This window comes from Muntiacus reevesi, chromosome X, assembly GCF_963930625.1.
Source record: "Muntiacus reevesi chromosome X, mMunRee1.1, whole genome shotgun sequence".
NCBI classification, from domain to species: Eukaryota; Metazoa; Chordata; class Mammalia; order Artiodactyla; family Cervidae; genus Muntiacus; species Muntiacus reevesi.
The window spans coordinates 5432555-5576733 of NC_089271.1; the positions used below are offsets into that span (position 1 = coordinate 5432555).

Consider the following 144179-nt stretch of genomic DNA (forward strand, 5'->3'; position numbering starts at 1 on the left):
TGTAGAGTCCACGGGGTTGCAAAGAGTCAGACGCGACTGAACGACTTTCACTTTTCACTTCTTCGAATCCAGCGAGCGCTGCTGTAGACCGGATTGTCCCTGCACACCGTGACGTGGTGTCCTCCTGTGTCTCCCCGAGAAGTGCCCGATTTCCCGTCTGTCCGGAGAATGGCCACGTGCACTTGGGGACACATGTCGGGAACACGTTGCTATTGTTCAGTCGCTAAGTCGAGTGAGATTCTCTGCGACCCCCACAAACTACAGCGCACCAGGCTCCTGGGTCCTTCGATATCTGCTAGAGTTTGCTCAGAGTCATGACCACTGAGTCAGTCTAACGGTTGAAGGCAAAAGAAAAAGAGGGTGGCAGAGGATGAGATGCTTAAACAGCATCAGGTAAATACCGGTCGTTGAATCTGTGGCTTAACGGCGTGCCCAAAGGATTCTGTTCTTACACAGCTTTTGCTGATCTGTACAGTTTTTTTATCCCAAGATGGTGCTTTAGCAGGAAAGTTAGACGATGTTGACGAGACTTTAGCAAATGCATAATTGTCAGGCAGGCCCTCCTGGGGCCCCTCTGTGATGTCTTCCAGCAGACTGAGTTGCCATCTGGCTTTCATTTGACATGGTCACCTGGGAAACCAAAGGTAACAACCCACCTGGCAGTGAATTGGGTAACAGGGTACCATTAGCTATCAGGTAGCCTCTCTGGACTCGCAGCAAAGAAAGATGAACTTGGAAGGTGTACAGACGATGGGTGGGGAGTGGTGTTTTGGAAGGATGACCTTGCCCTTGACTTATTTCTGTCGGCTCCAGAAAATAGACACCCGTTTCATAACTTCAACCTCTCTCTTTGGAAAGCTACCAGGAAAATTAGACTCCTCATGCTGCCCCAGTGGAAGAGACTTTTTTCAAGAGCTTTTCAAATAGTGGAGATTCTTTTCTTTCTTTTTTTATTTTATTTTAATTTTTTTTTTTATTCTTTTCTTTCATACACACACACACACACAAAACACCAACCCAAAACAGAGATGTATATATATTTTAATGTTATACTTTTGACTTCTATTTGGTTAAATCGAGGGAATTTATTTTTAAAAAGCATCTTAAACCCAGGGAATTCTCCAGGCCAGGACACTGGAGTGGGTAGCCTTTCCCTTCTCAAGGGGATCTTCCCAACCCAGAGATCGAACCCAGGTCTCCTGCATTGCAGGTGGATTCTTTACCAGCTGAGCCACCAGGGAAACCCAAGAATACTGGAGTGAGTAGCCTATCCCTTCTCAGGGGATCTTCCTGACCCGTGGATTGAACCCAGGTCTCCCGCAATGCAGGCGGATTCTTTACCAGCTGAGCCACCAGGGAAGCCCAAGAATACTGGAGTGGGTAGCCTATCCCTTCTCCAGGGGATCTTCCTGACCCATGGATTGAACCCAGGTCTCCCGCAATGCAGGCGGATTCTTTACCAGCTGAGCCACCAGGGAAGCCCAAGAATACTGGAGTGGGTAGCCTATCCCTTCTCCAGGGGATCTTCCCGACCCAGGGATTGAACCCAGGTCTCCCGCATTGCAGGCGGATTCTTTACCAGCTGAGCCACCAGCGAAGCCCTCAATATTTGCTCATCTGGCTATGCCGGGTCGTCTTTGCTGTGTGAGGGCTGTTCTGTATTGTGTTGCGTGGGCTCCTCACTCCAGTGTCTTCTCTGGTTGCAGAGCACGGACTCTAGGGTGCGAGGGCTTCGGTAGTTGTGGCATGTGAGTTCAATAGTTGTAGCCCATGGGCTTCGTTGTCCCCCAGGCGTGTGTGGGATCTTAGTTACTCAACCGGGGATCGAACGCATGTCCCCTGCGCTGGAAGGCAGATTCTTAACCGCTGAACCATCAGGCAAGTCCTCTTAAACTCTTCAGCTGCTATGCTGGTAAGTCACGTCAGTCGTGTCCAACTTTGTGTGACCCTATAGACGCCAGCCCACCAGGCTCCTGTCCCTGGGATTCTCCAGGAGGGGATACTGGAGTGGGTGGCCATTTCCTTCTCCAGTGCTGCAGTTCCGTTTAATCCTCTTTTCATGAGTCCTTTTCTGTCCTGCACACGTTTTCTCAACTCCAGTGGCACCACATGCTTGCATAGCTTTTTCTCAAGTCCTTTGCATCTCCTCCTCTGTCTGAGTTCTCATGGTGGACTTCTTAGCGCTTCAACTTTGTCCTTGTCTGGGTGTTCAGAGACAGAACATTTATTGTGACAGCATAGCATTTATCGTGATAGTGAAAGTGTTACTCAGTCATGTCCGACTCTTTGTGACCCCGTGGACGGTAGCCCACCAGGCTCCTCTGTCCATGGGATGCTCCAGGCAAGAACACTGGAGTGGGTTGCCATGCCCTCCGCCAGGGGATCTTCACTACCCAGGGATCGAACCTGCGTCTCCTATATCCTAGGCATATTCTTTACGGTCTGAGCCACAGGGTAGCCTCATTTCCCCTTTGTCTGTTCTGTCTCTGCAGACAGTGCTATAATAGTATTGACATCGTGAGAATGCCCAAATTCTCGTCTCTGTTTCCCACATCCTGTATCCAGCGACTTATTTGATCTCAACCCTCGGAGTGCCTACGGGGCACCTCAACAGGAAGACGTCCGAAACAAAGCCGCGGGACTCCGTAACTCACAGACACTCAAGCGCTCTTTTCCCCGGAATCTCTGCGTCAGGTGGGAACCCAGACTCACACGCTGGATTCCTTTCCTTGGCTGTTGCCACACCCATCCGTAGACTCCATTCAGCAGCCCTGTCCACTCTACTTTCAGACTCTTCCTGGGTTTCTTCACGCCTTCCAGTGGCATCTTTCTCCAGGCCAGCATCGTTTCCATCTCTGTCGTTAGGAGACCTCCCTGGGGGTTTCTTGTCACCGCGCTTACACAACCCAGTATCAGTTTACCAAAAATTAACTGTGGGACTGACTGTATCACTCTTGCTGCCAATCCTCTGATACTTCAGTCACACTTCCGTGCAAGGGAAACTCTCATCCTGAAAGCCCTTCCGGGACCTACCTGAACTCACCTCTGCAAGCTCATCACTCCACCGTGACGTTTTCACTCCACTCATTGCTCCAAGATGTCACACTGATTCCCGTGCATGGACCCCATCACTAGGGGCTTCCTCTGCCTGGATTCAAGAGTGCGTCCACCTGTCTGATTCCTGCATTTGTTTATATCCACTCCCCAAAAGTCAGCCCAGTGAAGAGGAGCTAAAGAGCCTCTCGAAGAGGGTGAAACAGGGAGAGTGAAACAGCTGGCTGAAAACTCAGCATTCAGAAAACTAAGGTCATGGCATCCGGTCCCATCACTTCCTGGCAAATAGAAGCAGGGGAGAAGAAAAGCTATCCTCGGGACTGCAGGAGTTCAAACATATAAGTTTATTAAAACAGTATTCACACAGGCAATCAATACATTTGTTTGTACTCAGAGCCTTCAATAAATGGCTAATACTAAGTATCATATTATCAAGGATAGAAACTAACTTTTTTCTTGGAGTACAGTTGATAAATAACATGACATTAGTTTCAGGTGTATAACAGTGGTTCAGCATTTTCATAGGTTACACTCCACTTAAAGTTATAAAGTGTTCTATGCCCTGCATTGTATATTACATCCTTGTATCTTATTTATGCTATGCCCAGCAGCTTGAATTTACTTCTTTCAAATCACACCTAATAATTGAGCAATAATTCTGCCACGAAGGTCCCATATCTCATTTCCAAATCATGCTCCCTGCCTCCAAACTCAAGCAGGTCACATAGGCAAGGCCTTAACTTTATTCTCAAATGTCTGTAGCTTTTCAGAAATGTTTTTTTTATTCAAGTTTTAAAAAGTTTTACTTGGAGTAGAGTTGCTTCACGGTGGTGTATTAGTTTCTGTTATAGAGCAAAGCGAATCAGCTGTATGCATACGTAAATCCTCTCTCTTTTTTTCTTTTTCTTTTGGATTTCTCTCCCATTTAGATGACCAGAGGTCACTGCATAGAGTTCCCTGTGCTGCCCACCAGGTTCTCATTAATTATCTGCTTTATACATAAAAGGGTGTAGGTGTCAGTCCCAAACCCCTGATTCATCCCACTCTGCTTCCCTTTCTGCCCTCATGTCCATTCCTTCTGTCTCTATGTCTGTGTCTCTATTACTGCTCTGTCAATAAGGTTGTCTGTACAAAATTTTTTTTTTCAGATTTCACATATAAGCCTTAAAATACGATACTTGTTTTTCTCTTTCTGACTTAACTTCACTCTGTACAACGGTCTCCAGGTCCGTCCACGTCTCTCCAGATGACCCAATTTCATCCCTTTTTTAGGGCCAAGTAATATTCCATTGTATACACATACCACATCTTCTTCATCCATTGCTCTGTTGATGGGCATTTAAGTGGTTCCTATGCCTTGGCTGTTGTAAATAGGGCTGCTTTGAGCTTTGGGGTACATGTGTCTTTTTGAATTATGGTTTTCCCTGGGTATATGTTCAGAAGTGGGATTGCCTGGTCGCCTAAAACACTGCAGAACAGCACTCTTAATAGGCATTCCTGCACATGTCTCCTGGTGAAGACACATTAAAAAACACATCGGATATTTACCCAGAAGCGGAAGTGCCAAGTCAGAGAAGAAGCATGTCTTCAGGTTGTAGAAAGCTCCCCATAGTCTCCCAAAGTTTATTTTCCAAATTACATGTTTATATATTTTAGGTTCAGTCAAGTGGTTTTCACAGGAGCAATGTTGAGAAATAATTCCTCCAGAATATAGTCCAGATGACAAAATGTATTCCTATTAGCTCAGAAGCTTATTGTAATTAGGAAGAAAGGTATCAGCATAAAAATGATAAAGGAATTACAAATTTCATATCCCTCTGCATTTGTATTGCATGTACCGTTATTTAGAATATCTCATTATTTTAATTGCAACCAATTACTCCAGTTGGAATAGTCACAGCAAGCAGTGTTATATATTTTAGGAATAAATTAAATATATCATCTCATAGGTCACCCTAACATCCTGCTCTTCCATTTGTTAAAGCATCAAAGGTTCTATTAATGCTCACAGGAATTTTGAATCCACATAAATATATCATTAGGCTGAAGGTGAACATCTTTAAGGTAGATTTACCAGACGGTTGGAATGTCACAACGATAGCTACTGCACATTCCCCCTTTTAATGTATCACATCCAGTGATGATATTGCTGCAAAGCTCATATTGATTGTACCATCTGTAAGGTCTAAAGCTAACCAAATGAGAAGGTGATATTCTATAGTTGTTTTATTGGGTTTTGATTGTGTGTGGTCCATTATCACGTTCATTTGACTTCAATATTGATTCCTTAGGTTAAAAAAAAAAATATTTTCCATTTGCTTCATGTAGACAAATTCTTTTATTCAGTAAGAGAAGTGAATATTTTGAAAACAGTTATGAATAATAGTACGGTGTATTTTGAGACAGAATTTCAAAAACCATGGTATAAAATAACCACTGACTCTCATAAAATGACCTTCTCCCCCACTTTTTCTCTATCTCCCAAAATAGAAATCCTTAGAGGTAACCTTCTATGATTTGGAGCTAGAACGATCAATTTTATTACTGTGTTATATTCGAATACGTCCTCCCGTTTGCCAACACAATATACGTGACCTGAGTTGCATGCAACATGTGTGGTTAACTCGCTGTCCCAGTTAATGTGTATGTTGGCTGATTATTTTTAGTTTGGTGCTTCACTTTCACTGTTTAACCAGATTCTCACTACATCAACTGCCCACCTTTAACTAAATTCATTCTCCTCCTATTTTCCACCTAGTATTTTTTTCCTTACCGTTCTGTCTGCACTGTTTTTTGTGCGTCTTTAAACTGGAGTACATGATCCACACAGATGAAGAAATAAGTCTCACAAAAGTAAAAATACATTTTTCACAGGCTTAAGTGTTTAGAAAACTAACCATTTTAGCTTTATTTTGGGGAATTTGTGCCTTTCTTTTCCAATATGGATATAGACGTGGAGAGAAACTAAGTCCATTTGGAACATGTGAGCCCAGTGTTGGTCTAAATTGCTTCACAGATGGTTTGTATCCTAACCCACGAAAAACCCAAACCCTTTATCTTAGTTCATCTGGGCTGTTATGAAAGAATACCGTAGACTAGGTGGCTGATAAACAATGAACATTTATTTTTCAGGTATCTGGAGGCAGAGGTCCAAAATTAGATTGTCAGCAGAACCAGTCTGATGAGAACCTGCTTCCAAGTTCAAAACCTTGTTACTGTGTGAAAAGATTTATTCTTCTGTTTATTAAGGACAATCACTAAACAAGGCCCTCAATAACAAGGTCTATTTATTAAGGGCACTCATCCCATTCATAAGGGCCCCACCCTCTTGACCTCACCACCTCCCAAAGGCCCCATATCCTAATCCCTGTATACATAGCAGGCTAGGATTTCAACGTTTGGATTTGGCTGGGGGTAGAGATGCAAACGCCATCTATGGAACACACTTTAATAACAGAAAGCATTATTATCAAGGAATCAGAATGCCATAACACTCACCTCCCCATAACGCTGTCATTTCTTTTGTTGTTGTTTGGTCACTAAGTCATGTCCAAGTCCCTGCGACCCCATGGAATGTAGCACGCCATTCTCTTCTGTCCATGGGATTTCCCGGGCAAGAAAACTGGAGTGGGTTGCTATTTCCTTCTCCAAGGGGTATTCCAGCTCAGAGATTGAGCCCTCATCTCCTGCATTGGCAGCTGGATTCTTTACCACTGAGCCACCTGGGAAGCCTTATCATTTCTTAGATGAATACAGATCATGATATTTTATATTATTTTGGTATATAATAGCTATTCCTAAAAATAGATGTGCATTCTAGTGCCTAGTTTTTGCATGATAAAAAAGTCCCATTTTTATACAAGCAAACCTCAAGCCTGATAACACCGTGTACTTTATATTTGTCTCTCCGCTTTAGTGGGAGGGAGGTGCAAAGAAACAAGAGCTTGGGAGTTAGGCAGGTGTGGTTAAGAAGCGAGCTCTGATGGTGGGCCTTTAAGTTGACCCATTTACTTCCCTAAACAGCCTTTCCATCCTCTGTGGGACAGAGAGAAAAAGACTTCACAGTTCAGTTCAGTTCAGTCGCTCAGTCGTGTCTGACTCTTTGCGACCCCATGGACTACAGCACACAAGGCTTCCCTGTCAATCACCAACTCCTGGACTTTACTCAAACTCATGCCATCCAACCATCTCATCCTCTGTCATCCCCTTCTCCTCCTGCCCTCAATCTTTCCCAGAATCAGGTCTTTTCCAGTGAGTCAGCTCTTCGCATCAGGTGGCCAAAGGATTGGAGTTTCAGCTTCAGCATCAGTCCTTCCAATGAATATTCAGGACTTATTTCCTTTTGGATGGACTGGTTGGATCTCCTTGCATTCCACGGGACTCTCAAGAGTTTTCTCCAACACCACAGTTCAAAAGCATCTTTGGTGCTTAGCTTTCTTTATAGTCCAACTCTCACATCCATATATGACCACTGGAAAAACCATAGCTTTGACAACATTGCTTTGTTGGCAAAGCAATGTCTCTGCTTTTTAATATGCTGTCTAGGTTGGTCATAACTTTCCTTCCAAGGTGTAAGCATCTTTTGATTTCATGGCTTCAGTCACCATCTGCAGTAATTTTGGAGCCCCCCAAAATAAAGTCTGCCACTGTTTCCACTGTTTCCCCATCTATTTGCCATCAAGTGATGGAACCGGATGCCATGATCTTAGTCTTCTGAATGGTGAGCTTTAAGCCAACTTTTTCACTCTGCTCTTTGACTTTCATCAAGAGGCTCTTTAGTTCTTCTTCACTTTCTGCCATGCTGTAATGCAGATTGTCTTTCAAAGTAGCAGTGGTGATTGACGACCTTCCTGGGCCACGGGGCGGGGGTGGGGGTGAAGGTGGGGTGGGGTGGGGATTCCGCTGAAGCCCCGCCCCCTCTGGCCATCACCAAGCAACTGCCGAGCTCCTGTTGGTGGATGTGGAACCACAGCCAGGAAGGGCTGTGTGGCTGAAGTTCAGACGGGGCAGGTGGGTGGGCGATGAGAGAGGATGCTCAAAGATGCTGAGAGCCTGGCAGGGTCTAGTTTCTGGAACGCCCACAGGTCATATTCAGTTAAAGTCAGTCTTCACCCTAGAGCAGAAGTCCCAAACCTTTTTGACTCCAGGGACCACTTTCATGGAAGACCATTTTCCCACAGACCAGGAGTAGGGTGGGGATGGTTTCCGGATGACTTGAGCACACTGCATTTGTTGTTCACTTTATTTGATTATTATGACATCAGCCCCACCACAGACCATCAGACACGAGATCCTTTAAGTCGGGAACCGCTGCCCTGAAGGGCGAGACCCTTGAACAAGGTCTTCCCTTTGTCTAGATGTCTTTGCTCCTGTCTTCATTCACTCCTTCCTATTCTCTGCCTTGTCACACGTCTCATGCCAGCTTCCTGCTTCCTGTTTCGATGGAGCATCATCTTCCCCGAGAGGGGAACCTCTTTCATTTTTCTGTGACGCACTTCCATCTCGCCCTTCTCAAATTCCTGGTGCATCCCAGACGGACCTGGCGTTCTCCACACTTGGCTCGTGCCTGTAAGCTGACGTTGGGGCCTCTGAGCGAATCCACATAGACTTCCGCTCAGACACGCATCACGCAATATCTTTATAAGAATCTCTTTCTCCCATGCTCTTAGCATTCCAAACAGGAACAACTTCACCCCTCTTCACCAGTCTCTTACCACGCCTTCATCACTCTCACTGGATAATCACTGCTCCCCTCTTCCAAGACCCCCATCCTAGAAGCCTTGGACTTCTCTTTAACAAACTCGCTCCCCTACTTGAAGACTCAAGGGTCCTTGCTCATAGGAACAAGCCCCAACAAATGTTGACCAGATGATACATGAATGTGAAAAATCTTAAGGGACTCGGGGCTCTCCTTCCCATGCCTTGGATGGGCTGTGCGTACAACTCACTTTTTTGTTGTTTCAGCTACTATTTACAACTTCATCTATCATTGTTTCAGCCACTGCTTCTTAGAATTTGCTTCCTCTTTCTTCCATTTCCTTTTTTCGTGACTTTTCTAGTTCTCCCTACAGACGTATTTAATCATAGATATTGTAGCACTTAATTAATTTCTATTGACTGTGGTCTCAGAACAGCTGGCACGTCAATGCAGGGTCTACCGTTTCCCATCGACGGCTTCCTTGGCAAATATTGAGTTATTTACCCGCAGAGCAGGAAATATACACAGCCTCATTAATCTCCACTCTGCCTGACCCAGGGCCCTTCTCTTGCCAGAGCTCACCGTGAGACTTATTGAGCCTCCAGTCTCATATATTATTTACAGGGCACCATTGATTTATACAACTTTTCCTAGGTCAGAAGTCTGGTGATTCATTGGCCCCATATTCAGTCTGACCGCAGGAAGAGGTAATGTTTGCAAGAAGAGTGTTTTCCCGTGCCTGAAACTGCTGTACTGGGTTTTATCTGGTTGGGCCAAACACAAATGCTATGTAGATATAATAGCCCAAAGCAAGAGTGGACGGTTTGGCGAATCCATTCTCTAGGTATAGGGGAAGAACTGAAAAGAAACGGTAACTAACTATTAAAAAGTGAAATGGCTTAGAAAAAGAATGAGAAATTGAAACTCTCCCAGTGGTCCGGTGGCTAAGACTCTGCAGCCCCAATTCAGGGGCCCTGGGGTTCGATCCCTGGTCAGGGAACTAGATCCCATACACTTCCATCAACTATCCACATGCCACAACTCACGAATCGATAAAAAGATAGATCTAGATACATAGAGAGATAGAAACAAATGATTTCCTCACCAGTGCCAGCATGAAGACATTTGAAGACGTTGTAGGTGTTTCTAGAATTTTTGACAATGGAGATAAAGAAATAGGATACATCCACAAGTACGTCCCATCTCTTTGTATTAGACAACATCTATTCCTTACTGAGACATCCATTTGTTGCTGTTGTTGAGTTGCTAGGTCGTATCTGACTCTTTGCAACCCATGGACTCAGCATGCCAGGCTTCCCTGTCCTTCACTGTCTCCCAGAGCTTGGTCAAACTCATGTCCATTGAGTCAGTGATGCTATCCAACCATCTCATCCTCTGTCACCCCCTTCTCCTCCTGTCTTCAATCTTTCCCAGCATCAGGGTCTTTTCCAGTGAGTCGGCTCTTCTCATCAGGGACCCAAAGTATTGGAGCTTCAGCTTCAGCTCAGTCCCTTCAATGAATATTCAGGGTTGATTTCCTTTACGATGGACTGATTTGATCTCCTTGCCATCCAAGGGACACTCAAGAATCTTCTCCAACATCACAGTTTGAAAGCATCAATTCTTTGGTCTTAAAATACAGTAGCTCATCTATCTTCCTAAAGTTATCTGAGTACTAGAATCTTGGCTCATTTCGTAGTTTTTGATGTCTGCACACTTAAAAATAAATAAAACTAAAATACTGCAGTAAAAAAAAAAGTCAAAACCTTAACGCAAGTGGGTAAAGAAGGGTTAGTGGCAATCTGGGAATCCCTTCTCTTCTTTCTGCTGGTTCAAAATCAGAAAGAAGGGTGATCAGGGTATTTCTCCCTGTGAGCTTGTCAAGGTCAGAGCTCTTGGCAAACACTAGCTCCTTGTGGGAGGGTCCCTATCCATTCATCTTTAGCAGAACGTAACTGATCTACCTGGTATTGTTTACGGGTTTCGGGACACGGCTCCCCAGATGTTGCGTAAGAGATGTAAATTTTGTTGTTGTTATTATTTAGTAGTTAAGTCGTGTAGGACTCTTTGTGACCCCATGGACTGTACCCCCCCCCCCCCCCGCCAGGCTCCTCTGTCCAAGGGATTTCCCAGGTAAGAATACTGGAGTCGGTTGCCATTTCCTTCTCCAGGGATCTTCCCAACCCAGGGATCCAACCCGAATCTGCTGCATTGGCAGGCGGATTATTTATCTCTCAGCCACTAGGGAAGCCAGAGGAGTAAATATCTCAGTATAAGTGGAGATGGCTGAGGAACATAACTGCTCCCTCCTGTATTGAGGTTGTTTTCACAAACGTGGCTTAGAGCCCTCATGTGTCCAACCTGGGTCAGAGTGTCAAGTGAAACAAGAAAGGGCTTAGAGGAGTTAACGATCTGAGACCTGCTTTGCCTGTGTGAAATGATCAGTGAAATTTGACGGTAGGTAAGACTTCGGGATGAATTCTCATTTGATAATTCAATGCATCTTATCTTTATGCTGATATTATTTTAGTCGGTATTCCTTCTTCAGTGTTGTCCATAAACACAAGTATGTGCAATTTTAATATTTCAGACCATAATGTTCACTTGCATGCTAAGTCAATTCAGTCGTGTCCGACTCTTTGCGACCCCGTGGACTGTAGCCTGCCAGGCTCCTCCGTCCATGGGATTCTGCAGGCAAGAATACTGGAGTGCGTTGCCATTTCCTCCTCTAGGGGATCTTCCTGACTCAGCGATCAAACCTGAGTCTCTTACACCTTCTGTATTGGCAGGTGAGTTTCTACCAGTAGCTAATGCCACAGGGGAATCCCTAATGTTCACGTAGTTCTGTCATTTTTTTTTTTGTAAAAGAGACTAAAAATTAATGCACAGAGCACCCAACGTTAGAAGATCAAAGAAACAGTAGAGACATGTTTCTCTGAGAGTACATCTCCCTTTCCTCAGAGTTCCTTTTTTATCTCCTTTTTGTTTGCCTTGGTTTATTCATCACGTTAAAACTTGGGCTAACTCTTCAGTCATTCTGAACGGTCCAATTCCTTTGGAGAGTGACACAGTAAAATGTCAGCTGGCAGCTCTGGGTGGTGCTGGAGAAGACTCTTGAGAGTCCCTTGGACGGCAAGGAGATCCAACCAGTCCATCCTAAAGGAAATCAGTCCTAAATATTCATTGGAAGGACTGATGCTGAAGCTGAAACTCCAATCCTTTGGTCACCTGATGCAAAGAACTGACTCATTGGGAAAGACCCTGATGCTGGGAAAGATTGAAGGCAGGAGGAGAAGGGGACAACTGAGGATGAGATGGTTGGATGGCATCACTGACTCAATGAGTTTGAGCAAACTCTTGGAGATAGTGAAGGACAGGGAAGCCTGGCATGCTGCAGTCCATGGGGCTGCAAAGAATCGGACACGACTGAGCAGTTGAACAACAGCCACCAGCGGACTTTACAATTGGATAACTCAGGAGAGACCATGAGCTTTCCCTGGGGGTACTAGCACGCACAGAATCTCAAGCTCTTCCCCCTGTGGGTTGGTCAGTTTCTTGAGAAAGGAATGCTGGCTGTCTGCAGTGGGGGCACTGGAAGCTGATGGGGAAAGAACTAGACAACTCAAGAGTTTTGAATGAACGACTTAGCCTAATTCACTATTTCAAGGTCAAGAAATGCCATGTTGACAATAAAAATAACCAATAATCATATTGGAACTTTGCAACAGAAATGCTTGAGATTACAAGTCAATAGAGCAACACCTTCCAAAACTATGTGAGGAGACTTCCCTGGTGGCCCAGTGGCTAAGCCTCCTCCTTCCCAAGGTAGAGGTCCCGAGTTCCATCCCTGGTCAAGGAACTAGATCCCACATGCTCTAACTAACAGTTCACGTGTCGCAACTAAGACCCAGTACAGGCTAATACATACTAAAAATAATAATAATAATAACCTTTGGGAAAATTATGCCTCACATATACTGCAGTACTGAGCAAAATTATTAATCAGTTATGAATGTGAAATACTAATATTTGTAGATACTGAAAATCTCAGAAATGTACCTCTTTTCTGAAGACAGTCCTGAAGACTGTGCCCGACCCAAAGAGAAGCAGTGGCTGGTAAAGATATAGGAATGCCGAGATGACAGAGAAGTGAAAGGGATTCTAAGAGTTACTGGGAAGAAAAATATTGGGGTGGAAGGTATAGAGCATGTCTGGGGAGAACCAGCCCAGGGGTTCAGGATGACACGGGGATTCAAATGCTGCTGAGGACACAGGTGTGATTCTGTGCAAGAGGCTGTTGTCCAGCCCACAACAGCCTTCGTCATAAGGGCTTCCTGGGGGGCTCCGTGGTATAAAGAATCCACCTGTCATGCAGGAGACGTGGGTTTGATCGCTGGGTCAGGAAGATGAAGCCCACTCCAGTATTCTTGCCTGGGAAATCCCACGGACAGAGGAGCCTGGTGGGCTACAGTCCGTGGGGCTGCAAAAGACTCGGACATGACTTTGCATCTAAACAGCAGCAGCCGTTGTCATCTTTGTATTCCCAAGTTCAGCGGAGCACAGTAGCAGGCTCTGAGCAGAAGTGCAGTCAGTGAATACAGAGTAAGTCCATATCTGATAAGTAGGTAAGTGGACAAATGGTCACGCTCCACATAGTGTAAGAAGAGAGGGGTTGTGACTCTTCTTGTACCTGTAATTCTATCCAGGCAGCGTCCAGAAAGAAAACATGAAAAAAGAAAAAGAAAAAACAAAAACAAAAAACGCTACAAAGACACTGACAAACCATTCATCAAAGACTGTTTTTACAAACACAGAAATAAATTAGCTCCTTAATCGATTCTCAAACGATGCAATTTGCTGCTAAAACATCATGCCCTTATAATGAGATGGTGGTCACAGTTGAAGTAATTGTGTCTCTCCACAGAATAAAACTGTTTCTGTCATGGAAATCAAACAAAATGCCACAAGATGTGGGTGTTCACTGAGACTGGACGTCCCGGAATACCTTTCCTGAGACATCACTGGTGCCTTTACAGCTGCTCCATCTCCAGATGGAATATCACTGATAGAAATTGTTTCTGAACGTTAACAGGGAAGTTACGTGCAAAGTTCTTCCAGTTGGTATGAGTTATTGTGACAACTGTCTGATTTTTTTTTTTAATGGGTGGAAGGGAACGTTGAGTGGTGATAAAAGCGCGCTTGTTTACGTGGAGTTCCGTGCCCGTCCCGTCTTAGCAGTGGGAGCCGAACCGTTAATGCTCTATCCTTCCCCTCTTTGGTTCACATCTTAAACGCACTGACCAGGGAAACTGAGTCTCCACTTATTTTTATAGACTCATGTGCTTGAGCTCAGTTGCCCAGCTGTGTCTGACTCTGCGTGCCTTTGGACTGTAGCCCCGCCAGGCTCCTCTGTCCATGGGATTTCTCCAGGCAAGAAGACTGCAGTGGGTTGCCACGCCCTCCTCCTGGGGCATCTTTCCCGACGACCTAGGGATCAAACTTGCGTCTCCTGCATCGGCAGGTGGGCCCTTTACCACGGAGCCAGCAGGGAAGCCCTGTACAAAGGGGACGGACATCTAACTGACCTCAGGGGACAAATAACTGACAGATAACTACCTGACCTTGGGGGAACTAACTCACAGGCTAGTTACGCACCACTGTACATACTGCATGCACCCCTATCCACACAGGAAAGGGCAGTGAACCATTAGTTTGAGAAGCATCACTCCAACAGATTTTATCTTTAAAAAAAAATCTTACTGGAGGATAGTTGCTTTACAATGCTATGTTAATTTCTGCTAGCCAGCAGAGTGAGTCAGCTACACGTGTGCATATATCTCCCGTTTTTTGGATTTCCTCCCCATTTAGGTCACCTCAGAGCACTGAGTAAAGTTCTCTGTGCTAGACATCAGGTTCCAATGAGTGATCCGTTTCATTCATAGCATCAATATTGTCTATGTGTCAGTGACAACCTCTCCCAGTTCATCCCACTCTCCTCCTGAGAGAGTCATTTCCTAGGCAGGTTGGTAAGAAGTCTAGGGGTCCCCAAGGAGAGAGAGGTCTGGCATAGTCAAGGAGGAAGAAAGGACAAACTTTTTACTTTTTCCCTCTATATTCCTTAGGATTATATAACGATGATGTATCTTGCCTGAGGACAGTCTCTGGATTAAACCCTCTGGCTAATTCTGTTATCTTAAAACATAAATTATGGGATTAGGTCTGGTCTTTACCAGGATGTAGTGTATGTGTGTGTGTGTGTGTGTGTGTGTGTGTATACATGTGTATATATATGTATGTGTGTGTGTATATATATATACACACCACAGCTTCTTTATCCATTCATCTTTCAATGGACATTTAGATTGTTTCCATGTCTTAGCTATTGTAAGTAGTTCTCCAATGAACATAGGGATGTCTGTGTCTCTTTGAATTAAGATTTTCTCTGGCTATCTGCCCAATAGTGGGATTTCTGGGTTATATGATTGTTCTGTTCTGTTTTGTTTTGTTTTAGTTTTTAAGGAACCCATATTTTTCTCCATAACGGCTGTAACTTTTCTGAATGTCGTAAAATGTGTCTCCATTTAAAAAGACGTTCTTGACGTCTCTAACACCTCTTTCGGTTTTCTTAAATTCAAAAGTCTGGGACATACTTGGTGGAAAGCGTGGCTGCCTGTCCTCAGGCCACGGAGGAGGTCACGTTTCAGACACCCGGGAAGGTGGTGAAGAGGCAGCCACGTGGCTTTCTGGGGAAGAGCTTTCTGAGCTAAAAGCCCACGTCCATGCCTTGGATGGGTGACTGGCACGTCCAGGCAGGTCCTGAGTCTTGGTCTGAGTACAGCTGACCCTGAGTAAGATGAAGAAAGCTTAAGAAGAATGGGAGAGAAGCAAGGAGTTTTTTTCCGTGCGTGCGTGTGTGTGAAGGTTTGGTTGCAGACTGAGTTTTCCATTGCCAACAGCAATGGAAATGGGGACCTAGAAAAGGCCATTGTCAGTACAGAGATGTGAAGAAATCCTGCTTTAAGAGGAAGACAGGAAAGAAGAACGGAAGGATGAGAAAGTGAATCTTATTTTTCCTGAGGTGTTTTAATGCCAGGAGGGAGCTTTGGGGACAGTCCCTGAAAGAGAAGACGGAAATAAGAGATTTATGTTTTCCCTCCTTGGTGGTGGGTAATGCTGGGAGACACATAGCCTACTTCCATTTAATTTTATTTTAAACTTTTTCATTTTCTACTGGGGTATAGCCAATTAACAATGTTGTGATGGTTTCAGGTGAACATCAAAGGAACTCAGCAATACACATACATGTATCCATTCTCCCCCCTAACTCCCCTCCCATCCAGGCTGGCTCTTAACATTGAGCAGAGTTCCCTGGGCTGTCCAGCAGGTCCTTGCTGGTTCTCCACATTAAATACAGCAGCGTGTCCATGTCCATCCCAGACTCCCTGACTATCCCTTCCCCCATCCTTCCCCCTGGTGACCATAAGGTTATCACAGAGTATTGAGCAGAGTTTCCTTCTCAGTACTATCCCTTCCTCCCATCCTTCCCCCCTCACCACCATGAGATCATTCTCTCAAGTCTGGGAGTGTCTGTTTTGTGAGAAGGTCATTTGTATCATCATGCCTTTTTAGAGTCCATATAAAGCGTGTCATAGGATATTTCTCTTTCTGTATCTGACTTAATTCACTCAGTAGGACAATCTCCGGGCCCACCCATGTTGCTGCAGATGGCATTATTTCATTCTTTGTAACGAGACATAGCCTACTCCTGCCTGGAAGGGTTTAGTTCAGCCATGGCTATGGATAAAATGATTGAGAGAGGGGGGATAATTGTGGGGGTGGCAAATAAGTCCATCCTGGGGACTTCTTTGGGTGGTGTGCGGCTACAAGACGGAAGGGTGGATGTGTAGGCTTGAAGACTGGTACTGGTTAAGTGGGGCGATTGCCAGGCGAAGCCTGTGGAATCTTTGTACTGAGAGCATGTGTTTGCCACTGAGGTATGACTGCCATGAACCGAGACCCAGGCTGGAGAGAAGGAATGTCACTATGGGACCTCACAGGAGAGGGGACAAGGTCGGATCTCCAAGTCCCCTGCCATTCGGAGATGTGGTATGCAGAACAGCAGCATCAGTAAGAACCGGGAGATCTTCCCGGCCCAGGGATCGAACCCGTGTCTCCCGCATTGCAGGCAGATGCTTTACCATCTGAGTCACCACAGAAGCTAGTGGTAAAGAAGCCGCCTGCCAATGAGATGCAAGTTCGATCCATGGGTGGGGAAGATCCCCTGGAGGAGGGCATGGCAACCTATTCCAGTATTCTTGCCTGGAGAATGTCCATGGACAGAGGAGCCTGGAGGGCTACAGTCCCTGGGGTCGCAAAGAGTCGGACAGGACTGAGCAAACTTAGGATGCTATCACACAGCCTCCCAGGCGGTCAACACGCCAGAATCTGCACTTCCTCACCATGTCTGGGTGAGTTCTAAGCCAGCTGTTCCCAGACTTGCATAACCGATTCCACAGTCTGGATGCCCAGACCACACTCCAGGTTATTCCCCGTGAGAATGTTTAGATGGTGAGATCTTAGTGTCGGTACGCTCGCCAGGCCCCCAGAGGACCGTCGCGTGAAACCAGTTGTGATGACGGAGGGTTCTGTGTATTTAGGCAAGTGAATGAGCTCGGGGAAAGCCCATGGAAGGGAATGACCCTGGCTTTCAACGGACCATTCTGCCGCACCGTGGGTTTTCTGAGGCTGGGGAGCAGAATACACAATCACATGGACTGAACGGGACTTGAGGTTTCTGCTGAGTAACTGAGAACAGGGTGGGGGTGGGATTCCACTTGCTCCTCGGCATGCTCTCTCCCCTTCTCAGGGGAAGAGCTCCATTTGTAGCTGTTCTGCTCCTTAGTTTTCTGAAGAAGACAAAAAAGGACTTTTTTTTTCCCCCAGAGTTGAATATACTGCTTTGATCTCTGCTTTCTCCTCTGTATTGATCCGATTTTCCCATCAGAGATATGCAAACCTCTGATAATATAGTGGAATACCCCTGTCCTCTGTGTGTGTGTTTCTATTACATGTAGTCAGGGGACTGATTTTATTTACTGTTTGAACTTGAAGGAACTCAAAGCCTCATCAGTAAATCTATGTGACCCCAGGGCCTGAACCATTATCCCCTCCCCCGACCACCTTTTGGTTTTATTTCCCTCCAACCCCCCCCCCCCTTTTTTTTAAATTTGCACATCTGGGTCTCTTTTTCTGTTTTGCATATCAGGTTATTGTTACCATCTTTCTAAATTCCATATATATGTGTTAGTATACTGTATTGGTCTTTATCTCTCTGGCTTACTTCACTCTGTAAAATGGGCTCCAGTTTCATCCATCTCATTAGAACTGATTCAAATGAATTCTTTTTAATGGCTGAGTAATATTCCATAGTGTATGGAACCATGGAATAGTTCCTTATCCACAACTTCCTTATCCATTCATCTGCTGATGGGCATCTAGGTTGCAGACTTTTGGACTCTGTGGGAGAAGGTGAGGGTGGGATGTTTCGAGAGAACAGCATCGAAACATGTATACTATCAAGGGTGAAACAGATCACCAGCCCAGGTTGGATGCATGAGACAAGTGCTCAGGCCTGGTGCACTGGGAAGACCTAGAGGAATCGGGTGGAGAGGGAGGTGGGAGGGGGGATCAGGATGGGAAATACTTGTAAAGCCATGGCTGATTCATGTCAATGTATGACAAAAACCACTACAATATTGTAAAGTAATTAGCCTCCAACTAATAAAAATAAATGGAAAAAAAAATTTGCACAGATTTCCCACTTCCTCTAGAATCCTTCAGTTAATTTTGGTCATTTATATTTTTCAAGGACATTCTCCACTTTGCTAAAATTTCACAGTTTATCCATAGGGGTGTGTGTATCGTATTGCCTTGTAATCTTTGAATCTGATCTCTGGGTCTGCCCTGGTCACACTTTCATGCCTAATTTTGTTGCTGCCCTCTTCTGCCTTTTTTTGGGGGGCCTTCCTGTTGAGTTTTGCAGAGCCTTGTCTGTCTTCCTGATCGATTCAAAGGTGGATTTCCCGGGTTTGCAATTATTCAGATTTCTCTTTCATTTTTATGAAATTTTAAAAAATTATATATAGCATCTTTCTAGTGCCCAAAGTACAGTGTACATGTAGGAACAAGGAGTGACCAGCAGTTATTAGAGAGTGGCTGTGTGACGTTTGATCGCTGTCTGCAAAGATGTTTCCTATTGAGTGTATGTGTGGCCACGTGGCATGTGGGATGATCTTAGGTCTCCAACCAGAGATAGAAGCCATGCCCCCTGCATTGGAAGGGGAAGTCTTCACCACTAGACCACCAGGGAGACCCCTGTTTTCCTATGCTTGTATGTACAGATACCATCCGCCCAAGGCAGTCGCTCAGTCGTGTCCAACTCTTTGCGACCCCACGGACTGTGTAGCCTACCAGGCCCCTCCGTCCATGGGATTTTCCAATCCGCCTACGTGTATGTGAATTAGCCTCATAGTATCTGCTGCCTTAACCACCTTGTGTTGGCTTATTCTCACTTCGACAGCGGAGAAAGTGATGGAACTGGACAGGAGCGTCAGGCAGCCTGGAATTCAAATTTTCAGCCTATAGTTTTGCTTTATAACAAGAAACACATCTCTTACCCACTCTGCAAGGCGTCCCTACCACCCCACTCGAGTATTTTCCGTGGAAGACTTCTAAGGGTATTTCAATTCCCGTTTTGGGTGGGCGGGATTTGGTTTGCTCCTGCTGAATGTGATGATGGTAGACTTGTTATTACTATATCGTCATCAAAGTGTGTGTGTGCGTGTTCGGATCCAAGAATATTTTCAGAATTATTTCTTTCTAAAAATGAGTTGAAAAAATGACTATAACATTCTTTACCACCTAATGCATCATCCTTTTGATGAATCTATGCACATATACTTGCAAAAATGGAAACTATATTTTCATCTTCAAAGGCCGACAAGTTAATTTTTATCTATTAACAAAGATTATTGATCACTGTGTACGTATTCTCCACATTTTCATTTATTTCTGTGGACTCATTCTGTCAAAGACTAGGAAGGCAAACAGGATCTTTGCATTTCAGAATACACTTTGTAAGTACATTTCAAATGTATTCGGATGCGTTGTCATTCACCTCATACATATGCATGACTGTGATACCTCCATTGACATTTTATCTTAATTGATGAGTGGTTTCAAATTTTGTCCTTGACATATTTCAGTATCAAATGTTTCAGCAAATCAAGCCTACTTCCAGCTAAGAGACTTTCTTAAAACTTCTGTTTGTGCAGATGAATTGGGTAAAGACTTGGATCACTCACTCTGTGAATTTTAAAAAAGATTTTAAGAAAGATAAAAAATATAAACTCCCCGCTTAGTACTGCCTTGATGAATCCCATAGGTTTTGAGTGCTCGTGTTTTGTCATTCACTTCCAGGTATTTTTATTCTTCCTCTCTGATTTCTCTGTGTGGCCCCCTGGCTATTCAGAAGCGTATTATACAGCCTCCGTGTGTCTTTGCTTTTATAGTTTTTCCCCCTGTAGTACCTATCTCATCTTAAAGCACTGTGGACAGAAAATGTGCTTCAAACGGTACCAATCTTTTTAAAACTTACCAAGGCTCATTTGTGGCCAAATAAGTGATCTATCCTGAAGAATGTTCCACGTGCATTGAGGACCAGCCAGAGGTTTTAGTCAGGCCTTACTGAAGACCAGAGTCAGCCCTTACTGAGGACCAGAGTGAGTCCTTACTGAGGACCAGAGTCAGGCCTTACTGAGGTCCAGAGTCAGGCCTCACTGAAGTCCAGAGTCAGGTCTCACTGAGGACCATGGTCAGGCCTCACTGAGGACCAGAGTCAGGCCTCACTAAGGACCATGGTCAGGCCTTACTGAGCATCAGAGTCAGTCCTTACTGAGGTCCAGAGTCAGGCCTCACTGAGGTCCAGAGTCAGGCCTCACTGAGGACCATGGTAAGTCCTCACTGAGGACCAGAGTCAGTCTTTACTGAGGTCCAGAGTGAGTCCTCACTGAGGTCCAGAGTCAGGCCTCACTGAGGACCAGAGTCAGGCCTCACTGAGGACCAGAGTCAGGCCTCACTGAGGTCCAGAGTCAGGCCTCACTGAGGTCCAGAGTCAGGCCTTACTGAGGACCAGAGTCAGTCTTTACCGAGGTCCAGAGTCAGGCCTTACTGAGAACCAGTTTCAGGTTTCACCAAGGGCCAGAATCACACTTTAGTGAAGACCATATTCAGGGTTTACTTAGGCTCACAATCCAGCCTTTTTCGGACCACGAGCATGCTTTACACAGGGCCAGAGTCGATTTTACTGAGTACTAACAGCAAACTTTACTGAGTTTCTGACTCAAACTTACTGAGGACCAAAGTTAAGGTTTACTCGGGACCTGAGTTTTTCTCAGGCCCAGTGCAGGCTTGATTGAAGACTGGAGTGTATCTGGCTTTCAAGCTTTACTGAGGACCACAGTCCAGCTTGCCCGCGGGTTGGAGTCACACTTACTGAGGACCAGACTGAGGCTTTATTCAAGACCAGAGTCAGGCTTTACTGAGGACCAGAATCAGGCTTCACTGTGGACCACAGCCAGACCTTACTGGGGACCACATTCGAGCTTCAGTAATGTCCAAATGAGGCTTTATTGAGTACCAGATTGGGTAAAGCCTGACACTGGTCCTCAGTGAACCTGCCTTGAGCCTGATTCTCCTCCTTACTAAATCTCTCCAGACTGAACTACCCTCTTACTGCAGTCTACACTCATGCCTGACTGTGGCCCTCACTGCGTCCTGACTCTGTTCGTCACTGCAGACCGGCTCTGGTCCTCACTAACAGCTTCCATCTGGTCGTTGTGAACGTCTGACTCTGGACCTCACTGTAGCCTGACTCTGGTCCTACTAAAGGTAGACTCTCATCCATAATAAACCCTGAATCTGGTCCTCACAAAACCCTCAGTCTGGTCCTCGCTAAAGCATTGCTCTTATTCTCACCAAAGCCCGACTGTTAGTCTATACTAAAGCCTGACTCTGAGGCAACATAGCCTGTGGTACTCATTACAGCCTCAACTGGTCTCCATAAAACTTACTCCAGTCCTCACTAAAGCCTCAGCTCAGTTCAGTCGCTCAGGCGTGTCTGACTCTTTGCAACCCCATAGATTGCAGCCCGCCAGGCCTCCCTGTCCATCATCAACTCCCAGAGCTTACTCAAACCCACCTCTGTCCAGTCCGTGATGCCATTAAACCATCTCATCCCCTGTCATCCCCTTCTCCTCCCACCTTCAATCTTTCCCAGCATCAGGGTCTTTTCCAATGAGTCAGTTCTTCACATCAGGTGGCCAAAGGGTTGGAGTTTCAGCTTCAGCATCAGTCCTTCGAATGAATATTCAGGACTGACTTCCTTTAGGATGGACTGGCTTGATTTCCTTGCAGTCCAAGGGACTCTCAAGAGTCTTCTCCAACACCACAGTTCCCAAGCATCCATTCTTCAACACTCAGCTTTCTTTATAGTCCAACTCTCACATCCATAAAAGCTAATGAAATTGTCTCTGGCGCCTCCTAACGGCTGACATTGGCCCTAAATAAAGCCTGAGTCAGGTCCACACTGAAGCCTGACTCTGGTCTGTCCTAAAGTGTGACTCTGGTCCCGTATGTAGAGCCTGTCTCTGGTCCACACAATCCTGACCCTAGTCCTCAGTAAAGCTTGCATCTGTCCTGCACTAAAGCCTCACTCTGGTCCTCGTATAGCCAGATATTGGTCCACCATACATCTGAACCATTATCCCCAGTAGTTCAGACTAGTCTTCAATACTATCTGACTCTGAGCTTTTCTAACGCCTGACGGGTCCTGAATAAAACCTGTGATGTTCCCCCGTACAGACGGCTCTGGTCTGCACTACAGCCTGTGGACCTCAGTAAAGCCTGACTCTGGTCCTCACCGAAGCTGGACTCTGGTCCATGTGTGGTGTGCTTAATCGCTCAGTCGTGTCCAACTCTTCGAGACCCCGTGGACCCTGCAACCCGCCAGGCTCCTCTGTCCATGGGATTCTCCAGGCAAGAACACTGGAGTGGGTTGCCACGTTCTCCTCCAGAGGATCTTCCCGACCCAGGGATGGAACCCACGTCTCCTGCATCTCCTGCATTGGCAGGCGGGATCTTTACCACTAGCGCCACCTGGGACTAGTCTCTTGAGAGTCCCTGGGAAGCCTGGTGCCTTTTGTAAAAGCTAACGTGATTCCAGTTTTGCAAGCTGGAGGTTCTAGAGCCTCATGGGAAGTGTTCTGTATTACCCATGTTGACACTGCCTGCTCACATCCGTGTCACGGTTAGACTGAAAGTCCAGGATAAGAGCTTCATTTTTGTGCTTTCTCTCTTATTTTCTTTTAGCCTGTAGTAGTAATCAAATGAAGCGCACGTCTCAAGTTGGCAAAAAGACTCCTAGATAATGACTTCCTCTAGGCATCATTGAATTTTCTCATTTAATCAATGATTTCATTATTTTCCGTGGGGCTTGGTAAGGCACCCCCTTCTCTCTCTATGTGTTTCTATCTCTCATCTTCTTGTTTTAAAAAAAAAATTAGTTCCTGTCAAAACGATTCGTACAATTTAAAAATATTATAAAGCTCCACGTTTATTTCCTGTTAGCACGCTGTCTAGACCATATTATGTAATATCATTATTTAGATCTGAGATTTTGACAAATGACCACAACAACTCCATTGATTCATTCTGGCGTGTTATAGGAAAAGACATTATCGGTAGCAGGGAATGCTCAGCTTCAAAACAGGGCTGCGTAAATATGAGTGCAGGCTTTGCCTCTGTTTTAGCAGCTGATGTTGGAATAATGGGTCTTTCCCTGGTGGTTCAGACAGTAAAGAACAGGCCTGCAATGCAGGAGACCCGGGTTCGATCCCTGGCTCAGGAAGATCCCCCGGAGGAGGGCACAGCAACCCACTCCAGTATTCTTGCCTGGAGAATCCCATGGACAGAGGAGCCTGGTGGGCTACAGTCCCTGGAGTCACAAAGGGTCAGACGCAACTGAAGCGACTTAACCATAACCCACACCTAAGATATCACAGGAGGAAATAAATGATAACATGGAATCTCCACTTGAGGAAGTCAAGAATTTTTTCCTTTTAGGAGGAAAATGTACTTTTCTCGTCTCTAACTTTGGTAAGAAAGCTTCCACATAGGAAAAATATGATCTTCCCTTTTCTCTTTGAAATATTTCTTATGCTTGTGCCGAGTAGGGTGTCTGTGTGTGTTTGTGTGTGTGTGTGTGTGTGTGTGTACATGTATATATAATCCTAGAGAGGATGGAGTTAAACGGGTAAAAATAGCAGTCATTTTAGAAATCTAGATTTGAAGTAGGTATAGACACGCAAGGGATTCCCTGGTGGTTCAGACGGTTCAATCCCTGGGTCAGGACAATCCCCTGGAGAAGGAAATGGCAACCCACGCCAGTACTCTTGCCTGGAGAATCCCATGGATGGAGGAACCTGGTGGGCTACATACCACGTGGTCGCAGAGAGTTGGACGTGTCTGAGTGACTTCACTTTCACAGACACACAAGGCAAGATGTTTTACTATGGTACATAATGGATTCCTGAACTACTGTGCGCACACACACACACACACACACACACACACACACACACACACACATGATGCTGGGAAAGACTGAGGGCGGGAGGAGAAGGGGACGACAGAGGATGAGATGGTCAGATGGCATCACTGACTCGATGGACATGAGTTTGAGCAAGCTCCAGGAGCTGGTGATGGACAGGGAGGCCTGGCATGCCGCAGTCCTTGGGGTTGCAGAGAGTCCGACACGACGGAGCGACTGAGCAACAAGAACAACAAAATACATACATACACACATTCGCTAATAAGCTGGTCTGTCTCCCTCCTGAAGTCACGTTTGGACAAGCCCACTTCATTTGTAAGTATGTAAGGACGCTTTGTCTCTGGGACAATCCCTGCTCTATTTTGTCTTTGCATATATCTCAAAACAAAGCCATCAGTTTTGCGAGGTCACAAAAACCTTTTCCGTTACAAATCATCTTATACTTCAAGGAACTTTAAACCTGTTTTCAGGTTCCATTCTTCTCCTATCCTCCTTACGCCAAGGTGACTTCAACAGTGAAGTCTGTATAGATAACTAATTTCTGCAAGAGAGAAAAATGTTGATCGGCATTTTGGCCCCTCAACGTCCAGATGGCATTTATGATTGGAAAATATACAAAGGCACTGACATGCATTTTAGGATGAAAGGCAAAGGAGGCCGTGTCTGCCCTCATTGGTGCCTCCTCTCTGAAGAGGAGCCTGAACAATTCACTATTTTTACGGGAAAGATAACAAGTCTGTTGGGGCTTACCAGGCAGCTCAGGAATAAAGAACCCATGTGCAGGAGACGCGGGTTCCATCCCTGGGTCGGGAAGGTCCCCTGGAGGAGGAAACGGCGGTCCACTCCAGTATTCCTGCCTGGGAAATTCCAGGGACAGAGGAGCCTGGCGGGCTACAGTCCATGGTGTTGCAAAGAGTCGGACACGACTGAGTGACTAAACAACAAATCTTTTGGGCTGTTATCCTTTCTTGTTTTGTCATCCTCGTAACAACTTCAAAATAACTCTTAATATTCATGAGACGAATAGACTTTGTTTCGGGAGATCAGTGTCTTACCAGCTAAGAGAGGATTAGAATCTAGGTTTGTCTGTCCATAAGAGTCTGGGCTTCTGTTCCGTCCTCTCTCTTGTTTCCTGTCAGAGAATCACTACAGTTAACTGGGCAACTCACTCCACTTGGCCGGCTCCAAGGCCCTGAGATCTCTCTCTTCTTCCAGGAAAACCAGAGAGGATGCAGTTAAAACAGGTAAAAATAGACCAGTCGTCTTAGAGGTCGAGATAAGAAACAGGAATAGACGCACAGGGCAAGATGATGTTTGATTACGAGACATAATGGATTCCTAAAACACTTAAGTGTGATTAAAGATATAAAAAGGACAGAGGGAAACTTGTAGAACCATTATGAATACCCAAGACTGTAATGAGATGCTTTTCTGAGACAGAGCAGTACTTGGAGACTCTCCTCCCATACCAAAAAAAAAAGAAAAAGAAAGAAAATCGAAAGAGAAGGCAGCTTAGGAGGACAAAGATGATGCAGACATGGGGTGCAGCTGGTGCTGACCGATGGAATTTGGGTAGAAGGGAGGAGGTGAGGGAGCCTTAAAGACCACTCTGGGTGGTAGAAACATTTTTTTGGGGTGCCACATAAATGTCCCAATTTTATCAGCAATTGAATAAAACGGAAAACAAGCCAACGGCAGTCTATATCCTGGAGGTTCAGTATATTTAACTTTATTTTGCAGGGAGTAGCACATCCAGCTTTTGTTTGGCAATGCATCAAGGAAGCCGTATTTCTCTTGATATATACCACAATTTAAGTTTGCACGCATGCATGTGTGTGCTCAGTTGTGTCCGACTCTTTGCGGCCCCATGGTAGCCCTCCAGACTCCTCTGTCCTTGGAATTCTCCAGGCAAGAATGCTGGAGAGGGTTGCCATTTCCTCCGCCAGGGGATCTTCCCGACCCAAGGATCGAACCTGTGACTCCTGTACTGGCAAGCAGATTCTTCACCGCGGGTACCACCTGGGAAGCTTGAAAATGGGCCGTACTTGAATTCTTTCTCGGCGCCCTTCCCCAGGACATTTCTTGAGGGCAGGTGTCTCTGACTGGCCTGTGGGCCTTTTGAATACAAAGCGTCCAGAAGGCCTGGTTTGAAGTTGTTGTTACAGGAAGGGGCCACAAGAGGCAGCATTTCCTAATGCTCTGCTGTGGTTACCTGGGAAATCAGAGGTTGGGGAAAGTCGTGTCGCTGGGTTGTGGATCCCAGCGGAAAGGGCCACGATGAACACCCAAGGGCTTACGACTAATTACCTGAATTCTAATTTCATATTGGAGTGTATAGTGGGTTTGATCACCTTCAAGTACATCTGTGTGGATGCAGGTGGCATCATCTCATTCACTTTTCATGCATTAGTCGCTCAGTTGTGACCGACTCTCTGTGACCCCACGGACTGCAGCCCACCAGGCTCCTCTGTCCACGGGATTTTCCAGGCAAAAATGCTGGAGTGGGTTGCCATTTCCTTCTCCAGGGGATCTTCCCCAACCCAGGGCTTGAACCCGGGTCTCTTAATGTCTCCTGCATTGGCAGGCGGGCTCTTTACCACTAGCGCCACCTGGGAAGTCGGTTTATTAACAGCAATATAGCTAAAATTTGCAATATTAATTCCAATATCACATCATGCTTATGAGTTTTTGGTCATATCTACACAATCTGAATCAATATATTGGGTGGGACAAGAACTTTGTTTGGCGTTTTTCCATAAGATGGTAGAGCAAAATCAAAATGAACTTTTTGGCCAGCCCAATAGGAGACTCTCCTCCAGTTGGCCAACTTTGGGAATACAAAGAAATTCATTACTGTGAAATCTCACAAATGAGATTAATCATGTACAAGCACAATTTTTGACTCACACATTTTCAGGATCAGGGGTGACAGCAAGTAAGAGAACAAGAGATACATGCTAAAGTGCAGACAGAAGATCCGCATAAAGTCTGTATCTCTGAATTGCAGGATGTCTTGTGCATCTGAAGATGACTTAGCCTGGAAGAATCTTCCCACGCACCCCACGCCCCTAGCACTCCCACCCCATTTAAGCTTTAGAGTCCACCTCTGGCAAAACGGGAGCCAGCAGGGAAAGTTACCAACACAACTGCTGAAGCTGGACACGTGAAAACTCAACGGTCCTTGTGACTTCCTTCACGCAACAAAGTGAACCAGAAGGGGGTGGTCCTCGCGTGCCTGGACGCGGAAGGCGGAGCTAGGAGTCAGCCTCTCTTTGCAGGCAGGGTGAACTTCTAAGAGAGAGAAAAGGAATGACAATCTCAACATGGGGCCACACCAAATGCCTACCTGGAGGTCCCCTTGGAGAAAACTCGCTCATGTGAAAGGAGGAAAAACAAAGAGGCAGTCAAGCCTTTCCCCCAATACCCACCCCTTTTAAACCCTGGAGCAGAGGTTTTGTTACATCAGCTCTATCTCAGATCATCAGGCGTTAGATCCCGGAGGTGGGGAAGCCCTAGCTTATGAGTTTCTGAATGTGGACAATGTGGATCTCTACCGTGATAAAACAAACTCACTTGAAGATTAATATGTTCTCCCATCAAGACAAGGTACGGTTCCCATTTATTTTTGCCTTCCTGATCACCAAAATTTGAAAAGATTGATACTGTCCATTGTTGATAAAGGTGGGGAGAAAAATGTTCTCAGAAGCTCTTAAGAGAGTGTGTCTTATTACAGCTTTCTCTGCAGGGGAGTTTGCCTAGAATCTTTCAGTTTCAACTGTGCATTCCCTTTGAGCCAGCAATCCTTCCTGAGGTGCTTTCTCCTATGGAAATACTTGCAGTGTTCAAAGATGGATGCAAAGAGATCAATCTAAGGGAGCATGAGTAGGAAATGATCCCATGAGTGAGCACGTTCTTCAACAAGGGCAACGTAAAGGTAGTAATTCAAGAGACTTATTTCTTTAACAACAACAACAGAACAACCCACTTGAAAAATGGTTGTGCTGTGTGCTTAGTCACTCATTTGCGTCTGACTCTTTGCGACCCCATGGACTGCAGCCCGCCAGGCTCCTCCGCCCATGGGGATTTTCCAGGCAAGAATACTGGAGTATATTGCCATACGCTCCTCCAGGGGATCTTCCTGATCCAGGGATGGAACCCAGGTCTTCCACACTGCAGGCAGATTCTTTCCTGACCGAGCCATTACAAGACTGAAATAGACATTTGTTCAAAGGAAACAAAGAGATGGCCAATAGGCACATGAAAAGGTGCTCAGTACTGCTATTTATTAAGGAAGTGCAAATCGTCAAATCTACAACAAGCTACCAGTTGTAGTACCTCACACCAGTCAGAGTGGCTATCATTAAAAAAAAAATCTACAAATAACAAATGCTGCAAAGAGTGTAGAGAAAAGGAACCCTCCTACAACGTTGGTGGGAATGTAAGTTGGTGCAGTCACTTTGGAAAATAGGATAGCAGTTTCTCAGAAAAAAAAAAAACTAAAACTAGAACTACTTTATGATCTTGCAATCCCACTCCTGGGCACAGACCCAGAGAAAACCACAATGTGAAAAGATACATGTCCCCCAAGGTTCGTAGCAGTGCTATTCCCAATAGCCAAGACATGAAAATAACCTAAATACCCACCAGCAACTGAATGGATAAAGACGATGTGGTATGTATATCACAGTGGAACATTCCTGAGCCTAGAGAAAGAATGAAACCATGCCATTTTGTATCCACATGGATGGACCCAGAGATTATCAGACTAAATGAAGTTAAGTCAGAAATAGAAAGATATCACATGATTATCACTTACATGTGGACTCTAAAATATGGCCCAAATGAACTTATCTACGAAACGGAATCGGACTCATGGAGAACAGATTGGTGGTTGCCAAGGAGGAGGGGGAGGGGATGGATGAATTGGGAATTTGGGTTTAGCATATGCAAACTGTTATGTATAGAATAGATAAATAAGAAGGTCCAACTGTATATAACACAGAGAGCTATAATCAATATCCTGTGATAAAGTATAAAGGAAAATAATACGGAAAATATGTAGATATATAAGTGAATCATTTTCCTGTCCAAGAGAAATTAACCCAACACTGTAAATTAACTATCTTCAGTTAAAAAAGTACTTAAAGAATGATTTCTTTGACTTGCTACTGAATGGGGAATATTCTAATAGAAATTATGAACCATCTCTCTTTTTGTACTTAAAAAAAAAAATGATGTACTTTTTGCATCTGTATTTATACTCTCAAAGAAACAATCAGATGCCAAACAGATAGTAATGACTATTAATATATGGATATAGCGGATGACTTGAATAAGTTTTCCTCTGTTTTTAAATGTACATACACAGTTTTTTACTATGTGCCTATACCATTTTCAATGAAAATACCACACACATTTTCAAGTAAGCTTTGGTGCCAGAGACGTGAAGGTTCTAAAACACTCAGAATCCATGCTGTAGAAGGCAGCTACCCATGGCAAAATTTGTGGCTTGATGGTTTCAGAGGTTTTCCTGTATGTTTTGTTTTATTCTTAATAAGTCTTCTGGCTTGTGTGAAGGAACTAAACTCACCTGAAACTAATGTGTGACGTGTTGACAGGCTCAGAAACTTCTCTTATCTTCCAAACAACGCTGAGGGGGAAATACTTCATCCCACATAATAACGGTTTGGAAGTGATTTTGCATGTGATAAAAGGGGAATGTAAAAATAAATGACTTTTTCTCTGCAAAATTTCAGAAATATAATATTTTTGTGAACATTGTCACAGATTATCTGGTGTTAGAAAAGGTAAAAGGAGACAGAATGTGGCCTAGGCTTGAAATGAGCAAATCCATCAGGAGTATGAAGATACCATATTTATGAAAATGCCATCACAATCAAAAGGCATTACCGGTACGCAACTAAGGTTAGTTGTTCAGTCGCTTGGGCGTGTCCAATCCTTTGTGACCCCCTGGACTATCAGCACGCCAGGCTTCCCTGTCCTTCACTATCTCCCAGACTTTGCTGAAACTGACGTCCATTGAGTTGGTGATGCCATCCAACCACGTGAATTATCTACGTGCAGTAATTCAGTACCCTGCCATTACTTCTGCTTGGTATCATTCTGTATTCAGTTTTTTTTACATTTTCAAAAGCCATAAATAAAAGTTTGTCTCCTCGCCTTTTTTCATGCCTGTTCTGCCATAAACAGCCTTCTACAGACTTGTAGATTATTCGGGAAGGACAAGATAATGGGAGCTAAAATAGTAGGTGAGGAGCATTTTTGCGCTATGCTAAACTTTCCATCTGTCTATCTGTATTTATGGCTTGTACAGAACCTGTTTTTATTTCCCACGGACCAATCTGATTCTCCAGTCATGGCTGGTGGTCTTCTGTGAGGGTATTCAGCTACTATTTCTTGAGCTAGGCAGATGGCAATCAAAATGCAACTTCATAATTTTATTTTTCTAGCCACCGTCCAAAAATTTGGACAGACTCCTGGGGACAGAACTGGCAGTACTTTGAGTTGAAACGGTGCGGGACATGTGCTCAGTTTGTACACGTGAGGGATAATCACAGGCACGTACTAGTCGGCAGAACCAAACACAGAGAACAACAGTCTTATCATTATAACAGTCAACAGTCACAGAACTCAATCAGTTCAGTTCAGTCACTCAGTCGTGTCCAACTCTGTGACCCCATGGACGGCAGCACACCAGGCCTCCCTGTCCATCAGCAACTCCCGGAGCTTACTCAAGCTCATGTCCATCGAGTCGGTGATGCCATCCAACCATCTCATCCTCTGTCATCCCCTTCTCCTCCCGCCTTCAATCTTTCCCATCATCTGGGTCTTTTCAAATGAGTCAGTTGTTCGAGTTTCAGCTTCAGCATCAGTCCTTCCAATGAGTATTCAGGACTGATTGCCTTTACGATGGACAGGTTGGGTCTCCTTGCAGTCCAAGGGACTCTCAAGAATCTTCTCCGACACCACAGTTCAAAAGCATCCATTCTTGGACACTCAGCTTTTTTTTATGGTCCAACGCTCACATCCATACATGACCACTGGAAAAACCATAGCCTTGACTAGATGGATGTTTGTTGACTAGATGGACCTGCATCAGAGGTAAAACAGAACTCAGTCCCCGGGACTAAATGGCAAATGGGCAAGCGTGGTAGGAATTTCCAAAAGCTGCACTGACCTAGACTCTCTCTTGTGACTGGACGTGACAAAGGCGCCCTCAGGACCAACAACAGCGGAGAAGGTGACTCTGGCCTGTGTGACGAATGCACGTGGTACTAAACGAAGCTTATAATGAACTGTATTATATGAAGAAGCTGAGGTGTCCAGATCAGGTGACAGCTTGGGAGAAAAGCTAGGGTTACCAGAAAATAACACTGACCAGCTGTCGCAAGCAGTGATTTTGGACACTTCACTTATGTCAAGGATGGCAGAGCACTGTAAAAGCAGGACCTCTCTTGTTGAGTCATCAACTTGGGAAAAATCATCTTGGAAGCTGCAAACAATCCTCATGACCTAGATCAGCAATAAATACTCTGGTTGGTGAACCAAATCCTTCAACTGTGGGCAGCTCGAATGCACCTCATCTTTACGGTGTGTGGGACCATCAGAACACTGGACATGTATACAGTGGATAAAATGGATGAAACCCAAGACAGCCCTAAAAAGGAGGAAGAGGTGGGATTTCCCACGTGGCCCAGTGGCTGACACTCTGTGCTCCCAATGCAAGGGGTCTGGGGTTCGATCCTTGGTCAGGGAACTAGATCCTACATACTGCAACTAAGAGTCCACCTGTCACAATTAAGGCCCAGCACAGCCAAATACCTAAATGAACATAAATATTATTTTTTTAAATGAGTAAGAGGGAAAAGCCTACCTGGTAGCTCAGCTGATAAAGAATCCACCTGCAATGTGGGAGGCCTGTGTTTGATCCCTGAGTTGGGAAGATCCCCTGGAGGAGGGCATGGCAACCCACTCCAGTATTCTTGCCTAGAGAATCCCATGGACAGAGGAGGCTGGCGGGCTACAGTCCATGGGGTCGAAAAAAGTCATCAGACACGACTGAGTGGCTAAGCACAGCACACAAGAGGGAAAAAGAATATAGACCGTAGAGAAACATGATTAAATTTATTAGCACTTTTGGCCTGATTAGCCTAAGTGAGCCAATCCAATTTTCAATAAGTTTAATATTCTGTGTGTGTTGTGCTTCATACAGTGCTTAGAAGCATTTAAGAAAATCAGATATGTCAGACTGATTTGAATTAAACAGAAAATTCATTAGGTGTGTAATCCATATCGAAATGCCTATAGAAATCGAATCAGTTTAATTAATAAGCTTTCGCTGTATTGATTATATCAATGAAATATGGCTACTTAGAAGAATGCGATACAAGTGAATCAGGTATCAAAGGAGAAACAGTGGTATTTTTCATGTACATAACTGTTTTTTATATTAAGGAATCTAGCAAGATGAAAAAGGACAGATGCATCAATATCTCACATTTTCTTTAGCTAGTAGAAATGGGCAGGATTAAAATTAAACTCTAGAAACGCATGGTGGTAAAGGATAGAGTGTTCTCTGAAATATGGTAAATATGATCCTGAAAATACAGAGGATGTCATCAGTAACTGAGAATATGGGATCTAAAAATATTTAAATTAGGTAATAGGAAGTTAATAAGGTCACTCCATGAAAGCATTTGTTGGTTATTAATGGAATTAAGTCTTGATGGAGATTGGAGAAGGGCAAGGCAAACCAATCCAGTATTCTTGCCTGGAGAATCCCACAGGTAGCAGAGTCTGGTGGGCTATCGTCCATAGCATTGCAAAGAGCTGGACACAGCTGAGCAACTTAAGCACACACTTAATGGAGATATGCACCATCAAAAGGAAAGTATGTGGTATAACTCAGCAATTGAAAGAATAATGTGAAAAAAATCAAAAGATGAAGCACAATAGGTAAAATTAAAACCTACATACGTTTCCCTTATAGCTCAGTTGGTAAAGAATCCGCCTGCAATGCAGGAGACCCAGGTTCGATCCCTGGGTCAGGAAGATCCCCTGAAGAAGGGATGGGCTACCCACTCCAGTATTCCTGGGCTTCCCTGGTGGCTCAGCTGGTAAAGAATCTGCCGGCAATGTGGGAGACCTGGGTTTGATCCCTGGGTTGGGAAGATCCCCCGGAGAAGGGAAAGGTTACCCACTGCAGTATTCTGGCCTGGAGAATCCCATGGATCATATAGTCCATGGGGTCACAAAGAGTCAAGACACGACTGAGCGACTTTCACTTTTTTCTTTCTTTCATGCTTAACCCTACATCTAGATGGGAGGCGGGAGCCACTTGAAACAGAAAAACATAACTGAGGGTTTCAAAGTGATGGTGGGAATAAAGAAGTTCGAAGGTGCCTCAGAAAGCAGCATGTTGAGGCATTCAGTAGGTGGTTGGACCCATGGGCCTAGGAGTCAGACAATGGAATGTCTGGACCAGAGATAGAGCTTGGGGGTCATCAGCCAACAGAATCCAGTTGTAGATCCTCTGTCCAACTGGGAAGAATGAGTGAGAAAGCATAAGGGTTGGCAGGATAATCTGAGATGATCCAGCGTTCTAGAGGGAGGGGACATATGTGTACCTATGACTGATTCATGCTGATGCATGCCAGAAACCAACACAATATTATTGGAAAGCAATTATCCTCCAATTAAAAATTATTAAAAAAAAAAAAAAAAAGCTTCCTAGCTGGCACAAGTGGTAAAGAACATGCCTGACAACGCAGGAGACACAAGAGATACAGGTTTGATCCCTGAGTAGAGAAGATTCTCTGGAGAAGGGCATGGCAACCCACTCCAGGATTCTTGCCTGGAGAATCCCATGGACAGAGGAGCCTGGCGGGCTACAGTCCATGGGCTCGCAGAGAGTCAGATGTGACTTAGCGACCTAGCACGCAGGTAAGCTCTTTGCTCATGAACAAAGGTAAGGGGTAAATACAATGTTTAAGGAAGGGTAGATCCTACCGAGTCTGTAGAAAGAAGGCTGGGACACGAGCGCAGCGACTTGGATGCACATGGCGGAAACTAATACAAGTTGTCAAAATTTCTTTTTAATTAATTAATTTATTCTAATTGGAGGCTAATTACTTTACAATATTGTAGTTATTTTTGTCATACATTGACATGAGTCAGCCATGGGTGTACATGTGTACATTTTTTTTTTTTTTAAAGATTTCCTCAAGTCATTTCTCTTAATGCATCATTCCACCTAGCCACATCCAGGGCAGCTCTGACCCTACAGCACCTTCAGGCCATGACCTTCCACTCTCCTGTTTCTACTTTCTCACCATCAGAGTCTGTATTCTCTTTGCAGGTCTCATTTTAAGCTCTTTACTTGTGGTACAAAGGAATTTATTGGTTTCACAAATAGTTGAAATAAATGATCTCAGCTAGCCTTACTCCTTGGAAGGAAAGTTATGACAAACCAAGACAGCGTATTAAAAAGCAGAGACATCACTCTGCCAACAAAGGTCTGTAGAGTCAAAGCTTTGGTTTTTCCCATAGTCATGTACGGATATGAGAATTGGATCATAAAGAAGGTTGAGCACTGAAGAATGGATGCTTTCCAATTGTGGTGCTGGAAAAGACTCTTGAGAGTCCCTTGGACTGTGAGGAGATGAAACTAATCAATCCTAAAGGAAATTTACCCTGAACATTCATTGGAAGGACTGACAATGAAGCTGAAGCTCCGATAGTTTAGCCACCTGATGCCAAGCACTGACTCACTGGAAAAGACACAGATGCTGAGAAAGACTGAAGGCAAAAGGAGAAGGGGATGACAGAGGATGAGATGGTTGGATGGCATCACCGACGCGATGGACATGAGTTGGAGCAAGCTCCAGGAGATGGTGAAGGACAGGGAAGCCTGGCGTGCCGCAGTCCAAGGGGCCGCAAAGAGTCAGACACGACTGAGTGACTGAACAAGAGTTAGCCTGGCAGACTCAGCATTTTTTTACATCGCTGTTCGAGTCATAGATGCTTTGTCTGTTATTCTGAAAGCGAACCCAACAGCCGGTTCACTTTCTCTTCTCAACAATTCTGTTTTTTGTTTTTTTTTTTTTTCCTAGCCCACGCCTGCCTTCAGTGAGAGCTTGTCTCTGTAAAGCAGCTCCTTCTCAGGGCTGCCCTAGTGGTCTGGTGGTTAATACTTCCCCTTTCAATGCTGGAGTTGCAGGTTCAATCCCTGGTTGGGGGCCTAAGGTCTTGTATGACTCATGGCCAAAAAACCCAAAACATAAAACAGATGCACCATGGTAACAAATTCAATAAAGACTTTTAAAAAACGGTCCATGTCAATCAATCAATCAATCAATCAATCAATAAGATCCTCCTCAGTCCTGCAGTAGCCTTTGACAGAGCCCATTCCAACCTTCACCAGAAACCTGCTCCTTAAACAGGCCCTCCTGTCTAAGGCTTTCTCTCCCTTTCCACCATCGATTGCATCTTCCTTATGTTTTCCAAGATGCCAGACACTTCTTTCCCAACTTCCCTACTGAACCCAACCCAAAAATAATACCCACCGATACACACCTGGCTTCCAAGTTGACTGTCCTCCGTCCGTCTCTTTAATATCTTGGGGGAAAAAAAATCTGTCTAAAATATAGCAATGCTGTCTGTATAACCTCATTACCCTCACAGAACCATTTCTTATGCCCATCACTGTAGAAGGCACCTATGACGCACCATTTCTCAATAGCCAGCGAGTCTGTTCCCAGGTGGCTCAGTGGTAAAGAATCCACTTGCCAATGCAGGAGACACAAGAGATGTGGGTTTGATCCCTGGGAAAGGAAGATCCCCTGGAGAAGCAAGTGGCAACCCACTCCACTATTCCTGCCTGGAAAACTCCATAGACAAGAGGAGCCCGATGGGCTACACTCCATGGGGCTGCAAAGAGTTGGACGTGACTGAGCACCATGAATCCCTTGAGAATGTAGTTCAAAGGCAGACTCCATTCACGACGTTGGGGATGAACCCTGAGATTCTGCATGTCTCACGAGTTGCCAAGGTTTCAGGGAAACCACTGACTGAAACCACTCACTGTAGCCAGCCCACATTCCCATCATATCTGGAACAACTCACTGTAAGGGGTCAATTAAGTAAAGAAAATGCATCTAGAAGGAGAATATAAGAACACTGCCCTCAAAAGGCAACTTGGGACATCTTCAGGAATCCAACTGTAACATTTTTAGTCAGATCAATGAAAACTTTTGGAAAGCTTCACATTAAAATGTAAATATTCTCATAGTACAGTAGAAACAGTACTTTAAAAAAAATCAGAAAACAGGCAAAAGACTTGAGTATACATTTTTTCAAAGAAGACGTACAGGTGGCCAATACACACATGAAAAGATGCTTCAACATCACTAATTATTACAGAAGTACAAATCAAAACTGCAGTGAGTCATCACCTCACACTGGCCAGAATGACCATCATCAAAAAATCTATAAACAAGAAATGCTAGAGAGGGTGTGGAGAAAGAGAGCTCCCTTACACAGCTGGTGGGAATGAAAACTCCACTATGGAGAACAGTACTGAAGTTCCTTAAAAAGCCAAAACGCAGAGCTACCATATGATCCAACAATCCTACTCCTGGGCATACAGTCAGAGAAAAATATGGCTCAAAAAGATACGTGCACCCCAATGTACAGGGCTTCCCTGATAGCTCAGTTGCTAAATATTCGCCTGAGGAGACCCAGGCTCAATTCTTGGATTGGGAAGATCTGCTGGAGAAGGGAGAGGCTACCCACTCCAGTATTCTTGGGCTTCCCTGGTGGCTCAGCTGGTAAAGAATCCACCTGCAATGTGGGAGACCTGGGTTTGTATTCCTGGGTTAGGAAGATACCCTGGAGAAGGGAAAGTCTACCCACTCCAGTATTCTTGCCTGAAGAATTCCATGGACTCTATAGTCCATGGGGTCACAGAGAATCAGACACGACTGAGCGACTTTCACTTTCCTTTTCCCCAATGTACAGCAGCATTGTTTACAATAGGCAGGACATGGAAGCAACCTAAATATCCATCAACAGGGGAATAGATAAAGAAGATGTGGTACATATATACAATGGAATATTACACAGCCATTAAAAAGAACAAAATAATGACATTTGCAGTGATATGGATGGACCTACAGATTATCACATTGAGTGAAGTAAGTCAGAAAGACAAATATCATATGACAGATATACATCTATACATAGAAAGGAGATGTAGTACATATACAATGAAATATTACTCAGCCATTAAAAAGAAATAATCTCATTTCTGTCAGGGGAACCACTGACTGAAACCGCCCTCCCTGGCCAGGCAAGATAATAACGACTCACACGAGTCATCATACCACAGTAGGGCCTAGTACAGAATGCAGAACCAAGAAACTACCACCAACTGGAAGAATTAATGAAAGATCAAAAGGAGAGAGGAGGCGTCTGGCCATGGGTCCTACTCAGTTCCCAGAATTGGGGTGAGTGAAATGAAAGTCGCTCAGTCCAACTCTTTGCAACTCCGTGGACTAAACAGTCCATAAAATTCTCCAGGCCAAACACTGGAGTGGGCAGCCTTTCCATTCTCCAGGGGATCTTCCCAACCCAGGGATCAAACCCAGGTCTCCCACATTGCAAGTGGATTCTTTACCAGCTGAGCCACAGGGGAAGCCCAAGAATACTAGAGTGGATAGCCTATCAGTTCTCCAGCGGATCTTCCTGACCCACGAATCAAATCGGGGTCTCCTGCACTACAGGCAGATTCTTTACCAACTGAGCTAATAGTGCAGCCCCATAGCTTTGTGGCATAGCCAGCTAAACTATGAATGGGAAAGCCCCTGGATGTAACATCACAGAGACAAATGATGCCACACGTGTCTAACTGGCTACACGGGCATCCACCTCTGCTGAATTTGGGGGAGAATGGATTACATGTGTAGGTATGACTGAGACGCTTCACTGGTTCACCTGAAACTATCCCAACATTATGCATCGGCTGCACCCCAATGCAAAATACAAAGGTAAAGACATGCAAGGACCTAAAGCTTCATTACTCTAAGACAACTTGGGTTTCTCCCCCACAAGTTATCACTTGAGGATGAAGACTAGAACCTTGACTTTGTATTTTGTTTTCTTGCGACTCTTCAACGTGATGCTATTTGTTTGCTGAGTCCGTCCCTCCACAGAACCGGCTCCTGTTTGCGACCATACCACGCTGAATGCGCCCCGTCTCATCTGACCTCAGAAGCTAAGCAGGCTCGGGCCTGGTGAGTACCTGGATGGGAGAACCAGCGCTCACTGCTGGCCTGTCTCTATGACGTCACTTCCGGGAATTCCCCATTCGTATACGTCACTTCCGGGGCTTCCCCATTCGTATACGTCACTTCCAGGGGCTTCCGCATTTGTATTTTAACTGGACCTCTCTGCTGAATTCGACACAGTGGAGTACCGGTTACGATGGAAATGTACAACCCTGGCGTCAGGGGAGGAAGAGATTCTTTTTCACAGCATTACTCCTGGGCAAACCTCAATTTTATTCTTTATAAAAAGCCAGTAATAAAAATCTTTTTAAATTTGATCAGTATTTTATTTGATCAAAAGCCTTTTGATCAGTATTTACCTCTTTCTATCCTGTATGAGCCTCAGGCCGAAACCTATGGGTTGCCGCAAAAGCAATTTGAAGATGGAAGTTTGTATTAAGACAAGCTTACCCTTAGAAAAAAAGAAAAAAATTTATACAGTTGATAAACCGGCAGCCAGATTTATAAAGAAAAAAAGGGAAAGGGCCCTAATCAATAAAATTAGAGTGAAAATTATTTCTGACACCACAGAAACATAAAGGCCCATAAGAGATGACTACAACGTACTGTATGTCAATAAAATAGACACTGAGAAGAAATGGACAAATTCTTAGAAAGGTATAATCTTCCAAGATTGAACCAGGAAAACACAGAAGATATGAACGGACCAGTTACAAGAACTGAAACTGAATCTGTAATTTAAATACTCCCAACAAACATAAGTCCAGGACCAGATGGCTTCATAGGTGAAGTCTATCAAACACCTAGAGACGAGTTAACAGCTATCCTTGTGAAATTATTCCAGAAAATTGCAGAGGAAAAAATACTTCCATACTTATTCTATGAGGCCACCATTATGTTGATACCAAGATCAGATAAAACTATCACACAGGAAAAAAAAAAAGAAACAACTACAGGCCAATATCACTTACGAATAGAGGCAAAAGTCCTCAAAAACAAACAAACAAACAAACAAGCAAAAAACACACCAAAAAACAAAAGACAAAAACCAGCAAACTGAATCCAACAATACATTAAAAGGGTCTTACACAAATATCAAGTGGGATTTATCCCAGGGATGCAAGGAGTTTTTTCAATATTCACCAATCAGCATGATACACATTAACAAACTGAAGAATAAAAACTATACAATCATCTCAATAAAAGCAGAAAAGCCTTTTGATAAAATTCAACATGCACTTATGATAAAATTCTCCAGAAAGTTTATGATAAAAGTTCCTCCAGATAGGAAATCTACCTCAACATAATAAAAGCCATGCATGATAAACCCATAAAGAAGGCAGAACACCAAAGAATTGATACTTTTGCACTGTGGTGTTAGAGAAGACTCTTGAGAGTCCCTTGGACTGCAAGGAGATCAAACCAGTCAATCTTAAAGGAAATCAAGCCTGAATATTTATTGGAAGAACTGATGCTGAAGTTGAAACTCCAATCCTCTGGCCACTTGATGTGCAGAGCCAGCTCATTGGAAAAGGTTCTGGTGCTGGGAAAGATAGGGATACCCTGGTGGCTCAGACACTGAAGAATCTGCCTGCAATGCAGGAGACCTGAGTTTGATCTCTGAGTTTAGGAAGATCCCCTGGAGAAGGAAATGGCAACCCACTCCAGTATTCTTGCCTGGAGAATTCCATGGAGAGAGGAGCCTGGTGGGCTATAGTCTATGGGGTCGCAGAGTCAGGCACAACTGAGTGACTAACACTTTCACTTTTTCTGGGTAAGACTGAAGGCAGAAGGAGAAGTGGGTGACAGAGGATGAGATGGTCGGATGGCATCACTGATTCAGTGGACATGGGTTTCAGCAAACTCTGAGAGGTAGTAAAGTACAGGGAAGCCTGGTGTGCTGCAGCCCACGGCGTCACAGAGAGTTGGACATGACTTAGCGACTGCATAACAACAAAGAATGACAAGCCCACAGCTGACATCATACTCAATGGTGCAAAACTGAAAGCATTTTTCTCTAAAATCAGGAACAAGGTAAGGATGTCCACTGTCACTAATATTACTCAACATAGTTTTGGAAGTCCCAGCCACAACAGTTAGAGAAAAAAATAAATAAAAAAAGGACTCCAAATTAGAAAAGCAGAAATAAAACGGTCACTGTCGCAGATGACATGATACTATACAAAGAAAATCCTAACGACGCCACCAGAAAATTGCTAGAGATCATCAGTGAATTTGGTACAGTTGCAGGAAACAAAATTAAAACACAGAAATATGCTCCTTTTCTATACACTAACAACGAAAACTTAGAAAAAGTAATTAAGGAAGCATTCCTATGGACCATATCAAAAAGAATAAAATATCTAGCAATAATCCTACATAAGGAGGCAAAATACCTGTACTCTGGACGGTGCTGATGAAAGAAATCAAAGACAACACAAACAGATGGGAAGATATATCATGCTCTTGAACTGGAAGAATCAAATTGGCAAAATCACTATACTACCCACAGCAATGTACAGATTCAATGTAATCCCTATCAAATTCCCTGTGGCAGTTTTGACAGCACTAGAACAAAAAAAAATTTTTTTAATTTGTATGGAAACACAAAAGATCCCAAATAACCAAAGCAATCTTGAGAAAGAACACAGTTGGGGGAATAAGACCAAAAATGTAAGTAAAAAATTAAAGTGGCTCTACCTATAAAAAAATAAAACAAAACATAAAAAATACTTATCCTTTCTTAGCTGTTATTGAGCATTTATTCTGCCAGATGAATGCTACTACCATCCATTTGCCACACTCTGAAAACAAAAATTTTAGCATGTGATCGGAGACTGTAAAATGTGTGCCTTAATTTAACTACACAAGACAGTGTGTAATCTCATCTCAGAAGGTTAACATGTCATTATTGCATGTGTCCTGAATATTTTTAAGAGGTTGTAGATCTTTTTTTGCTACAGTGAATGTATTGTTCCACTGCTGATATAAAAGCACTATTAATTTTCATATACCATTAAAGCATTTCTAATGAATTCTTTAACTTCCCGTAATATTCTTTCAGTTGATTATCTTGGGTTTTTAGGAATAGAACCATTCGCTGGTTCTTCAACTGTTTAGCATATATGCATGCTAGAGACAACTTACAAATGATAATCAGTTCAGTTCATTTCGCTCAGTCGTGTCTGACTCTTTGTGACCCCATACACTGCAGCGCACCAGGCCTCCCTGTCCATCACCAACTCCCGGAGTTTACTCAAACTCACGTCCATCGAGTCGGTGATGCCATCCAACCATCTCATCCTCTGTCGTCCCCTTCTCCTCCCGCCTTCAAACTTTCCCAGCATCAGGGTCTTTCCCAATGAGTAGGCTCTTCACATCAGGTGGCCAAAGTATTGCAGCTTCAGCGTCAATCCTTTCGATGAATATTCAGGACTGATTTCCTTTAGGATGGACTGATTGGATCTCCTTGCAGTCCAAGGGACTCTCAAGAGTCTTCAACAGCACCACAGTTCAAAAGCATCGATTCTTTGGCACTCAGCTTTCTTTATAGTCCAACTCTCACATCCATACATGACTACTGGAAAAACCATAGCTTTGACTAGATGGACCTTTGTTGGCAAAGTAATGTCTCTGCTTTTTAATATGCTGTCTAGATCGGTGATAACTTTTCTTCCAAGGAGCAAGTGTCTTTTAATTTCATAGCTGCAATCACCATCTGCAGTGATTTTTGGAGCCCCCCCAAAAATAAAGTTTGCCAATGTTTCCCCATCTATTTGCCACGAAGTGATGGGACCAGATGCCATGGTCTTAGTTTTCTGAACGTTGAGTTTTAAGCCAATATTTTCACTCTCCTCTTTCACTTTCATCAAGAGGCTCTTTAGTTCTTCTTCACTTTCTGCCACAAATGATAATGGTTTTGCTATATTTCTCCACATGTCTTCAGCTTTTATTTATCTTTGCTGCTGTATTTTTCTAGAGCTTCCAAAACTTGACAGAGATGCCAGACTTACTTATCACACTCCTGCTTTTATGGAATGTCTTTCATATTTTATTACTAGGCACAGGCTTGTCATTTGAAAAACATCATTTTTTGGAATGACTTTTTTACTCAAACCTCTTTTTGTTCTAAATTGAGTGTCACGTATTTAAATAATCTAGCATGCATATTGAAAGTTAGCAAATTAATGCATCAGGCAATTTCTTATCTCTTTGGCAATTTGCATGGTGACTTAACTCAGAATTCTACTGAACTATCAGAATCCAATTATTTATTATTTTTTCATTTATTTTTATTAGTTGGAGGCTAATTACTTCACAACATTGCAGTCGGTTTTGTCATAGATTGACATGAATCAGCCATGGAGTTACATGTATTCCCCATCCCGATCCCCCTCCCACCTCCCTCTCCACTCGATTCCTCTGGGTCTTCCCAGTGCACCAGGCCCGAGCACTTGTCTCATGCATCCCACCTGGGCTGGTGATCTGTTTCACCATAGATAATATACATGCTGTTCTCAAATGATGGACAGACAGACATCACAACCAAGTAGGCAACAAGGAGAGCATATATGTATTAGATTCCTATTTATACATACTATAAAAATAAATACCATCTTCTACTAGAAGTATGTACAACTTTTACAGAAACAGCTGATCCCAGAGCTGGGGCAGAGAAGGTATAAGATAAGCCGGGAGAGCACTGTTCCAGAAAGCAAGGGACTGCTCAAAGAGTGATGAGTATCTATCCAAAGGACACAGGATCCTAACAGCCAAGATATGGAGACAACATAAATGCCCATCAACAGAAGAATGGATAAAGAAGGAGTGGTACATGTATCAGTTCAGTCCAGTCGCTCAGTCGTGTCCGACTCTTTGTGACCCCATGAATCACAGCTCGCCAGGCCTCCCTGTCCATCACCAACTCCCGGAGTTTACTCAAACTCATGCCCATCGAGTCGGTGATGGTACATGTATACAATGGAATACCACTCAGCCATTAAAGAGAAGGAAATAACACAACTTGCCGCAACATGGATGCAAGTGGAGATGATCATACTAAGTCAGCTAAGTCAGAGAAAGACAAATACCATGTGACATTGCTTATATGTGGAATCTAACAAATGACACAGATGAACCTACCTACAAAATAGAAATACGCTCAGAGATACAGAGAATAGACCCGTGGTTGCCAATGGGGAGGTGGGGAGGGAGGGTTTCAGAGTTTGGGATTGGTAGATGCAAACTATTACATCTAGAATGGATAAGTGACAACATCCTAGTGAATAGAACAGGGAACTATATTGAATACCCTGCGGTAAATCATAATGGCAAGGAATTAAAAGAATGCCTATATGTCTATAACGGAAGAAAAGGTGTGTGTGTGTGCATGTGTGTGTGTTTGCATATATAAATGTACACATACACACCTACAGGTACATAATGGAATATGACTCAGCCATGAAAAGGAATGAAATTGGGTCATTTACAGAGACATGGATGGATCTAGAGTCTCTCATACAGAGTGAAATAAGTCAGAAAGAGAAAAACACATATTGTATATTAACACATATGGGTGGAATCTACAAAAATGGTATAGATGATCTTATGTGCAAAGCAGAAATACAGACAGAGACATGAAGAAATATATAGACACCAGGGAGGAAGGGGTGGTGGTGGGATGAACCGGGAGATTGGCATGGACATATCTTCATTATTAACACAACATATAAAACAGATAACTAATGAGAACCTACTGGATAGCTCAGTGAAATCTACTCAATGCTCTGTGGTGAGCTAAATAGGAAGGAAATCCAAAAAAGGGGATATACATCTACATATAGCTGATTCACTTTGTTGAACAGGAAAAAACTAACACGATATTGGAAAGCAATTAGGCCTCAACAAAAATTAACTTTAAAACATAAAAGTGTAATTAATCTTTAAAAATGGGCAGACGATGGGAATGGACATTTCTCCAAAGAAGACAGGCTGATGACCGACGGGCACATTAAAAAGAGGCTCAGCACTGTTAGTTATCAGACAAATGAAAATCAAAACTTAAAAGAGGTATCACTTCACACCAGTCAGAATGGCCATATTTAAAACATCTATAAATATCAAATGCTGGCGAGGGGGTGGAGAAAAGGGAACTCTCCTACACTGTTGCTGGGAATGTAAGTTGGTACGGCCACTGTGAAGGACAGTATGGAGGTTCCTTAGAAGATTAAAAACAGAGCTACCATATGATCCAGCAGTCCCACTCCTGGGCATGTACTGGAGAAAACCATAATTCAAAAAATTCATGTACCCCAATATTCATGGCGGCCCTATTGACAATACCCAAGACAGAGTAACTACTTAAGTGTCCATCGACAGATGAATGGATAAAGATGCGGTGATATATGCACAGTGGAATATTACACAGCCATAAAAAATAATAAAATAATGCCATTTGTAGCAATATGGATGGGCCTAGAGATTAACATACAAACTGAAGTATGGCAGCCATAGAAAGACAAATATCACATGATTATCACTTAGAATATGAAAGAAATGATACACATGGACTTATATACTAACAGAAATAGATTCACAGACACAGACAACAAACTTATGGTTATCGAAGGGGGAAGGAGAGAGAGAGAAATCAGGAATTTGGGGCTGGCATAGACACATTACTATACATAAAATGGATAACCAACCAGGACCTACTGAATAGCATAGGAAACTGTATTCAATATTCTGTAATAACCTATAAAATAATTGAAAAAAATGTATATATGTAAAAGTGAAGCATTTTACCATATACTTGAAACTAATACAGTATTATAAACCAACTACAATTTAATAAAAAATAAAACATAAAGATAGGACATCTCTGGTGGTCCAATGATTAAGATTCCATGCTTCCAATGCAGGGGGCATGGGTTTTATCTCTGGATGGGGAACTAAGAACCTACATTCTGAGTGTTGCAGCCCCCAAAAAATAAGGAGATAAAAAATAAAATGGCTCTTCCTATTAAAAAAAAAAAAAGAGTGAAAAAAACCATAAAGAAGGAAACAGCCTTTCTTGGCGATCATTGAGCATTTATTCTGCCAGATCAACAATGCCACACTTGTCACATTGTGAAAACAAAAATAATTGAGCATGTGACCAGAGTGTATAAAATGTGTGGCTTAATATGACTATACACCATGCAGGGTGCAATCTTCCCATCTCAGAAGATTATATGTCATTATTGCATGAGCAGGCAAACATGAACACTTTCCATGTATGTCTTCCGCATTTTAAATACATCATGCATCTTTTGCTACAGTGAATGCATTGCTCAACTTTTAAAAATTCTCCTGGTACAAAAGTACTACTAATTTTCACATATTATTATACCATTTTTAATGAAATCTTTACCTTCTCATAACACTTTTTCAGTTGATTGCCATGGGTTTCCCAGCATAGCATCACTCACGATTCCTCAACTATTGAGCGTCTGTGGTGTTTTAGGTCACATGCGTGGTGCTGGACACAACTAACTAAGCATAATGGCTTTCTTTTTCTCCCCACATTTCTTCAGATTTATGTTTGCTTCTGTATCTTCTATAGCTTCCAAAACCACTGGCATAGAAGCAGAGATGCCAGACTTACTTGGTCTTATTCCTGATTACATGGAATGTCTTTCACACTTAATTACTAGGAATAGGCTTGCCATTCAAAAATCATTGATTTTTTAAAATGATTTTTAAATTTAAACCTCTTTTTATTCTAAACTGAATGTCACTATTTTATTAATCTAGCATGCCTATTGAAAGTTATCAAACTAATGCATCAGATGAAGTCCTTTAATGTTCTTTTAGGCCATTTGCATAGTGACTTAATTTAGAATTTTATTCAACTATCAGAATCCAATTATTGAACAATGGACTGGCATCACACAAGTAGATAAGCAAGGAGAGCTTATATATATTACATAAAAAAGTACAGAGGTGAATATAGAAATAAATATTCATAGATGTAAATGCAGGCATGCCCACGCACATGTACATAAATGTCCAGATTCCAGAGCTGTACTCATTCCAGATCTGGGAGTGGCATCATGCCAATAATACTGTTATCTGGCTGATCAATTTTGTTTATACATGTGCTATGCTCAGACACTCAGCAGTGTCTGACTCTTCTGTGATGCCATGGACTGTAGCCCGCCAGGCTCCTCTGTCCATGAGATTTCCCAAAGCAAGAATACTGGAGTGGGTTGCCATTTCCTCCTCTGGGGGATCTTTCCAACCCAGGGATCGAACCTGTGTCTCCTATGTCTTCTGCATTGGCAGGTGAGTTCTTCACCACTAGCACCACCTGGGAAGCCCTCGTTTATCCATACCATGAATATAAATACCATCTTCTACTATAAGGAATTAGAACCTTTGGCGACATAGCTGATTCCAGAGACGGTACCAGATAAGCCTCAAGATTACTGTCCCAGAGAGCAAGGAATTGCTCAGAGTGACAAGGATCTGTCAAAAGACCAGAGCATCACAACAGCCAAGAGAAAGAAACAACCTAAGTGTCCATTAACTAGATGAATGGATAAAAAGATGTGGCACATACATACAATGAAATACTACTCAGCCACGAAAAAGAACGAAATAATGCCATTTGCAGCCACAGGGATGCAACTAGACATGACCGTATTGAGTGAAGTAAGTTGAAGGCAGTCAAGAAAGAGAATGACTAATACCATATTATAGCACTTCATTTCAGTTCAGTGGCTCAGTCATGTCTGACTCTGTGTGACCCCATGGGCCGCAGCACGCCAGGCCTCCCTGTCCATCACCAGCTCCCAGGGCTTGCTCAAACTCATGTCCATCGAGTCACTGATGCCATCCCACCATCTCATCCTCTTTCGTCCCCTTCTCCTCCTGCCTTCAGTCTTTTCCCAGCATCAGGGTCTTTCCCAATGAATCAGTTCTTCCCATCAGGTGGCCAGAGTATTGGAGTTTCAGCTTCAGCATCAGTCCTTCCGATGAATATTCAGGACTGATTTCCTTTAGGGTCACTTACATGTGGAATTTAAACTTTGGCACAGATGCGCCTGTATACAAAATGGAAACAGATTCACAGAGAACAGACTGATGGTTATGGGGAAGGGGGAGGATTGGGAGTTTGGGGTTGGCAGATGAAAACTATTATACATAGTTTTATATATATATACACACGGCTATATATAGGATGGCTGACCAACAAGCTCCCACTAATATATAATGTTCTGTGATGAACCATAATGGAAAGGAATATTGAAAAAAAGAATGTCTATATGAGTGTAAGTAAGTCACTTTAGCGCAGAGATTGGCACCACATTGTAAACTATACTTCAATTACAAAAATAAAATAACACAGGAATCAGTTGACACAGGTTCCCACTGACCAAACAGGAAAACTCAAGCATCTGAGTACATGATGATTGTAACAGATAATAACCCATGAAACAGAAGAGGAAGCTACAGGTCCATACAGGTATAAACAAACGAAAATCTTGGTAGAGACCGTGATAGCGACATGGTCTTTGTCCGTGAACCGTTGACCACGTGATTCATGGTCTCTACCAAGATTTTCATTTGTTCATACCTGTACAGACCCATAGCTTCCTCTTCTACTTAAAGGATTAAAATAACTTGCCCACAAGGCAGTTACTATAAAAGGGAATAGAGTAACTACATACGGAAGAAGCCTGGCAGACTCCGCTTTTAATCAAGGATGAGTCGCTTCTCATCTGCTAGGACACAGTAAGAAGGTAGCAGCGCATCTGCGATTTCCCTGCCAGTCCTGAGAACACAGCAGATGAAAACCAAATGAGGGAAACCCCATAAAACAACAGTGGAGGGTTGAATAGCACCTCTCCAGTATTTGTGTCCACCCAGCCTCTCTGAACGTGAGTTTCTTCGGCACCAGGTCTTTGCAGATACAAGTCATTAAAAAAAAAATATCAAGATGGGATCATCACAGATTGAGGGTGAGTCCTAAGTCCAATCAGGGCTTCCCTGGTGGCTCAGATGGTGAAGAATCCGCCTGCCAGTGCAGGAGACCCTGGTTTGATCCCTGGGTCAGGAAGATCCCCTGGAGGAGGGCATGGCAACCCACTCCAGTATCCTTGCCTGGAGAATCCCGCGGACGGAGGAGCCTGGCGGGCTGCAGTCCGTGGGGTCGCAGAGAGTCGGACACAGCTGAACAATTGAGCACGCTCACACATTAAGTCCCATGACTTCTGTCCCTACAGGGACATAAGCGGACAGAGCAACACAGAGGGAAGACGCTCCCCTGAAGACAGAGACAGACGTCAGAGCGATGCTTCCACAAGCCAAGAAATGCCCAGGAGTGCCAGCAACCACAAGGAGGTAGGGGTGAGACCCTGGGGTACAGTTCTCTCCAGGTTCTTGCCAACGCCTTGATTTCTGGTCTTCTGCTCTCCTCAACTGTGAAAGGCCCATTCTGTGCTTTTTCAAGCTGCCCAGTTTGTGGCACTTATTACAGCAAGCCTAGGAAACTAACATGACCCACAATCTCCCAAACTCCCAGGTCCATGAAGTCAGGGAAAAAAAAAGGAATATAAGATGGTCTAGATGGAAGGAAACCGAAGGCCAAGTGGAACTTGCCGTTCTCCCCCGAGTTCTTTTTGTCATAAAAGACATTCTTGCGACAACTGATGAACTTAGCATTCAAGCAATATGAATCACCTGATTTTTGATTCTCATATTCTGCCTGGGTAGGAGAAAGTGGCTTCCCTGGGGGCTCAGCTGGGAAGTCTCCACCTGCATTGCCGGAGACTTGGGTTCGATCCCTGGGTTGGGAAGAACCCCCTGGAGAAGGGAAAGGCTACCGATTCCAGTATTCTGGCCTGGAGAATTCTACAGTCCATGGGGTCGCAGAGAGTCGGACACGATTGAGCGACTTTTTCACTTTCACTTTCTAGGAGAAAGGGCTTGGTGGTCGGTGGGATGTCAGGTGGGGGAAACTGACTCCAGGTGACTGTGGAAAACGCCTGTTACTCAAGAGCCAATATTTAAGATTCTCTTAGAAGCTGCTGTTGCTTAAAAAGGTCCACCTCGGTGGGTCCCTGGCGGTCCAGTGGTTAATATTCCGCCTTCCAGTGCAAGGGACTCAGGTTTCATCCCCGGTCAGGGAGGTGAGATCCCACATACAGGGCAACTAAAGCCTGTGTGCCTAAACTAGGCGGTGAGAGGGTAACAGGCAGGAAGGTCAGGGTCCCCAAGCGAAGGAAGTAAGACTGCAAATGTCAGATGGTTTTTTTTTTTTTTTTTTTGGTCTCTTAAGCGGCAGGAGGAAATACACTACAAGTGTCAGACTTTTTTTTTTTTTCTCTTCTCTCTACAAAATTAAAAAGGACGTTTCTTTTAAAAATTCTGGGTTGCCAAGGACGACAGCTGGTTCCACCTGAACTTCACTTTTCTCAAACCTTGAGCTCACCGATGGGTTTTTCTTGTGGAAGTGTTTTTCTGGAGCTATGTTAATGAACTCTGTATTTACCTTAGACTCTGTCTGTCTTCAAGTCGGTTCCACCTAAGACGCAGAACCCATAAGGTCTCAACAAAGCGGTATGTTTGACTCAGGGAAATGTTCTCTTAAGCGGTGTTCCTTTTTATTTATTCATTTATTTTAAATTTATTTATTTTAATTGGAGGCTAATTACTTTACAGTATTGTTAACGAGTGCTCACTTCGGCAGCACATATACTAAAAAAAAAGTATTGTTAATGAAACCATGTGTTTCATTAACCATGTGTTTCTTTCTTCAAGATTCATGTCAGCTGTTTTATGGCCCGGGATGACTCACCTGGTGTCAATGTTATCTCAAAATGCATCTTGTGGGTGAAGGGCTTGGTGCCAGTCTCTGAGTTTTGAGACATTTCCTTCCTCTAATTAGCAGCTTGCTAATAGGTAAATAGGGCTTCCCTGATAGCTCAGTTGGTAAAGAATCTGCCTGCAATGCAGGAGACACCGGTTCGATTCCTAGGTTGGAAAGATTCCCTGGAGAAAGGAAAGGCTACCCACTCCAGTATTCTTGGGCTTCCCTGATGGCCCAGCTGGTGAAGAATCTTCCTGCAATGCAGGCGACCTGGGTTCGATCCCTGGGTCGGGAAGATCCCCTGGAGAAGGGAAAGGCTACCCACTCCAGTACTCTGACCTGGAGAATTCCATGAACCAATTTCATGGGGGTGGCAAAGAGTCAGACATAACTGAGCGACTTTAACTAACAGGTATATAACTTCTTGCTAGAAACGCGAGGGGGCACTCTTGCTGGCCCCTTCTGATGTCTATGTCAGAAGCTTTCCCTCTCTCTTTTATAATCTAATAAAACTTTATTACATAGAAAGCTCTGAGCGATCACACCTCGTCACTGACCCTGGATTGAATTCCTCTCTGCCCTGGGCTGGGCGTGGGTTGGAAAAGAATTTCCAGACACGAGACAGTATGAGAGGGAAATAAACTTTATTAGAGGAGGAGACGCTGTTGGAACAGCGGGCCAGCTCAAGGGAGAACCGACGCTGAACAGGGGTCCTTTGTTCACTTTTATACTCAGGGTACAAGGAGCGGGACAGGGGTCTTGCGGGTCATCTGCTCACTGGATGAGGCACGTATACTGGGCGGAGGGAAGAGTAGGGCAAATACCTTCTCCCTGTGGGCTAGGAGGGGAGGCAGGTTATACCGTTCTACTAATAGTTACAACAGGCGGGGGCGGGAAGGAAGGATGACAAGGGTCTGGTTTTTCCCCTTCCTGCATCCCAAGACCCTCCTTGGTTTTATATGCTCTTCCGACCTTGGTTCACCACACTCTCCTCTGGAGGCCAAGAATTCTGGCATCGTTCACGGCCCATAGCAACAACCTTTGAAAGGCCCAGGGCCCCGAGGTACAGAGCCCGCGCTCTCTGAGGCTCACACAACCACAACCACAAGCCCACGTGCCCTGAGCTGACGTGTTGCAACTAGCGACAAACCCGCACACTGCAACAAACAGCCCACGGGCCTCAACTAAGACCCCGCCCAGCTATAAGGCATACATACAAATTTTTTTTTAATTAGAAAAAAGATAAAAATTTTAAAAATAATTAAAAAAAAATCCGCCTGTCTAATAATCAGGGAAATAGAAATGGGAGCAAAAAAGAAAGAACCTGTCTCCTAATACTGATGAGAAGAAAATCGGTAAGTCTGAGACAACCGAATATAGATAAAAATGAGCGGCGACAGGACTCTGTGTTCGGTTCTGCACGTGAGGAAGAGGTGCCCCTGTATCGGACAGAAGTTTTGCAGTCTCTGCTTGAGTTGAAGACGTGCAACCCGTGATGACCCAGCAACCCACCTGCGCAGAGGGCACCCTTGGATGTCCACACTGCACAGGAAACATGGCTAGGAAGGTCGCATCGACCTTGTCTGTAAGGACTGAAGGCTCGAGATGACCCAAATGTCCACGGACAAGAGTCACGGATAAAGAAATCCTGACAGGTTGATACAGTAGTCAAAATGTTTGAGCCTGACCTAGATTTATAGCAGGGATCCATCCTGAAGATAAACGGTCAACTGAGAAAAATGAATGAAACGACATCCATTGACTGATGACAATATGCAAATGTGAACAGGCACTCAGAGTTACTCGATTGTGTTATAACTGTGTTTCTGTAGATGTATGAATGTGTATTTAGCACACGCCTACTTTGGTAAAACTGTTACCCTTGGGAAACGGGAGACATACAGAATAAAAGGAGAGGAGCTTTAGATTTAAAATTTAATATTTTTGACTGCTTTTAAAATGCCAAAACATTTTAAATGTGCTAATTGCCAACAGTCAAATTAAGGCATGAAACCTGAGGCTGTCCTTTTTCAATGCTTTTCATATTTTTCTTTTTCCACTGTTGAAAAATACTATAAAAGCAAATAGAGTATCTTCTTAACGGAAATGTCATTTTGATAAAATAAAGCAAACAAAAAGGGTAGGATTCTCAGGGATCCAAAGATTCTTCAATACACGTATATTAATCAATATGATACACCATATTAACTAACTGAAAGATAAAAACCATATGATAATTTCAGTAGAGACAGAAAAGGCTTTCGACAAAATTCAGCACTCATTTATGATTTAAAAAAAAACACAAACTCTTCAAAAAATGGGCACAGAAGGAACCTACCTTAACAAAATAAAGGCCATATACAACAAACCCACACCCCTGGTGGCTCAGATGATAAAGCATCTGCCTGCAATGCAGGAGACCTGGGTTCAATCCCTGGGTCGGGAAGATCCCCTGGAGAAGGAGATGGCAACCCACTCCAGTATTCTTGCCTGGAGCATCCCATGGACGGAGGAGACTGATAGGTTACAGCCCACAGGGCCACAGAGAGTTGGACACAACTGACTGACTAACAGACAGACATACAACAAAGCCACAGCAAACAGGTTTGTCAATGGGGAGAAACTGAAAGCATTCCCTCTGAGATCAGGAACAAGACGAGGACGCCTACGGTGAAACCAGACTTATGGACAAGGGTAGAAGAGCAGAGGGCCGGGGTGAGACAAACGGAGAGAGTCGCAGGGATGCATACACACTAACATATGTAAACAGAGAGCCAGCGGGAACTTGCTATCTATCCCAGGAACTCAAACTGGGGCTCTGTAATAAGCTAGGGGGGTGGGAGGGGGGTGGGAGGGGGATTCAAGAGGGAGGGGATGTAGGTAGACCTATGGTGAATTCATGTTGATGTATGGCTGACATCAAACCAGTAATGTAAACCAATCAATTAAAACTAAATGTATATTTTTTTTAAAAGGTAGGGTTGTGCCATAAAAGGAGAGATATATGCAACAGAGAAATGGAAAAAGAAGACATAGTACACATATACAATGGAATATCACTCAACCATTAAAAGAGTGAAAGAATGCCATTTATAGCAACATGGATGCACTTAAAGATTATCGTCCTGAGTGAAGTAAGTCAGACAGAGAAGGAGAAATATCATGTGACATCCCTTACACGTGGGATCTAAAAAGAAATGATACAAATGAACTTAGAAACAAATCAGAAACACACTCATAGACTTAGAGAAAAAACTTATGGTTCCCAGGGGAGAAGGATGGGAGAAGGGATAGTTAGGGAGTCTGGGATGGACATGGACACACTGCTGTGCTTAACATGGAGAACCAGCAAGGACCTGCTGGACAGCACAGGGAACTCTGCTCAATACTCTGTAATAACCTGATGGTTCCCAGGGGGAAGGATGGGGGAAGGGATAGTCAGGGAGTCTGGATGGACATGGACACACGGCTGTGTTTAACATGGAGAACCAGCAAGGACCTGCTGGACAGCACGGGGAACTCTGCTCAGTACTCTGTAATAACCTTATGGTTCCCAGGGAGAAGGATGGGGGAAGGGACAGTCAGGGAGTCTGGGATGGACATGGACACACGGCTGTGTTTAACATGGAGAACCAGCAAGGACCTGCTAGACAGCACGGGGAACTCTGCTCAGTACTCTGTAATAACCTTATGGTTCCCAGGGGGAAGGATGGGGGAAGGGACAGTCAGGGAGTCTGGGATGGACATGGACACACTGCTGTGTTTAACATGGAGAACCAGCAAGGACCTGCTGGTCAGCACAGGGAACTCTGTTCAATACTCTGTAATAACCTGATGGTCACCAGGGGGAAGGATGGGGGAAGGGATAGTCAGGGAGTCTGGGATGGACATGGACACCCTGCTGTGTTTACCATGGAGAACCAGCAAGGACCTGCTTCCCAGCTCAGGGAACTCTGCTCAATGTCATGTGGCAGCCTGGATGGGAGGGGAGTTCACGGGAGAATGGATACATGCATATGGATGGCTGAGTCCCTTTGCCGACCGCCTGAAATTATCATATTTTTCATTGGCTATATCCCATTACAAAATAAAAAGTTACAAAGGAAAGACATATGGATGAGAACGCCCATCAAATATAGCACTCAGAATATTTCTGAGCACACAACAGAATAAAGAAGTGTATAATTATTACTCATGATTTCACATTATCTGTGCCAAAACCTTATCAAGTTAGCCCAAGAAGAAAAGCATCCATGAAGATCCACCACAATAGCACAATCCTGACAGCAGACACAGCCAAACCCCTGCACTGTGGCATCTCTAACAAGGTCTACAAATGGCACCTGGGGTGGGTGATCAAACCAGTCAATTCTAAAGGAAATCAACCTTGTAATATTAATTGGAAGGACTGATGCCGAAGCTCTAATTCTTTGGCTACCTGATGCGAAGAGCTGACTCACTGGAAAAGACCCTGATGCTGGGAAAGATTGAAGGCGAGAGGAGAAGGGGACGACAGAGGATGAGATGGTTGGACGGCATCACCAACGCAATGGACATGAGTTTGAGTAAACTCTGGGGGGGGGCGATGATGGACAGGGAGGCCTGCTGTGTTGGCATTCACGGGGTCGCGAAGAGTCAGACACTACTGAGGGAGTGAACAACAGCAATACTATCTTTGATTGGGCTTCCCTGGTGACTCAGGGGTAAAGAATCAGCCTGCCAATGCAGGAGATGTGGGTTGGATCCCTGGGCCGGGAAGATCCCGTGAAGGAGGAAATGGCAACCCACTCCAGTATTCTTTCCTGGGCAATCCCATGGACAGAGGAGCCTGGTGGGCTATAGTCCATGGGGTCACAAGAGTCAGGAAGACAAGCAACAAGTATCTCTATTATCTTACTCAGTAAAACAAATGCTCCATGGAAGTAGGAACCTACTCTGTTCACTTTTGCAGCTTGACTATCAATCAGATGCTGGCAGAAAACTAAATTATAAATCAATACTGATGGCAAAGAGCCAATAGCAACAGATGAACTATCTCTTATGTGGTCCTTCTAATGAGTATAAACATCTTGCAAACTGCTGGTACTCTGAAATGTACATTAAAACCACCCTGGCGCCCATTTCAATCTTCTTGGTGATAGCCAGTGCTTCAGTGACACCGCTAAAGGAATATGGATGTCAAGGAATGAATTATTGCCTCTGAGCAAATGGGACAGATCAGCGTAAAACTTGAATTACAGAAAGATCTTTAAGCAAAGGATGTCACCATACTGCATATGGGGTTGATTTGAACTCCATGTGCGTTCATTTTTAATAGCACGTTGATTACATGCTACTGACAAGGTGAACAGAGGCATTGTAAAACATTACAGATACATTGCATATTGTTGGTGCATTAGATAAGAAATGACAATGAAATCAACTGTACTTTTAAATGCAGAAAACTGTATGAGCTTGGAATACTAAATGGTTCAAGGCAAAAATCTCTGGCACTGGCAGAAAAACAGAAATACAGATCCACAGGACAGGTTCTATCCTGTCGTCTCCCAGAGCAGAACCCACGTACCTGTGGTTGCCTAATCTATGACGAAGGAGGCAAGAATATACAATGGAGAGAAGACAGACTCCTCTTTTGAGTGGTGCTGAGGAAAGTGGACATCGACGTGTAAAAGGATGAAATCAGAACACTCCCTGACACCACACACAAAAATAGACTCGAGATGGATAAAAGACCCACACGTAAGATCAGACACTGTACAACTCTTAGAGGAAAATGCAGGCAGAACCCTCTTGACATAAATCACAGCAAGATCCTTCTCGGCCCGTCTCCTAGAGTAATGAAAGTAAGAGCAAAAAATAAACAAATGGGACTTAATGAAACTTAAAAGCTTTTCACAGGAAAGGAAACCATAAACAAAAGGAAAAGACGACAGTCCGAATGGGAGAAAAATATATTTGCAAACAAAGCAACCGACAAGGGATTATTCTTCAAAATATACAAACAGCTCATGCACCTCAGTATCAGAAAAAAAAACAAACAAACAAAAAAATGAGTGGAAGATATAAACAGACAGACAGATGGGCAAGAGGCACAGGAAAAGATGCTCAACATGACTCATTATAAGAGAAATGAAAAATCAAAATCACAGTGAGGAATCGTGTCTTACCAGTCAGAATGGCCATCATAAAAAAAAGAAAATCTACAAATAATAAATGCTGGAGAGGGTGTAGAAAAAAGGGAACCGTCTTGCACCGTTGGTGGGGATGTAAATTGGTGCAGTCACTACAGAGAACAGGATGGAGTTCCTCACAAAACTAAACAGAGAACTATCATATGAGCCAACAATCTCACTCCTGGGCATATACCTGTCTTTCAGTCGCTCAGTCGTGTCCAACTCTTTGTGACCCCATGGGCTGCAGTACGCCAAGCTTCCCTGTCCATCACCAACTCCCAGAACTGCTCAAACTCGTGTCCAAGGAGTCGGTGATGCCATCCGACCACCTCATCCTCTGTCGTTCCCTTCTCCTCCTGCCCTCAGTCTTTCCCAGCATCAGGGTCTTTTCCATTGAGTGGGCTGTTCACATCAGGTGGTCAAAGTGTTGGAGTTTTAGCTTCAGCATCACTTCTTCCAGTGAACACCCAGGACTGATCTCCTTTAGGATGGACTGGTTGGATCTTCTTGCAGTCCAAGGGACTCTCAAGAGTCTTCTCCAACACCACAGTTCAGAAGCATCAATTCTTCGGCGCTCAGCCTCCTTTATGGTCCAATTCTCACATCCACTCATGACTACTGGAAAAACCATAGCTTCGACTAGACGGACCTTTGTTGGCAAAGTAACGCCTCTGCTTTTTAATATTCTGACCTGGTTTGTCACAGCTTCTCTTCCAAGGAGCAAGCATCTATACCTTGAGAAAACCATAATTCAGAAAGGCACGTGTACCCCAATGTTCACTGCAGCGATATTGACAATAGTCAGACAAGTAAGCAACATAAATGCGTACTGACAGCTGAATGCATGAAAAAGATATGGTACCTATTTACAACGGACTATTTCCCAGCCATAAAAAGGAATGAAACTGAGTAGAGACGTGGCTGGACCCAGAGTCTGTCATATAGAGTGAAGCAAGTCATGAAGAGAACAACTTCCATGTATTAATGCATATATACAGCATATAGGAACAAGTGGTACAGAAGAAGCTGTTTGCAGAAGAATCTCTACAGAGATGTAGAGAATGGTCACATGGACACCGAGGAGGAAGGAAGAGGGTGGGATGGATTGAGAGTCGCAGTGACATATACACACGATCTCGTGTAAACTCAACAGCTAGTGGGAAGCTCCATGTGGCCCAGGGACCTCAGCTTGGTGCTCTGAGATGACCTCAAGGGGTGGGATGGGGGTGGGAGGGAGGCTCTAGAGGGGAGCGATGTATGTGCACATATATCTGGTTCACATCGTTGAACGGCAGAAAGTCGCTCAACACTGTAAAACAATAAGACTCTAATAAAAAAATTAGAGAGAGAAAGTAGCCCACTGCTTATATAATCCCGCCTCAAAGGTGACCAGGACCTACAGTACCAACTGTCTACATCTTTAAAGCTAAAGTCAGTATTTGAAAATCCACAGCGCAACTGAAAAGTAAAAGTTACTTTTTGAGCTTATGTAACTGATCGATTGTGCTTCCCTGGTGGCTCAGAGGTTAAAGCGACTGCCTGCAATGCGGGAGACCCGGGTTCGATCCCTGGGTCGGGAAGATCCCCTGCAGAAGGAAATGGCAACCCACTCCAGCACTCTTGCCTGGAAAATCCCATGGACGGAAGAGCCTGGTAGGCTGCAGTCCATGGGGTCGCAAAGAGTCGGACATGACTGAGTGACTTCACTTCACTAATTAATTGATTATTAATTGTATTAATTAATGCTTAATTAATTATTAATTAATATTAATGATTAACTATTAAAGACTTCATCATGGGATTACTATCATCACTGCAGATTTTTACAGATGAAATCAACTACGGACTATTATTTATAGCTTTGTCACAGCAGGGGAATAAAATTAAAATATTAATAGAAAATTACTGTGGTTTTGGAGTAGAAATGAGCTCTGTCTGATGTTCTGTAGTCATAAAATTTGGGGAAGGCAATGACATCCCACTCTGGTACTTCTCGCCTGAAAAATCCCATGGACAGAGGAGCCTGGTCAGTTATAGTCCATGGGGGTCACAAAGAGTCAGACAAGACTGAGTGACTAAGTGCCAGGTTAAATAAAATATATTTACTAACTTATGCTGAGAGGAGAAACAAGCATTTTAAGAACAGTATGAATTATGTATTCTGCCATGCTGTATGTGAAGGGTGATTATTTTTTAAAAAGGCACTTTAAACACAAATTGAGAACTTCAGTGACTCTGTTGTCATATTGGGTTAGAATAACGTTTTCAAACTCTAGCTCCTGACTCATTAGCAGTTCTGAAATCATTTAAATGCCATGACAATGTTTTTTAATAATATGCAATAAAAATATCAGAAAGAAGTACATAAAGTGAGAGTACTGTTTTATGAAATTTTTACATTTTTAAAATTTATATATATGCATGTACATAAAATAAGCACATATAGCTATTGGTGGAGAAGGAAATGGAAACCCACTCCAGTATTCTTGCCTGGAAACTCTCATGGACTGAGGAGCCTTGGGTGGGGAGTAGCGGTCCATGAGATCTGAAAAAGTCGGACACGACTGAAATGACTTATCATAGGTATTTGGTCACCAAATAAGGAAGGTCATATTCGGGGAGCTTTGGAAATTTCTGAAGAGAATGGTGCAGAGCTGGTTTTATAAAAGCTGGTTTGCCAAATGAGGAAGGTGACATTCAGGAAACGCTGGAAATCCCTGATGAGAATGGCATAGAGCTGGTTGTAGCAGGCGAATAATCTTAACTCCGCTGGGAAACCAGTTGTCAGGTTGTAAAACCAGAGAACCCATTCAACTCCATTCATGCATCCAGTTCGCCACGTGCTAGGCAGGAATTTGCACAGCTGCTAAGCTAAAAACTTGAAGGTGCAACATGAGGAATGATCCCAGGGAAGCTCCTACACTTTGCTTCGGCTTCAGGGTGTTGAAATTAACAAGTTCAAGTGCTGATCCTCCCTCTGAGGCTTCACAAAACTTGCCATGAAGCATCAAACGCCTCCTTCTGAGACCAGTGGCGAGTTTCTGTCTCTGGAACGGACAACCTAATTGAGATCCTTGTGCGTCTGCCCACCTTGAGATACGGCTGCCCTGGTGGCTGATGGTAAAGCATCTGCCTGCAATCCAGGAAACCTGGGGTTCGACTTCTGGGTTGGGAAGTTCCCCTGGGGAAGGGGATGGCTACCCACTCCAGTATTCTCATCTGATAAATTTCATGGACAGAGGAGCCTGATGGGCTTACAGTCCATGGAGTCACAAAGAGTTGGACGTGACTAAGCAACTAACACTTTCACAACCTGATGCTTTAGAAAGACATGATCTCTACTCTTGCTCCTGCCAGAGGAGGTCATGGTAGCCTTCCACTAACTAGACCACTGGTGACGACAGCAGAGGGGATAATCAGGGGAATTACCTGGGTTTCGTGTGCACGCCTCCCTAACCCTGACCCTCACCTCACTGCACCGCAGAGAATCTAACTCCCTTTGAGCTGCACACTGCATGCTTCAGTCGGTTCAGTTCAGTCGCTCAGTCGTATCCGACTCTTTGCGACCCTATGGACTGCAGCACGCCAGGCTATGTCCTCAAAGATGTGTATGTTGAATTGCTAACCCCCAATGCGATGGTTCCTGTTGGCTCAGCAGCAGAGAATCTGTCTCCCAATGTAGGAAATGCAGGTTTCATCCCTGGGTTGGGAAGATCCCCTGCAGAAGGAAATGGCAACCCATTCCAGTATTCTTGCCTGGAGAATCTCATGGACAGAAGACCCTGGTGGGCTACAGTCCATGGGCTTGCAAGAAGCAGGACAGAGCACTCAAACATGCAAAATGTGATGGTAACAGAAGGCAGGGGTTTGGGAAGTGGTTAGATGGTTGGGGTTGAGCCCTCATAAGCGGCATTAGTGTCCTTACAAAAGAACCCCAGAAAGCTTCTTCACCCCTTCACCAGCTGAAGACTCAGAACCTGCCAGCATCTTGATGCTTGTTTGTTTATTAAGAGATGTTTTAAAAATGTAGACCATTTTTAAAGTCTTTACTGAACTTCTTATGGTATTGCTTCTGCTCTGCGTTTTGGTTTTTTGGCCCCGAGGCATGTGGGATCTTAAGTTCCCTGACCAGGGATCAAAGCTGCACCCCCGCCCCTACATTGGAAGGGGAGGTCTTAACCACTGGAGTTCCAGGGAAGTCTCTAGTGCCTTCATCTTGAACTTTGTAGTATCTAGTACATGGAGAAAGGTGAATTCTCTAGGGCCTTGATCTTGGACTTGCTAGCATCTGCAACAGGGAGAGAGGTTTGTGGTTTTGTTACGACAGCCTGTAAGGATTAAGATGCCTCTCCAGGGAAGACGACATCAACCATCTCCTGCCATCGATTCTGGGCATCCTGTGCTAAGAGCCATGAGAAGTGGCTGTGTCCATTTCCCTTGTCCGTTCTTTCGGAAAACCACCTTATTCCAAGATCAGGTTGGATGTGTTATTCCAAGCTGTGCTGGACTTTACAGTCGAAAGGTTTTCGATAGCAAGGAAATGACTGACAGCAAGGAAAAGAATCATATTCTTGCCCCTTTTGAAGTCAGTCAAGAGCAAGTGAAATTTAAAAAGAAAGAACAGCAGAGGAATTATTCCAAGGGAACGTATCTGAGGATACACAGATATATGTATGAGCATGCAGCTGGCAAAGCTTTGAGTTGAGTCAGCAAAAGCAAAATGAAGTACGGTGGTGAGTGAGTACATGGTGCATTTAGCCCACTTAAACTGTCTGTCTGTAAATATTAATAATTTAACAGTAATAAAAAAGTACTTTCCGTAGAATTATAAAATGACAATGAAATAATAATTTCTACTACTCTTATATGATTTCCAGTAGTCACACACGGATGTCAGAGTTGGACCAAAAAGAAGGTTGAGGACTGAAGAATTGATGCTTTTGAATTGTGGTGTTAGAAAAGACTCTTAAGAGTCCCATGGACAGCAAGGAGATCAAACCATAGTCTGTCCTAAAGGAGATCAGCCCTGAATATTCATTGGAAGGACTGCTGCTGAAACTGAAACGCCAGTACTTTGACCACCTGTTGCGAAGAGCTGACTCAGAAAAGAACCTGATGCTGGGAAAGATTGAATGCAAGAGGAGAAGGGGGCAACAGAGGGTAAGATGGTTGGATGGCATCACTGACACAGTGAACATGAGTTTAAGCAAACTCCAGGAGACAGTGAAGAACAGTGCTGCAGTCCATGGGGTCAGCAAGAGTTGGATACAACTTAGCTCCTGAACAACAACAAACAATCATCATTGATAAAACTTATCCACTTTTCCTAAACTGCAGTAATTGCTTTTCCTCCTGCTTCAAGTTGTGCAGACAATCACTTCAAAAAATTTTGCGACAGTGCAGACATAACTTAGGCAAGAAAAACTCTAAACCCTGAATTTCCCTAATAATCGGTGCCTCAACTGTAAAAGTACTGCCCAAGAACCAAAAACCTTTCTATGATTAATATTTATATATATAAGTAATTATGTGTATATGTTTTAATCAGGGGGAAAAAAAAGCAGCATAACTAAAACCTCTTCATACTGTTCATGGGGTCCTTGCAGCAAGAATACTGGAGTTGGTTGAAATTTCCTCCTCCAGCGGACCACATTGTATTGGAACTCTTCACCGTCACCCATCCGTCTAGTGTGGCCCTGCATGGCATGGCTTGTAAAGAATCTGCCTCCAAGCAGAAGATGTGGGTTCGATCCCTGGGTCGGGAAGATCCCCTGGAGGAGGAGGAAATGACAAGCCACTCCAGTATTCTTGCCTGGAGAATCCCCTGGACCGAGGAGCCGGGCGGGCTACAGTCCAGAGAGTCGCAGTGAGTCAGACACCAGTGAGTGTCTGCATGGCATGGGTCATAGCTTCACTGCGTTACACAGGTCCCTTTGCGACCACAAGGCTCCATCGTAACTGCCCAGGCCTGTTTAAAATCCTCACTCAATGCCCAGAGCCTCACGGTGCATTCTTTCCAAGCTTCACGTAGGCACACATGATGCCCAATATCGGGAAGCCAGAATGTAAGGTATTTTTTTTTTTTCTTTTTTTTGAATATATGACTTGCTCCTTCAGCGCATTATTTAACTTCAAATCTCTTTTCTCTCATCGTCTGTGGAAGCAGTGGGTTACCATAGTTACGAAGTAAAGAGTGTTATGGCAACGAAGAAGTGACTGATGAAGTTCTACATGACAGATCCAAAGACAGTAGGAAACGGCCCCAGCGGGCAACTGGGAACTTATCGAGCTGCGGGTCACAGATAATGACCTTGGAAGCAGGATCTGGGTCAGCAAGCCTCTCAAGCAGGATCTGGGTCAGAAAGCCTCTCCAGGGCTTCCAGACGCCTCTCCCACGGGCGCTTCGAAGGGCTGACGTGAGGAACGGGGCCACGCTGGCGCCAGCACCCGTGACTGGTAGCACAGCGCCCGAGGACGCGCTATAACCACCGCACGCCACGCGCTGTGATGGGTTCAGGCGAGGGGCTGTGATGAGGCACCAGGAGAATCCCGGGGCTGCAGGTGAAAGTGCTGTATGATGTCCCTGTGTCTGCCCTTGGAGCTCAGTCCGTAAAGCGCCTGCCTGCAGGGCGGGAGACCTGGGTTCCACCCCTGCCTTGGGAAGATCCCCTGGAGAAGGCAGTGTCAACCCACTCCAGCATCCTTGCCTGGAAAATCTCATGGACAGAGGGGCCTGGCTGCAGTCCATGGGGTTGCAAAGAGTCGGGCACGACTGAGCGACTACTTACTTACTTCCCGCATGTAAGAAAGCTGCTCCTCCAGACCTGTCTTTTAGCCATCTTACACGATCCTCCCACTAACAAGGTCAAACACGTGCAGTGTGGGGACGATACACTTTTTAAAAGTCTAACGTGCTGACCTTTCCTCTGTCGATGAGAGAGACACAGAAGACGTTGTACGTACATACGATGGGGTATCTCTCGGCCATGAAAAAAAATGAAATAATGCTACTTGCGCCATGGGTGGAGCTAGAGAGTGTCACAGTGAGGGAATTAAGTCAGACAGAGGAGGAGAAATAGCGTATGACATCCCTTAGGTGTGGCATCTAAAAAGAAATGCCACAAATAAACTTACTTACAAAACAGAAAGAGATTCACAGACTTAGAGGAGGAATTTATGGTTGCCCAGGCAGGGGGACGGAAGGTGAATGATACGGGGGAAGGAATAGTTAGGGAGTTTGGGATGGACATGTCCACACGATGCATGCGTGCGTGCTAAGTCACCTCAGTCGTGTCTGATTCTTTGCGACCCTATGGGTTGTAGCCCACCAGTCTCCTCTGTCCGTGGGATTCTCCTGGCAAGAATACTGGAGTGGGTTGCCATTTCCTCCTCCAGGGCATCTTCCCAAATCAGGGACCAAACCCAGGTCTCCTGCAGTGAAGGCAGATTCTTTACCATCTGAGCCGCCAGGGATGTTGATTCAATGGGATATGACTCAGCCATCAAAAAGAAGGAATTAATGCCATCCGCAGCACCACGGATGAACCTACAGATTACCATACCATGTGAAGCAAGTCAGAGAATGAGAACTATTGTATGACATCCCTTATATGCAGAATCTAAAAAGAAATGATATAAACGAACTTATTCACAAAACAGAAACAGACTCTCAAATTTAGAGAAGGAACTTATGATCGCCTATACACACTGCTATATTTAAAATGAATAACCAGCAAGGATCTACTGGACAGCACAGGGAACTCTGCTCAATACTCTGTAATAACCTGATGGTCACCAGGGGGAAAGGATGGGGGAAGGGATAGTCAGGGAGTCTGGGATGGACATGGACACACTGCTGTGTTTAACATGGAGAACCAGCAAGGATCTACTGGACAGCACAGGGAACTCTGCTCAATACTCTGTGATAACCTTATGGTTCCCAGGGGGAAGGATGGGGGAAGGGATAGTCAGGGAGTCTGGGATGGACATGGACACACGGCTGTGTTTAGCATGGAGAACCAGCAAGGACCTGCTGGACAGCACGGGGAACTCTGCTCAATACTCTGTAATAACCTGATGGTTCCCAGGGGGAAAGGATGGGGGAAGGGATAGTCAGGGAGTCTGGGATGGACATGGACACACGGCTGTGTTTAACATGGAGAACCAGCAAGGACCTGCTGGGCAGCACAGGGAACTCTGCTCAATACTCTGTAATAACCTTATGGTCACCAGGGGGAAGGATGGGGGAAGGGATAGTCAGGGAGTCTGGGATGGACATGGACACACGGCTGTGTTTAACATGGAGAACCAGCAAGGACCTGCTGGATAGCTCAGGGAACTCTGATCAAAACTCTGTAATAACCTGATGGTCACCAGGGGGAAGGATGGGGGAAGGGACAGTCAGGGAGTCTGGGATGGACATGGACACACTGCTGTGTTTAACATGGAGAACCAGCAAGGACCTGCTGGACAGCACAGGGAACTCTGCTCAATACTCTGTAATAACCTGATGGTCACCAGGGGGAAGGATGGGGAAGGGATAGTCAGGGAGTCTGGGATGGACGTGGACACACTGCTGTGTTTACCATGGAGAACCAGCAAGGACCTGCTGGATAGCACGGGGAACTCTGCTCAACACTCTGTAATAACCTTATGGTCCCCAGGGGGAAGGATGGGGGAAGGGATAGTCAGGGAGTCTGGGATGGACATGGACACACTGCTGTGTTTAACATGGAGAACCAGCAAGGACCTGCTGGACAGCACAGGGAACCCTGCTCAATACTCTGTAATAACCTGATGGTTCCCAGGGGGAAGGATGGGGGAAGGGATAGTCAGGGAGTCTGGGATGGACATGGACACACTGCTGTGTTTAACATGGAGAACCAGCAAGGACCTGCTGGACAGCTCAGGGAACTCTGCTCAATACTCTGTCATAACCTGATGGTCACCAGGGGGAGGGATGGGGGAAGGGATAGTCAGGGAGTCTGGGATGGACATGGACACACGGCTGTGTTTAACATGGAGAACCAGCAAGGACCTGCTGGACAGCATGGGGAACTCTGCTCAATACTCTGTAATAACCTGATGGTTCCCAGGGGGAAAGGATGGGGGAAGGGGTAGTCAGGGAGTCTGGGATGGACATGGACACACGGCTGTGTTTAATGTGGAGAACCAGCAAGGACCTGCTGGACAGCATGGGGAACTCTGCTCAATACTCTGTAATAACCTGATGGTCACCAGGGGGAAGGATGGGGGAAGGGATGGTCAGGGAGTCTGGGATGGACATGGACACACGGCTGTGTTTAACATGGAGAACCAGCAAGGACCTGCTGGACAGCATGGGGAACTCTGCTCAATACTCTGTGATAACCTGATGGTTCCCAGGGGGAAAGGATGGGGGAAGGGATAGTCAGGGAGTCTGGGATGGACATGGACACACGGCTGTGTTTAACATGGAGAACCAGCAAGGATCTACTGGACAGCACAGGGAACTCTGCTCAATACTCTGTAATAACCTGATGGTTCCCAGGGGGAAAGGATGGGGGAAGGGATAGTCAGGGAGTCTGGGATGGACATGGACACACTGCTGTATGTAACATGGAGAACCAGCAAGGACCTGCTGGACAGCTCAGGGAACTCTGCTCAATGTTACGAGCCAGCCTGGATGGGAGGGGAGTTTGGGTGAAAGGATGCGTGTAAATGGATGGCTGAGTGCCTTTGCTGCCCTGTGAAAGTATCACAATGTTGTAAATTGGCTATACCTCAAAACAACAGAAAGTTTTTAAAAGTTACAAGCATTACAAAAACTCATAATAAAATTGATAGTGATGATAGGCTTTATAAAAAGGATTTAATTAGAAACCTCCGTGAAGAAGTGTGTTCTCTGTTACCAAGCTGTAAGCGTCCTACTCAAACCAACTTTCTTTACGTAAAAACCTGCTGGCGTCCTCAAAGCCCAGTTGATAGAGCGATTCCATTGTCCTCCTGCTTGGCGGGAAGAGGGCCTGGTTGAGTCTTACCAAGTTTGCCACGGACAGCTGGGACAGAAAGAGACACGGGGACTGTAGGATATGACGGGGCTAGTCAATCAATCTTTACTTCTGTAAGCAAAGCCTGCTTGTTACAGATACGATTAGCAATGCAAAAACAAACAAACAAAAAATCAGTAGGAAGAAAATCTTCTTAAAATGTGAACTGCGGGGCTTTCCAGTCAGTATAAACAAAATAACCTTGAAACCTGAACTGCGGGCTCTGCTGATGGCTCGGTGGTAAACAATCTGCCTGCCAGTGTGGTGGACACAGCTTGGATCCCTGGTCCCGGAAGAGCGCCCCCACTTCTCAGGGCAGCTAAGCCCGTGCACCACGATGATTAAGCCTGTGCTTGAGAACTTGGGAGCGGCAGCTGCTGAGGTCACGTGCCACCACTGACTGCAGCCTATGCCCCCTAGAGCCCGTACTCTGCAACAAGAGAAGCCACTGCAATCAGAAGCCTGCTCTCTGCAACTTGAGAAAAGCCCACAGGGCAACTAAGCCCCAGCATACTCCCCTCCCCCCCAAAAAAAAATAACAAAACACAGAACTCCACATGTAGACTGCGTGCAGGTTTCTCAGCCTGGGTACCACTGACGTTTGGGGCCGGATGCTTCTTGGTGGGGGCATCGGTCCTGCACACTATAGGATGCTGACCAACACCTCTGAGCTCCATCCCTAGATGCCCCACACATTCCCGACTTTGCTAGTGTCTCCTGCATATAATGGGTTTCCCTGTGGCTCCAAAGGTAAAGAATCCGCCCGCTGATGCAGGAGCCACGGGCCGATCCCTGGGTCGGGAAGATGCCCTGGAGGAGGGCGTGGCAACCCACCCCAGCGTTCCTGCCTGGAGAACTCCGTGGACAGAGGCCACAGTCCACTGGGTCACAAAGAGTTAGACACCACTGGGCGACTAATGCGTTCACTTTCAAGGGCTACAGTCCATGGGGTTGCAGAGAGTCAGACGTGACTTAGCACACACGCACCTGTATACAGTATCACCTCCTGTTGAGAACTAGCTTTTGACGAGATTGAGGGAATCAACATTTTTATGCAAGTTATTCTGGCAGGTCCCTAAGTTTTTCACTAATGTCTTTATATACTTAATTACTGCCACCTTTTGAAACAATTAAATGATCTTATTTACAACAAGCGGACTTCCTTGGTAGTCCAGTGGTTAAGACTTCACCTTCTAAAGCAGGGGATATCGATTGGATCCCTGGTCAGGGAGGTAGGTGAGGAAGGAAATGGCAACCCACTCCAGAATTCTTGCCTGGAGAATCTCATGGACAGAGGAGCCTGGGCTACAGTCCATGGGGTAGCAAGAGTCGGACATGACTTACCAACTACACCACCACCACCAGCAGGGAGGTAGGATTCCACACACATGTGGCCAAATAACCAGACATAAACAACAGAAAAAATATTGTAACAAATTCAATAAAGACTCTTTAAGAAAAAAAAAAAAATGGTCCACATTAAAAAAAAAAATCTTAAATAAAATTACAATTCCCTGGTGGTTCAGTGGTTCAGACTCTGCCTTCCAATGCAGGGGACACAGGTTTCAATCTCTAGTATGGGAACCAAGGTCCCACATGCCTCAGGGAAACTAAGCCCAAGCACCTCAATTACTGAGTCCAAGTGCCACAACCACAGAGTCCATGCGCTCTGGAGTTCGGGTCTCAAGCCACAATTAGAGAGCCTGTCAGCTCTAGCGACCTCTCGCTGAAACAAGGAGCCTGCCCACCGCAACTAAGATCCAATGCAGACATCCATAAGTAAATAAGTATTTAAAAAAAAGAAAATTGCATTGAAACCTTGCCAAGTATGCTGACCTGAAAAATAAGTGAAGAAACGGGAAATGTCCCACAGAGACAGTACAAAAATAGTAAAAAAAAAAAAAAAAGAAAAAAAAAGATCGCACATTCACAGTCTATAGGTACCCAGGTCCATATGCACGACATATGCTGCGACTCATTTAAAATATGGCAAAAACCACTGCAATACTGTAAAGTAATTAGCCTCCAATTAAAATAAATTAAAAAAAGATAAAATATGCATGCAAATCTGTACATACGATGGGGTTGCCAAGTGCGGGAAGCATGTGGAAAGTTTCAGGGGGTCTGTGACGATCTGTGAACACCAGGACTCACCAGTACGTCCTGGTTGGTGATGCTAACGTAGAAATGCAGTCGCCCTTTATCCTGCGGGGAGACGTCCAGGTGCCCACTGAATGGGGAGATGGTCACTGTGCGGCCAGCGGGCAGGACAGGCAGGCTGTTGGTGAAGCCTCCGTCCACCCACTTCTGCGGAGAGAACGGCTCCGGTCAGCACGTGGAGACCACGTCCCTCCCACGTGAAGACAGTGAGCGTGGATTTCCCGAGACAACACTGTCCTCCTGAGAATCTGAGCCTTGGGGATGAACGCTCTTGAGTTACTACTAATGAGGACCAGCTGGATCAGATTTCTTTTGGACGCGAGGCAAATCTTTGTATGCATATCATTTACCCACAGGCTTCTGCGGTGGCTCCATGGTAAAGAACCTGCCTGCAATGTGTTCGATCCCTGGGTGGGGAAGATCCCCTGGAGGAGGGCATGGCAACCCACTGCAGGATTCTTGCCTGGAGAATTCCATGGACAGAGGAGCCTTCTGTGCTATAATTTATGGAGTCACAGAGTCGGACACAACTGAGCACAGAACATACACACACAGCCTTTATGCATATAGTAAGAAGTTTGGGTTTATAGTAAGAAGTTATGGAGAAGGCAACGGGTTTCTGCGGTGGCTCTGCTGGGAAAGAATCTGCCTGCCAATGCAGGAGACCTGGGTTCGGTTCCTGGGTCGGGAAGATCCCCTGGAGAAAGAAATGGCAACCGGCTCCAGTATGGCCTGGAGAAGCCCATGGACAGAGGAGCCTGGTAGGTTCTCAGTCCATGGGATCGCAAGGGTCGGACACGACTTAGCGACTAAACCAAACCAAGAAGTTTGGACAGAATCAGGAAATCTCTCCACTTGTTGAAAAGCTTTATGTAGATTACTTAAGACCTTACTATTTTTACTGATGATGGCAGATGCATAAGGAGCCACATGTAACAAGCTTGGGATTTACCATCTAATCAGGATACAAAACAAAGTTGACTCTGACACTGAGCAGACCATCCCCCATAACAGCGGCTCCATTTTTAACTTCAGGACTGCAAATCGGCATTTTCTGTAGCCAAGCGAAAAGTAAATAAACAAAGGACCACTAGAAGCGCTTTCATCTCCACAGTGACTCCTGAGTACGTAGGGCTTCAAGCCTTAAAGAATTCGGGGTGGGGTGGGGTGGAAGGGTGGGAGAGGGGTATGAAGTGTTCAACAGGAACCTTGTCCAGAAGAGATTCTGTGCTTGCAGACCTCAGCCCAAAGCAAAGAGAGGGAGACACAGCAGCAGGAGAGAGGACCGTCCACAGGCTTCCGCACACCCGGGCACTGGGGGAAGGCTGGAGAAGCGCAAAGACGCAATTCCTCATGTTGTTTTCAGTGAAAAAGACTTTAAATCTGTCCTTGAGCCCCAGAATCAGCTCTAACAATAAATACACAGACACACAAAACTGAAGTTCAAACGCTCCGAGCTATATTCAGATTGGAAATACCCTGCCGTGAATGTGGGAATACAAAGCTAGAAGTGGAGAACACCTCGTCACTTAGGCAGAGTCAGACATCCCGGAGTGTGAAGTCAAGTGGGCCTTAGGAGGCATCGCTACGAACAAAGCTAGTGGAGGTGATGGGATTTCAGCTGAGCTGTTTCAGATCCTACAAGATGATGCTGTTCAAGTGCTGCACTCAACATGCCAATTTGAGTTCTCCAATTTGGAGAACTCAGCAGTGGCCACGGGACCAGAAAAGGTCCAGCCTCCTCCCAATTCCCAAGAAGGAATTGGGTACCACAAGAAGGGTGGTACTCAAGTATGTGCTAACCATTGGACAATCGCACTCATCTCCCATGCTAGTAGGATCATGCTTAAAATCTTGCATGCTAGGCGTTAGTGTTATGTGAACCAAGAACTTCCAGATGTGCAAGCTGCATTTAGAAAAGGCAGAGGAATTGCAAATCAAACTGCCAACATTCACTGGATCGTGGAGAAAGCAGGGGAATTTTGGAAAAATAGCTACTTCTGCTTCCTGCTTCACTGATTATACTAAAGCCTTTGACTAAAGCCTTTCCAAAAACTGTGGAAAATTCTTAAAGACATGGGAATACCAGACCACCCTACCTGTCTCTGGAGAAACCTGTATGCCGATCAAGAGGCAACAGTTAGAGCCAGACATGGAACAAGTGACTGGTTCAAAATTGGTAAAGGACTAAAAAAAGGCTTGCTCATTTAACTAATATGCAGAGTATATCACGCGAAATACCAGGCTGGATGAATCCCAAGCTGGAGTCAAGATTGTCAGAAGAAATATAAACGACCTCAGATCTGCAGATGATACCTCTCTAATGGTAGAAAGTGAAGAACTAAAGAGCCTCTTGATGAAAGTGAAAGAGGAGAGTGAAAAAGCTGACATGCAACTCAACATTCAAAAAACTAAGATCATGGCACCCGATCCCATCACTTCATGGCAAATAGATGGGCAAACAGGGGAAGAAGCAGTGACAGATTTTATTTTCTTGGGCTGCAAAATCACTGCTGAAGCTGAAGCTTCAATACTTTGGCCTCCTGATGTGAAGAACCGCCTCATTGGAAAAGACCCTGATGCTGGGAAAGATTGAGGGCGGGAGGAGAAGGGGGTGATAGAGGATGAGATGGTTGGATGGCATCACCGACTCGATGGACATGGGTTTGAGCAAATTCTGCGAGGAGGGACAGTGGAGGAAGGAAGTGGAAGACAGAGGAGCCTGGCGTACTGTAGTCCATGGGGTCACAAAGCGTAGGACACAACTTATTAACTGAACAATGACAGCAACCTCACAAAAGAATCTATCTTGGAGAAAAAAAAGCAAGGAGGTGAGGACCGAGAAATAGGTCAGCATGAAGTGTCCTTAACTGAGTTAAGGACCTTCATTCACCTTTTCTAAGATTTTTTAAAAATATGTTTTTCTTACTTGTTTTGATTTCTAGAGCAGGTGACTAAATGATAGGTATTGTTTACAAAGGCCTTGACCAGCAACCAGCTCCCCTCAGAGGAAATAAAAGTATGCAAACAGAAAGTATGCAAACACATTTCAAAATGTGTTGAAAATCTCTGGTTGAGGGAACTGCATTTTGGTGGAGAAATAAAACACAAATGGATTAGATTAAAATGAACCTGACCTGGGTAATCTGCTTACCGTCCTTATTTTTTAAAAGAACAAAACAGATTATATAATTATTTATTATATATACACGTTTACATATGTTTGCGTATAATGTGTATGTATAAGTATGGATACACACACACGACTATGGAAATACTGTCTAAAAAATACAGGTTTGTATTAAGAAGGCCCCCACATTGTAAAGTAACCACTGTATTTGAGCAGACTCTGGCAGACGCTGGAGAGCAGAGGAACCTGGCGTGCCGCAGTTCATGGGGGTCACCAAGAGTTGGAGACGGCTGAGCGACTGAACAAAACAAATATACTTTGATAAAAATTAATTACTTTTAAAAAAGAAGGTCCCAGATATCTGGTTCTGTGACTCACTGTCCTGGAGTTTGTTTTTTTTTTTGTCCTTCTCTTCCCTCATTGCTTTGGATGTAGATACCAATTCTGGAATAAGATAATCCCTAGAAAGAGAGAGAAAGGACACCTTCCAAAATTACCTCTCATACCCTCAGTAGAATATCTCACCGATAATGCAAAAATTCACAGAGGTTTCATCAAGGGAAATAAAAAATATGTTGCCAAGTGCCATATAACTTAACTGAGAGCTCACTTGTTTTATTCAACTTAAGCAAAAGAAGGGCAATCTGGCTCGTTAATGTGCAAAGTGTTCTAATTTACCATGGGGCTAATGACTGCTGCTTAAGGGAATTGAAAATCTTTCTTTCCAAATTTTGTTCACTCTTGTTAGCTTATTCTGATTGGATAAATGAGTCGGGGAAACATACAGCTTATCAAGCGGCTTGATTAAATTTTCAGCGTTACTCGCTACTCTGCAACCGTAACCCCGGCAGCTCAGATGCTGTAAATACAGTCCATCTTTCTCCTGATTCATGCTCTAATGAACTGTACCACTCTCAACAAACACACACACACACACACACACACACACACACACACACACACACACACACACACACACACACACACACACAGCCCAACCCTCCCCCGGGCATGCTAATGTGAGCAAAATTTCTGGAAACAACAATAACATTACTAAGTGCAAATACCTTATATCTCATGTGCTATGGATAGATTAAAATTCTGCATTCCCTATGCATCTGGCCATGAATTCTCTGGCTGTTTGCAACATATTCCTCAAAATCATTCCCGCTTCGTGGGCAGCATTCCATTAGCTGCCATGACACCACTTCGGTGAAACCTAGGATTCCAAAATCTTGCCGCTGGCTCTTCCCAGGAGACTTTTGTCCTGAGTTTCTTTGTTTCAGATTACAGCGCCTTCATTCATCAAAGGAAAGGGTAGGCCAAATATGTTAAAAAGAAAATTATTCCAGGAGAAAAATGTGCTTCAAAAAGCAAACACGTGGGACTTCAGCGGTGGCCCAGTGGCCAAGACTCTCCAGTCCCAATGAAGGGGTTCCAGGTTTGATCTCCGGTCAGGGAACTAGATGCCACATGCCCAACTCAAAAAAAAAAAAATTTCCATGTGCCACAATACAGGTCCAGTGCAGTCAAACTAATAATTTTTTAAACAATTCTTGTAAATTAAAAAAACATTTATAAATGTGTGTAGAGAGACAGAGAGAGAAGTCGCTCAGTCGTGTCCAACTCTCTGTGACCCCATAGACTGTAGCCATGGCTTCTCCATCCATGGGATTTTCCAGGCAAGAATACTGGAGTGGGTTGCTATTTCCTTCTCCAGGGGATCTTCCCGACCCAGGGATCGAACCCAGGTCTCCCGCACTGCAGGCAGACGCTTTACCGTCTGAGCCACCAGGGAATATTTAAATGTGTACAAATATTAATAAACATTAAAAAAAAAAATCTGGCGCCCACAAGTTGCTGTCATTTGTCCTAACATCCTTTACCCACATCTCTGAATCCTGGCCCCTAGAGTTGATTGCCTTTCGTCCTGACGCTCTTTACAAACCGCATCTCTGACCATATTCTAACGTGCTCCGTGGGAAGGTGAACTGTCTGAGTCCACAGAGCTGAAAAGAAACAACGCTTCTTCAGTAGAGAAGACGACCTCGTGCCCAGAGGTGGGGAGGGGGTCTGCTGCGGCTCTCCTTGGTAGGTTACAGCGCTGGAGACCGGAGCCGAGGCAATGATTCTACCCAGTGATGGGGAGGGACACCCATCACAGCAAACCCGGGAGGGCGGGCGTCTGCCGGCACTCCTCAAGCCGTGTCTCACATGAGATGCGTTCTGGGTTCACCCAGGCTCGTGACCTCCAGCGGCCCAGGTCAGATAATTGAAGGCCAAGACTGTAAAGCTCAAGGGTCTCCCCGTTACCAAAAGCGCTCACTTCTTCTTGCAGCAGGTCCTTGCAGAACACGCCCCGTGCGCCTGGATATACATTCCACACTGCGATAAGCTCATGCTGGAACCTCGAGGCAGGGCTGGACTTGCAAACGGTTTTGTCAGGAAAAGAAAGTGAAATACCCTATGATAACATGTCTATGTGAAACATAAAATGTGGCACAAATGAACTTATCGACAAGAGAGAAACAGACTCACAGAGGACAGATCACGCCTGTCAAGGTGCAGGGGGAGAGGGAGGGGGTGGGGAAGGAATGGACTAGAAGCTTGGGGTTAGCAGATGCCAAGCATTATATATAGGACGGATAAACAACAAGGTCCTACTGTATAGCACAGGGAACTGCATCCAGTCTCCTGGGATAAACCATAATGGAAAAGGATGTGGAAAAGAATGTCTATGTGTGTATAACTGAATCGCTGTCCTGTACCGCAGAAACTGGCACAACAGTATAAATCAACTATTCTGTTCAGTTCCGTCGCTCAATCGTGTCCGACTCCTTGCGGCCCCATGGACCGCAGCACGCCAGACCTCCCTGTCCATCACCAACTCCCAGAGCCTACTCAAACTCAGGTCCATCAAGTTGCTGATGCCATCCAACCATCTCATCCTCTGTCGTCCCCTTCTCCTCCCGCCCTCAATCTTTCCCAGCCTCATGGTCTTTTCCACTGAGTTGGCTCTTTGCATCAGGTGGCCAAAGTATTTGAGTTTCAGCTTCAGCATCAGTTCCTCCAATGAATATTCAGGACTGATTTCCTTTAGGATGGACTGGTTGGATCTGTTTGTAGTCCAAGAGACTCTCAAGAGTCTTCTCCAACACCACAGTTCAAAAGCATCAATTCTTCAGTGCTCAGCTTTCTTTATAGTTCAACTCTCACATCCATACATGACCACTGGAAAAACCATAGCCTTGACTAGACAGACCTTTGTTGGCAAAGTAATGTCTCTGCTTTTTAATATGTTGTGTAGGTTGGTCATGCCTGGAGAATCCCAGGGACAGAGGAGCCTGGTGGGCTGCCGTCCATGGGGTCGCACAGAGTCGGACACGACTGATGCGACTTAGCAGCAGGTTGGTCATAGCGTTTCTTCCAAGGATCAAGTGTCTTTTAATTTCATGGCTGCAGTCACTATCTGTAGTGATATTGGAACACAAAAAGATAAAAGTCTGTCACTGTTTCCCCATCTATTTGCCATGAAGTGATGGGACCGGATGCCACGATCTTAGTTTTCTGAATGTTGAGCTTTAAGCAAACTTCTTCACTCTCCTCTTTCACTTTCATCAAGAGGCTCTTTAGTTCTTCTTCACTTTCTGCCATAATGGTGGTGTCATCTGCATATCTGTTGTTATTGATATTCCTTCCAGTAAATCAACTATACATCCATTTAATAAAATAGAAGAAATAAAAATACTTGTCACCCTAGTTGGAGACTATGCTGGCAAAAAGGGTGGAGCGGGTCCACTCATTCCAAACTCACTGTTCTTTCTCAAACACTGTGAGATACAGTGAGGAACCTTGGTGGAGGCGGACAAGACCAGACTAGTTTCCACCAGGCTGGGGAGAAGTGGACTCGGAGAAGTAAAGGAATTCTGAAAGTTGACTCTGTAGTCACAAGCAGACCTTATTTGCTGTCCTGACAGTCATGCTCACAGAAGGTTCATGATTACTGAGCCTCAAAAAGAGCAGGGTGGGTGGGGCGAGAGAGGTGGTGGAGAGGGGAGAGTAAGGGGAAGGGAGGGGAGAGGAGAGATGGGGAGGAGAGGGAAGTTGGGAGAAGGGAAGGGGAGGGGAGGGGAGAGGAAGGGAGGGGAGGGAAGTTGGGAGAAGGGAAGGGGAGGGGAGGGGAGGAAAGTGGGGAGGAGGGGAGGGGAGAGGAGGAGAGGGGAGGGGAGAGGAAGGGAGGAGAGGGGAGGGGAGGGAAGTTGGGGGAGGGGAGAGGAGAGGAAGGGAGGGGAGGGGAGAGGAGGGGAGGGGAGGGGAGAGATGGGGAGGAGAGGAAAGTGGGGAGGAGGGGAGGGGAGAGGAGGGGAGGGGAGGGGAGGGGAGGGGAGGGAAGTTGGGAGAAGGGAAGGGGAGGGGAGGGGAGGGGAAGGGAGGGGAGGGGAGAAGAATAGTGGTAGCTTACTGTGAAGATATTGGATTCCTGATCTCTGAAGCAGAAGATTTAGCTCCGGGACCAGGGACCAGGTTTGATCCCTCAAGAGCGTTCGTGTAGCAGAATTTTATTAAAATATACAAAGGGGCAGAGAAGGGGGATGGAGAGTGCCCCCTCACTAGTCTTATCAAGGCAGCTATATACTTTTTTAGTTTTTACAATAAAGCACAAGAATGTCTGAACGTTGTAAAAATTTTAGCAGACCCACTCCCACAATTTACATTTTAAGATAACAGGATTGGAACTTGACAACAGAAACGTTTTTACCAGACCCACTCCCATAATATACATCCTAAGACATCAGATCAGTCCCAAGCAGGATACACTGTTGGTATATAACCCTTCAGTTCAGTTCAGTCGCTCAGCCGTGTCCAGCCCATTGTGACCCCATGGACCACAGCACGCCAGGCCTCCCTGTCCATCACCAACTCCCAGAGTTTACTCAAACTCATGTCCATTGAGTTGGTGATAATATCATCCTTAGTAAGGAGTTTAAACTGAGTTGTTTGTTGTGTAATGATCAGGCTTAAAGGAAAAAAAAAACCCTTTTATGTGATGAAGACTAAGGAATGTGGAGGAAAAAAAAAAAGGACACGTTTGTCCTTTTCTCCTCCTTGAGAATTCCAGACCCCTTTCTGCTTCCCTGGTGTCTCAGATGGTAAAGAATTCGCCTGCAATTCGGGAGACTCGGTTCAATCCCTGGGTTGTGAAGATCCCCTGGAGGGGAGGAAATGGCAACCTAATCCAGTATTCTTACCTGGAGAATCCCATGGACAGAGGAGCCTGGTGGGCTACAGTCCATGGGGTTGCAAAGAGTCGGACACGACTGAGTGACTTCACTTTCACTTCTTTTTTCTAAGGGCTCCAGACCCCTTTCTCCTCCTAGGGGACCCTGGACTTCTTATCAACCTGCGTAGGAGCTGACTCTTCTGATGGAGACATCATGGATACAGGAGGAGATGAGGAGAGGAGGAGGAGGAGGGAGAGAGGAGACAAGATGCAGGTCATTTCTACGAAATTACAATTTTTTTTTTTTTTTTAGTACATCACCGACTCCATTTTTTTCAATTTCTGATGGCTCCTCAAAAATGATGCACCTAGATAACTGATTTTCAGGAAAAGCCTAAGATGTATTCAGCCACTGCCCCAACTCTATCAGTGCTATGCAGAAAAATGTTCCCTGGAAGGCTAACCTATTTTTGTTGTTGTTGTTGTTGCTGTTTTTCAAAAACCAAATAGACAAGCAGAGAGTTTGAAAAGACAATGAAAAATGAGGGCTTCTATTTCGGCATGGCTGTGAACTGATAACCAGAGCCCCATTAAGCCAAATCGAACTGGTGGCCCAGCCAGCCTCCACCGTTTGCTGTCAGCGATGGGGCCACACAGCCGTGTGAAACGCCTCAATTAGGAAGAATCAGAAAGCAAACAACTTTAATAAAAACTGTCCACAGATACACAGGGACAGAATTCCAGTCTCTGCCCCACGGATCTGTCAATAATGAAAAGATGAATAACCTATAACCCATGCAAAAGGCTCAATGACTAGAGTTAAGTATTCTCTAACAACACAATGTTACAAGATTACTTGAAATCTAAATCAAACCAAAAACAAAACAAAAGCAAAACAAAAAACAACAAATAAAAACCTATAGCTCCCCTTGGGATCTCCACATATCAGTTCCAGAGATTAAAATAGCAGAAGAGGGACTTCCCTGGAGGTCCAGGGGCTGAGATTCTGTGCTCCCAAAGCAGGGGACCCCAGTTCCATCCCTGGTCAGACAAGAAAGAGTTTGCATGCCAGAACTAACAGATCCCTGCCACATGCAGCAACTGAGATACATCCCATAGGCCCGACTAAGACGTGGTAAAGCCAGATAAATAATTTTTTCTTAAAAAAAAAAAAAAAACCAACAGGGAGGGGACACATGTGTACCTATGGCTGATTCATGTTGATGTTTGACAGAAAACAACAAATTTCTGTAAAACAATTATCCTTCAATTAAAAAATAAATACATTAAAAAAAAATAAAATAGTCACTTGGCAATACTAACGCTCTCTCTCAAAAAGGCTTCGCAGGTGGCTTGAGTGGAAAACAAACACGGATTAGATGAGTCCCTGTTGAAAATCCTTATTCTTGTTCCACACGGGATGACCAGAACCTGTGAAAATGTTTCGTGCACATTCCCACAGCTTATTAAATCAGTGAAGGCAAATTCACTGATAAAAGCAATAAGATTACTTTCCATCTATATCCATTTTTTCAATTGTTAATGAATATCTACTGCAGTCCGTGGAGTACCAAGGAGTTGCACATGATTGAGAGCCTGAACTGAACTGATGATATGCTGTAAGTAGGGAGTGCTAAAATGAGGTCATTAGTAGAGACGTGTGTAGACCTAGTCTGTCATACAGAGTGAAGTAAGTCAGAAAGAGGAAACTCAAGTATCGTACATTAACACATATAGGTGGAATCCAGAAAAGTATACGTGGAATCTAGTACGTGAGGTTGCAAAGAGTTGGACAAGAGTGAGTGACTCAACAACAAGAAGCTAACACAAGACTGTAAAGCAATTATATTCCGGTAAGAAAAACAGTTTGGTAAGATAAACCCAGAGAAAGATACAACAACTTTTTTTAAAAAATAGGAAAACCAAGTAGTTTTCCAAGACAGAATACCACTTCAAACAACCAGTAGACAGTTTAGGAAGGAATCGTACTATTACTTGCTGCCCTTTAAATCAGTCTTCAGTTCAGTTCAATTCAGTTGCTCAGTTGTGTCCGACTCTTTGTGACCCCATGCCCGCCAGGCCTCCCTGTCCATCACCAACTTCCGGAGTTTACTCAAACGCATGTCTGTCATGTCGGTGATGCCATCCAACCATCTCGTCCTCTGTCATCCCCTTCTCCTCCTGCCCTCCATCTTTCCCAGCATCAGGGTCTTTCCCAATGAGTCAGCTCTTTGCATGAGGTGGCCAAAGGATTGGCGCTTCAGCTTTAGCATCAGTCCATCCAATGAATATTCCGGACTGATTTCCTTTAGGATTGACTGGGTGGATCTCCTTGCAGTCCAAGGGACTCTCAAGAGTCTTCCCCAACACCACAGTTCAAAACCATCCAGTCTTCGGCGCTCAGCTTTCTTTATAGTCCAACTCTCACATCCATACATGACAACTGGAAAAACCATAGCCTTGACTAGCCAGACCTTTGTTGGCAAAGTAATGTCTCTGCTTTTTAATATGCTGTCTAGGTTGGTCATAGCTTTTCTTCCAAGGAGCCAGTGTCTTTTAATTTCGTGGCTGCAGTCACCATCTGCAGTGACTTTAGATTCCATGAAAATAAAGGCTGACACTGCTTCCACTGTGTCCCCATCTATTTGCCATGAAGTGAAGGGACCGGACACCATGATCTTAGTTTTCTGAAATCAATGCTCAGTCTCATGAAAGCAGAGAACTTCTAAGTGATTAATGAAAAACAACTTTTTAAAATAAAAGTATTGGGTCCACAAACAAGTGTGAGTAAAATCCAGTAGGTTCAACCGCTAACTCACCCCAGACGTGGACCTGAGTGGGCAGCATGGTGGACATGAGTGGAGTGTTGAGGACGCCCTCCCGAGGCCTGGACCACACCAGCCACGCCCGGGCCTCCCGCGGATCTGCCCCAAACTGACCGATGCTCAGCGCCTTCTGACCCCTGCTGCAACCCCCATCACTTCAGGAAAACCACCGAGGCCAATCGACAGATCAAAACCTGACCTCCACAGAAAACGACAAACTCAGGGTGGGAGAAAGCAAGACACAAAGTTTAATGTCATCAGGACCAGGCTCAGGTCCACAGCAGAGCACTGCATTTCAGACAGAGTTCATATCTCCCTGAAAACGGGGAGATTCCAGAGCGGCCAGGCCTAGACACCATCTGCACCTGCGAGACGGGGAGGCGCTGATCGAGCCCGTGGTTTTCATTGCTCAGTTGCTCAGTTGCGTTTGAATCTTTGCAACCCCGTGCACTCTCCCCTTGCTCCTCATGTCTGAGACAACTATGGCAGTCTCCCCTGCCTCAGGCCACGGATGCGTGCTCAGGCTTTTTTTAGATGGGTATGAGATAGATGTCTGTGTGTTCAGTCGTGTCTGACTCTATGAGACCCCACGGACTGTAGCCCGCCAGGCTCCTCTGTCCCTGGGATTCTCCAGGCCAGAATACTGGACTGGGTCGCCATGCCCTCCTCCAGGGGATCTTCCCGACCCAGGGATCGCACCCTTGTCTCCTGCACTGCAGGCGGATTCTTTAGTGTCTGAGCCCCCAGGGAAGCCCACGAATACTGGCATGGGGTGCCATTCCCTGCTCCGGGAGTCTTCCCGACTGAGTCGTCAGCAAGCGGCCAGTGGCCACCATGCGGCTGCAGACACAAGCAAGCACCCCAAGGGGCAGCCTGTCCGTCAGCGTGTACGTGGGGTCCCCTCTTCCTGGGCTTTATTACACAACCAAGGGAAGCCACGGTGGTCCCCGGATTAAGAACCCGCCTGCCAGTGCAGAGGACACAGGTTCGGGCCCCGGTCCAGGAAGATCCCACATGCCACGGGGCAACTAAGCCTGGGAGCCACAGCTACCGAAGCCCTGAACCACGCCTGCTGCGGCCCGCACGCCCTAGAGTCTGTGCTCCCGAAGGAGACAAGCCGCTGGAGACCTGGAGAGCGGCCTCCGCTCACTGCAGCCAGAGGAAGGCTGCGCGCGCCACAAAGGCTCAGTGCGACCGAAAACGAAGTGAGCTAGTGAAGGGTTTCTAAAACAAACGGGGAAACAGGCCATTACGACACTGCTCCTGCGCGCAGAGGCCACCATCAGAGGGCCTGCCTCGCCTCCCAGGGTCAGATACGTATCTATAAAGATATATATATCTCTTACTACAAAGAAATGTGTGTATCTTACTATATATAAACATAAATGTATGTATCTTACTATATATAAACATAAATGTATGCATTCTTACTATATATAAATATATATTTCTTACTATATATAAATATTAATATCTGTTTCTTAATATATAAAAATATCTACTTCTTAATTATATAAATATCTATTTCTTAATATATATAAATATATAGTTCTATATGAATATATATTTCTTTATATATAAATATAAAAACATATTTCTCTATATAAATATATATTTCTTAATGTACCTATTTCATAATACATATAAATATCTATTTCTTAATATATATAAATATATATATTTCTTAATATACCTATTTCTTAGTATATGTAAATATCTATTTCTTAATACATAAATATAAGTATATCTATTTCTTAATATATATAAATATAAATATTTCTTTATATATAAATATAAATATACATGCTTCTTAACATATATAAATATAAAAGCATCTATTTTTTAATATACCTGTTTCTTAATATATATATCTATTTCTTAATGTATATAAATATATATTTCTTAGTATATATAAATATCTATTTCTTTATATAAATATAGATATATCTATTTCCTAATATATATAAATATAAATATTTATTTATATATATAAACATAAGTATCTATTCTTTAATATACCTATTTCTTAATATATATATCTATTTCTTAATGTATATAAATATATATTTCTTAGTATATATAAATATTGATTTCTTAATATATATAAACATGTATTTCTTAATATATATAAATATACAGTTCTTATATATATATATTTATTTATAGATAAATATATTTCTTAATATATATAAATATATATTTTTAAATATATAAATATATATTTCTTAATATATATAAATATACATTTCTTAATATACCTATTTCTTTATATAAATATCTATTTCTTAATATATATAGACATCTATTTCTTAATATACATAAATATATAAAGTTCTTTATATAAATACATATGGATTTCTTTACATAAATATATAGATTTCTTCATATATAAATATATAGATTTCTTTATATATACATATAAACATATGTATATGTTAAGCAAGGAACAAGGCTTGGTAGAGCAAGGGGCCTGTGACTGATGCAAACATGCCAGGTCATCCTGGGAACGGTGCCCCCTAACTCAGCCACACGTCTTCGGTGAAGTGAATGAGTGTTTCTGCATTTCTATTTCCTCATCTGTAACAAGTACAGTGGCAACATTCCCTACAGCACATGGGAGTGGACTCTGACGCATCAGACAGAAAGCAATACCAACAGAAGTTTCACTTTTCTCCCCATGACAGCAACGTAGAGGGTACACTGGTAAGGTACCCCCTCCTCAAGTCAGGCAGGCCCCACGCCTCCCCAACTCATTATCTGCCTCTGTTTATGGACTGATCTGTGACCTCATGATCCACAACAGCTGCCAGAGCTCTGGTCATCACGTCTAAGTTCCAGGCAGCAGGGAGGAAACAAAATACACAACCTCACTTCCTGTAAGCCCCACAGTAACGTGGCCTACCTCTCACTGCCAGCCCTTAAGGGGATGGCCACACCCAGCAGCAAGGAACACTGGTGAACGTGACCTTTCAGCTACACGGCAATAAGTCCGCATAAGAACTGAAGTTCTGTTACTGAGGAAGAAGAAGAGGACATTTGTATGTTGCAAGAAACTAGCAGCCACCATCACCTGCACCTAATTCATAAAACAGTTATTACTATTTAAACACGGGACATGTTCAGCATAGTCTTACAAGATATTGGGGTGGCCAGAAAGATCATTGAGGATTCCCCACATTACAGAAAACCCAAGTGGACCTTCTGGCCAATTCAATACTGGCCTTCTGGGTCTCTGTTCTCTAACCTTCTTTCCATCCTCCCTTACTATAGCTTCATCCACCTTCTCCGGCAGCACCTCTTAATTTACCCATCACATCAGCAATGCTGATGACTCCCGGATCCCAAATCCCCTTTTCATGATCATATATAATCTCGTAAGACACCTGAGAGCTTTGCATATATATTTTTTTTCCCGCCATTTAGCCATTTCTGTCATGATTATATATTATCAGCAATAACTTGAAGTAAAATCATCACATTTCAGATCATCAAATTAAAGTTCATAACCGTCATGTCAGGTTGATTTGGCTAGCATCTGTGTTGAAAATTTGTAGGTAAAAATAAGTGTTGATTTTTACTGCTCTAACGGAAAAATGCTACTTAGCTTACTTTAAAATTGTTATGTCAAGTGGGGCAGTTCTCACATTTTTAAATGACAACAAAAAACCGTGCTCCTTGGTAACTGAGGATCTGCTACCTCTGAGAGGCAGTATACGGAATAGGGGGGAGAAAAAAACAGCTTTGAGATTTCCCAGGTGGGCTACTGGCTCAGACTCCTTGCTCCCAAAGCAGGGGGCGCTGGTTCAATCCCTGGTGAGGGAACTAGACCCCACGTGCCTCAACTAAGAGATTCTGCATGATGCAACCAGGACTGGGCAGACAAATGAATATTTAAAATGGCTTTCTGGGAGCTTTCATTTATGCTGCTTTAAAGAAAAAAAGAAAAAATCAGTGTATACGATGATTCTGAGTGGTCATGGAGAGGGTTTTAGCCAACAGCATGGGAGCCCATCCCTGCCAATAATATTTGTGCACATGGCTAATAAAGAGAAAGAGGGAGGTGGGAGGGGGGATCGGGATGGGGAACACATGGAAATCCATGGCTGATTCATGTCAATGTATGACAAAATCCACTACAATATTGGAAAGGAATTAGCCTCCAACTAATAAAAATAAATGAAAAAAAAAAAAAAAGGGAGCTCAACTTGGACAAGGCAGACCACTTAAAGGTTCTCCGTCTCTGCCTCTCCATGACCTCATCCCGTGACTCAGCCTCACTTTTCTCAACTGTCCCTTTTAGACGATCATCCCAGGGCACACTGGTTTGGCCAGGAAGCCTATGAGAAGCACAGAAAAGGGCTGGGATGGCCAGGAAAACTCAGAGGAAGAAAATCATGAGGCCTCACAAGGCCCAAATACCGACAGATCCCCAAACACATTAGCCAAGAGATTTGTACAAATCAGTTCCCTGGTTTTGAGACCATCCACTCACAGAGCATAGGCCTTTTGCAGGCTCTTCAAAGTGAATGAACCAATGAGAGCTATTAAAACGCTTTTCATGTACACATTTATAAATGAATACATACATATCACATGTCTATAAAATAAACAGCGTTAATCATCCATGAATACGTGCCTGATTTTGAGTAGGTGTTACACAGTGTATGGGATTACAAAATATATCTCTGTAGTGTGTGTTACATAGCTACTGTGTCTGGGACTTCCCTGGTGGCCCAGGGGCTGAGACTCCAAGCTCCTAATGCACGGGCCATCATGGTTTCAGTCCCTGGTCGGGAACTAGATCCCACCAACCCCTGCTAAGAGTTCCCACGCTGTAATTAACAGATCCTGCATGCTGCAACAAAGACACAGAGGAGCCAAATAATATTTAAGTAAATGGGGGCACTCGTGGTCAAGAACCTGCCTGCCAATGCAGGAGACTTAGAGAGTCGCAGGTTTAGAGTCCTGGGTCGGGAAGATCCCCTGGAGGAGGGCAGGGCAATGCACTCCGGGATTCCTGCCTGGGAAATCCCACGGACAGAGGAGCCTGGTGGGCTACGGTTCGTGGGGTTGCAGAGTCAGACATGACTGAGCGACTCAGCACACACACAGATAAATAGCCACTGTGCTTGACCGTAAAACGCTTATCTCTGGTGTGCATTAAGTAGACGCTGTGTCTGGTTATCGGTGTGTGCGCTGGTGTGCAGGCTACGGAAGAGCAGCTTCAGACAGGATGGTGAAATTTTATAGCACAAACATGCTTTGCAGGGCGCAGAAGGAAGCTGGCAGAAGTGACTTCGGGCAGCGTGGACAGCAGAGAGCAGGCGGGAGTTCACTCAGTTCAGTCGCTCAGTCGTGTCCGACTCTGGCCCGCCGGGCTCCTCTGTCCACGGGATTCTTCAGGCAAGAACACTGGAGTGGGTTGCCATTTCCTTCTCCAAGAGGACGTTATTAAAGAAGTGTGTTGCTGAGGCTTGATTTGTGACCCAAGATGTGATCGGAAATTGAAATCGTATCAAGCATCTGTTCTGATACCAATGGTATGAGATCAGAAATAAATTACAGGGGAAAAAAAGTGTAAAAAAGACAAACATGTGAAGGCTAAAAAATATGCCACTAAATGAATAACCCATGGATCGCTGAAGAAATCAAGGAGGAAATCAAAAAGTATCTGGGAACAAGTGACAGCAAAAAACAAGATGATCCAAAACCTATGGGATGCAGCAAAATCTGTCCTAGAAGCAAGTCTGTAGTTGCTGCTGCTGCTGCTAAGTCGCTTCAGTTGTGTCCGACTCTGTACGACCCAATAGACGGCAGCCCGCCAGGCTCCGCCGTCCCTGGGATTCTCCAGGCAAGAACACTGGAGTGGGTTGCCATTTCCTTCTCCAATGCATGAAAGTGAAAAACAAAAGTGAAGTCGCTCAGTCTTGTTCGACTCTTAGCGACCCCATGGACTGTAGCCCTCCAGGCTCCTCCGTCCGTGGGGTTTTCCAGGCAAGAGCACTGGAGTGGGTTGCCATTGCCTTCTCCAAGTCTGTAGCAATACTATCCAACCTCAAGAAACAAGAAAAATAGAGAACAACCTAACTTTACACCTAAAGCAACTAGAGAAGGAACAACAACAAAAATCAAATTTAGTAGAAGGCGAGGAATCATAAAGATTAAATTAATAAAATAGAAATGAGGAAAACAATAGCAAAGGTCAATAAAACTACAGGCTGTTTCATTGAGAAGATAAAGAAAATTGATAAACCTTTAGCCAGAATTCTCAAGAAAAAAAGGCACAGGACCCGAATCAATAAAGTTAGCAATGGAAAAGAGGAGTTTCAAAGACAATGCAGAAATACAGAGGATCACAAGAGACTACTACAAGCAACCATATGCTGATAAAACAGACAACCTGGAAGAAACTGACAAATTCTTAGAAAAGTACAAGGCTGAACCAGGAAAACACAGGGAATATGAACAAACCAATCAAAAGGAATGAAATTGAAACTGTGATTAAAAAATCTTCCAATAAAACAAAAGTCCAGGACCAGATGGCTTCATGAGCGAATTAAATCAAGCATTTAGACGAGAACTAATATCTATGCTTCTCAAACCTTTCCAAAAAATTGCAGAGGAAGGAATACCCCTAAACTCGTTTCACGAGGCCATCACCCTGATACTGAAATGAAAGATACCACACAAAAAAAGACAATAACAAGTCAACATCACTGATGAACATAAATGCAAAGGTCCTCAACAAAAAACTAAAATCCAACAGCACAGTAAAAGGACCAAACACCAGGATCAAACAGGATCTTTCCCATGTATGCAAGGATTCTTCAGCATATGCAAGTCAATCAATGTGATACAGAATATTAACAGACTGAAGAATAAAATGTGTATGATCATCTCAATGGATGCAGAAAAAGTTTCTCACAAAATTCAAGACCAATTTATGGGCAGAGAGGAGACCTATCTCAATATAATAAAGGCCATATACAAGAAACCCACAGCAAACACCATTCTCAATGCTGAAAAGCTGAAAGCATTTCCCCTAAGATTAGCAATAAGCTAAGGGTGCCCAGTGTCACCACTGTTAATTCAATATAGTTTTGGAAGTCCTGGCCAGAGCAATCAGAGAAGAAAAAGAAATAAAAGGGATCCAGATTGGAAAAGAAGTATCATGTCACTGTTTGCAGATGACATGATAGTATAGAAAAACCTCAGAGGCCACAAGAAAACTACTAGAACTCATCAATGAGTGTGGTAAAGCTGCCGGATACCAAATTAATACACAGAAGCCTCTCGCATTCCTACACGCTAATAACAAAATATCAGAAAGAGGAATTAAGGAGAGAATCCCATCTACATCACAACAAAAAGACTATCTAGGAAAATCTACCTCAGGAGTCAAAAGACCTGGACTCAGAAAGCTGAATACACCGAAGGAAGAAATCATAGGTGATACAAACAGATGGAGAGGCATACCGTGTTCTAGGCGTGGAAGCATCAACACTGTGAAACTGACTATATTACCCAAAGCAATCCACAGATTCAGGGCAATCCCTGTCAGAAGACCAATGGCATTTTTTTCAAAGAATTAGAACAAAAAATTTTACAGTTTGTATGGAAACACAAAAGACCCCCGATTAGGTTCTAGGTTCATCCACCTCATTAGAACGGACTCAAATGCACTCCTTTTTATGACTGAGTAATATTCCATTGTGTATATATACCACAACTTCTTTATCCATTCATCTGTCGATGGACAAGAGTGAAGTGAGTCAGAAAGAGAAAGATAAAGACCGTATTCTAATGGATATATATGGAATCTAGAAAAATGGTACTGAAGAATTTATCTACAGGGTAACAGTGGAGAAACAGACATAGAGAATTGACTTATGGACATGGAGAGAGGGGAGGAGAGGGTGAGATGGGGGGAAAAAAAAAAGACTCTGAATAGCAAAAGCGTTCTTGAAGAAGAAAAACATAGCTGGAGGAATCAGGTTCCCAAACCTCATACTCCAAAGCTACAGTAATCCAGACAGCATGGTACTGGCCCCAAAACAGATCAATGCTACAAGACAGAAAGTCAGAGATAAACCCACACATCTATGATCACGTAATCTATGACAAATAGACGGGGAAACAGTGGAAACAGTGGCTGACTTTATTTTGGGGGGCCTCCAAAATCACTGCAGATAGTGACTGCAGCCATGAAATTAAAAGATGCTTACTCCTTGGAAGGAGAGTTATGACCAACCTAGATAGCATATTAAAAAGCAGAGACATTACTTTGCCAACAAAGTTCCGTCTGGTCAAGGCTATGGTTTTTCCAGTAGTCATGCACAGATGTGAGAGTTGGACTATCAAGAAAGCTGAGCACCGAAGAATTGATGCTTTTGAACTGTGGTGTTGGAGAAGACTCTTCAGAGTCCCTTGGATTGCAAGGAGATTGAACCAGTCCATCCTAAAGGAGGTCAGTCCTGGGTGTTCACTGGAAGGAATGAATGTTGAAGCTGAAAGTTCAATACTTTGGCCACCTGATGCTGACTCATTTGAAAGACCCTGATGCTGGGAAAGATTGAAGGCAGGAGGAGAAGGGGATGACAGAGGATGAGATGGTTGGATGGCATCACCGACTCAGTGGGCATGGGTTTGGGTGAACTCCGGGAGTTGCTGATAGACAGGGAGGCCTGGTGTGCTGAGGTCCGTGGGATCTCAAATAGTCAGACATGACTGAGTGACTGAACTGAATGGAATCTATGACAAATGAGGCAAGAACATATAATGGAGAAAAGAGTATGTTTACTCAGTGATACTAGGAAAACTGGACAGCCCGATGTAAAAGAAAAAGATTAGAACACTTCCTAACATCAAACACAAAAATAAACTCAAAATGGATCAAAGACATGTACTTAAGGCTGGACACTATAAAACTCTTAAAGGAAAATACAGGCAGATCACGATTTGACATGAATCACATTAAGATCTTTCTGACCCACCTCCTAGAAGACAGAAAATAAAAACAAAAATAAGCTAATAGGACCCAGTTATACTCAAAAGCTTTTGCACAGCAAACAAATTCATAAATAAGACAAAAACACAGTCCTTATAATGGGAGAAAATATTTGCAAATGAAGCAACTGACAAGGCATTAATCTCTAAAATACACAAACAGCTCATGCAGCTCAATATCAAAAAAAATCTGCAAACAATAAACGCTGGAGAGGGTGTGGAGAAAAGGGAACCCTTTCACACTGTTGTGGAGAATGTAAATTGATGCAGCTGCTATGGAGAACAGCATGGAGGTTCCTCGCAAAACTAAAAATAGAACTACCACATGATGCAGTAACCGCACTCCTAGGCATATATCCCAACAAAACCATAATTCAAAAAGACGTATGCACCTCCATGCTCACTGCACCACTATCTTCAAGAACCAGGACGTGGAAGCAACCTAGATGTCCATCAGCAGAGGGATGGATAAAGAAGATGAGATATACAGCGACGATGCACTATTACTCAGCCACGAAAAGGGATGAAACGGTGCCATTGGCAGGACATGGACGGACCTAGAGACAGTCCCATAGAGTGAAATAAGTCAAGAAGAGAAAAACACATGTAAGATCCCGTACACGTGGAATCTAGAAAAATGGTACCGATGAACTTATGTGGCAAAGCAGAAGTAGAGAGACAGACTTAGAAAACAAAAGTGTATGCACACCAAGAGGAGAGGCAGCAACGTGGGATGACCTTAGAGACTGGGATTGATAGATCTACATGCCTGATACTGCGTCTAACATAGATAAGTAATGAGTGACTACTGGTATAGCACAGGGAACTCGACTCAGCCTCCTGTGGTGACCTATGTGGGAAGGAAATTCAAAAAAGAGGGAATATCTGTAAACACACAGCTGATTCCCTTTGCTGGGCGGCAGAACTGACGCAGGGCGTCCCCGATGTGGCTCAGAGGTTAAAGCGTCTGCCTCCACTGCGGGAGACCCGGGTTCGATCCCTGGGTTGGGAACATCCCCTGGAGAAGGAAATGGTAACCCACTCCAGTACTCTTGCCTGGAGACTCCCATGGACGGAGAAGCCTGGTAGGCTACAGTTCACGGGGTCGCAAAGAGTCGGACACGACTGAGCAACTTCATTTTGACTTTCTTTCCCCGATGGCTCAAGGGTAAAGAATCCGCCTGCTAGTGCAAGAGATGTGAGACACGGGTTCGATCCCTGGGTGGGGGAAGATCCCCTGGAGAAGGAAATGGCAACCCACTCCAGTATTCTTGGCTGGAAACCCACTCCAGTATCCTGGCCTGGAGAGTCCCACAAACAGAGGAGCCTGGCGGGTCACAAAGAGTCGGACTCGACTGAGCGCACACACTTATGCGTAGAACTAACACGACACTGGCAAAGCAGCTATACTTCAATAAATTTTTAAAAAGTCTATTGCTTCGTTGCATATTAAAAATAAGGGTGAAGTTTTTTTTTTCCTTTTTTTTAAGCAGATGAAAAAAGGAGGGCCCTAGTCAATCATTCTCAATCATGAAATCTCAACTCTAGGGTCCCATGGCCTCTGCACTGGACTTTTTCTCTTCTGTGAAACAGAAACAAACCTATGAGACAAAAGTCACAGGAACAGAGCTGGAGCCACCAGAATAATAACAATAATAATGGATCTTGCAAAAGGAAATGGATAACCCCAGGAACCACAGATCCTGTGTCAGCCTAGAACTCTTACCTGCCCTTCGTACTCCACTGGTTCCATTCCTGCATAGATGGGCAGGAAGCTGCTGGCTAACAGGACCTAGTGGACAAAATAAAGACACAGCTCGTGAAATGAGACAGCAACACGCCCTACCATCTATTTCACACATCACCTACTAGCAGGTTACAATCATTTAAGCACAAAAGTCTACTATAAAAATGAAATACGGTCCATGTATTTCATGGGCACAGTGAAAGTGAAAGCGTTAGTAGCTCAGACATGCCCAACTCTTTGCAACCTCGTGGACTGGGGTCTTCCCAGGCTCCTCTGTCCAAGGGATTTTCCAGGCAAGAATACCAGAGTGGATTGCCATTCCCTTCTCCAGGGGATCTTCCCGCTCCAGGGATTGAACCTGGGTCTCCCGTGTTGCAGGCAGAATTCTTTACCAAGTGAGCCACCAGGATGTACTTAAACAGAAATTAAAATTATTCATATAAGAAAAGACATTAAAGACATTGGTACAATTCATGGTCCTCTGACTCTATCGACTTCACCTGAGAAACACTGGCACTTTAATGGTAGATGGCTGAGTCACTGCATGATTAAAGTCCAGTTCAGTTCAGTTGCTCAGTTCTGTCCGACTCTTTGTGATCCCATGGACCACAGCACGCCAGGCCTCCCTGTCCATCACCAACTCCCGGAGTTTACTCAAATTCATGTTCATTGAGTTGGTGATGCCATCCAGCCATCTCATCCTCTGTTGTCCCCTTCTCCTTCCACCTTCAATCTTTCCCAGCATCAGGGTCTTTTCAATGAGTCATCTGTTTGCATCAGGAGGCCGATGTATTGGAGTTTCAGCTTCAGCATCAGTTCTTCCAATGAATATTCAGGACTGATTTCCTTTAGGATGGACTGGTTGGATCTCCTAGCAGTCCAAGGGACTCTCAGGAGACTTCTCCAACACCACGGTTCAAAAGCATCCATTCTTTGGTGTTCAGGTTTCTTTATAGTCCAACTCTCACATCCGTATGTGACTACTGGAAAAACCATAGCCTTGACTAGACGGATTAAAGTCCAGGTGTGTCTAAATTCCCGCGTGTGTACAGGCTGCAAGTCAGTTATTGACGATGTTCTATCCCACACTGTGAGAATCATTTGGACGTTTCAATCTTCCAGAGGAACAAACCCCTCTGGTTGTCATGGCAGTGACTAGCTCGCAGCTGAGGGATGTTTGCATTTATGTCACCAGGGCGTCACCGAGGGAAGAAAACACGTTACATGCCAGGGACATGCCCTGGATTTGTAATGAGACAGCGGCTGCTAGGAGCACCAAGTATATTTTACCTTCCATTTAAAAACTCGAAAGAGACTGCCGTCGCAAATATTACCGTCTCCTCCCACAGAAAAAGCTGGGTTCTGGGGAGCTTACCTGACATGCACAAGTCAATTGCGCAATGCAGTTTGCAAATCGCTGTGCTCTATCAGGAAAGATACAGCATTAGATTCTGAATACTTAAGGTCCAATCCTTCAGTTGATAAGCCAAGACTCCATGGCTGTTTGCTGTGAAAGATTTCATCGAGCTTCTTTCCCCAGCAGGAGTTACTCAGAGATGGATTATGGCCTTTAAAATGACTTGTGCAATATCCATTAGGGCTTCTCAGGTGGCACCAAGGCTTACCAAGGCAGAAGACGTAAGAGACATGGGTTCAATCCCTGGGTCGGGAAGATCCCCTGGAGGAGGAAATGGCAACCCGCCCCAGTAGTCCTGCCTGGAGAATCCCATGGACGGAGGAGCCTGGCGGGCTACAGTCTATGAGGTTGCAAAGAGTCGGACACAACTCAGCGACCGAGCACACACGGGATGCATTAAGTGTTACTTAGAAATCAGAAGGGCATTTCCCCCAAAGGAACAACGCTGTACCCGTGATTTGTGCGGCCAGCTCTCACAAGCTGATTCATTCTGAAGGGCAAACGATGAGAGGCCCAGTCACCAGCATAACGACCTGGTGGGAAGAGCCAACTCATCGGAAAAGACCCCGATGCTGGGGAAAGATTGAGGGCGGGAGGGGAAGGGGGTGACAGAGGGCGGGATGGTTGGACGGCATCACTGACTCAGGCACTGATGCACAGACACGACTCTGTCTAAAACAGAGAGCTCGCAGGAAGTTGCAGCATTAGCAGAGGGAGCTCAGCTCGGCGTTCTTGTGATGACCTAGAGGGGTGGGATAGGGCGGGAGGAGGTTCAAGAGGAATGCCATGTGAGGGGAGGGATGGATGCATACATATGGCTGATGCATTTCATTGTAGAGTGGAGACCAACACACAGTGTAACACAACTATACTCCAACATAAAAACAAAATCCTATGATAAAGCATAACAGAAAATATTAAAAAGAATGTGCATATATATGTGTGTGTATGTGTATAACTGAATCTCTGCCGTACAACAGAAAATAATAACAACTGTAAATCAGCTATACTTCAATAAAAACAAAGAAGAAAAAAAGAAGAAATTGGGGTGGGAGGTGGGAGGGAAGTTTAAGAGGGAGGCGACGTGTGTGTACCTAAGGCTGATGCATGTTGATTGGATGGCAGAGACCAACACAATATCGTAAAGCAATGATCCTCCAATGAAACTTAGAGAAATAAATAAAAAGAATCGTGAGGTGTCGAGAGCAAAGCAGGGACCCGAGGTATGACGACAACCCTGCAGGAGAGGTCGCAGCCTTCTGAGGAGGGTCAGCGCGCACGAGCCCTCACTGAGGCATTCATCTCCAAAATCTCAGCTTCAGTGTGGACGTGACAGGATGGGGTGCCATGCCTGCCGCTACCCACACCCTCCCCAGAGAGGTGCGAGCCGGGGTGGGCATCCTCTCTGGTGGTCTGCGGACAATCACAGCCATCAGCGGGGCCAACAGGACGGAAACCAAGCAAACTCAGGCCCAGCCTGGTCAGCCCCCGAGTCGCCCTGACCTGGGCAGCTGGGGTCTTTCAGGACAAAACTGGACACAGTTACGGTCACGGCCTTCACCCTAATTAATCAGTTGCCGACTCCTTTTAAAAAACGTTAATTACAGGGGCTTTCCTGGTGGTTCAGTGGTAAAGAACGTGCCTGCCAATGCAGGAGACATGGGTTTGATCCCTGGGTGGGGAAGATCCCCTGGAGGAGGAAATGGCCACCCACCCCAGTGTTCTTGCCTGGAGAATCCACATGGACAGAGGAGCCTGGCAGGCTACAGTCCGTGGGGTCGCAGAGCCTCGGACAGGACTGAGTGACTTAACACTTTGTAACGGGTGCTCTGGGACCACCCAGCGGGATAGGATAGGGAGGGAAATGGGAGGGGAATTCAGGACGTGGTGGTGGTGGGGGAACGCATATATGCTTTTGGCTGATTCACGTGGATGTATGCAAAAACCATCACGAGATTGTAATTATCCTCCATAGGCTCTCAAAGAGTCAGAAAAGACTGAGCAACTTCACTTTCAATTATCCTGCAATTAAAATTAATTTTAAAAAAAAGAAAGCTGTGGGGGAAAAAAAAGTACAAAGGATGCAGTGCTGGGGGGAAAAAAATTATTACAGGACTTCCCTGGTGGTCCAGTGGTTAAGAATCCAGCTGCTAATGCAGGGGACTCGTTTCCTACTGTCCATGGGGCCGTAAGAGTCAGACACGACTTACGTGACTAAATCACCGCCACAGGGGCCGTTAAACAACCAAAGACACTCTATGACTCTAGTCATTTATTTCACTGTGTGTGTGGGCTCAATTGCTCAATTGTGTCCGACTCTTTCCGACGCCATGGACTGTAGCCCGTCAGGCTCCTCTGTCCGTGAGATTCTCCAGCAAGAATTCTGGAGTGGGTGGCTATTTTCTCCTCCAGGGGATCTTCCTGACCCAGGGATCGAACCTGCATCTCCTGCCTTGGCAGACAGAAGCTTTACCGCTGTTCTGCCTGGGAAGCAAGCCCCTGACTTTGCTGTAACAGCTCATTCCACTATGCTATGCAGACATGTAGCTTGCAAAAATAAAGAAAATTAAAAAAAAACAGCATTACCTTTAGAAGCTGAATTATGTGGGTTCCCCCATCGCTCGTGTCAAGATATAAAGTGAAGTTCACAAGTTAATGCCTGGATCTCTTTTTGAGGTATTGAGAGATGAAAAAATGCTATGCAATTACTTTGTCACAGACAGGAACAGTTAGGAATCCTCTGAACTGGTTTGAAGAGTGCAGTGAACTGGAAAATACCCATCATTTTCCCCCAAAATCAATGTATTTGTTCTGTCACAGTTTACTCAGGCTGCTCATTTGTGTATCAAACTGTGGTTAGCAGGGAAATTGGCTTTCGACAGAGAGGAACTGAGCGGCTTCTCCTACTGACACTTTACTGCAAGCAAATAGGATTTTTCTAAGGAGGGAGATGGTTAATGAGATATGAAACACTAAGGTAAATATGCTCTTTTACTGTCTTAACCTCACGGCGTCCCAGTGAAATTGTTCTTAATAAATCTCGATACGTCTAGGACCGGGAGTGGTGGTGGGGGTCTCAAGTAGGGGTGTCTGAGCCCTCCGGGGATATTTAGCCACGTCTTGGGGGTGCTTTTTGGTTGAGAGGACTGACACAGAAGGCAGAAACCTACTGTTCCTTCCCCATCACTTAGTCCAGCACTGTAAGAATTAACACCTGTGTTGGGACTTCCCTGGTGGTCCAGGGGCTGAGACTCTTATGCTCCCAGAACAGGGAGCATCCATCCCTGGTCAGGGAACCAGATTTCACACACCGCAGCTTAGAGTTCACAGGCCTCAACTAAAGAGCTTGCGTGCTGCAACAAAAAGCAAAGATCCCGTGTGCTACAAGTAAGACCTGATTCAGCCAAAAGAAAAAGAAAAAGTAAAAGAAAAAGGAAAGAATTCCATGTATGTTAAACCACTAATTTGGCTTTTGTTTCCCAGAGCTTTCCTGGTGGCTCAGTGGTAAAGAATCCAGTTGCGATGTAGGAGACTCAGGAGACTCGGGTTCGATCCCTGGGTCGGGAAGATCCCCTGGAGGAGGGCATGGCAACCCACTCCAGGATTCTTGCTGGGATATTTCCCACAGACAGAGGAGCCTGGCGGGCTACAGTCCTTGGGATCGCACACAGTCAAACATGATCGGCTGGCTGAGCACGCTCGCATGCACTGCAAGGACACCATGATAAGAATAAAAGTTAGTGACTTCCTTGACAACTGTATAAACCGTGGCCAAGTGCATATTCCACACACGTTAGGACTAGCTCTTCTCATTTTCCATTGCACAGAAAAGAGATGCTTAGAAAATGATGTAGCCTGGCCTCCTTGGAGAATAAATTCTCAACAAGTCTCATTTATGCCTAAAGTTGACTGTGGCGTTTAATGAGAATCTGGCTGTTTATTCAGAGCCTGCTGGCGTAGTTGAAATTCAAAGACAGGCTCAAATTTATCTTCCCCAGTCTTTCCAAGATAATGACCAATCTTAAATTCAGTCCTTATTTCACCTCCGCAAGGCTAGATGTGAGATGTTCCTGAAAAAAAAAAAAAAACACGCTCACTGTGTGCAGGAAAATTGAGGGCATCGTAGTGATGGAGACGGGGTTCTTCTTCCGGAGAGGGATACCATTCTGCATGGACGCCCTCCTGGGCGTGTGTATATCAGAGAGCATCCGTGGCTGTCAAGAGACCAGCTCAGAGCACACCCCAGTGGGTCAGCTTTAAACACGGATTCCACAATTTGTACCAATTCAGACAGGTGCCAAAGCTCTATCCTTCTGCTGTTGTTGTTTGGTAGCTCAGTTGTGTCTGACTCTTTGCGACCCCAGGGACGGTAGCCCGCCAGGCTCCCCTGTCCGTGGGATTCTCCAGGCAAGAATACTGCAGTGGGTTGCCATTGGCTTCTCCAGGGGGATCTTCCGACTTAGGGATCAAACCCGCGTCTCCTGTGTCTCCTGTAATTGCCAGCGGATTCTTTTACCGGCTGAACCTCCGGGAAAGCCCCATCACTCAGTGGCATGGTTAATTTCAAAATCATTTCTGCTCAGCTGTGGGGGTGATACATGACTTTCAAAAATTTTTTTTCTCTTGTTGAGATACAGCTGATTTACTATGCTCTTTTTTTTGTTTTGTTTTGTTTTGAATATAATTGCTTTGCATGGTTGTGTCAGCATCTGCTATGCAACAGCCAGTGAATCAGTCATAGGTATACATACACCTCCTTCCTCTGGAGCCTCCCCCATCTCCCCATCCCACCCGTTTAGTTCATCGCAGAGCCCAGAGCTGAGTTTCCCGTGCTGGGAAACCATAAACAAGACGAAAAGACCACCCTCTGAATGGGAGAAAATATTTGCAAACTAAGTAACTGACAAACGAGGAATTTCCAAAACGTACAAGCAGCTCATACAGCTCAATAACACAAACAAACAAAAAAAAACCCAACCAAGAAATGGCTGGAAGACCTAAACAGACATTTTTCCAAAAAAAAAGACATATGGATGGCCAACAAGCACATGACTTGGTTTTTATAAAAAGGATTTACTTCTCTACCTATCCTCTGCTGAAGGCTAATGTTACAATATGTTTGGATTTCCTGATTGCATGTTTCCTTTTGAAGAAAAATAGCTCAGAGTAAAACCTGGAGCGTAAAAGGCATGGACTGAAGTGAATGCATTCAGACATTTGGGGGAACACGACGCAAAGGGGCCCACAGATAAAGGAATTGCCAAGGACCCATGACGGCAGATCAAGCCAGTCAATCTTAAGGGAGATGAAGCCTGGACATGCCCCAGAAGGACCTTTGCTGAAGCTGAAGCTCCAGTGTTTTGGTTATCCAATGTGAACAGAAGACTCATTGGAAAAGTCCCTGATGCTGGGAAAGATTGATGGCAGAAGGAGAAGGGGACATCGGAGGATGAGATGGTTAAACGGCATCACTGATGCAATGGACGTGAACTTGGGCAAAGCCCAGGAGTTGGTGAGGGACAGGGAGGCCAGGCGTGCTGCAGCCCATGGGGTCGCCAAGAGTTGGACACGACTGGGTGACTGGACAAGCAACCAAACCAAGGGCCCATGACAAGTATTTGCCTCTGTGCCTGGGTCCCCCAGGGCTTCCCTAGTGGCTTGGGTGTTAAAGCATCCGCCTGCATTGCAGGAGACCCGGGTTTGATCCCTGGTTTAGGAAGATCCCCTGGAGAAGGGCATGGCAACCCACTCCAGTATTCCTGCCTGGAGAGGCCCGGGGACAGAGGAGCCTGGCGGGGCTACAGTCCATGGGGGTGGGGGTCACAAAGAGTCGGACGCGACTGGGCACTTGTGGGTCTCCTGGTAGAGTCTCCCCAGGGCTGGGGTCACGGGGTGGGGTGGGGATTAGCTGCACCCCCTGGCTCCTCAGGGTACTGCCTTCGTGGGGGCGCCTTCTCTTCTCTGCTGCGCCCTTTGTTGGCGAGGGCCTGGCACTCTCAGACCTCTGATGGCAGGACCCCCAACGCTGTCTGAAAGGCCTTCTCCCACGCTCTGGCACCACAGGGCCTGACTTCAGTCTAGACGGCCGAACTCACCTGACCCCGGCCTCACAAGGTTACCTGGGCACATGGCCACACCCTTCCCGTGGTATCCTAAATAGGCAGTCTCCTTCTTTCCAGGACGCCCAGGTTGAGAACGTTCCAAACCTTTAAGCCCTACTTCCGTCTTGCGGAACAGTTCCATCTTGAAGTCTCTTCCCTCTTCTCGTCTCTCACTCTAAGTAGTCACGAGAAACCAGGTTGCTCCTTCCACGCTGTGCTTGGAAACTGCCCCAAACATCCAACATGAGCACTAGCGAGTTCTAGCATCCACAAAACACGGGAGACGCGCACATGAGTCTTCTTGGTCAGTTCATGACAACGATGACCTTTCCTCCACCGTTTGCTTAAGATTCCTTGGTTTCCAGGGACTCTGCTTGCGGTCCCAGTGGTTAAGGGTCTGCCTTGCAACACCAGGGATGTGGGTTCGATCCTTGGTAGGGGAATTGGGATCCTGTTCATGAAGGCTAGGTGCTGCGACTACTGAGACCACGTGCTCCGGACCAGACACAGCACAACTAGGGAGCCCGTGGACTGCAAAGAAACATCCCGCGTGATGCAACGCAAACTTCCCAAGGGCCGCAACTAAGACCAGATGCGGTCAAATAAAGTTAATTAACAACAACAACAAAATGGCTCTCTTCCATCTGTGACCTCATCCACATGGCCTGCACGCTCCAGGTTTCTCTAAGAAGACGGAGGCTCTCTCCGCCGTTTACGGTTTTCTTTCTGAGTGCTCACTGGAACTCGCTACGGCAGTGCAGGTTTTTTCTAGCCTGTGCCTCTAAACTCACTGAGCCTCTGCCTGGTTTCACTAGCTCAGTTCCAAAGCCACTTTCAGGAATTTGTTATAGCAGCTGGTTGCCTCTCAATGCCAGTCCCCTGTTCTAGTCCGTTCAGGCTGCTGCAACAAAATCCCCCAGACTGGGAGGCTTAGGAAACGACAGCAGTCTCCCTCGCACAGTTCTAGAATCTCAGCAGTGCAAGCCTCCGTGTCTACTGAGAACCCACTGCTATGTCCTCACCGGCTGCAACTGGTGAGGGGAGCTCTCGGGGGTCTCCTTCATAAGTGCACTCATCCCATTTATGTCAGCTCCACCCTCAGGAACTCATCACTTCCCAAAGACCCTCCACCTCCAAACATCATTGTACTGGGGGTTAAGACTTCGACATGGGAATGTGGGAGGGATACATTCAGACCACGGCAGTAAGTTCGATCGCCATGGACACACGATGCTGAATACTACGGAAATCCAATCCCAGATAAAATGAGCCTCTGGACCACATACGTTTCAAAAGAGGTTCTGAGCGGGGTGTCCCTGGCCGTCCAGTGGCTAACACTCTGCGGTCCCAATCCAGGGGGCCCAGGTTCGATCCCTGGTCAGGGAACTAGACGCCACACGCTGCAACTAAAGATCCCTCGTGCCCCAACTAAAACCCAATGCAGTCAAATATTTTTTTTAAAAGAGATTCTTAGGAAAGAATCAACTATCATTGTAGATCAGACGAAAGAATAATTTTTCCATGGTGCCAAAAACAAAGCTAATTTAAGTGTGAATCATCACACAAAAGCACATGGGTGAATGTGCACCAGGCCAATGGTGAGAGGTGTAAAACTCAGATGCCTAAAGCAGTAGTAATAATCCATTTCCCAAGATTTTGTAGACGTAGGTGAGCCACCCACATGACATCAGTGGTAAAGAACTCACCTGCCGATGCAGCAGACATAAGAGACGCAGGTCCGACCCCTGGGTCAGGAAGATCCTCTGGAGGAGGAAATGGCAATCCACTCCAGCATTCTTGCCTGGAGAAGCCCATGGAGGGAGGAGCCTGGCGGGATACAGTCCACGGGGTCGCAAAGAGTTGGACTCATCTGAAGCAACTTAGCGTGCATGTGAGCACTTTGCTCATGAACAAAGATAGGAGTAAAAGAATGTTTAGGAAAGGGTGAATTCTATCAAGTCAGCGAAATAAAATAAAAGCTGGGGCTTTAATTTCATGACAGACTCACACAGGAGTGCAGAGCAGTGATGAGTGTGGCTTCTATTACTATATCTTCATTATTTATTAAATATTAACTGGAATTAGGGCTTCCTTGGTGGCTCAGCTGGTGAAGAATCCACCTGCAATGTGGGAGACCTGGGTTTGATCCCTGGGTTGGGAAGATCCCCTGGAGAAGGGAAAGGCTACCCACTCCAGTAATCTGGCCTGGAGAATTCCATGGACTGTATAGTCCATGGGGTCGCAAAGAGTCAGACGCAACTGAGCGACCTTCACTTTCACTTTTCGCTTTAGATTGAAAAAAAAACAGGAAAGAACAACTATATCAGACAGCGGTTCCCACTGGCCTCTTTTATCAGAACACAGCATGTCACCACCCAGAGCGGGAGGGTTTATTTTTTTTCCTGTCATGATGCTTTTTTCTTCTTCCCTCTTGTAGGTTTCACCAATCTTGCTCTTTGAACTACATACTCATGTGTATTCCATGCATATATTTCATACATTATTATCACCACCATCTGCTGTCAAGGAACTAACCACCTTTTTTTTTTTTTCCCAGTTTCTGCAAAAGGTTAGAGCATTCTACTCAACATTTAAAATGCATCTCGTATAACCTAGGATACATGTTAATTATTCAATTATTCTCCTTACAAGGTATTACGCAGTTGTGTCAACTGTTTCTCTTCTGTTCAATGAACTCAAGTAATTATGCTAGTTCTCTGAGTACCTATTATCCAAAACAAAGCAAATCAGAAGAAAAAAAAAGTCCAGTTTACGTACGGCCACAGTTGGCTATCCTGGAGAAGGAAATGGCAACCCACTCGAGCATCTTGCCTTGGGGAGTCCCAGGGACAGAGGAGCCTGGCGGGGTATAGTCCGTGGGGTTGCAAAGAGTCGGACACGACTGAGCGACTAAACCACCACCCTGGTTTGCTGCTTTAACAAGGGACCGCAAAACGAGAGTCTAAAACCAAGACAAATATTTGGACGATCCTAGGGGATGGAGATTGGGACCCAAAATGGGCTGGATCCACCTGAGCGAAAGAATTAAGGTGATGGCAGGGCCCTCCTTTCCCGGGGGCTCCTGGGGAGACTGGGTTTCCTGCTCATCTGGATCTCGGTAGAGGGCGCAGTTCCAGCGGCGGTAGGACTGCGGTCCCTCAGCGTCACTGGCTGGTCCAAGGGGTGCACACCCTCCGTGACCTCCTTATGCAAAGTCTCCTGCATCTCAGAATCTGCAAACGCCTCTTATTTCTAAACCCACACAGGCCTAGCTGGGGTCCGCCCACGCATCCCAGCACCACCTAGGCCCTCATGTTCATCCTGTCTACACAATCCCCTCTGCCAAGCGAGATGCCCGATTCACAGGTCCTGGGGAGTACAGTGTGGACATTTTAGTGGGGAGGGGGGATGTTAGCCACACTCCCACATGAAAGGAATTAAGAGGGTGATTTTATCTAGCAGCGGCAGAGTAGGGGCATGGCCACCAAGCAGAATGTTAGACACCTGGACTGCTGTGGGGCCACTAAACTAGCTCCCTTGTTTTGTCCAGATCACTGAACGTGAAGGGTAACAGCTTCTTCGTACTTTTAGTAGGTGCCCCCTCAGTTCATTGATTTATTAGTTCATATTCATTCATGGAACACATATGGATGGAGCTGGCGCAGTGTGAGGTCTGGGCACTCAGGGGACAGAAGGCAGCAGTCCCTGACCCTCCGTGGAGCTTACACTCTAGTGAGGGCAGACAGACAAAAACTAGGTTCAACAGAGCAGTCACAAATGTCTGCTGCACAGTGGTCGGTGATTCACGGTGCAAGGTACAGAAAATATCCAGACCACCTGACCTGCATCCTGAGAAACCTGCATGCAGGTCAGGAAGCAACAGCTAGAACTGGGCATGGAACAGCAGACTGGTTCCAAATAGGGAGCGGAGTACGTCAAGGCTGCATATTGTCACCCGGCTTATTTAACTTATATGCAGAGCACATCATGCAAAATGCCGGGTTAGATGAACCACAAGCTGGAATCAAGATTGCTGGGAGAAATATCAATAACCTCAGATATGCAGATAACACCACCCTTATGGCAGAAAGTGAAGAGGAACTAAAGAGCCTCTTGATGAAACTGAAAGAGGAGAGTGAAAAAGTTGGCTTAAAACTCAACATTCACAAAACTAACATCATGGGATCTGGTCCCCTCACTTCATGGCCAATAGACAGGGAAACAATGGAAACAGTGAGAGACTTTATTTTTTGGGGGGGGGCTCCAAAATCACTGCAGATGGTGACTGTAGCCATGAAATTACAAGACGCTTACTCCTTGGAAGAAAAGCTATGACCAACCTAGATAGCATATTAAAAAGCAGAGACATTACTTTGCCAACAAAGGTCCATCTAGTCAGGACTATGGTTTTTCCAGTGGTCATGTATGGATGTGAGAGTTGGACCATAAAGAAAGCTGAGTGCTGAAGAATTGACGCTTTTGAATTGTGTTGTTGGAGAAGACTCTTTGGAGTCCTTTGGACAGCAAGGAAATCCAATGACAACATCCTAAAGGAAATCAGTCCTGAATATTCATTGGAAGGACTGATGTTGAAGCTGAAACTCCAACACTTTGGTCACCTGATGCAAAGAGCTGACTCATTGGAAAAGACCCTGATGCTGGGAAAGATTGAAGGCTGGAGGAGAAGGGGACGACAGAGGATGAGATGGTTGGATGGCATCACCCACACGATGGACTTGAGTTTGAGTAAGCTCCGGGAGTTGGTGATGGACAGGGAGGCCTGGCGTGCTGCAATCCAGGGGGTTGCAGAGAGTCAGGACTGAGCGACTGAACTGAACTGAACTGATAGGAAACATCAGGGGTTCTGTAGATAGAGTAGCCAGGCACAGACTCAATGAAAAGGTAGATCCATGGGCAGAATTCCTTTTTAGAAAAAAGAACATATATATATATATATATATATATATATATATATATATTGGTGGCCCCACTGCACAGCATGTGGGAGTTAGTTCCCCACGCAGGGATGGAACCTGGGCCCCCTGCAGTAGAAGCTCGGAGTCCTAACCGCTGGACCACCAGGGAAGTCCCTCCCCTCCTGTTTTACGATGGGATGACAGTCCTTTTGTTTACAATCTTGTCCCCTTACGCACAAGAAGAGGTGTTCTGACCCACTGCCAGCCTGATGTCTCTGTGTTGGGGTTGACGATTTGTGACAACTCAGGCATGGATTTACCAGCTTCCCCCTTTCTTGTCTTTAAGCCTCCGCAAGCTTAGCAATTACATTATAGAAAAATATTTTCTTAAGACAGATTGAGTATCAGTGTAGGAGTGATTGGTACACAGAGGGAAAATATTCTAATTTCTTAAGTCGCAGAGTAACTTGTCAGCTCAACACTTCATTAGGTATTTCAAATCATATCATTCAAACATAAAATTTAAACAGGGAGATTCAATATTAAAAAAAAACCCACATTGCATTTATCATTTAATTCACGTGGAACTTTTAGCTCTCACGCTCAATCCATCACTGGCTGCTATCTGCACACACATGTTCTCTATCACCAGAGGCTTGCTATGTTTCCCACAGAAAGATAAAGTGTGACTCCCTCAGTCATGTTCGACTCTTTGTGACCCCATGGACGGCAGCCCACCAGGCTCCTCTGACCATGGGGATTCTCCACTCAAGAGTACTGGAGTGGGTAGCCATGCCCTTCTTGAGGGGATCTACGCGATCCAGACATCAGACCCAGGTCTCCCGCATTGCAGGCAGATTCTTTACCATCTGTACCATGAGGGAGGCCCCACAACACCCACAGAAGGAAAAGAAAAATCGGCTGGCGTTTCTAAGAGCAGTGCATTCTTGCACATTAGTCACTCAGTCCTTCTCTGACTCTGCAACCCCATGGTTGTAGCCCGCCAGGCTCCTTTGTCCATGGGGCCCTCCAGGCAAGAATACTGGAGTGGGTTGCCATTTCCTTCTCCAGGGGGGTCTTCCCAACCCAGGGATCGAACCCAGGTCTCCTGCATTGGCAGGCAGATTCTTTACCAACTGAGCCTTCTGAGCTACTAGGGAAGCCCTCCTGTGTCCTTACCAATTTAAAGTACGTCATGTATCCCCTTACCAATACAATGCTATTTGCAAGTCAGCTGAAATAGCTCTCAGAGATCATGAATTCTCAACCAGCTTCCATGTGTGTGTGGACAGAAAGGCGTCAGCGCCAAACGGAAGAAATGAAAGGGAATATTCTAATGAAAAGGTCAAGAGACCCGGATTCGCACTGGCAATCGGTACACCCGGGGGCGCGTCACATACAATCTTTCCGCCCCTTTCTTCTCTTAAAGAAGCAACAGAAGAGGCATAAATCACGCCCGTCCTGCCTGACTTACAGAAGGACCGAACGCGGTAGTCCACCCAAAAAGTCTCACGTGAACTGCGGAGCATTAACGTACAACCACGTAAAGAACAGTTACTGGTACTCAAGCTCATTCACGCAGTAAATGTGGCCAGTGAACATCACGAGCAAACACGCTGGGCTCGTCCACAGGCCTCCGGGAGCTGCCTGCTGTGCTGTGGCCTCGGGAGCACTGAGATCCATCCATCGGGATCCACGCAGGCCTGAGGGAGCGCCCATTATCTGTGAGGCCTGAGAGGCAAAGCTGGATGTAGAGCAGGGGTTCCAACGTCCACGATCTAATGCCTGAGAACCTGAGGCGGAACTGATGCAATAATACAGATAAAGTGGGCAATAAATGTAACGTGCTTGAATCACCTCCAAAACATCCTCCCGCACTTTCCCCCCAGTCCATGGAAAAACTGTCCTCAGTGATACAAATGAACTTACAGAACAGAAAGAGACGCTCAGACTTACAGAGAATAAACTTATGGAACGCGATGGGGGTGAAGGATGTAGAGGGCAGATAGTTCCGGACTTTGAGGTGGACATGGACACACTGCTGTGTTTACCATGCAGAACCAGCAAGGACCTGCTGGACAGCATGGGGAAGTCTGCTCAATACTCTGTAATAACCTTATGGTCACCAGGGGGAAGGATGGGGGAAGGGACAGTCAGGGAGTCTGGGATGGACATGGACACACGGCTGTGTTTAACATGGAGAACCAGCAAGGGCCTGCTGGACAGCACAGGGAACCCTGCTCAATACTCTGTAATAGCCTGATGGTCACCAGGGGGGAAGGATGGGGGAAGGGATAGTCAGGGAGTCTGGGATGGACATGGACACACTGCTGTGTTTAACATGGAGAACCAGCAAGGACCTGCTGGACAGCACAGGGAACTCTGCTCAATACTCTGTAATAACCTGATGGTTCCCAGGGGGAAGGATGGGGGAAGGGATAGTCAGGGAGTCTGGGATGGACATGGACACACTGCTCTATTTCACATGGAGAACCAGCAAGGACCTGCTGGACAGCACTGGGAACTCTGCTCAAAGTCACGAGGCAGCGAGGATGGGAGGGGAATTTAGTCGCTTCAGTCATGTCCGACTCTTTGTGACCCCACGGACTGTAGCCCACCAGGCTCCTCTGTCCTTGGGGATTCCCCAGGCAAGAATACTGGAGTGGGTTGCCATGCCCTCCTCCAGAGGATCTTCCTAATCCAGGGATCGAGCCCAGGTCTCCGGCGCTGGGGGCGGATTCTTTACCAGCTGAGCCACAAGGATACATGTACATGTGTGGCTGAGTCCCTCTGCCATCCACCTGTAACCATCCCAACATTGTTTATTAATTAGCTATACCCCAATACAAAATAAAAAGTCTTTAAGGAAAAATAAAAAAGTGTTCCATGCAACCCATCTCTGGCACCCAAAACATTGGATGCTGCCGATTTAAAGACCCCGCGCGCTCCCTGTGATCAGCACGCACACCAGCGCTGACTGGCTTCCTGCAACGCGGGACGCGGCCGCCTTTACCTGGATGAGGTGCTCCCTGGAGGGAAAGAGGCAGACCAGGCAGTTCCGCCCGGTCCTGGTGTTGGTGATGGAGACGTGCAGGCGGTCGTGGGCCAGCTCGTGCGCGTTGGCGGGGAGAATCGACTCCACTCCGCTCCTGGAGGAGAGAAAGGGCGCGGCCTGCAGGGCTGCACCCCCTCGGGCCTGCGAGCCTCCTCGCAGCCCCCACCCGAATCCCAGGAGAGCGAGCCCAGGCACAGTGAGAGGGATGCCAGAAGCTTAGCAGCTGCAGAATCTCACACGTCCAAAGCCATAAAAGAAAATATAAAATAAAAGCGGTGGAGCAACACCCCGCCCGCGTGTCGTGGACGGGACAAGACAGCAGAGACTGGCGGGAAGGGGAGGTCACCGTTTATCCGGGACACCGGGTCAGGCGGGCTCCTTGGTTACAGCAGGGAGCGGCTCGTGAGGTTGCGGCTTAACAACCATCGTGGAGGGCAGCCGTCCGCTTCAGGAAACCAGCAGGTGGAGCCCCTCTGGCCTCAGGATGAGGAGGATCATCACCGGGCAGAGACAGGCAAGGAGACGAGAGTGGCTGCCCGTGTAGCCGGGACTGGTCCGGCCGGGGGATGTACAGAGAGCAAGAGAACTGCCACCTGGAGCCGCCTGACCGTCCACCGCACGGTTCCCCTTTGATTACTGGCCTCCTCGTGAAAATCCAAGGAGCGACAATGCTGATTGAGCTTGCCACGGTTCATCCACAGCATTCCGGGTTACACGCCCTCTGCGGTGAAACATACTATATACACGCTCTGCTGCTCAGTCATTTCCGACTCTTTGCGACCCCATGGACTGTAGCCTGCCAGGCTCCTCTGTCCATGGGATTCCTCAGGCAACAGTACGGGAGTGGGTTGCCAAGCCCTCCTCCAGGGGAATCTTTCCGAATCCAACCCGAGCCTCCTGTGTGTCCTGCATTGGCAGATGGATTCTTTGCCACTGCGCCACCTGGGAATATGTATATTCCCACCTGGAATCAAGATTGCTGGGAGAAATATCAGTAACCTCAGATGCGCAGATGACACCACCCTTATGGCAGAAAGTGAAGAAGAATTAAAGAGCCTCTTGATGAAAGTGAAAGAGGAGAGTGAAAAAGTTGGCTTAAAATTCAACATTCAGAAAACTAAGATCATGCCATCTGGTCTCATCACTTCCTGGCAAATAGATGGGGAAACAGTCACAAACTTTATTTTGGGGGGCACCAAAATCACTGCAGATGGTGACTGCAGCCATGAAATTAAAAGATGCTTGCTCCTTGGAAGAAAAGCTATGACTAACCTAGACAGCATATTAAAACGCAGAGATATTACTTTGTCAACAGAGGTTCGTCTAGTCAAATCTATGGTTTTTCTTTCCAGTAGTCGTGTTTGGATGTGAGAGTTGGACTATAAAGAAAGCTGAGCGCTGAAGAATTGATGCTTTGGTGGTGTTGAACTGTGGCGCTGGCAAAGACTCATGAGAGTCCTTTGGACTGTGAAGAGATTCAACCAATCCATCCTAAAGGAAATCAGTCCTTGAATATTCAATAGAAGGACTGATGCTGAAGCTGAAGTTCCCAATCCTTTTGCCACCTGATGCAAAGAACTGACTCATTGGAAAAGACCCTGATGCTGGGAAAGATTGAAGGCGGGAAGAGAAGGGGACGACAGAGGATGAGATGGTTGGATGGCATCACCGACTCAATGGACATGAGTTTGAGTAAACTCTGGGAGTGTGTGATGGACAGAGAGGCCTGGTGTGCTGCAGTCCACAGGGTCGAAAAGAGTCGGACACGACTGAATGACGGAACTGAACTGATTGATAAATATAAAAATACGTACCTCAATCGGGCCATGAAATCATAGCTAGGTGTTAATGCCCCAAAAGACTGCCTTCGGATTTCTTCGGCAAAATCATAGGTAAACTTGTTACATTCCTGAAAAAGAAAAGTAACAGGTCACCCTATGTTTTGTCAGAAAAAGTCGCACTGGTTCCAGAACTCTGTGCCCACCACACAAGGTAATTATATAAATAAGTGATAGTTGATCAGTCCTGTCTGACTCTTTGCAACTCCATGGACTGTAGCCCGCCAGGCTCCTCTGTCCATGGGATTCTCCAGGCAAGAATACCATGCCCTCCTCCAAGGGATCTTCCCAACCCAGGGATCGAACCTGGGTCTCTGGCATTGCAGGCAAATTCTTTACCATCTGAGCCACCAGGGAACCCTGCCCAACAAATTACCTGGACCCGACAAAGCTAACCCCAGATGTCGGGTGCTTCACAGGCCAGAATCTCTTCTGGGCCTGATCCTCCTTCTGGTCCTTACCCACCATTCCTGGTCCCCAGGCAAGCTCTGTGTTCTCCCAATTACAATCTGTTCTTCTTTTTTTTTTTTTAAATCACCTTTGGAAAATCCTTGAAGGCTGGATTCCAATGCTAACTGAGCACTTTTCTTCTACAGACCTCTCTTAAGGCAACTCCTCTCTCCCACGACAATTCTGTGGCCTCAGAAACATTTCAGTTGCTGCTCTGCAATAGCGCTGACAATTAACACCAACCTTGACAACAGAGACAGGAGTTGTGATGACTGTCGTCTGCAAAGAGCAGATCACAGTCTCTGGAGGTTAGTCCGGGGCAGAGGTGCTCAATAAAAGCCCCCCTGCTCCCTAAGTGGGGTCTAACAGGCAAGCCAACGCTGGATCCTCTGTTGGCACGTGCCCACGTAAGAATGGAAGGTGGGTTAACATGAGTAAAATACAGAGCCAGTGGGAATTTGCCGTATGGCTCAGGGAACTCAAACTGGGGCTCTGTGACAACCTAAAGGGGTGGGATGGGGAGGGAGGTGGGAGGGAGGTTCAAGCGGGAGGGGACATGTTTTACTTCTAACTGACTCACGTTGTTGTAAAGCAAAAACTAACAGAACATTGGAAAACAACTGTGTGTTCTGCTAGTTGCTCAGTCGTGTCTGCCTCTTTGCCACCCCATGGATTGCAGCCCGCCAGGCTCCTCTGTCCACGGGATTCTCCAGGCCAGAATACTGGAGTGGGTTGCTTTGCCTTCCTCCAGGGGATCTTCCCGACCCAGGGATCGAACCCAGGTCTCCTGCATTGCAGGCAGATTCTTTACCATCTGAGCCACCATGGAAGCCCAGAAACCAACTATACACTAGTGGAAAAAAATATCCTAATGCAAACCATAATAGAAAATAATATTAAAAGTTAATGTGTATATATATGTGTGTGTGTGTGTATATAACTAAGTCACTTTGTTGCACAACAGAAACGAATAACAACTGTAAATCAGCTATACTTCACTAAAAAGAAATAAGAAAAATAGAATGTGGGATGGGAGGTGGGACTGAGTTTTAAAAGGAAGGGGATATATGTATACCTATCTGACCCATGTGGATGTATGGCAGAAACCAACACAATATTGTAAGTATCCTTCAATTAAAAATAAATAAAGGTTAAAAAAGGAAAAAGAAAAAAAGAATGCCAGGTGGATACAACGGCCACACAGGACAGATAGGAAAACTGAAGTTTGTAGGGTTAAGCATCTTTCCTACTATGTCATCAAGAATGAGTGTCACAGCCAGGATGTGAACCCAGATCCATCTTTGATTTTTTTCGTTCATCCATCCAGCAAGCTACTTGGCCTCAGGCCTTGGGCTAGGCACTGGGATTCACGAGATACACAGAGCCGCTGTGTGAAGGGAGATACTGCCCGAAACCGCCCATCCTAATTCGGCCTGATACTAACTCTTCACGTGAGTTATTTTACCACAGGAGGTTCCTGGTAAGGAACGTCCAACTAACAAGCCTCCACCAACAGGAGGAGCTCGGGAAAGGTCAAAATGAGGACACCACATGTCCTCCCACCTCCCAGAATCCTTCTTGCTGGCATTCATCTTGGCTGAGCAATGCATGCACAAACAGGAAGGCCCGTGAGTCAGACTGATTGCCCTGAGACAACCCGGAGACCAGTCCCATCACCCTGAATCCCCAGACTGCGACCTAAGTGTCAGAGTACCCTCCTGGGTTCCCTCACCCACCTGCTCTCCCCCCGGGCGTCCCTTCCCAATAAAGCCTCTTGTGTTTAAAATGCTGTGCTTTTGAACGCTTAAGTGTGAACTGAAATTCATCCCCGAGCATGGAAGTGTTAATCATTATTTGATGACTATTGCAAGTGGTTAAGAGCACGCACGTAATTAACAAATATTTTCCACCCGCTGAGGCCAGTTCTCAAAGTCACAGAGTGCATCACGACGGTCTAGAAGCAGAAAATTGATTTTAAAAACACTGTTGTTGTCCTTTAATCGACTGTCTAGAAAGAGAACAGATTTTAAAAACAGTGTTTGTTGTTATTGTTTAGTCACTAAGCTGTGTTGAAGTCTTCTGCGACCCCATGGACTATAACCTGCCAGGCTCCTCTGTCTGTGGGATTCTCCAGGCAAGAATATTCGAGTGGGTTGCCATTTCTTTCTCCAGGGGCTCTTCTGGGTCCGGGGATTGAACCCGAGTCTCCTGCATATCAGGCAGGTTCTTTACTACTGAGCCACCATGGAAGGCTTAGAAATATAGACTGCATTAAATGAAACACTTAATGAAAGCTTATTATTATTACTACTAGATACACTGCTTGAAATTCAGGGCTTCTTACTGTGGGAATGAAAAAGACATTAAATTCCACTATCATTCCACTTAAATTACAGGGTCAGGTTTGAGTTTACACACCTGTCTGTAAGTAGACGCAAGCAAAGACGTTATCAGCTGCATGTTCCAGGCCTTGAGAACAGGCCCCGTGTTCTCATGATCAGTTATCGGAGAAGCCTTGGCTTGAAAAAAACAAAGCTGGAGTCTTAAGACTAAAGAAACACTCATGAGCAAAATAAGGCATTTTATTTCCTTGTCTTATTGGCACCCCCCGAATAATCTTCTTCTCCAAACGGGGAGCACAGCTCTCTAACGGTTACATTTTAAAAGAAGTCTTAACCTTTTTGGTTTCCTAGGCAAAGGAGGACTTCTATGCAGTTAACTTAATAGAGTTAAGCAATCATCTTCGCTGTTTGTTCTTAATTTATTGATGAGCAGCACAGCCTAGTTACCACTTAATTACCTCTATTTTCTGCGGCGCCGTAAGGAGAACTGAAGCAACCAAGGATCCCGCAGAAGCTCCGGCAAAGGCCTTGACATCCTTCAGCAGCTTTCGGCCGTGTTTGCAAAGTGCCGATGCTGCCCCCAAGTGGTAAACGCCCAGAAACCCACACGCTGCAAATGACAGGTTGATGTGTGGCATCCTAGCTGCGAAACTGGGGAAACAAAACCCAAGAAAGAAATGTCCGTAAGGTGGTATAGTTTGTTCCACACGGATGATAGTCATCATTCCTTAGAAGTGATGATATAAATACAATTATGTATGTTTAATTATATATAAATACATATATATACACACACACACATATACATATGTACATGAGCTTCCCATATAGCTCAGTTGGTAAACAATCTGCCTGCAATGTGGGAAACCCTGGTTTGATTCCTGGGTTGGGAAGATCCACTCGGTGGAGAAGGGAGAGGCTACCCACTCCAGTATTCTTGGGCTTCTTTTGTGGCTCAGCTGGTAAAGAATCTGCCTGCAATGCAGAAGACCTGGGTTGGGAAGATCCCCTGGAGAAGGGAAAGGCTACCCACTCCAGTACAGTGGCCTGGAGAATCCCATGAACTGTATATACAGTCTGTGGGGTCACAAAGAGTATGTATATGTGTCTCAGCTCAGTCGCTCAGTCATGTCCGACTCTTTGTGACCCCATGGACTGCAACCCACCAGGCCTCCCTGTCCATCACCAAATCCTGGAGTCCACCCAAACCCATGTCCATTGAGTCGGTGATGCCATCCAACTATCTCATCCTCTGCTGTCCCCTTCTCCTCCCGCCTTCAATCTTTCCCAGCATCAAGGTCTTTTCCAATGGGTCAGTTGCTCACATCAGGTGCCCAAAGTATTGGAGTTTCAGCTTCAGCATCAGTCCTTCCAATGAACACCCAGGACTGATCTCCTTTAGGATGGACTGGTTGGACCTCCTTGCAGTCCAAGGGACTCTCAAGAGTCTTCTCCAATACCACAGTTCAAAAGCAAATTTTCTGGTCTAAGCATATTTTCAATCAAAATCTTACTGAACATCCAAATCTTTCAAGGAAACACTTTCTTTTTCCTTGCTTACCTTGACCCAAGATAATCATATTAATTAAAAAAAATTAACAACAGTTTATATTTGTTCAGTACATAGACTATGCAACCTACTTTCTAATTACTTGGCAAAAAGCAAACGGATTAATTTCAACTGGCAAGGCATCTGGCCTTCTTTATTAACCTTTTGAAACATTTGGGGGCCTGGGTGATTCGTAAAATTAGTAACATCACCACAGCCTGTAGCAAATTCCAGATTAAAGACACATTTGCCCTTTGCAAGTGGCATCAGTAAATTTAAAATAGACAGCTTGGCTCCCTACCCGTCTCCCTTGTGAGCATTCCCTTGTTTTTTTTTTTGCTTTTGTTTTTAAACTGACGCTCACAATTATTCCATAATGCAATACTGAATTATTCAACAATGTAATGTATTTCATAGGGAAGTTTCTCAAGATAAACTGAGATGGCGACTGTCAAGGGCAATTGAAGGCCCAAAGAAATGTCACCTGCACCATCTGATGTTTGCAACAAATTTAACTGTAAAATATTCCCCCCCCCCAAACCTCTGGGGACACAAGTTCACCATGTGTATAAAACATTTACCCTTGCAATGCTCTTCACTCAGACGCTCTCCGAGTGAAGGGGAAAGGGGTGTCATGCCGGATTTCCGTACCTTCAGATTAGGTACATGGCCTGGGCCTGGAATTTAGGAACCTAGGGCTCTGATCCATCCTAAAGGAAATCAGTCCTGAATGTTCATTGGAAGGACTGATGCTGAAGCTGAAACTCCAATACTTCAGCCATCTGATGCCCAGAATTGATGCTTTTGAACTGTGGTTGTTGGAGAAGACTCTTGAGAGTCCCTTGGACTGCGAGGAGATCCAACCAGTCCATCCTAAAGGAAATCAGTCCTGAATATTCATTGGAAGGACTGATGCTGAAGCTGAAGCTCCAATACTTTGGCCACCTTATGCAAAGAATTGACTCATTTGAAAAGACCCTGATGCTGGGAAAGATGGAAGATGGGAGGAGAAGGGGACGACAGAGGATGAGATGGTTGGATGGCATCACTGACTCGATGGACATGAGTTTGAGCAAGCTCCGGGAAGATTTTGATGGACAGGGAGGCCTGGCGTGCTGCGGTCCACGGGGTCGCAGAGAGTCAGACGCGACTGAGGGACTGAACTGAAGGCCCTGATGCCGGGAGCCAGGCCTTGCGCCTTCAGCCACTGAAGCCGAGCCCTGGTTTGGATTTAATTTCTTAAGGATGGAGCGGGGAGAAGGGTTTGGGTGCTCAGCCTCCAAGGAGCCGGTGCAGCGGTCGCAAGCCCAAGCCCAGCCTCCCACCCACGAGGTCTGGGTGCAGCGGGAATAAGGACGCCTCCTACCCAGATCGCTTGCCCCTGGAGACACGTGGGCTGGCCGGAACCTGCGGCTAGCCCGGCCCCCGCCCCGCCCTCCGGCCTCCGCCCCGCCCTCCGGCCTCCGCCCCGCCCTCCGGCCTCCGCCCCGCCCCGCCCTCGCTCTCCCCCTACCGACGCAGGTCTGAGGCACTTCCGCTCAGAGCACCAGGCTCCCGCCCTCAACCGGAACCGGAAGGCGGGGCCGGGCCGTCATTCAACTTGCCCCCGCCGAGTATGGCGGGGCGACGCGCGCCTTGGGCCCGCCCAGGAAGGTTCCGCGGACGGAAGGCAGGCGCCCGGTCTAGGACGTCATCGCGCTGACGCCGGCGTCGCTCGGCCCCGCCTGCTCCGTTGAAAATGCCGGACTCAACATGGCGGCGCGCGCTCCGGCCGCTTCACCCCGGTGTTTCCTCTCGCGCGGGTAAGGGAGACGACATTCTGGGCTCGTACCGTCTCCGGATAGCTAGGGTCGGCCCTTACCTGCGAGTCCGTTAACCTCCGAACGACCTGCCTGTGCCTTGCACCGGAAGTGCTTGGCTCTGGGGCCGGCCGTTTCCCGGAAGTGGTTTCCCGTCTCCTCCGCCTCGAGGCGGTTCCGGCGGTCCGTGTTAGGGCGGGCTCTAGGGGCCACCTTGGGGCGGGCCGTCCCTCGGCTTTTGCAAGGCAGCCTGTGATTTGTTGTCCCTCAGCATTATTGGAGAGGCCGAACTACGGCTTTGGGCGGCGTTCGGTTCCTCAGGCCGCCTTAGGCCGTGTGGACGCGGGTTGTGTTAACCTTTCTGAGCTTCCCAGCTGACTTCTCTGCAAAACGGGGTGGCAAAATGCGAGCCGGCGCTAACTCGTGGAAGTTGGTGCTGCAGAGCCGGCCTGCAGCGGGCCAGCCTCTTGTTTTCGTCAGCGGGCACCGCTGCCCCTCGATAGACCTCAGCGTGGCGGCCCGCACTCGGCTGGCATTTCCATCCGGAGGCTCCTTCTGTCCCCGAACAGGGTCGTCCCTGTCTAATCCTAACAACCAAGCCTGGAGGAATTGGCGGGCTTTGTGGTGGGAAGTGGCACAGATCCCCTTGTTGGAGGACAGGTTTATTCCCACCGAAGTTACAGAAGAGAATCTGAAAAATGCCAAGAGTGTCTCCAAGCAGGAGAGGGAGTGGGCGGGAGCTCTCCTAAATGACCTTTCCCCCTGCGCCTCTTCTTTCTCTCCCATTTGAGGTGCCAGGGCCCTGGGCTCTGCCCGAGGACACTTTCTGTAAGCAAGAACCCCGGATGTGATGACTAAAGAGACGATTTTTTTCTTTTTTCCCTTGTAAACAGCCGATCGCGAAGACATGCTAACAACTGTGCATAGTACAACTGCATTATGCTGAATTCTTGACTCCATTAGGATTTAGTGAAGGGTAGGGGGAGTGTGTATCAGGAAATGTAGAAGGACGTGCTGTTCAATCTTTCATCCTTCCGCTGCTTTCTAACTCTCTGGTAGGGTGTGGTCTTCCCAAGAGAGCATCCTCCAGGGAACTTACTGGAAAGGAGGAACCCCAGGCCTCAAATCTCCGGAAGCACAGTCTGCGTTTTAGCAGAATCCCCAGATGTTGCTCTGCATGCTAAAGTTGGCAAAGCCCTGGCCTAAGGCCTGGGGTGGTCTGGCTTAAAAGTGACGTGGGGGCATCACAGATGTAAGAAGAGATAAGGTCCGAGGGGGCCAAAATATGTGGTGGCAGGGCCAGCTGCTTCCTGCATTTGGGCACTGCCAGCAGGTTGAGAAGAGGGCGACAGAGGCTGAGATGGTTGGATGGCGTCATCGACCCAATGGGCATGAGTTTGAGCAGACTCCAGGAGATAGGGAAGGACAGGGAAGCCTGGTGTGCTGCAGTCCGTGGCGTCGCAGAGTCGGACATGGCTGAGCAACAGCAACAAAAACAAGGACTTTGATTCTCAGAAGACAGATGAGAAATGTGTCCCTGGGCCAGCAAGGATGAACGCCACGACTTTGAGATCCTTTGTTAAAAGGGAAAAGGAGATCAGTGGTTATTACCACACCTGCCGGTGAGTGCGATCCCACCACATTTAAGGGTCATGGAAAAGTGTTTACAGGCTCCGTAACATATCTCTTAACAATTTAAACTCTTAAAGAAAGAAATATCCCTCTTCTCTCCTTTTTAGCCCGTGTCATACCTACATGCAACTAATTAAAAAGTTCATTTTCATGCACCTAATTAAAAGGTTCAGTTTCCTTTCCTTTCCTTAAGATAAGGAAGAATATCAGATTTAAGCAAATTTGTTTTCATAATCTCAGCTCCGAGCATAGTGCTTGTCGTATAGTGCATGATTAATAAATATTTGTTGTGATTGTTGAATTTAAGTAAATTACTCTTGTGATGTGTGTAAATAGTACTTTAATTGCTCTTTAAGATTTTTTTTTTTTTTAAAGTAAATCTTTTGCCTGTTGTTGCCTCTCTGTTTTCCCTAGTAACTTAGTTTTGAACTGGCTTACTTACTAGCCATTTATCAAACATTTAATAAGGATCCCTTTGTTTATCAGACCCAGTGCAGGTACCAGGCCCACCCAGTTACCAGGAATTCATTCTTCCTCACTTAGAGCCAGCGGGCAGGGAGGCAGTCAATGTGTAATTGTAGAAGCATGATCGTGCACTGGTACACAGACACGCCGAGATGCTGTGTGTGTCCACACTGAACCGGGGCGTACTGAACCCTCAGCTCTGGGAGGCACCCACAGAGCAGCTGGCACAGAAGCAAAGTGCCCAAGGCTTTCCCTGTCCTCAACTTGAGTGACAGTCGCTCAGTGGTGTCCAACTCTTTGCAACCCTATGAACTATACAGTCCATGGGATTCTCCAGGCCAGAATACTGGAGTGGGCAGCCTTTCCCTTCTCCAGGGGATATTCCCAGCCCAGGAATCGAACCAGGGTCTCTTGTATTGCAGTTGGATTCTTTACCAACTGAACCACCAGGGAAGCCCAAGAATCGTGGAGTGGGTAGCCTACCCCTTCTCCAGCGGATTTCCCGGCCCAGGAATCAAACTGGGGTCTCCTCTGTTGCAGGAGGACTCTTTACCAACTGAGCTATCAGGGAAGTCCGTCCTTCAACTTCCTCCTACAAAATTTGATGACGTGTTTTCATCAAGGAGAAAGATGCCGGCAAGGGATGCTTGCCACCCGTCTGCCCCGAGGACAGGGCCTTATCTCAGAGTCTCTCCTGTTCCAGTCTGCTGCCCACGTGGTGGGATTTGTGTTCCAGCCTTGGCATCTTAGCACAGGTGAAGAGGTCTGTGGGACATGCCGTCATTCGTGTGACACCCTTATGGTCCTCCATGTGGCAGCTCTTCACCCCTGTCCCCTCCTCCCGGAGCTCTGCATGCTGAGCCTGATGGAACTGAAAGAGGAAATACACTGGCCTCAGTTCCTGGGAGTTGTGGCCAGAGCGTTGGGCCCACACAGCAGCGCCGTTGCCCCAGGGCATCAGGGTGGTACCGCAGGTCGCCGTGGCCTGGTGAAAGCATCCCTTGTGTCGAGACCACCATAGAGTCCTGAGGAAGGCACTTCTGCAGTCCTGGAGTAGAACATGCCCTGGGAACCCGCAGAGACGGAGGCTGCGTTCCTTCCCATGGGTCGTCGTCCCTCAGGAGGACGGGCAGGCGGTGAATGAGACCACCGGGCGGGAGCCAGCCTGGGAACAAAGGCCGCTTAGAGGGGGTTAGCGCAGAGCCGGGGCTCCCCCGGGGGCTCATTGGTAAAGAGCTCACCTGCAGTGCGGGACGCCTGGGTTCCATCCCTGGGTTGGGGAAGATCCCCTGGAGAAGGGAAAGGCTGCCCACTCCAGTATTCTGGCCTGGAGAATCCCATGGACAGAGGAGCTTGGGAGGCCATGGGGTCGCAGAGAGTCAGACATGACTGAGCCAGTAAGCATAGCTCAGCGCAGCACCGCGCTGGGAAATGCAGACAGGGAAGCTGGCCTAGGAGGTGTGATGGCATTTGTTGGGCCTGGGGAGGCAACTGTGATCCTGCCTGGCTCCCTCCCATACCACACCCACCCTTTTCTCTTTGTTTTCTTGAATGAGTTGAAACTGAATTTCTAAATCTTGCTAGCAGAACAGTTCTTCATTATATCAGTGACTTTTCCCTTGCCCCTGTTTTCTGTCTGTTAGAAATAAGCTAGAAGAACTGACCACTTGAAGTAAAACTCGGTGACTCTATTCTAAATGGGGAAAAAAAGTTTTCAAACCATGTATGAATTCTACATGTAATGTATTTTTGTTATATATGTATGTATATGTATATACACATATATATATGTATGCGTATATATATAAATAGCCATCCCAGGTGGTGCTAGTGGTAAAGATGGTAAAGAATCTGCCTGCCAATGCAGGAGACATAAGAGATGCAGGTTTGATCCCTGGGTCAGGAAGATCCCCTGAAGGAGGGCATGGCAACCCACTCCGTTATTCTTGTCTGGAGAATCTCCTTGAACAGAGGAGCCTTATGGGCTAAGCTCCATAGGGCCACCAAGCGGGATACGACTGAACCGATGTAGCACGCAGGCATGCACGCATATATGCAAACATATGTATTTAATGTGTGTGTATATGTATGTAAAACAGAAGACGATAGTAACATCTCAAAACAGTTTAAAACTAGGGGTCCTTAAGTGTCAATTACTTGTTTGATACATATGAAAATATACAGTACAGATCCTAACATAGCCTAGAAACTAAATATCAAACTTTTTCCATTAGAGAAGCATTTTTAAGGTGTAACCTTTATGTATAAACTTTGTTTTAATTTCACAGGTGAAGGGTTCCAAATACAATATACACTGAACTGAGAAATCGAAATGGAAAGGTTTTTTCCCCAAGTGTTTCTGTTATTGTTTATACTGCTTGGAGTTGATATTCTGCATAAGTGTGAGGTGGAGCAGATAAGCTTTCAAAATTTTCGTACTTAAAAAATATCTTTTTATACCAAAGGAGTTTAGATCTTTGGTAGCTAGGTGTTGGTGTTTGGGGGTGATGGTGGGAGAAGGGTACCAAATGCAGGATAGAGTCCTAAATATTTTTTAAAGCCCAATAAAAGAAAATCTGTAATCTTTGCCCTGTTTTTTTAAAAATTTTTTTCATTGTTGTTGTTGCTAAACAACGCTGCCCTTGATGTGACCGTTTGAGACCCACAATTTGTAAAGATGTTTGCAAATAGGCCTTCTTGTTATCCTTCACGTAATTATCTTCCAGTGGAGGGAATTATTGGGGAAATCAGATCAGTGTCAGAAAAGTGATGTTGCTGAGTAGTACACAGAATGTCATCTTTGGTGACTTACGCTTCATCAGATTCACCAAAATACCACTCTGTTTTAATTTGGACTGCAGGATCTGATCATTACTGACACTGTCATCAAAAGAAATACCGTAATTGCCAAAACATCCACTTATCCAATCACCTAATTTCAAACGGAGAAAATAAAAATTCTGGTCTGTTTCGTTTTAGCCTGCACTCCTATTTGCTGGAATTCTATTATTAATATTTTCCTACTGACTGTCTATCCCATGTCAGTCCTTTATACTCAAGGTCTCTTATAACTTTTACAACAGTGATGACAAGTGGGTATGTACGATAAAGGAGAACTTAGAGCTAAATGGTTTTCCCACATCCACACAGAGGCAGAGATTATCAGCCCCAGTCTCCCTAATTCCAAAGCCTGTACACAGACCCTCCTTCCCTACATTGGCTCAAAAATGAGAAATAATCTCAATAATGAGATATGTCAATAGGTGTGTCTCTCATTATGTGTCCAGGATTGCACTGATTGGCCATTATGAGTATCAGAACCTTGTTACCCATTCATTCCTTTCCTTGGTCAGAATTTGTATATGGTCTTCACAATTTGCCGGGAGCCAGCACAGGAGACCCTACCCAAGACAGGGTCATGAGGGAGAAAACCTGACAGGCAAGGCGGATCAGGTTTTCAGGGATTCCGAAAAGCTGCCCCCGGCGCTCACCTTAAAGATGATATCTGTCTTTGTGATGCCTGCCTCATTAAACTACTCCCTAATTTCTCTGACACAGGCAGAAGGCCTTCCCCGATCTCTTCCCAGATAAGAATCAATTTAGAACTTTAATCAGTAAGTTTCCCAGGTGGTGGTTATTTTATGAGATTATCCAGGGTGAAAGGAGTGTTTTAATTCAAACTCCTTTGCTGGTAGTTTGTTAGCCAAATGCATTTATGCCCTTGGTACTAATATGCATGATTGCTTATATTATCCTAATCATAAAATAGCATAAAGAACCTGATTATATAAAAGCCCTAATAGACATAGAGCCTTTTTAAGGGGTAAAGGAGTCCTATTAGAAAACATAAGAAAATTATTCTATAGGTGGTTATTGGGTTGACTTTTGCTTGCTGTGTTTTTTTTTCTTGCTGTGTTTTTGCTTTTAATGTGCTAAGGTTGTGTTATAGAAACCATTGTTAATATAGTTAAAGATCAGAGAAATAAGAACTTAGCCCTAAGGAGAAGGAAATGGCAACCCACTCCAGTATTCTTGCCTGGAAAAGTCCATGGACAGAGGAGTCTGGCGGGCTGAAGTCCATGGGATTACATGACTGAGCATGTGTGCACGAGGGTGGAGGGAAATGGGTTGGTAGCAATAAAGTGGTAGAACTAAAAAAAAAAAAAAGAAAAAAAAAAGAACTTAGCCCTAGTGTGGTAACAATGAGATGGTTGTTAATTGTCAGCCAGGAGTGCTAGGCAGAAGCTGCCTCACCAAAGTCGCAGAGTCAGTGTGGGGTAAACTTCCTAGATAAACGCAACTGACAACTTCTGCAGAAGGATTAATTTTTGTATTAACAAGGTTATATTTCTACTTTGTACTATTGCCCTATGAGACACTCTCTCTCTCTCTCTCTCTCTCTCTCTCTCTCTCTCTCTCTCTCTCTCTCGCCGACGCCGTTCATCCCGAGGATACCCCCTGGATCCTGCCGAGGCCAGACCCCGGCAACAATTAGTTGTTTACAATTTTACAAAAAAGTGGTAAAGTAACCCAAATGTTACTCACTCAGTCGTGTCCAACTCTTTGCAACCCCATGGACTGTAGCCCACCAGGCTCCTCTGTCCCTGGGATTTCCCAGGCAAGAATACTGGAGTGGGTTGCCGATTCCTGCTCCAGGGGATCTTCCCAACCGAGGGATTGAACCCACGTCTCCTCCATTACAAGTGATTTCTTTACTGTCTGAGCCATCAAGGAAGCCCTCCAAAATAGTAAGAGGGTTTAATAAATGGGATGCATGAATTTATTTATAACGTGTGGGAAATGTGCTTACATCTGGAAAAGGAAAAAAAAAGTCAAGAGTAGTAATTAACTAAAGCAACCCTTCCTGCATTTATCAATTACGGTGGTAACTGATGACTGCTTTTCTTGGAAGTTGTCATAAAGTTGGTTATTGTAATGAGAACAAAATTTGTATTAGGAACAGTGTTATAAAAGCAGGTCACGTCATTGGCCAAGGTCCTACCTTCAGATATACCATATATCTAATCAGTTGTCTTTATTGCCTTTCATCACTCTTTAGATAAACTTTATGTAGTGTCTAATATATGACAAAGACTGGAGTAGGCATTAAAAAATTAAAAAAAAAATCTTGGTGGATAAACTGTCCATTTTTAGCTCACTGTCTTTGCTTGCTGGAATGTACTTTCACATTTGTCTGTTCTGTTAAGTTCTACTTATCCTTCAAGGCCTAAACAAACCTTCTGTCTCAGGGGGCCCTTGTGGATTAAATTCAGACTTCTATCAATATTAATCCCACTCTTCTCTTTGCTACCATGCATGGGCCATTGTGACAGCATTTATCACCTCTTGTTTTGGTGAGAGATGTGTTTTGCCTACGCCTTCTGTGTTCAGAGTTGATTTGGAGCAGGGACTGTCTTGTACGGACTGGTGCTGCCAGCATCTAGAAGGTAGTTAACACATAATAACTGTGTAGAAGAGTTATGAATCTTTAGGTTGTATGTTTCATCCAGTCTTTAGTTGGTGTATCTAACTGGCTGAGGCAAAGAGAAAATTCTGCTGCAAGTATCTTCACGTTTCAACTCTGCTTGATGTTTATTCATACTTCAAGACAGTTTAAATAGGAGAATGGTACCAATGAAGCTGTGTGCAGGGCGGAAATAGAGACACGGAGGTAGAGAACGGATATGTGGACCCGGTGGAGAAGGAGAGGGTGGGATGAACCGAGAGAGCAGCACTGACGTATATGCACTGACGTGTGTAACCGACAGCTACTGGGGAGCTGCCGTGTATAGCACAGGGAACTCAGCGCAGTGCCCTGTGATGACCTAGAGGGGTGGGATGGGGGAGGAGAGGGAGGCTGAAGAGGGAGCGGACATATGTATGCATATGGCAGATTCCCTTGTAGCTCAGCTGGTAAAGAATCTGCCTGCAATGCGGGAGATATGGGTTCGATTCCCGGGTTGGGAAGATCCCCTGGAGAAGGGAAAGACCACCCACTGCAGGATTCTGGCCCGGAGCATCCCATGGGTTGCGTAGTCCATGGGGTTGCAAAGAGTTGGATACGACTGAGCGACTTTCACTTTTGGAGAAGGAAATGGCAACCCACTCCAGTACTCTTGGCTGCAGAATCCCATGGATAGAGCAGCCTGGTGGGCTATGGTCCATGGGGTTACAGTGAGTCGGACACGACTGAGCGACTTCACCCACTCACTCACTCACGACTGATTCACGTTGTACAGCCGTAACTCACAACACCGGAAAGCAATCATCCTCCAATGAAAAGACAAGCATCAGAAGGTTTAGCGGTTGGACCAAGCGAAGAGGTGGCAGGGTCAGGCATCCAGTCGGTACCGCAAGGTCGCCATTGGGCCATTTGTGGTTTCTCTTCTCGTCTGGGTTTCCACCTGCAGTCAGGACCTCTCCCAGGCGGCTGCCGGCAGCCTCTCAGCACATCAGGGGGAAAAGTCCTTTCACTGCCCACCTCTCAGGTTTAGGAAGGGACTCCTGCTGGTTCTGTTTCCTTCACATGCGTGTCCCTGAAGAGTCCGTGTGAGCAGCCGGTCCTGACACAATGACATGGGCCCGTGATGGGGTGAACGAGTACCCCGGAGGATGGATATGCAGTGAGGGAAAGTATCGCCAAGTCCAGATGGACTTAGTCGTTCAGGCCTTCCCGGGGAGGAGATCTGGCAGTCTCAGCCATGATTGCCTCTGCAGTGCCTGAGGAGTATTTGTTGAGTTAAAGAAGCCGACTTGCAGGTGTCGTCTCTATATAACAGCTTCCCCGGTGGTGCCGTGGTAAAGACCCTACCTGCCAATGTGAGAGACATGAGGGACGCAGGCTCCATCCCTGGGTCAGGATGATGCCCTGGAGAAGGAAATGGCAGCCCACTGCAGTGTTCTTGCCTGCGGAGTCCCATGGACAGAGGAGCCTGGGGGGCTACAGTCCATGAGGTCGCAGAGATCTGGACACACCTGAGCGGCTGAGCAGCAACCGCGGCCATCTCTGAGCTGGGACTTCCTCTCCTGTGAATGTAGCATGCTGACTCATGAACCAGATCACACACATTTGACCCTAGTCCCACTCAGTATCGGCCCCTCACACATCTCTGTGGAGTCCAGGCTCTGTGGAGAGTCACGCTGGAGAAAATAATGGTCTAAATTAGAAGGGAACGACTGAGGGTGATCGAGATGGTTGGATGGCATCACCGACTCGATGGACATGAGTTTGAGTAAACTCCAGGAGTTGGTGGTGGCCAGGGAGGCCTGGCGTGCTGCAGTCCATGGGGTCGCAGAGAGTCGGACATGACAGTGACGGAACTGAACTGAGAAAAAATGAGCTCAGTGCTTTGCTGGAAGAAAGTAAAAATTCTCACACTCATCAGGGGTACCCAGGATAGTGAAGGGCTGCTGCTGCTGCTGGAGTGGGTAGAGTGAAGGGCAGGCAAGGACAGTTGAAACACAGTGTGACCGAAAAACCCAGAAGACATAAACCCAACCCTCTATTTGTAGTCTGAGATAGTTATGGCGTAGATTACGGGCATCTGATACGGGCTTCCTGGGTGTCTCAGCTGTAAAGAACCTGCCTGCCACTGCAGGAGACACAAGAGACCTGGGTTTGATCCACGGGTCGGGAAGATCCCCTGATGGAGGAATGGCACCCCACTTCAGTATTCTTGCCTGGGGAATCCCATGAACAAGGGAGCCTGGTGGGCTACAGCCCATGGCGTTCCAAAAGTGTCGGACACAGCCCAGTGCCTGAGCAAGAATGCAGTCTCTATGTAAAACAGGCAAACAGTCCTCTAGGTGTATAAAGATTTACAATACACATTCATCCGGTGAGTATTTCCTCACAACAAATAAGAATATAAAAGGGATGTTTGCTGCATTGAAAAGTTAGTTGCGATTTTAGATATGTTTACAAGAGCTGTGCATGCTATTTGGTGTAAATGTTCAGCATAGTCAACAGTAGTTTTGTCTTTTTGTCTTTTTTCTTTTTTTTCTTTTTTGCATTATCTGGGCTATTTGGGATATTAGAAATGGTACAAGACTATTGCTGATGAAATCGGTATAAATGGATGCAAAATTTTCCCTGTGATAAATTTCCCTGTAGGAAGCTGTGACTCTATAGGTGTGCTGCCAAGCATCTCATCCTGTACGTAGGGTCAAACAAGTAGATGCTAAATAAACGTTTGTTTTTGACATCAGTGAAATTACTGACAATGCCCTTCTCCCAAGAACATTTTGTAGAGTGGGAAGTGATCCCACATGTCTTCCCGACATCCCTCACTTCAGAGCAATTGGGAAAGAGTACAGTCCACATTTAGTCAGTGTCCACTAACGTATTTCATGTTTTATTTTAAAGCCATAACAAAAATGCCAGTAACATAAAGTTTCAAAAACATCTTTTACAACATCTTCACAGAATTTCTAGGATGAAAGTGACATAATATTACAATCTATACATTTGCATTCTCTATATGGAAAGCTACAAATTAAACAAGCAAAGCGGACCAGAAGTCTGAAATGCAGGTCAGAGTGAAATTTGGAAGGGACCCAGGGTGACATGGAAAAGGCAGCTATGATTTCCGAATCTTCCGTTAGAACTTGAATTCTCAGAAGACTAGTAGCAGAGCAGTTGTGATAGCATTATGGAGCCATGTTTGATGAATCCTATAGACTGATTACATTTCTTCCTGGGGGAAGAAGGACGCCCAGGTCTGATCAACAGTTCTAGATCCCAACAGACAGGTACATTTATAATAATGACCACATGGAATTCATTCTCAGGCTTCGCTGGTGGCTCAGACAGTAAAGAATCCACTTGTAATGCAGGAGACCTGTGTGCAATCCTTGGGTGGGGAAGATCCCCTGGAGGAGGGAACGGCTTCCCACTCCAGTGTTCTGGCCTGGAGAATCCCATGGACCACATTCCCTGTGAATTAAAGAGGCAGCAAGTTGAAAGTCATTCCGACAGCGTTCATTGCTTGGGGATGTCTGTGTCCAGCCTAACATTAAGTTTTGTTTTTCTAAATTCTCACATGGATGCCGGAGAACCCTGTCGAAGCTGTCGTTTTCCGCACTAAACTTTCTTTCCGACGTTTTATTCTTTCTCTTGCCTTGAGGGAGCATGATGCCATGCCTTTGAAGGGCCATTTTCAGGAGGTAAGCTGTTCATGTCAGTCCTTGGAGTGGCCGCACCGGCACTGCTCACTTAGAAAGCAGCTGTAGAGGGGAAATCGTAAGGTCAAGGGCCTCTTAGGAGGTCTTTGCGATTCTGAAATTTGTTTCCCGTGTCTTCACGTACACACACTCCAAATTTTATTTCTATTTACTTTTTCATATACATCAAATTTTATAAAACTGGCTCATCACCAAAGATGACCACCTTTCTCCAGTTGTATTAAAGGAAAAATTTTGGATTCTCTAGGCTACAGAAACATTTATAAGGTAATATTTAAAACATGAATAAGCTTCACTTCAGGTGATTCCTCTGGGGCTCAGCAGTAAAGAATCTGCCTGCAATGCAGGAGACTCAGGTTCGATCCCTGGGTCGGGAAGATCCCCTGTAGGAGGACATGGCAATCCACTCCAGGATTCTTGCCTGGGAGACCCCTTGGACAGAGGAGCCTGGCGGGCTACAGCCCATGGGTTGCCAAGAGTTGGACACAACCACATGACTCAACAACAAAACTTCACTTCACCATTCCGTGAACATGGACAATTGAAAAAGTGGTTTTCCTTCAGTTAGAAAAGAAACGAATGTTTTGCTTAACCATATAGACAAGTAGTTTACTTCTGTGACCCCACTTGTACTGGACACCCACCCGAGGTACGTGTTCGTCAGATGTTGACACCTGATAGTTGAAACCGCATGCGTTTCTGTCGTTGACACATTTTTCTTGACTTCTGGCCATTTTTTTTGTGCTGTATAATTTCTATGCTAGAATGTTGTATACTTTCCATGCAGATCGCTGTGATCCTTTATGCTGCAACCAAAAGCTTTCTGGGTGTGCTTTTTATTTGCTTCACATTTCAGCACCAAGAGGGAAGAATTGATGCCAGGCTTGTGTGTGTTGTGGTTTATTTGACACACACGTGCGTGATCTTTAGTATTCACCTCTTGCAGTGGCCTTGCCCGTGCCAAGGCATTTCACATTCCTCACAGCCGGTGGGGTGATGCCTACCGTGGTGCTCGCATCTCAGGGATGGCTGTGTGCGTGTTTGCTCAGTCCTGTCCGACTCTTTCCCACCCCGTGGACTGGGTAGCCCTCCAGGCTCCTCTGTCCGTGGGATTTCCCAGGCAAGCATCCTGGAGTGGGTTGCCATGCCCTCCTCCAGGGGATCTTCCCCACACAGGGATTGGTTGAACCCAGGTCCCCTGCGTTGGCAGGCGGATTCTTTACCACTGAGCCACCGGGGAAGCCAGCAAGGCTGACTGACTGGGGCACAGAGAAACAGACTAAGTTCCCCGAGATCACACGCTTGATCACTGGGGCGGCCAGGATTCATCTCTCTTTATATTTTCATGTTTTAATTTTGACAGCACATAGTTCACCCAGGGGGGATTGAAGCCGGGTCCCCTGCATTGGAAGGGTGGGGCCTTAACCACTCGCCCACCGGGCAAGTCCCTCGGATTCATCTCTTGACTGCTTTGCTGCACTGCCTCCCCAGTGCCAGATCCAGAGCAGCAGATAGCCTCTCACGGGGTGTTTGCAGGGATGGTGGCCATAAACACAGGGATAGGTAAAGTGATGCTGCCCGGCTGCACCATCTCAGGCCCTTTAGAAGCTTCCCAGGAGGCTCAGCAGTAGAAGAACCTGTAGGAGAACGTGGGTTCGACCCCTAGGTTGGGAAGATCCCCTGGAGGAGGAAATGGCAGCCCACTCCAGTGTGAGAGGCTCGTCTGTAGCAAACCATTAAGCACGGAGATTCTCGAGACTTAGACTTTCTTCCTGTGGAGGAAGGGGCTGAGGATGTGACTTAGGGCAAGTCCCTGCCTGAGCGCAGCTGGAGGAAGCCCCTCCCGCTCACAGGCACAGTGGAGAGGGGGAGGACAGGGTCCTGAGGTAGAAGAGCCACCTGCTCATCCCGGTTCTGCCTGCAGGTTGGGAGGGGGGCTTGTAGACAGGACAGACCGCGTCCGTTTCCCCAGACTCGGCCTTGGGACCTGGGACACCGCCTCCAGAGTAGGGTGTACACCCCTCCAGCTTCACTCTTCTGCTTTTCGTTAGTCTGTGATGGAGCCTGGACGTCGAAACTATCATCAGGAAGAAACAGATAGCTCCCAGGTGAGTCTGAAGTGTGCTCAAGGCTGACGCCCACTGTTCCTGGCAGGGGAACCTAAGGTGTAGCCAAGGATGAGGACGACTGTTCTTTGATAAGTTCTCCATGTGGCCACCAGGGTGGTGTTTGTTCAGTTGCTAAGTCCCGTCCGACTGTTTCTAGACCCGCCCGCCCGCTCCATGAACTGTAGCCCACCAGGCTCCTCTGTCCATGGGATTCTCCAGGCAAGAATGCTAGAGTGGTTTGCCACTTGCTTCCCGACCCAGGGATCAAACCCGAGTCTCCACTGTTGGATTGACAGTCGAATTCTTTGCTGCTGGGCCGCCAGGGAAGCCCGGTTACCAGAACATAATGCAGGTTTGGGAGAGGGAGGTGCCTAAATAGAAAGCCAGGGCTAAGTAAGCCTGAGCTGCATCCTCAGGCTTCCCTGGTGGCCCAGTTGGCAAAGAATCCGCCTGCAATGCAGCAGACCTGGGTTCGATCCCTGGGTTGGGAAGACGCCCTGGAGAAGGAGACAGCTACCCAGTCCAGTATTCTGGCCTGGAGAATTCCATGCACTGTATAGTCCATGAGGTCGGGAAGAGTCAGACATGACTGAGCAACTTTCACTGTCATCTTCGTCATCAGGAGTTCTAGAAGATTCTGCACAGCTTCTCGACCTGTCCTAGAAATGCTGGGAGAATAAGGACCAGCCAGAGGAGTGTGGGGCTTACCAGCAGTTCCCTGACATTTTCGGCACCAGGGACAGGTTTCGTGGAAGTCAGTTTTTCCACGGGCTGGGGGAGCGAGGGGGTGGTTTCCAGTGGGTTGAAGCACATGACATTTAATGTGCGCTTTATTTCTTTTATTATGACATCAGCTCCACCTCAGATCACCCGGCATTAGGCTCCAGAGGTTGGGGACCCCTGACTTAGATTGCTATGCTCAGTCACTCAGTCGTGTCTGACTCTTTGCGACCCCGTGGACTGTAGCCTGCCAGGCTCCTCTGTCCATGGGATTCTCCAGGCAAGAACACTGGAGCGGGTTGCTATTCCCTCCTCCAGGGGATCTTTCCTACCCAGGGATTGAACCCAGGTTTTCCGCATTACAGGCTGCTTCTTTACCGTCTGAGCCAGCAGGGAAGCCCCAGAATGCTGGGGTGGGTAGCCTATACCTTCTCCAGGGGATCTTCCCCACCCAGGAATCAAATCGACGTCTCCTGCATTGCAGGCCAATTTTTTTTACCAGCTGGGCTGCCAGGAAAGCCCTTTACTCTATAGAGTACCAATGAATTAAGTTCTGTCCTACATAAAAGTCTAATGACTGTAAAGTATGTTACTTGTTTAGACTGAATCTATGTTTATTCTTAACTAAAATGTTCACTGAGTTTCTAAATAGCCGTGACTTGGTTGAGTCCACTGTTTGAACCATGTTTTTAGTGAAGAAAACTAAGTTTTTAAAATAAGTGTAAGATAATTTCTGTATTAAGGAGTGTAGCTCTCTATTAATGAGCTCTCATAATAAGAGCTATTGCTAATGGAACAGAGGAACCTGGCGGGCTACAGTCCAGGGGGTTACAAAGAGTCAGACTCAACGGAGTGACTAAATAACAACAGCAAACTTTAGGTCACGAAAGGAGGCTTTTGAACTACGTTTGTGGATGGACAGACACACACTCAAGTTCAGTTCAGTTGCTCAATTGTGTCCGACTCTGTGACCCCATGGACTGCAACATGCCAGGCTTCCCTGTCCATCACCAACTCCCAGAGCTTGCTCAAACTCATGTCCATTGAGTCAGTGATGCCATCCAACCACCTCATCCTCTGTCATCCCCTTCTCATCCCGCCTTCAACCTTTCCCAGCATCAGGGTCTTTTCCAGTGAGTCAGTTCTTCGCATCAGGTGGCCAAAGGATTGGAGCTTCAGCTTCAGCATCAGTCCTTCCAATGAATATTCAGGACTGCTTTCCTTTAGGATGAACTGGTTGGATCTCCCTGCAGTCCAGGGGGCTCTCAAAAGTCCTCCCCAACACCACAGTTCAAAAGCATCAATTCTTAAGCACTCAGCTTTCTCAAGAAGACATCATTATTTCACAAGAGAAGTGAGTTATTTCTACTCTTGTTAAGAGTTTACATTTTAAGAAATAAAATATTTTTGTTATTTCTAAAGAAACACAGATTCTTCGAGCATTTAGAGAATACAGATACAAATTTAAAGAAACAAAATATTGACTACCCATGTAAAATTAATACATGTGATATATATACTATACACTCGTAGGTAAATCAGAGAAGGCAATGGCAACCCACTCCAGTACTTTTGCCTGGAAAATCCCATGGACAGAGGAGCCTGGTGGGCTGCAGTCCATGGGGTCGTGAAGAGTCGGACACGACTGAGCGACTTCACTTTCACTTTTCACTTGCATGTACTGGGGAAGGAAATGGCAACCCCCTTCAGTGTTCTTGCCTGGAGAATCCCAGGGACGGGGGAGCCTGGTGGGCTGCCGTCTATGGGGTCGCACAGGGTTGGACACGACTGAAGTGACTTAGCAGCAGCAGCATAGGTAAATGGAATGTATAATTTACTTTATAGAGATTTCTGTCTCAAACTTGGTACAAAGTATTATATAAAAAGCCATCAATAAGAGATCACCTAACCTAATGACTTCCTGGTGGCTCAGAGGTAAAGAATCAGCCTGGCAAAGCAGGAGATGTAGATTCCGTTGCTGGGTCAGGAAGATCCCCTGGAGAAGGACTTGGCAACCCACTCCAGTGTTCTTGGCTGGAGAATCCCATGGACAGACGGAGAAGCCTAGTGGGTTACAGTTCATGTGGTCTCAAAGCGTTGACACAGCTGAGCGACTAACACTTGCAACCTAATAGCTGCCCGTAACGTGATTGATTCTACAGTCGATGATCTAATATTAAGTGTATGTAAGCCTCCTTTTTGCTTCCAGACATCTTATCAATAATCTAGATTCATGAACGTCATGTCAACACGTAGTAGTGTCCACTTGTGAATGTTGTGAAGAGGAGAAGCATTATATTAGATATGGATGTTTAATTATTTGCTAGGCTTTTCCCACCACCTAAATGAGGTCTTTGCACTGGCTTTTACAGCCATGCTGTCTGAAATTGTCTCTTAATAAACTTAAAAATTAAGACTTGCCATGGGTGTCAGTGCTGGAAGTACTAAATGCATGAAGATCAAAGCTGTCTATTAAGTAATACGATAAAGTTTTTTAACACACCCATTAGAGCTCATACTTTCAAGTAAGTGTTTTATTCAACACAGTCCTGTTAAGAGCTGATTAACTGTCTCCTTCATCTATGAATGTATTTATTCAGCAGTGTCGCCTGTGAGTGTTATGTGATTGACATTTTCCCAGGCTCATGGGTGTAGTAATGAATGAGGCAGGTAGGCTAGAGTCTCATGAGGAAGAAAGATGCCACCCAGCCATTGCAAGACAGGGGTGTGTAAGCCTTCTGTTACGCTGGCGCTGTTGATGTGAAATCCTACCCAACCTAGTCCCTGGCATCAGGTCACTTGTTGAAACAACATGACTCCTCCGAGAAGAAAATGGCAACCCACTCCAGTATTCTTGCCTGGAAAAGTCCGTGGACAGAGGAGCCTGGTGGGCTACAGTCCATGGGGTTACATGCATGAGGGTGAAAGGAGATAGAGGTTGCTAGCAATAAACTGGTAGAACTTAAAAAAAGACTCCTAAGCTGAATCCTGGCCAGTGGAATTCCAGAGTATGAGTAAAGAGTTTAAAAGTTCATTCATTATCAGTAATTCCATTTGCAACAGCATAGGTAGACCTAGAGATTGTCGTCCTGAGTGAAGTCAGTCAGAGAAAGAGAAATAGCATGTGATATTGCTTATACGTGGAATCTAAAAGGAAATGATACAGGTGAACCTATTTACAAAACAGAAACAGACTCACACACTTAGAGAATGAATGTATGGTTGCATGTGTGCAGTGGGGGCTTGGGGGGAAGGATGGGGGAAGGGATAGTCAGGGAGTCTGGGATGGACATGGATACACTGCTGGATTTAACGTGGAGAACCAGCAAGGACCTGCTGGACAGCACAGGGAACTCTGCTCAATACTCTGTACTAACCTGATGGTCACCAGGGGGAAGGATGGGGGAAGGGATAGTCAGGGAGTCTGGGATGGACATGGACACACGGCTGTGTTTACCATGGAGAACCAGCAAGGACCTGCTAGACAGCACGGGGAACTCTGCTCAATACTCTGTAATAACCTTATGGTTCCCAGGGGGGAGGATGGGGGAAGGGATAGTCAGGGAGTCTGGGATGGACATGGACACACTGCTGTATTTACCATGGAGAACCAGCAAGGATCTGCTGGACAGCCCAGGGAACTCTGCTCAATACTCTGTAATAACCTTATGGTCACCAGGGGGGAAGGATGAGGGAAGGGATAGTCAGGGAGTCTGGGATGGACATGGACACACTGCTGTGTTTACCATGGAGAACCAGCAAGGACCTGCTGGACAGCCCAGGGAACTCTGCTCAATACTCTGTGATAACCTGATGGTCACCTGGGGGAAGGATGGGGGAAGGGACAGTCAGGGAGTCTGGGATGGACATGGACACACGGTTGTGTTTAACATGGAGAACCAGCAAGGACCTGCTGGACAGCATGGGGAACTCTGCTCAATACTCTGTAATAACCTTATGGTCACCAGGGGGGAGGATGGGGGAAGGGATAGTCAGGGAGTCTGGGATGGACATGGACACACGGCTGTGTTTACCATGGAGAACCAGCAAGGACCTGCTGGACAGCACGGGGAACTCTGCTCAATACTCTGTAATAACCTTATGGTCACCAGGGGGAAGGATGGGGGAAGGGATAGTCAGGGAGTCTGGGATGGACGTGGACACACGGCTGTGTTTATCATGGAGAACCAGCAAGGACCTGCTGTGCAGCGCAGGGAACTCAGCTTAATATTACGGAACAACCTAAATGGGAAAAGAATTTGAAAGGCAGTAGATACAAATGTATGCAAAACTGAATTAGTTTGTTGTGCTCCTGAAACTAACACAAGGTAGTTAATCAACTCTGTGGTCTTTTCATGGTGTATATAAGTCAAATTATTATGTTCTGCATCTTAAACTTACACAGTGCTGTATGCTAATCATATCTCAATAAAACTGGGGGTAAAAAGTACGTTATCAGAACTGAATCACAGTCACCGTAAAAGTGGGGCGCTCTTTTCTTGGAATCATCTTCAGAAGTTTAGGGTATTTTATTGACTGTTCCTTAGAAGGACACATGATAAATATTTAATGTAAATCAGATTCTTTTCATATGAGTACTGCTAGTGCAGAACCGTATTAGAGTCATACTTAAACCTTTTGTAATTTATTATTTTTGACTGTGCTGGGTCTTGGCTGGCTTCTGCATGGGCATTCTCTGGTTGTGGCAAGCAGGGGCCCCTCTTTGTTTGCAGGCTCCTCATTGCAGTGGCTTCTCTTGGTGTGAAGCATGGGCTTTAAGCGGGCAGTAGTTGTCACTCACGGACTTAGCCGCCTCCTCGGCATGTGGAATCCTCCCAGACCAGGAATTGAACCTGTGTTGCCAGCGTTGGCAGGCAGAGTCCCAATCGCTGGACCGCCAGGAAGTCCCCATAGGTAGCCTTTTAAAAGCTCTGGGATTTAGTGGAGGGAACGGTATACAGTAGGCCCTCAGTAACTTTACTGCTAATTGACTACGCGAGAGGTCTGGCAAAATGATTGACCCACCTGGAAAGTTCTGTTTCTGGCCTAAAAGCAGACAGGCCTGAGCGCTGAGCCGGCTTTGCCAGTGGCGTTTCTCATTCATTGTATCCTTTACAGGCCCTCTTCAGAGACGAGACACTCCCTTGGACAAGAGAGGCAGGCCGCCAAAGCCCACGGAACGTGCTTCCGATATTCGGGGTGAGTACTCAGCAAGGACCGTACATGTTCGGATGTTAAAATTCAGGTGCGTGTAAGTCACACCAGTGTGATGTAGAATAACTCAGTTCGCGTGTGCATTGATAACGTTTACACACAGATACTCACAGAGTGAAAGTTTGGTGGGTGTGGCCTAAGGTAAGTCAGCATTTTGTTTTTCCTCATTCATGCAGGCTGTTTTGTTCAAATCCAGGAAGTGCCACATATAGCTGTGTGACCTTGGGAAAGTTACTTAACCTCTCTGTTTTTCAGTTCCTTAAATTTTACGTTATGGATAACACAATGTCATTAACACCTAAATTATAGAATGTGTGTGAGGCTAAGTGACTTAACATGTATAAGGAGCCTAGAATTCTGTCACATAGTAAGAACCATTTCACTAGGTTGCATTGTTATTATTTTCCACCATAACAATATTAACATTAGAAATATTTAATTTACCAAATAATCGGTAAGTTGTTAATATGTATAAGAAGATATTATTATGCTTAAAATTTTAAATATTTCTGAATTCCGATATGTTAATATATACAAAGAATACCTTCTATACATTTGTCAGAATACCGTTTGTCACATAACTATTTTATTGTTGTTATCCTTAACTATAATAATGTTATTATATAATAATATTGACATTAAGAACATTTAGAGTACTGGATCCAAGTACCATTTTAATGTTTTTGATCATTTGTAATGTTTCCACTATGTTGAAAAGCATGAATTACCAAAATGAGAATGAAATTAAATGGTTACTTTGGAAATGCAGTAATTTAGAATACCTTTCCTCTGTAGATGAAAAATGTGTCCTCAAGAAATCCAATTCCTTGGAACTGAGTATATTTTAAAATTCTAACTCATTTTCCTTGCAATTTATAGATCTAGCGTTATTAAAATATTCATATCTTTGAGCTAATGTGGCATAACAAATTTAATTTGCACAACAAAGATGACATGAATAGAACATGATCTATAGTCACTTTTTTTTAAGCCTCACGCTGTAGGCACTTCATCAGAAAGAGAGACAAGTGAGACATATTTTATAACTGTAAAACCGTCCAAATAAACTCTGAGAAAGTGATGCAGTAATACAGTTTTGGAAGAAAACATTTTGTATGGTTTTCACGGTGTCTCAGTTGAGTAAGGTAACCACTGTGCTGTCCTTGAGAGGGATGTTTGACACATGTGGGGGTGGGTACTTTTATTGTTCAGAGGCGTCTGCAGTCAGCAGTGGCATCTGATATTGTGAAGGAGGGATGGAGGAGAAATGGGGGGAAGAACCACAGGCTGCAGTCCTGGTCCAAGGGCAGCGCCAGGGCGGACGTGCCCAGACCCTTGTACTGACGAGCCTGGTCTACCTCTGGCTGGGGACTTCGCTCAAAGCGTGGGGCTTCCCGAAACCTGGGAGCAGACCCCAGGCACTGCCCCTGGAGGCCTGTGGCCCAGTCCTCGCTGCACAGCCCAGGACTTAGGTTCTTCCTCGAAGGCAGATGTGAGCAGCGCGTCTCCAAGGCTGCTCTCCGCTGGGTTCTGAATCCAGCTGAGCATCTGGCTAGAGTCTGAGCGTTCGCTCTTCGTACCAAAGACGTCCAGGGTTCAACACAGACACACATCTGGGGTGTCTGGTTTCACAGGGTGTCTTCTCTGACGATGACTCACGTGGCCTTCTGGTTTTTTGCGAGAGTGTGTGAGAGGCAGGTAAAGATTAGCTCAAGAGGTTTTACGGTGATTAATCTTGTCTGTCTGAAGGGCCATGGACTCTACCTATAGCACTGAATGTTAGTATTAGTTCTACAAGGGGAAGGAGCGGGAGGGTAGGAGGAGGAGGAGGGGAAATTATAGCAATAAAAGCAGACTGGAAGGGAAAAGAAGGAGTAACAGTAACAAAAGCAACAATAATAACATGGTTACTATTTTTGGGACCCGCTGCTGAGGCTTGCCAGGTGAAATGTCATGCAATACTTAGACCGCCACCACAGAGCAAGTATTGGTGTTATTTTAATTTTAGAGATGATACAGGCAGAGGTTAAGTAACTTGCCCCAGCTTATCAAGCCAGGGAATGGCAGATGTGAAGTCCAGACCTATGTGGTAGGGACCCCCAGTTGGGTGCTCCTAAACACTACCATTTCTAACCAAGACGTGGGCGCGATTACTCCATATGCACCTTGTGTTGGATGCCTGGTGCCTGTGTGTGTCATCTCTGCAACCTCAGTAGCTTCACCCGTAGAAAGTCAATAATAGTAATAAATAACAATAATAACCAGTCTGACTTTCTCATAGAGTTAATGCGAAGGAAAAAAGATAATGTTGAGAAAGTGTTTTTGTAAAAGAGGAAATGTTGTGGTAAAGTGTAAACTCTTTGTAAATACACGTTGGTTATTATCGTACTGGTATGAAATATGTTGTGCTCTAGAAAGGACAGCAGTTTGCAGCTGACCATAGGCAGGGTGAGAGCTTCATGCTCACGAATGAGGACCCCAGAGTTTTGAGAGCTGGATGGTCTTTGGAGGGTGTCGAGGTCAGCGGTTCTCTATCCCACTGCCTTTTTATATCGCCTGGGGGACCTTTTAAAAGTCAATGCTCAAGGCTCATTCCATTTTCAGAAATCTCGTTTAACTGGTCTGGAGTAGGGCTCAGCCGTCTCAGTATATGCATACTCATTTGTGTTTGTCCATGTAAATGTGTGTGTCCCGATGTACGTATAGGTATATGCTTGTGTGTGTGTGTGTGTTTGCATGGGCACACTTGAGTGTGTTCTCCCATGATGATTCTAGTGTGTAGTTGGGGGCAGGAATGGCTGAACCTAACTCACAACCTTCCTTCTAATAATCATGGTTCGGTTCACTTCAGTTCAGTCGCTCAGTCGTGTCTGACTCTTTGCGACACCGTGGACTTCAGCACGTCAGGCTTCCCAGTCCATTACCATCTCCTGGAGTTTACCCAGACTCATGTCCATCGAGTCGGTGATGCCATCCAACCGTCTCATGAATAATCATGGTAGCCTCTTGTTTACCCAGAATGGTTACAGCCAACACCCCCTGCCCAGGTCCCAGCTGATAAGCCCACCCCCTTCCCCTCTCAAGTGTCCTGGTTTGGATGATAAAATATGCTGTCCTCTGGTGGCTCAGATGGTCAAGAATCTGCCTGGCAATCCAGGCAGATGTGGGTTCGAGTCCTGTGTTGGGAAGATCCCCTGGAGAAGGGCATGGCAACCCACTCCAATATTCTTGCCTGGAGAATCCCATGGACAGAGGAGCCTGGCGGGCTACAGCCCACGGGGCCGCAAAGAGTCAGACATGACTGACACTGCTGACAAGGAATTGAGCCTTTGGGGGGCTGTTTTCCTTCCAAAGGGAGTTGAGTAGAATGCCCTCCTTGGGCTTTCAAGGGTTGCTTTGCAGTCGTGTTCAACACCATATGAGCAATCACGATGCTTCTTGAGAGCCTTAAGATGAGAGAATTTGTTTTTTGTTAGTCTTCTTATTTTTTGGCTGCACCATGCAGGGCGTGTGGGATCTTAGTTCCCTGACCAGGGATTGAACCCGTATTGCCTACATTGACGATCTTACCCAGTGGACCCCTAGAGAAGTCCCCAAGCTGAGAGAATTTCTTACTTTTGCTGTGACAGTCAAACTTCTTTAAAATAGAACTACACTGTGTTTCCATGTGGCCCACCTAAGTTTTGCAGCACTGCAGTCTCTCTTCTCCTCTGATTCATGTATGCAGGGAACTTGTCATCGCTGTTTCAGTTCCCGAAAGCGCCTTCTCGTGAATGCTAGCAATTGTTACTTAGGGAATTAAATTTTGAAAACAGGTCAACAGCTTTACCAACTGTCTTAGTTCTACTTCTCTGAGTATCATGCAGGGCAGTGTGGCCCCTGCTGGGTATGACATGCCTGATGACAACATTTATGAGACCTCTGTCCAAAAGAAAATTTGATGTTGACCAAGAAATCTGAGTGCTGAAGAACTGATGCTTTTGAACTGTGGTGTTGGAGAAGACTCTTGAGAGTCCCTTGGACAGCGAGGAGATCAAACCAGTCCATGCTAAAGGAAATCAGTCCTGAATATTCGTTGAAAGGACTGATGCTGAAACTGAAGCTGTAATACTTTGGCCACCTGATATGAAGAGCTGACGCATTAGAAAAGACCCTGATGCTGGGAAAGATTGAAGGCAGGAGGAGAAGGGGACGGCACAGGATGAGATGGTTAGATGGTGTCAACAATTCAGTGGGCTTGAGCTTGAGCAAGCTCCGGGAGTTGGTGATGGACAGGGAAGCCTGGTGTGCTGCAGTCCATGGGGTTGCAGAGTCAGACACGACTGAGTCACTAAACAACAAAAAAGAAATCTGACCTGTAGTTGAGTCTGACAGGTCTTGGTGGCATCTTCTTGGCTGAGACTTTCTCAGTCAAAGTCAAATCTGACTTTGTCATTAAGGTCTGCATAGCCCAGACTACACACACCCCAGAATAACTCAGATACTTCTCAGCCAGTAGGCTGGCTTTTAGGGCATAGACAGGAAGTCTGTGTTCAGGACAATTGTGAGTCCAAGAATGTGGGCACTTTTTTTTGCAGGGGCAGGGGGGGAAGGCTGTATTGGGTCTTATTTACCACTCGTGGGATCTTATTTTTTAGCTGCTGCACATGAAATTTTAGCTGTGGTGTGTGTGTGGGACCCGGTTTCCTGCCCAGGGATCTAACCCCGACCCCCTGCATTAGGAATGCGGAATCTTAGCCACTGGATCACCAGGGAAGTCCTCGCACATTTCTGTAATAATAGTCATCAAGCATTTCTCCTCAGCGTTGAGTGTATCGTCCCGGAATGAGCCAGTCACTAGTGCAGCTCTCGGAAAGTGAAATGTTTCTCTTGGAATTGGTCAGAGTGCAATCAAAGACGGAAGAGGTTCCTCCTAACCAGCATCAATGGCTTTGCCTCCTTGAAGTTACAGCCAACACCTGCTCATCTGTGACAGCTGAGTCGTCGTCACCCCCAAGATAAGAGAACGCTGAGCCTTCCCGAGTCCATTAGACTTCCACTGTGTCTTTCTTACATAAAGGTATCCGTTTCTGAGCGTTGCATCATCTACATGGTCAATAAATAAAAGAGCTGTGTATCGAATACGACCCAAGCAGGTGGTGCATTTTGAAATACCAAGCAGCTCCTAATTTTCCTGTGTGCGTTCACGGGAACCATAAACCACCTGTCTGAGCTGAGTTGTGTCTACCCATAAAGCACCAGGCGGCCCCAGGACGCCAGCTCTGCCTGCTAATCAAAAGCGATATTGTCGACGTGCCGGCTTAATGCAGAGATTGATAAAGGTGTGCAGTTGCCGTGGGACTAGGCAAGTTTTATACCCACGCCAGCTTCTATGCCTCTGCAGTTCGCTATGTTTGCAGACCACTTTGGGGAATTTTCCCTCCAAGGATAAACCACTGCCTTTAATCTCGTTATCATCTGTACTTCACTGAGGTGGTTTCCTCTGTTTATAAGATGAATGACACTCTTCCTTTTGGAACTCAAAACTGGCATATGATTCAAGACCCACCTGGCAACTTTCGACTTGAGGAAACCTCACACACACCAACTCCACACGCACCTAGCTCGCTGACTTCCAAACCATCAGCATTAAAAAAAGAAAAAAAATGACTAAAAGGGATTTGGAACTGTGTTGCAATCCCCTAACCAGACTGTAGAGGGAGCTCTCCCTGGAATTAGCCCTGGGCAGTACCTACGGCAGGGTTGACCACCGAACCTAGCTTTTTTTTTCTTCCAGAGCTCTTTTCTCTGCTTTTCTGCTTGAAGGAGTGGGCTTCATATCCGTTGTCCTCCCCTATTCTCTGTAAAGGAAATCTTGCAAATAAGCCGTTTCATAGCTTACCAAAAGCAGTGACTTTTTCATATGACTTGCATCATGATGATTATGTATTTCTGGTTTTCGAAAAACAGGAGCGACTTGAACACATTAATAACCTTGGACGAGCAGTATGAGTTTTTAACAAGAATATATTGTGTGTAAGCTGCAGTGAAGGAGTTGTTAATTGTCTAGGACGTTTCATCTGAATATTGTTTGTTGCATTCAGTTCAGTTCAGTTGCTCAGTAGTGTCTGACTCTTTAGAACCCCATGGGCTGCAGCATGCCAGGCCTCTCTGTCCATCACCGTCTGCCGGAGTTTACCCAAACTCATATCCATTGAGTCGGTGATGCCATCTAACCAGCTCATCCTCTGTCATCCCCCTCTCCTCTTGCCTTCAATCTTTCCCAGCGTCAGGGTTTTTTCCCAATGAGTCAGTTCTTCGCATCAGTTGCATTATTTCTATATTTTGATTCTTTATATTTTTTAATCTTAAAAAAAAAAAAAAAAGATGTATTTTTGGAGTAAGTGGTTCTGACTGTTGCCTACCAGGCTCCTCTGTCCATGGGATTTTCCCAGCCAGAATACTGAACTGGGTTGCCATTTCCTTTTCCAGGGGATCTTCCTGCCTCAGGGATCAAACTCCGGTCTCCCACATTGCAGGCAGACTCTTTACCATCTGAACCACCAGGGAATTCCCAACGACAACAACAACAAAAGATGTATTTTGGGAGTAGGTGGTCCTGTTGTCCAGTTCTAATCTGCCCAAGGGGCCGGTTGTGGCATGCGAGTTCTGGTTCCCCGAGCAGGGACTGAACCTGGGCCGCCTGCGCTGGGAGTGCAGTCTTAGCCGCTGGACCTCAGGGAACTCCCATGCTGATTCTCATGTTCTTACTTCTTCTGTTCGTCTTCCTTCCACACCCAGCCCTCCCTCCTCGTTTTCCTCTCCCTTCTACTGCTCATCTTTTTCATGCGGTGCCCTTCTCATGACCTGGGCTCACCTGGGCGTGAGGTTTTGGCCCTGTCGTTCATTAACATGCTCCCTACAATAGGGAGCTTTAGGAACTGTAGTTGAATACCTTTTGCTTCGGGCACTAGTGGTAAAGAAAATGCCTGCCAATGCAGGAGACTTAAGAGATGCAGGTTCCATCCATGGGTCAGGAAGATCCCCTGAAGGAAGGCATGGCAACCCACTCCAGTATTCTCGCCTGGAGGGTCCCATGCACGTAGGAGCCTGGCAGGGCCACGGTCCACGGGATCGCAAAGAGCTGGACATGACTGAGTGACTCGGCACGCACGCACCTTTTTCTTGAGAGAAGGAAACTCAGAGGTGGAATGAGAGGCCGCTCCTGTTTGCAGAGCGCCTCCCCGTCTCAGAGAGTGCCCCAGCTGCTTTCTGCTCCGTGGGGCTGTGGGTCTCCTCTCAGCCCTTCAGGCGGGCAGAGCCGGCCTCCCTTTGCAGGAAGCATCGTTCCTAGCACGCCACGCTACGCTTGCCAGACCTGAGGCCTGTGCAGGAGACTTTAAGGTGAGCCTGAGATACAGTTCTCCATTTAGTAGAAACTGGGAGAGCAGTCTGGGGGCCTGGTTGAAGAAATAGAAGCCAGACGTAATCTTCGTGGGTGCACATCTCCCCCGAAGTCTTTTCATGGGGTTCCTACCAACATGTGACCCGCTTCGCCCCCAGCTCTGTTGTGAACTGCTGTGTGCTCAGTCGCTCAGTCGTGTCCGACTCTTCGCGAGCCCATGGACTGTGGCCCGCCAGGCTCCTCTGTCCAAGGGATTTTCCCAGCAAGGAAGCTGGAGTGGGTTGTTGCCACGTCCTTCTCCGGGGGATCTTCGCGACCCAGAGTCAAACCCTCATCTCTACTGGCAGGTGGATTCTTCACCCCTGGCACCACCTGGGGTCAGGTCATTTATTCCGCCTCCTTATCCTGTTACTGTTGACACGCTGAGTACTTAACACAAATAACAACAACAAAAAAATCCTTCAGAGAGACAAACGCTGCTGACAGCGGGCAGTGTAAATCACCTCCGTTTCTTTTCCATATCTGTTTGCTTTGGAACGGACATTTCCGTATGAAAAGACATTTTCTGTCTCAAAGCCGAATACCTCTGCTTCATTTCCTCCTCCAAGACAATGAATTCTTTCCGAGGAAGAGCTGCTTCCCGTGGGGCCTTACTTCCGCGTCGCCCGCTGCTCTGTAATTTGCCGACGGTTCCCTCGTTGGGTGGGATCGCCGTCTGTGGTGTGTCTCCAGCTCTTGTCTTTCCCGCAAACGGCTTCCCCTCCCCGCCCCCCACCTTCCTTAATTTCCCTGCAACCAGCGTGCCCTGTATGTTTTCACACGCGTCCCTTGGTTCTCCGACTCCCCGCGTGAACCGTGGTCATTGTGAGGAACATTTGTAAATCTGCTTCTCGCTTGACGCCTGGACAGGCACGGGGGGTTCTGTGCAGTGTCTGACACCGGTGAGCTTGGCTGACACCTCAGCACTGCTTTCCACCTTTTTCCTGAGTGTTTCTGAAAGCTCATAAAAAAAACCCACTGTGTGTAGCGTCATTTGTTTTTATTTTTCTCCTTATGAAGGTTTTCTTTCTTTCATACAACCCGTGTCCTTGTGAGGCAGTTTTTTTGATTAAGTGTTTTGTTACATTTGCTTTGAAAATAAAATGGATGGACTTATAGAAATGTTTAGTTGGAAAATAAAGCCCTTCATTTCATAGTCCTGTTGCCAACACAGGGGCATTTGAAAAGCCGATAGCTGGCTGCAAAGAACAGTACTTCTAGAAGTCACCAGTTCACTGATGACTTTTTTTGTGTGTGATTTCAAACCATCTCTGCTAATCTAATCCTTTTCTAAGGACGCTGAATAGTGTAGACACCTTTTTTTTTTAATGTGCCGGGGCATTGTTTATTTTTTATTTACTGGAGTATAATTGCTTTGCAGAGTTGTGTTCCTTCCCACTGTACAGCACCCTGAATCAGCTGTCTGTATACAACACCCCCTCCCTGTTGAGCCTCCCACCCAGCCTTCCGCCCGACTCTCTAGGTCGTCACAGGGCACCGCGCTGGGCTCCCTGTATTTTATAGCAGGTTCCCGCTAGCTGGCTCTTTTACGCTCTCCTTGTTCTTCATTCACTTAGTCGTGTCCGACCGCGACCCCATGGACTGCAGCACACCAGGCTTCCCTGTCCTTCACCATCTCCCGGAGTTTGTGCAAACTTTGTGCAAACTTGTCCTTTGAGTCGGTGATGCCATCCAACCCTCTCATCCATTTTACACACGGTAGTGTATATGTATCAATCCTACTCTCCCAATTCTTCCCATCCTCCGCTTCCCTCCCTGTGTCCGTGTGTGCGTGCGTGCTAAGTCGCCTTGGTCGTGTCCAGCTCTTTGTGAATCTACGGACTGTAGCCCACCAGGCTCCTCTGTCCTTGGGGACTCTTCAGGCAAGCTCGCTGGAGTGGGTTGCCATGCCCTCCTCCAGGGGATCTTCCCTTCTCAGGGATCAAACCCATGTCTCTTACATCTCCTGCATTGGCAGGCGGGTTCTTTACCACTAGCGCCACCTCAGAAGTCCACCTGTAGGCAATGTAAGCATATTATTTCCTTCCCAGAGAGGAGGTGGGAAGTATACACACACACACACACACACACACACACAAATATATACACAGCTATCTTTGTGTGCACGTATATGCACACACATGCATACACATCCGTCATACCTACATGTGTGCAAAGATACACGCGTGTGTAACAGTAATGCCTAGTTAGGCTGCGGTGTCACCAAGCTGACTGACCGTGGGGTCCGTGTGGAGGTGAGGAAGAACTGAAGGGCAGTGGTCAGAGGCGTGCCCGTCATCACACCCGTTTCTAGTTAATTCTAGGACAGGACAGAGGACCTAAACCCAGGACGAGGACTTTTCGGTAGCTTCAGGGGTAGAAGTTGCTGTCGAAGATTAGGGAAACCCATAAGGTTCAGGCAAGAGAAAGCAGAAACTGAGTCCGCCTGGGAGACAGGGAGACACGTGGCCAGAAAGAGTCCCCGCGGGTCATTGTCCAAACCAGCCACCCTGGGATTTGGGCGCGTGGCCTTTTCCCAGTAGGGAGCTGAGTTGGAAAGCGGAAGAGATAGCTCAGGTCAAAAGGGAGGCTTAGCTCTAAGCGGGCCCGTGGCTCAGCAGTTTCTAAAACTTCTTTGTTATCGAAAACAAACAAACAAAAAAAATGTTTGTGTTCATTAAAGAGAACACTTTTCAAAATGCGGATGGGATGATGCGGATGGAAGCAAAGAGAAAGGAAAGACGGGAGTGCTCTCGGTACGGAACGGATATCCCCTGGCGTTTGATGAGGGCTGGCGGCCGAGGAGGGACACACGGGGAGCGAAGCGGGGTTCCGTGTCCCTGTTGCCGCCCTGAGGGACCCCGCTCAGACCCCGCTCAAGCCGGTTTAGCTGCGGGGCCGGCATGGACATCGGTGTCTCAACTTCAGCTCCAAGGCAGAGAGCTGGAACCGACTGGGCTGGGCTGAGGATCTAGCTTCATTTTCAAAACGGCCCCATGGAGGGTCACCCAGAGCCTGAATTCCTGCTACCCGTGCAGGTGCTCCGGCTTCATCAGCATCTTCCTCATCATCTTTATGACCGGAGGAGGTCAGGGCCC

At 45.7% G+C, this 144179-nt stretch overlaps 1 protein-coding gene across 4 annotated transcripts; it reads right to left on the minus strand.

Moving 5' to 3' along the window:
* Positions 1-27621: 27621 nt before the first annotated feature.
* PNPLA4 (patatin like phospholipase domain containing 4) lies at positions 27622-114662 on the minus strand. 4 transcript variants are annotated; one of them, XM_065916571.1, is made up of 7 exons: positions 114399-114650; positions 111447-111639; positions 108173-108267; positions 106317-106452; positions 90849-90914; positions 68935-69087; positions 27622-27710 (listed from the first exon to the last, which is right to left on the minus strand). In XM_065916571.1, the coding sequence occupies exons 2-7, from the start codon at positions 111624-111626 to the stop codon at positions 27681-27683; spliced, it is 660 nt and encodes a 219-aa protein (XP_065772643.1). In that variant the 5' UTR covers positions 111627-111639; positions 114399-114650; the 3' UTR covers positions 27622-27680. The 4 variants fall into 4 exon arrangements, with proteins under 4 accessions (XP_065772643.1, XP_065772642.1, XP_065772640.1 ...); XM_065916568.1 differs by lacking the exon at positions 27622-27710 and adding an exon at positions 66488-66789; XM_065916569.1 differs by lacking the exons at positions 27622-27710; positions 114399-114650 and adding exons at positions 66488-66789; positions 114051-114187.
* Between the last annotated feature and the right edge of the window lie 29517 nt (positions 114663-144179).

Excerpts from the sequence above, each read along its gene's own strand:
- PNPLA4 (XM_065916568.1), bottom strand. The coding sequence starts at position 111,626 with ATGCCACACATCAACCTGTCATTTGCAGCGTGTGGGTTTCTGGGCGTT. Across the intron at positions 106,453-108,172 it reads GATTTCATGGCCCGATTGAG|GAGCGGAGTGGAGTCGATTC; the intron begins GTACGTATTTTT and ends TCTCTCCTCCAG. Across the intron at positions 66,790-68,934 it reads TCACCAACCAGGACGTACTG|CTGTCCGTGGCAAACTTGGT; the intron begins GTGAGTCCTGGT and ends TTTCTGTCCCAG.